The sequence below is a fragment of the Uloborus diversus genome, chromosome 4 (assembly GCF_026930045.1).
Source record: "Uloborus diversus isolate 005 chromosome 4, Udiv.v.3.1, whole genome shotgun sequence".
NCBI lineage: Eukaryota > Metazoa > Arthropoda > Arachnida > Araneae > Uloboridae > Uloborus > Uloborus diversus.
The window spans coordinates 121,535,532-121,654,516 of record NC_072734.1 but is presented as its reverse complement, the minus strand read 5'-3'; the positions used below and the strand labels follow the sequence as shown (position 1 = coordinate 121,654,516).

At 31.6% G+C, this 118,985-nt stretch overlaps 3 protein-coding genes across 3 annotated transcripts in view; 2 read left to right on the top strand and 1 right to left on the bottom strand.

The window, feature by feature from the left end:
- Window positions 1–31,223: 31,223 nt before the first annotated feature.
- Window positions 31,224–66,814, top strand: LOC129220807 (zinc finger protein 513-like). Its single transcript, XM_054855238.1, has 2 exons — window positions 31,224–31,424; window positions 66,656–66,814. Exons 1-2 carry the CDS (start codon window positions 31,224–31,226, stop codon window positions 66,812–66,814), a joined length of 360 nt encoding a protein of 119 aa, XP_054711213.1.
- Window positions 66,815–67,918: 1,104 nt separating this feature from the next.
- Window positions 67,919–90,191, top strand: LOC129220806 (zinc finger protein 513-like). Its single transcript, XM_054855237.1, has 3 exons — window positions 67,919–67,922; window positions 71,145–71,249; window positions 89,729–90,191. The coding sequence occupies exons 1-3, from the start codon at window positions 67,919–67,921 to the stop codon at window positions 89,941–89,943; spliced, it is 324 nt and encodes a 107-aa protein (XP_054711212.1). The 3' UTR covers window positions 89,944–90,191.
- A 9,396-nt stretch (window positions 90,192–99,587) lies between these two features.
- The window catches only part of LOC129219791 (isoleucine--tRNA ligase, cytoplasmic-like), a gene marked incomplete at its 5' end in the record, with an annotated part of 34,522 nt that continues 15,124 nt past the window's right edge, over window positions 99,588–118,985 (bottom strand). Inside the window, 8 exon segments of the mRNA XM_054854093.1 lie at window positions 99,588–100,537; window positions 100,616–100,730; window positions 101,739–101,932; window positions 103,946–104,122; window positions 105,349–105,444; window positions 109,289–109,447; window positions 110,831–110,965; window positions 117,590–117,673. Coding sequence (XP_054710068.1) covers window positions 100,400–100,537; window positions 100,616–100,730; window positions 101,739–101,932; window positions 103,946–104,122; window positions 105,349–105,444; window positions 109,289–109,447; window positions 110,831–110,965; window positions 117,590–117,673 — 1,098 coding nt within the window.

Here is a 118,985-nt window from a genome sequence, read left to right as displayed (position 1 = left end):
GTTTTTTCCCCGTTACGAACTGCATTTCTCATCTAGTGTGCAACTTGACAGGGATGTTGTTTTTTCCCAGTATTTTCACCAATCGCAAATTGTTCTTATAAATACTCCTTCTGCTTTGAAGTGAACTTGAACTGAGCTCGTAAAGATAGGGACCATCCAATTTCATTAAATTGAACTTTTGGCAATGCAGGGGTATTTATTAGTTGAAAATTTGAAGCATTTATATAAGATGTTTGTAAGAGCTTCTCTCTATACATCTTTCGTATAAAATCCATTTGCAAGTTGAGGTCAAATGTATGTCAAGAACAATTGGAACAAATAGATTTGTTTGACCGAAAAAACAAGATGAGTATTGGTATGATAATCTAGACATATTATGCACAATACATCTTCCTGTACCTATATCAAAACGGGCATTTTTTATTCAAGAAAAAGACGCTCTTACTGCCCAAAGCTGTTTATGTTAAAAGATACGCATTTTTGTATTAAATTAAAAATAAATATGTTCAAAAAAACTATCTGGGGGTGAAAACATTAAATAAATAAATATAAAAAAACGCTATGACGTACTAACTTTGAACGATTCTGTTTCCAAAAATAATAGGAGTGACACCGATTTTTTTTGTGCAAATGTTAGACAAACATGTTGGTTATCAACCTAATTTAGTATCAGATCTCTGCTATGAGGGCGACAGTTGTAGTTAGATTTTAAATTTTTGTGTTTTTGTGAAATTTATCGAATAAAAGTTCCAATATCTTCTGGTGCCCTTATAGTGACACCGATTTTGATACATATTTTTGATGTATGTAAGTGTGGCTAGAAAATGATCTAAAAATGTTGGTGTCATCATGAAGGCGCTTTGAGAAAATTGGCCTTGAATATAGAAAAAAATTCATTTTCGGTCATTTTTAAACGGAGTTCGTGGCTGTCGCCCTCGTAGTGACACCGATTTGACAGCTGTAATAGTATCTAAGAAGACCATATAATAGTATAGAATTTAAAAATCCATGTCATTATAGGGGCGCTTAAAGCAACAAGAACTTTAAAATCTGCAAATTTGAAAAACACTCAAAAATGTGCCACGCCCCCTAAATTAAAAAAATTAATTTCCCAAAAACGGTAAGGCTGACAAAGCTCATATTTTGCACAAACATTACATTCATGATAAGGAACAACATTTGCAAAAATAAAGAAAATTAAAAATGTCAACAATCACAACCTGCCTGATCCTTACAGACAATGGCTCTTAAACACCGAAAGAAAGAAGGAACTGTCTTATCGCTTCATGAGTGAACATTTCTTTCAAGAAAATATATTGTATTTTCCCAATTTTCAGTAACAAATGTGAAAAAACTTTGAAACGATGAATGTTACTATGTCTATAAAAATACTGAACTGTGTTGTGTAAAGTTTCATACATGTACAATAGTGTATTAAAAAGCAAATAAATCTACGTAAATTTCTTAGAAGTGTTTATGTAGTTCTTTAATGAAAATGTCCCACGATTGATTAGTCTTTTCTTTGTGTTATGGAATTTTTTTCAGATAAAAAATTTATATTTCTTTACTTTTTATGGTATTTTTAAAAGATGTCTTCACTACTTGTTCATATATACCCCTATAGAGGGGACTATGTGAGCAAGTCTAGGGCACATATGAACGCTATTTAAAATTGTAAAACAAGTATCAAATTTCCAAATAATAATAATAATAATAATTAATATGCAACATTTACGCATATGCCAAACACATTGAAGGGTTTGTTACCTATAAACTATTCGGCTACTATACGAAACAGGAAAGAAAGAAAGGTATCATCCGGCATGGACTAATCACTTGAAATTCATAAATTAAATTTTGATAAGGGACCATGTATAGAGTAAAATGAACGCAAACTTTGAATTTTCAAATAGAAACCCCTATTTTTTACTGTATAGATGAAAATCTGAGACAAAAATCAGCTAGGGTACAAAATTTCATTGCATTCCGACGAGTGGAACAGAAGATATTAGTGAAAAACTATTCATGGACCAACATCAAATTTAAAATGGTGCTTTTAAGGAAAAAGTTTACTCCAATCAATGCAATCGAGTTTATTAACATCCATTTTTTTTTTCAGAAAGACTAACTACCTATTGCCTGTAAAACATTAACTTTAAGTAACTAACTAATAAATTTTGGGTTTTGTTGAAGATATCTATTTTTACTCAACTTGGGAAAATATAATATTACGGTTACAGACAGAAAAATAAAATAAAGCACTTTAGCATTTCGCTTAAAACTTAGTTAAAAGCATAATTACCTTCACGCACAAGTGCAACCAGAATATACCTTCTGGAGGGGGTTCAAAAAGTCCTTACATAATAGTGTATACTATAAACTACTTCATTAAGATCGGCAATAATGTTAAAACTGAGGCCTTGGCATTTGAATGAGGTTTTGAAGCCTAAATCTGCGCCACTGCCTCTACGGTTTGTGACTTCTTGTAACCTTCTCGACATGAAATTTAGAGGACCCTTTATTGTTATATCTGGATCACTTGTTTATCTTTTTATTTTTCAAGAAACAGAAGCAGGTGCCCAAGTTTATCTGCATTAGGGTTTGCTAGGAGCTGAAGTGGCATCTATTATCGAGGCCCGACTAACTAAAAGTGAGACCCAAGGCCTACAATACTTTGGAGGCCCCCTCTGTATTCCATCACTTTAAATCAAAGCACTTTAAGTCAAAGCAAAATGATGTTTAACACTTATTTAAAAGAGGAATTTTTATTATTTTCACAAATACACATATTTTGGATGCTACGCATAAGTTTTTAAAACAATTGGGGCCCCTAAGGGAGATGGGGCCCCAGGCCCAGGTCTAGCTGGCCTGTGCGATAATCATTCCCTACACCGATTGTCCCCCTAAACCAAAATCCGTACAACCAGTTTGAATTGACGTGCCCCACCCCCCCCCCGGGAGATTCCCATTCCCATGCATCATCCCCATCCCCTTGGGGATTGGGGCGAACGATGGTAGACACGGATAATCAGGCCCTGTTTATTATCATGCCAATACATATTATTTTCAAATTAAGTCTGATGCTTAACTGATGGGCCTGTGAACTACATGTATCCCATTGCACTTTCACCAAGACAAATAACTTTTGCGTAGTGCATTACAAGCGGGACATTCTTATAACCGATATTCTAATAAACGACTAGACTGTTTATTTATTGTAATGATAAAGGAAAACACCAGTTTAGGTCAGACAGATTACGAAGTAATTTCCTAGAACCATAGGAACATTCATCTTATTTTCATCAGATAGAAGAAAATTACTAAATATTTTTCTTTTTTGATGAAACGAAAAACATCTCGCTCTGGAAAATAAAAATTTAATGATAATGGTAATAAAAATCAATGTAAAAAAAAAAAACATTCAAAGTTCGTCACCCATCACGTTTTGCCGTCCTAGGCAGCTGTCTACTCTGTCTATTTTGAAATTCGTCTCTGTTTGAGACAGACCAACTATTAAAATAATTTAAAATTCAAAAACTTTGATTCCATATTTGAACAACCTCAAGTTAAACATTTTTAATTCGCTCTGGTTTTAAGGATTTTTCTTATTCCAGGATTGAAAGAATTCATTCTTTAATAAGTGATTTTTCTGCTATATTCGAAACAATTTCATTTTCCCATTCCTCATTTGTATCGACATAGTATCTCATAGAATAGACAACTAGATAAGTAAGAGAAAAAAAAAATCAAAATGAATTTCAATTTATAATTATTATTTAAGTTAGAGCAGCATGCGCATAGAGTTGATTTTAAACGTCTTTTTTTTTTTTAAAGAAAATGTTATAGTGGTACATGATTCCTCCTTTACTTGTTGGTTCCTTTACTACAAAGGAGCCCACCTAGGGGAGGGGGGTCGTGGCGCAGACTGTGCCATTGAAATTTTTAGGGGGGTTGTTTTGAGGGATATTTTTCTCATTTTTTTTGGGGGGGGGTCTCCACGATATTTAGTGGGGTGCGCCCTTGCCCTTACGGGGGGGGGGGCAATGTTGGTTTCTTTACGAAAATGTTGTTCCGCTTTTGTTTTAAGGAAAACATAACAAAACCTCTTGCTTTGTTGTCCACAAAAAAGATTTTCTAAGACTTTTTCCTGCCACACTTGAAAGTGTGAAATACTTAAAGTGGCAAAAATACTTAAAAGTATTTTTGCCACTGATTGGCGAAGAACAATTTCTTCAGAAAAGGCTTATCTGAAAATAAAGATATTTAAATAATTTTAGTCTTCTTATAATAGAGTTCTTTTCAAAGGAAAATATATGAAAATAATTTTTAAAAACAGAGCAAGGTTTTTGAGATTTTATGTTCCATAATTTAATTTGATTTCGTAGATAAAAATTTAATTGTTTTTGGGAATAAACTAAAGCTATATCGTTCGTTTTATGTTCTGTAAGTGAAAAATTGAAATCTAATGAATTAATCAGATATTTTGTCAAGGTCATGGGCAGATCCAGCTATGGATTTGGAAGGGGAACATTTTTACAGTTATGTTTTAGGAGGGGGGGGGGACATGAAATTACTCATTAAATAGTAACCGTAAAACTTGATTTTTAAAACTTACCCTCTGCATGTTTGCCAACTGATAAGGTATGTTCGAGAGTTGTCCCCCAGAAATTTTTTTGAAGCTATAGCCCTAAGAACGCAGTTTCGGAAGGAATGTTTCGAAATTGAAGTCCTAGGAAACGAAGTTTTTAAGCGAGTGCATTCGGGCCCTTGTCCGGAAATTTTTCTTAATTTACGTCTTAAAACGTTACTGTAGACCATATTTGGTAACGTTAGGGTTTCAGAAATTTTTCAAATTTGAAGCTCAAAAAAAAAAAAAAAAAGCAATATTAAACGATTCTCGATGTTTTTAGAATGCGAGGTGTTAGGTAGTTCTCCCTTGGAATTTTCTCGAAATTCAAGCCCATGAAATTAGCTTCGAGACACTCTTTAAAGGTTTCGGCGGGAGAAAGGGGGCTTCCAAAGCTTAGTATTATGAAGACTTTCTTATTTTTAAACCGACTAGGAATCAAAAAATGAGAGGCGATGTAATTAACTGATCAATGAACCGCCACGATTGAAACTTTTTATTTCAAAAGGTTCTTTTCAAAAGAAATTTAGATGTTTTTGCGACATTCTTTTTTTCAACTCATTAAAATAACTTCGTTTTTCCAAGGTCGGTTCTATTATTCTCTTTAATTATAAGAAATGTTTTTAAGAAATATTCTCATTAGCATTCTGGTATGAGGGGCACGGGCCCTGTGCCCCCTCCTTCCACCAGGGGTGAACATCCCCCCTGTGTTCGATGGCCGAAATCCCCCCCCCCCCCAAAAAAAAAATTTCTCATGCCTTTTGCCCTTTTTTATTTTTAGCCCTTTTTTATTTTATTCATTTTCAAAAAAAATTGTTTTTATCATTTATTTTATTTATTTATTTTAAATTAATTTCATTATTATTATTATTTTGTTAGAAAAGTTCCACGCTACACCAATAACACACACACACACACACACACACACACACACTTACACACAAAATAATAAAATAAAATTTAAAAAAAATGAAATAAATAGTTTAAACTAAAGATAAATCAACAAATAAACTTGAATAAATAAATTTAAAAAATTAAAAATCCTCCCCCCCCCCCATTTTGATGGCGCAACTTGCGCCATAATCTCACCCCTATGGGCACCCCTGCTCCTCACCCCCTCTGGTTGCGCCACTGAATTGTTGACGCTTTAAATTTTATGATCAACTCTACACCAAATGAATACAAAAGACAGTTTAAACAGGTTTGTGTTCAAAAAGACTTATTTTGAAAGATTACTGGAAAACAGATGCAAAAAGGCAAGTACAAAAATTCGGGAGACTGGAAATGGCCCTAAAATGGATAAATTGAACTACTACTGGAAAATTGTAATGTGCCATATCAATGAACCTTTTAGTACGATGAAAAATATTTACTCAGTCCCCGAACTTGAATTTTTATGTAAACTTCTCATAGTCTTATAACTTAGCATAATTTATAACCTATGACGGAAGCATTTAATTTTTATATTTTCTATAACTATCTCTACATTCCTGCATGGCCGTTTCTCCGATTTTTCAGAACCGGAGCAGAACCTAAATCCCCCACCCTTACCCACCTTCCTTGAGATTTTATACCTTGGTTCAGAGAAAAAAACAACAGAAATAGTGTAAATTTGCATCCTCCTAGAAGCTACTACCCGGGCAACTAGGGGGGGGGGCGGCCAAAGGTTATCGACTATGTACAAAAGGTAAGCCAAGCGTATTTATTGACTTGCTGCTGCCTAGACCCGGCAGTGCGATTCCTACATTCAAACAAGTAGGCACGAATTCATTTAGCAAGCAATTCCTGTTTTCCTATATCAAAGCATGTATCAGCAACTACTGAAAATAAAGTGTGTCAACAATTAAATGTTCTCGTTTAAGTTTAGTGTCAACTCCAACCCAATTTTATGTGCATTTATTTTATTAATCTAATTATTTTGTTGCATTATAATAGTGGACTAGTTGGTACAGTTAACACTTAGTAAACGCTTCTCCTAGGATGAATTCCCTCCAAGCTGTGTTAACAAACAGAAAAAAAAAAAACTTTAAAGTGCCAAATACAGGTAGTTTTACCTTATCCTGTTTTCTGAACAGTTTTTGGTTTACTTGGGATTTTGTGTTTTGAAGAAGGACATCCCCCAGTTCAACATTTTGAATCCGCTTTTGCAATTCTCTCCTCGCTTTTCTTTGCACCTTTCGTCAAGGTTAAGTTCTATAAAATAGGGAAATTTTGCTGTACTCTGTTGTGAATATTTTTAGATACACATGAGATTTTGGGGGAAGAATATAACATTTCCCCAGTTCCTCTCCATGGATCCGTCTCTGCTGTTGTTTGATCGCTTTTCCTGGAGCTTTTCCTTCAAGTTCAAGTTCTATAAAACAGAAGAATTTTGATGTACTCTGTAGTGAAAATTTTTAGGTACACATCAGATTTTTTGGGGAGAGGGAAGGGAACATTCCTCCCGTTCCCCTCCACGGATTCGCCTCTGCTATTGTTTGATTGTTTTTCCTGAAGTCTTTCTTCAAGTTCAAGTTCTATAAAACAGAATTTTCCTGATCTCTGTTCTAAAACTTTTTTAGGTAGGGTAGACCGACCAGTAAGTGAACACCACCCAGTGAATGAACAGCGCGTCATTTTTTTAAAAAAAATAAGCTTCCAAAATTGTTTTTCTAAATAAATTCACTACAAAAGCGTTCTTCATTGATATTCTAAGCTATCTGACAACTTATTGGTTATTTTGGATATGTATTTTTTTCCTGAAAAAAAAAATTGAAATTTTTACTACGCGAATCGTTCTTTTTCTCTATCAAAATAATAAGGTTGTTTTCGTGCTAGCAATTATTTTGATAAATATTATTTTTATTGATAAATTTTATTTTTTAACTCTACGAAAGAAAAATTAAGTATACATATTTAGGCTAAGGATTTAGATTGTTTTCAGTCAATGCAGAATGCGTAGACTTTCAGGTAAAGGGGTGTTTCAGGCACTGGGTACGAAAAATTGCGAAAACCCAGTGAATGAACACTGGCAAAATTTCTTTTGAGTTAAAAAGAAATTTGAAGTTTCTTTGAGATATTTTCATTTTCGTACTTTTTTGTAATGCAGATCGTTTTATGTGCTTATTTATTTATGTATTTCATTATATATTTTAGTTTCTTTATTTTTGTTTTTGCAAACAATGCACTTTTTTACTGAGTTTTATCGTTTATCTATCCATATATCTATCTGTATATTAACCTACCTACCTACATCTATCTATCTATATCTTTATTTCTCTTGATAGATAGACAGGTAGATAGAGAGAAAGAGAAACAGAAATATATATACAAAGAGAGAGAATAGATAGGTAGAAATGTATGTTTGTATAAAGATAGATAGATAAATAGATAGAGGAAGATATAGAGATAGAATTGGTAGGTAGATAGATGGATCGATAGATTTATTGATAGATAAATAGATAGGTAGTGGTTAATAGATAGATAGGTCGATAGAGAGACTGATATAGAGATAGATAGTAGGTAGATATATAGACAGGTAGATAGACCGATATATATATAGATAAGTGGATAGATAGATAGGTAGACTGATAAAGAGTTAGGTAAGTAAATATATATAGATTGGTTAGGATAATAGATTGGTAGATATTTAGATGTTCAGACAGATAAATAGGTAGGGCATATAGATAGGTAGATAGGCATATAGATAGATGGATAAGTAGATAGATTAGTATATAGATAAGTAGATAGATAAGTAAATAGATTAGTAGATAGATAGATAGGTAGATAGAAAAATGGATAGAAAGATATATAAGATGGATAGAGATATCAAAGGATAGGTATAGATAGATAGATATAAATAGTTATAGAAATAGGTAGGTATAGATAGATAGATATAGATAGTTATATAAATAGATAGAATAGATAGATAAATAGATATAGATAGTTATATAGACAGATAGATCTGAAAGAAACTTAGTTTCTTTTTGAATCAAAATTTATCATGTTCATTCACTAGACCAATTTGTGTTCATTTACTGGTCGGAGGTGTTTATTCACTGGGTCACTGTACCATTTTTTCTTTAAACGCCTAAAAAAGTCGAAAGCGGTACCATTTAAGTTCCCGCGATTTTTTGGAGATATTTACATAGACCAATTAAAATGTTTTAACTATCACGATCTGTATAGTATAGAATTTAAAATTACTAGGATTTTTTAAAAATGAAATTGTGCTTAACTGTTCATTCACTGATCGGTCCCCTACACATGATATTTTTTTTCGGGGGGGGGGGGGGAACATTTCTCCAGTTCTCCTCCGTGGATCTGCTTCCGCTATTGTCTAATCGCTTTTTCTGAAGCCTTTCGTCAAGTTCTTAAAAAAAAAAAAAAAAACTTTACTTTGTTTTCCCAACAGTTTTAGAATACCTTGGGATTTTTTTTTTTTTTTTTTTTTTTTTTTGAGGCGAGAGGAGAAAATTTCCCAGTTCCCCTCCTTGGATCCGCTTTAGTAATTCTCTCTTTGCTTTTCCTTGTGCCTTTCTTCAAGTTCAAGGTCTATAAAACAGAAGAATGTTGTAAAAATTTTTAGGTTCACGTGAGATTTTGGGAGGAGGGGAACATTCTCCCAGTTCCCCTCCACAGATCCGCCATCCGCCATCTGCTATTGTCGGATCGCTTTTCCGGGGGCCTGCTTTCAAGTTCAAGTTCTATTAAAGAGAATTTTCTTGCTCTCTGTTCTAAAACCTTTAAGGTACACATGATATTTGGGGGGGGGGAATTCCTCCAGTTCCCTCCATGGATCCGCTTCTGCTATCTTCTAATCACTTTTGTTGGAGCTTTTCTTCAAGTTCAAGTTCTGTAAAATAGAATTTTCCCGCACTCTGTTGTGAAAATTTTTAGGTATATATGGGATTAGGGGGGGGGGACATTCCCTCAGTTCCCTTCCGTGGATCTGCTTCTGCTGTTGTCTAATTGCTTTTCTCGATGCCTTAGTTCACACGTTCTAAAAAACGGAAAATGTTTCCTGTTCTCCTGTTTTCTGAACAGTTTCAGGCAAACTTGGGATTTTTTTGAGTGGGGAGTGGGACACATTCCCCACAGTTCCCCTCTTTAGATCTGCTTCTGCAATTCTCTCCTCGTTTTCCTGGTGCCTTTCTTGAAGTTCAAGTTTTAAAAAACGGAAGAATGTTGCTGTATTTTGTTCTGAAATTGTTTTAGGTACACTTGGGATTTGGGGAGGGGGGGGGGGGGGACGTTCCTCCCTCCAGTTCCCCTCCCGTGGATCCGCGCCTGATCAAGGTTAAATCGAGGAAAATGAACATTTAGCTTTTGATAATAAACAGATAGGACTAAATAAATGAAAAGGAACTGCAAAACTATTTGATTTTAATGCTGAAGATGAAAAAATCTTCTGTGACTTTTTTTGTCGCACACATGCTAATTTGCTTTTTTATACCGAAGCCCCACTCGGCACTTGTAAAATAGACAGCCTATGTGTTTTTACCTTGCTCCTTGGGTGCATTTACGTTGAAGGCTATCGAACTTTTTCCCCTTCCCAAGAATTTCGATTCCAATCGAAGCTATTACAATACGATTCCCGAGCAATATCCCCTCCCTCGAAAAAACTTTTGAGATTCACCACTGCTCTTAGTTTAATAGAGTGGTCATGTTTCGATTCTTTTACTATAAAGAAGGAATCCATATCTGGATGCAACAAGTTCATCTATATACAGGGTGTATCAGTACAGCGTTTGCAGACTTTCGGGGCAGATAGAGAGTACACCTTGACGATGGGAAATCACATAGCAATAAATGGTCGAAAAGCTTTAGTGACCTGTCGCGATAGTCAAACAATCGCTTGGATCAGAGAGGGGTCTCCAAATTTTCACCCTAAGAACCATATTTGCAAAATTTTCGAGACTCTCGGGCCAATACCCTCCCCTTCTCCAAGATAGAGATAGCTCATCATGCAACCATCCATGACATTAAAACTTTCTTAATTAATCATCATTTAGTTACATTCCTACGAAAAGAAAACATTCATTACCTGCTAGATACATTTTGTATTACTTTATTAATCCCTTATTGACTTAAGAACATTCTCTAGTACTTTTTTCCCTGTAGCTGAGGGTCAGGAGAAATGGGACAGCGTTGTATTCTTGACGAAGTAAAATGGGAAAAATTATTTCCAGCTTATCCAGTAGATATAACAGCTTCAGACCTTTGCTGCTACATTTAAGGGACAAGCTAGATAAGCTTTTTTTTTCCACATTTTTTTTTTTCGAAATAAATGCAACGTCGTTGTCTCATTCCTCTCGGCTTTCCCCTACCTAGCTTTCGGTTTAAGGGACTCTAAGTTTAATTATCCTTAACTTCTAACGAAACAAAAAGCGCAAAATAATAATAATAATAATAATAATTTTTCTAAATGCTAGATTAGAGGGAACATTAACCCTAGCAAAATTCGACGGAATCAAATGCAATCAATTGTATCTACTATTTGCGCAGCCAGAAATACTCCTTGCCCCATCGGGAAATAAATTTCTCTCTACGCAACTGGTAGAAAGAATTCGATTGAATCGAACACAATTGAGTCGAATATGTCCCTAAGATATAATACAGAGACTGAATCTGAATTACTAGATGGTACTGAATATTTTAAGGATCGATATTGAATTTATTCTGATATAAGCAAAAATTAGAAATACACGAAATGTAAGGACCCCACTGATTAATTGAACATGCCTAGAAATTATGACTTAAGTTGATTTATTGAGCAAAAAAGTTTCCTCGCCGCGAGACACTTTTAGCCCGCGTGCCATATACTTTGGGGACCCATAGAAGCCACTCGGTCACTATAGCCCCTCGATACACGGTTTTGCGGCTGCTATCATGTGACTTTAGGTTGTGACTTCAGGAATGTCGGGTCCACTCTTCCTTTTCAAAGATTCCAGCTTTATTTTGCGTCGAATTTCTGTTTGAGTCACATATATTTCTTAAAAATCCCTATATGTCTGGTACTATTTGTGGTATATTTGTATCAACAAATTATTTCTAGCGGAGGTGAGACCTGCGTTTCGTAGTCCTCATCAGAAAATCTAAACTAAAGCGACTTTATAAATATAATATAAGGTGTAAGTAATCTTATTGTTTGAAAACTGGCAACAATGATCCTAATGGCTTCCTGTATCCTGTGAGTTATTGTTGTTTTTGTATTATTAATTTTTATGTGGGGTATTTTAAAATTAAATGTTTTAAAATTGTAACGAATTGATAATTTAGTGGATAACTAGTTTTCTAAGACCAGAGTTTTTCTGCATTTACTGTAGAATCTAAGAATAATAATCACTTAAGACTTTCCGACGAGTGTCTTAAATTTTTTTCGGCTAACGGAACTGTTTCCCAATCAAAACATTTTGAGCAATTTCATCACACCTTTGAAAAACAACAACAACAAAAAAATGTATTTTTTAAGCATATAAAGGAGCAGGATGTAGCAGAAGGACAACTGCACTGCGCTCTGTCAAAAAATGCTAGAATCACCACAAAACCGTCATAGAAAGAGTCGATATATGTTCAGTATGTATCACTATGTGTGCAAATTATAGCGTACAATTATTTTTCTTCCACCTTTTAAAAAATTTCAAAATGACTATAAATAAGTGAAAAATGAAGGATTCATCATATTTCAACCATAACCACCCATAATTTGTTAAGCATACAAATTTTGAACATCAGTTTTCGTCAAGCCTTTTCGAAACGATTTGATTTTGATGAAGCACTTAGTTTTTTGTATTATGTGACAATGAGTTCTGATTCATAGTTCTCTGCGTTCCCTCACACATTTCTTGTTAGCTGAATTACTAAGAAAAGATTTTTTCTTGACAAATGCTCAAACGCATTCATTAGGTATTGATTTCAATATTCGTGAATCAGGTGTAATATTAAGACAATTGGCTGCCGTAGAAATGTAGAAATAAGTGGCACAATTATAATTTCTTCAAAAATGCAATTAACAGGTCCCATTGTAATCCTATCTATTTATCAAGCAGATTTTCAACATCTCCATAATTACTGACATATACATTAGTTCTATCAAGCACCCAACTCTTACCAAATAGTAAAAAACAAAGACAATTAAAGTGTCTTTTTAGTCCTGTTCACAAAAAATTAATACAGTAGACTCCCGATTATCCGCGAGCGGTTTATCGCGGGGTGGATTATCCGCGAATCAATCAACAATCACGAACATGTATTTTCGCAGTAAAATGCAAATACCAGTGGCTGGTTTTTTTTTTTTTTTTGCAAAATTGTAAATTTACACTCAGTTGTTTTTGCTTGATTGATTGATTTAATTTAATTTTATTATTATTGTTGTTGTTTTTGTGCGTTCTTCATCGTACATACACTTGTTTGTTATTGATGTTAAGTTCGGTTGTGCAAAAATACAAAACATTTGTACTGTACTTTATATATATTTTCACTGTTTGCAGAAAGTGTTATGCATCATTACAGTTAAGAATTTCAGATAGGACAATTTTTACCTGATTTGTCCCCCATTTTAGCCTTTTTGCGGTTATCCGCGATTTTTATTATCCGCGGCACTTGTGCCACCCAATTCCGCGGATAATCGGGAGTTTACTGTAACACCAAAATAGCCACACTATTGGTAAGGTTGGTTGGAGTAAGTGGGTCATTTACATGAAATGGAAATATTTAGGGGGAGTCTGGACTTTTGTTGGAACAATCTTAATAATTTTAATACCATTTAATTTTTTATTTTGATTCATAGTCGACAAATAGCACCTTTAGTGTCCTATAGATCCTGTAGTGCTGAGGTCTTTAAACTTTTTAGCCAAAAGACAATTTTTGAAAATTTCTTGGGACTTGCAGGCCTAGTACATTGAGATAGTTTATCAAATATATGAAAATGTAATTCAGAATCACAGGCAAATTTCTGTGTTAGAACTAGTTGAAGCATGTAATAAAAGGTTTATAGTTATATTTAAGCATTATTATTGCATTCCAAGAATTTAAAAACACATTTTAAATATTACATCAAATCCTCAGTTCTCATCTGCGAAATGTTGGATTAGTCAACACAAGAGGAAAAAATAATTTCCTCTTTTTGCATCACTAACATTCATTAATCGGTAAGTAAAAAAAAAAAAAAAATCTACACAACAACAACAACAAAATCACTTCAAAATTGGTACAACGTTACTTGAGAACTTTTTCTGTAGCTACAATTGCCATGACATGAGATGAAATGTTTTTAATTAATCTTCATTTGTTAACATTCATAAAAAAATGCAGTTCATTAGCTGTAAGAAGTACTTTGTATAATCTTATTGTGCATCCCTCATTGACACAGGAATATTCCCCAATATCTTTTACTAGTAAGGACAAAGAACTTTTTCTAATGAGGATTCTATTATCCTTAGTTGAAATGAAGCAAAGCACAAATAATGAAATTAATATTGGATTAAGATACAATTAGTGATGTGGATCGGGTAAATACCCAGCGGGTAGGTAAATATTTTTTGGGTATTTACCCGGGTATTTACCCAAGGCCTAGGTAAATACCCAAAAACTGGGTATTTTGCAAAAAGTGAAGGGGATTTTTTTTTTTTAAATCTAAATATGGAATAGATGATAAAACTGACTAATGCATATGTACTACACAGTTTATAATATTTTTTATTGAAAGACTTTATGAAATTATGAAAGAAACATATCGTGTGAACCAAAGAAATTTCTTTTCAATGTCATATCTGAAGAAGTATGATCAATTCAATGATGAACTTCAGGATTTCAAAATCACATCTTGGTAAGTCATACCCGAAATGAAAAAAAAAAGGAAGCATGAGGGATGTTTGGAAGAATAAACTGAGAAGTTATTAGGACTATGATGTTATATATTTATTTATTTTATTGCTGTTTAAGTGATAACCTGGCAAATATTGAAAGTTTTCACATTAATGAGCAAAAAAAATTAAAAACTATTGTTTTCTGTTGTCTTGCTCATTTGTTTTTGCTCCCCGGTACTTCATGATGAAAATTTATTCATACTATTTTTAATACACGCAATCAGTGATATAGGATGGGAAGGTAAATATATTTTGGGTATTTATCTGAAGGCAGGGTAAATCCCCTAGTAACTGAGCGCTTTGCAAAAAAAAAATTTAGGTGGTATCAAAGGTGATGATTTTCTTTTTAAAACATAAACCGTAAAATGAAAGATTAAAAATATAAAAATTTATATGTTATAATTTTTTTAATTAAAGGCTTAGTGAAATCTTATCAAAAAACTGCCAGAATTTAAAATGAACTATTTTAGGCTCAACTTTGCTTCTTTTTAAAATACTATTTTGGGATTTTATTTTATGAGTCATTCCATCAGTAACACAGGATTTCTGAGACAGTATCAAAATTCCTTCCTGCTGCAAGCGCAGTTATCTTTAATTGTTCTTTCCCATTATCAGTTCTTTAATATTTTGAAACAAACCTCAGTAGTTTCTTTTGTTTAGAATTAATTAAAAAAAAAAATTTAAGCATCTTCAAACACATTTTACTGAAAAAGGATGCAGAATACGCCTGAACACTTGAACTAGGTTTGGAGGAAATTTCTGCAAAAGATCTAAGTAAATAAATGGTAATAATAAATTGAACAACATTTCGTTACATTTTGATGTCATGCAGGGACATATTACTGGGTTATAAAAAACTAGGACCTTAAAAAATTGATGTTTGCTTTTTATTGTAACCAGTTAAGCTTTTTAATTTGGTAGAATGGCTTTTTATATTTGAAATTTGGCTATTAACATTGATTAGGCATATCCAACACATTTAATGTGAATATCATATTAGTAGATTGCTAAGTTGTTTCACACAATAATTCTTTAAATATGTGATCAAAATACAATTTTTTGCAAAAATTTATTGTTTTGTATGTGGTTGGTCATAAATATACATAGTGGAATACGTACAGAAAAGTATTTTAGTTGAATATAAATTTTTGAAATAAATACCCGGGTAAATACCCATTTTGGGTATTTACCCGGATATATACCCTGGGTATTTACCCCTAAAAATAAATACCCGGGTATTTTACATCACTAGCATACAATACAGGAGCAGAATTACATGATATTATTGAATTTTACCAGTGCTGCATTAATGCTAATATACTGTGGTGTCTCGATGGGAGGTCACTGAAGAACGCTATAACCAATCAAAAATTTCACATTTAGGGCAAATCCGGAGAAAGTATTTCAAAATTGGGATTGTTTTGTCTTCTTTTTTTATGATGCATATTGCTCTTGCAATTACAGGCATATTTGCAAGGTGAATTTTATCATTCAGTAGAATTCAGAGCTTCAGTTTGTAATTTAAGAATTTTACCTTTCTAAATATTTAGATTCAGGGTGCTCCTGCTACTATGTGCAATTAGAAACTCACAAAATAGAATACATAAGAAATTTAAATTAAGTGAAATTTTGTTTGTTGTTTCTATAGAGTATCATAATTTTTTAATTTGTTGCTAATGCTATTAATAGCAAATAGATTGTTTACTTTTTTCGCCGCATGCATTCTTTAAAAAAAAAAGGCTACCAAGAGTGCAAAAGTGACTACCATTTATTGTGACTTTCATAGCCAGTGGCTACCATTCAGAATACTTAGTCTGGAGCTGTAATAATCTGACTAAAAAAGATTCTGAACAAAGAAAGTTATTTGGTTTATTTTCAATAGTGAAAATTTTATCAGGGGTCTGTCCAGGATTTTTCACAGGGTCCGTTTTTTGTGAAAAATAAAATAATTTTGTGAAAAATCAATTATTTTTGTGAAAAATCAAATAATGAAAATTTTTTTTTTTCTTGTAAAAGCGAAAGCTTAGACTTTTGAGATGGTGGAAACTGCATCATTGACACTTAAAGTTGAGTGTTTTCTCTCTTTTCTGTTGAGAATATCATTCTTGAGTGTTTTTCTAGTATTTGAAGAGAGGGGGGAGGCATCTCTCCCTGGGAGATGGGCACCCCTCAAGTATCAATATTTATCTACCATTCTACATCATGTTAAATTATACTATAAATGTTTTTTGTATAGTATTTAAAATAACTGTAAGAAAAAAAATTAGGCAGGGGTTCAGCATTTAACTTACTGACACTGTTTAAGAGCACAGAGTTTCGTTCAAACCTTATAAACTCCGTGATTTTCACAAAAATAAAAAAATATTTTATTTGTTTACCTCTTAACTAAGCGTACTAAACATCGAAAATTCGAAAAATCAGATTTCCACAGCGAATGCAAAGAGATTGCAATCCTCAAAGTGAAGGAATCAAAAGTATAAAAACAGCTTGTAAAATAAATATCTTTGATAAAATTACTTTTGAATTGCATTTTAGAGTCCTATGATAAACATATCATTAATATCTGGACACAGTTGAAGCAAAAATAAATAAATAAAATAAAAAATAAGCCATCGATTCAGCCTTTTAATTATTGACTCATAAAAGAAAATGGAATTCCCCTTTAAAACTTGAAATAAGCTTTGTTACAAAAATAAAGAGACTTTTCATTTATTTGCATCCTAATAAAGCAAAGTTAGCTTGAAAAAAAAAGAATGAAATATGATTCTCATATCGGATGTAAAAAGATTGCGTTTTTCAAAATGTAGACATCTATAGAAAAAAATAACGGTAAATAAAAGTTTATTTAAAGTTAATTATCCTTTTTAGTATTGAAAAACCAAACCCATATAACTTTCTCCCAAAATAACAGTTTAACATCGCACCACCAGACACTAAGGGGCGATAAGTTTAAATTTTGTAACCCTATCTGAAGCGATCACATCTGCCCCACCCATACTATCCTTTGCAGTTCTAAATTCATTTCGCTGTATATTATTGATGCTTAAATCATGAGTGGGGAGAAAAGTGCTTACTACGCCTATTCAGAGAATGTTGACGCTTTTCCAAAGAAGTTTACAACAACACCGCTGCATAAAACAAACAAGCAAAATTATAAACCAAACTGACTTTCAGGTGTTAATTTCTTTCAAAGAAATCAGCAACAGGCATTATATTTATTTGGCGGTAGTAATTATTTATGGCTTGCAGGAGCATCGCAAGAGTGCCGATTTTTTTTTTCCTTTTGCAAAATTAGCTGATTTTGTATAAGTTGATTCCTCTAATTTAACTTTAAATATGCTGTATTATTTTAATTTGAGATTTGCTCTTTCAATAAACAATTTGTGAAAGATCCGTTTTTGTTTACCAGAATTTTGTGAAGGGTCCGTTTTGGTTGATCGGATTTTTGTGAAAGGTCCGTTTTGGTTGATCGGATTTTTGTGAAAGATCCGTTTTGGTTGATCGGACTTTTGTGAATTTAACGGACCCAAATTTGCTCTGGCCAGACCCCTGTTTATGTATAGTTCTGTTAAAAAGAAAAAAATACATATATTGCAATCTTTTAATATTTAACATTTTTTAATATTTTCTTTGAAAATATTGCTGATAAGTGCATTTTAATTTGTAAAAAAAAAATCAATTTTTCCATCATTCCAAATTTTTCTAAGAGGAAAAAAAAGAAAGAATTTTTTTTTTCACTTCCGGAAATTTTACATCTTTTGGTCCGATGCAGATATTATTAGAATATTAGCACTAAAGGGTCCCCACCAACATCCATGTGGGGGCCTTGATTTGAATAGCATGTGAAAGTTTTGAATGTAATATTAAAAGATAGCAGTGCTAACAAAAAGTTTGTTTTCAGGTGCAAATTCATTGCTGCTGTACTGTAAAGTTGGATCTCTGCGTGATTTTTCACAAATCCCTTTTAGAAGACTTTTAGGAAACTATCCATGCAAATTAACCTCTTCTTGGATTGCTGCTTGTCCATTTAGCCAAAAATCTCTAAAAATCTTGGAGCCAGGTTTTATTTTTGAAAATATTAATATTGTATCCTAACATCTGCATAACATATTGTGTGTGTATGATTTACTGTCATTTTTTATAATATAATAAATTCCGGGATATTTTTTGAACACTATTTAAAGAAACAAGAATTATATGTTCCTTCAGTAATTATATTATGATATTATGAATATTATAATGATTCAAGAAATCGCTCATAATTGTGGGTATGCAAAAACTTGATTTACATCTGTGGTAAAGCTGGAGTGAGTATAGCAGGAATATGTATTAGAATTGCAAAATATTTCATGCTCAAATTTTTAGTCGTCACTGCTGAAGGTGTTTGTGATCTTGTTGCCTGGTATTTGTTGAGCATTGTATTCAGTACTACGTTAATAACAATAATTTAAAAATAGTGAATTTTTAATTAAGAATTTGGGGGGGGGGGGTGACTTATATGAGGGAGTATATACAGAATATCAAATAATGGTTGCATTGGCAACCCTTTCCTTCTACAAAAGCTGAACAGATTTAGTAGATTTTTCTTGCAGGTCTGCAAATAGTTTTTTTAGTTATACTTCTGATTTTTAAAAATAAAAAACTTCTGAAAATTTACTTACTTGCTTTTCTTATTACTGAAAACTATATTTTCAGGTTGGCGTCTCTGCTAATTGTTTACTTTTACTAAAAGTTGCTTTTAAAATCATTTTGAAAAGCTTTACTTTTTTTTTATATCTATGACTGTTATTATTAAAGCAACCAAGAACTGGAAAAAAAAATGTATTGCTTTAACATAATTGTGAAATGTGAACAGATGATAATATAAAATTATGATTTAAACTTATCTTTTAATATATATATGAATAAATTGAACATGAATATAAAAAAGATTCATACATGTAGAAATAAATATTGCATGGTTATTAATGACTAGATAATGGTTGATCTAGAATATTTCTGTGACTTTTTTAAAAAAATCAGTGACATTTTTGACTTGTTCATTTTCTTGCTATTCTTGATTTGTTATATAATTATTGCTACTGAAATATTTGTAATATTCATACTTTACTTCGTAAGTTCATGAAACAATTGCTGTAAGTCTAACACAAATATTTAATTAAGCGCAGAGTAAAAATCCTTTTCAATTACAACTTTATGAGTTACGTTCAGAGAAAGCCTGGCATGTGTTGAGTTTATAAATATTAAAAAGCCATCTTACAGTTAAAGTGAATCCATAATGTTTTAACTCTGAAACAAGGTAGAAAAAAGAATACTGCATTAGTCATGAAAAAATACTTTATAAACCAAAATAATGAAAATTAATAAGTACAAAATTGTTGTAAATTTTTTAAAGATCTGCTTAATTTTTGACGTCTTTATAGAGATTCTGTTTTTGCTTTCAAATAAATTTTAAGTAAGTGCGTGATTTTACATTTAAACTACAGACTTTTCTCTACTGAAAGATCATAGTTAAAGCAAACATTCGAAATATTTTTTATGAAAAATCATTAGAATCTTTGTGATTGAGCTTTTTTCTGGAAATAAAAAGCTAAAATTTATGAAATAAACAAGCATTTTCAAAGAACTCGGGCAGTCACTCGTAAATGTTCACAATGCACTACAGTGTTATGTCTGCTACAAAATGTACAAATGCAACGGGACCACTGTACACTGTTTTCAAATTAACTGAATCATACTATTGAACTTAAATGCAGGAATGCACTGAGGATGTCCACCTTATTAGAAATACAATAGTTAATTGGAATAACATTAATTTTTTTTTTAGAAATATTTTTGCTCTATCTTGTATATATATTTTTTAGATCACAACTTTTATTTGTTTTCCATTTTCCAGCTATTGTATCATTTAAATTCTTTTCTTGGATTTAAAAAAGGAATGAGATAAATAAATTTTGATTTTTTTATAAAATCAGATGTCAAATTAGTTAGTATCCTTTATTAAAATTTAAGAATGCATTCTTCTTTCACATTTGATGCCCCTTCAAAAACTGAACAATAAGGTCCCAGAGATAATGACTACATACAAGAAATATACACATGACTATGGAATTCTGTTTGTTCTATCTAATATTGGTAATATTTTTTAAGGAAATCAGACTCATGAAATGAATAACTGAAAAATCTGTATGCCAATTTTGATTTTTCTTTAATGTCTGGCCTAGTGGTAGGAAAAACTACTTTCTTTTCGTAGCGAACTACAACTACAACTACTTTATTACAAATGTAGTTAACTACAACTACAACTACTTTTTTCAAAATGTAGCAACTACAAACTACTTTTGAAAAGTAGTCGCTACTTCGCTACTTTTAAAAAAATAAATAAATAAAAAGCATACGCATACACATCGTTTGAAGATTGAACGAAAAAATTAGGAAACTGGTTTAGATTAATAAGTTTTCTTACTTCAACATGGACTAAGAATTATTTATTGTTTCATTCCTTTACTGAGCCATTCCAAACATTTTTTACGATTTTTGCGAATATCCGCTGCAAGAAAGGATTTTAAAATTTGAAGGAATTCAACCTTCAAGTTTTTAATATTTTCCTGACAGTGAATATTTCATTCAAGAAGTGCAACTCGGCTACTTGAAAATGTAAAAAAATGCAGTCATGATTTGATTAAAATTTCATATAGATATACATACACTATATGACCAAAAGAATTGGGACACTTTTAACAATTCACATTTTAACGGATTTCTGTAGAAATAAAAGACCAATTGCTCTGTAATTTATTTCACATGAAAAGTATACTCCAGCTGTCATTTTCCAATAAAAGCGAAGTCTACAACAATAAAAGCGAAGATCAGCAACAAGTTGAGGGAACAAAAAAAGGTTTTTGATCATTTTTCATTGTAAATAGCTGGGAATAAGCTATAAATTTCAGAAATAAGTTTTAAAACTATCAAACATTTATTTTTATATTTTCCTGAAAGTATCTCCCACGGAGATACAAGCATTTTTTTAAAAAATGCAAATTTTTTTGAAGGTTTTTGGCTGAAATCAGGCAGAGTTTTAAGTCAAACGTTACTTAATTTTCAGAATATTTGACAGCATATTAGAGAAATATAAGAATAAAATTTGAGGTTAAAATATTGAAAATTTAATGAAATATGAACGTTTAAAGCAATTAATCAAGTTCGAACATGCGCAGTGAACGTTTAATTCACTGCGCATATGCGCGAAAGATAGCAATTTATAACTTTCATAATTCAAAGCTTAGATGTATCCTACAACTCATAAAAAAATCCACCTCAATATCTTTAAAATTCAAAAAGTTAGCGGCGATCTAATGAGCCGAATTTCTATAATGCTTGGATAGGCGATGAATGGTAAGGGGTCGTTTGCAAACTGGCAACACTTTCCTGTTATCGTTGTCGAGTGATTCATAATCAGAATGGATTATTTGCGAATGATCCCTCACGATTCGTCATCTAGCCAAGAAATATTAAAATTCGGCTCATTAGGATCGCTAATAACTTTTTACATTTTAAAGATATCACGGTGGAATTTTTTTATGAGTTGTAGAATGTATCTGGGTTTCCGATTAAGAAAGTTATAAATTGCTATCTTTCGCGCATGCGAAGTGAAAAATTAATTGGTTATAACCTTTCATATTTTAGAAAATTTTCAACATTTTAAGTTGAAATTGTATTATTATGTTTCTCTAATATGCTGTCAAATATTCTGAAAGTTTAGTAGCGTTTGACGGAAAACTCTGCATGATATGAGCAGAAAACCTTCAAAAAAAGTTTGCATTTTTGAAAGAAATGCTTATGTCTCTGTGGGTTTAAGAGATACCTTCACGAAAATATAAAAATAAGTTTAAAATCTATCTAGAATTTGTTTCTGAAATTTATAGCTTATTACCAGCTATTTACAATGAAAAATGTCCAAAAACTTTTTTTGTTTCCTCAATTTGTTGCTCGTCTCCTAAATTAATAGTAGACTTAATTTTTGTTGGAAAATGGCAGCTGAAGTATACCTTTAATGTGAAAAAATTACAGAGCAATTGTTCTTTTACTTCTCGCGAAATCCGTAAAAATGTAAATTTTTGAGTGTCCCAATACTTTTGGTCAAATAGTGTATATGTACATAAGATTTAGATGGTGAGAAACACCTTTTAAACAAAAGAGAAAAACTTAATTTTCATTATAGGAGTTAATTTTATAGGGATTTATATTTTGTAGGAAATAGTTAATTGATTTTGAGTTTCAAGCTAGGGGGACGGACCTGGACACAATCTTCTTTCTTATACGCAACTGATAAAAAGAACTAATAGCATTTTTCAATTTCACCAAATGAACTCGAAAACTAAAACTATTTAATAACTGACTTTTATTTTGTTGATATATCAACCCTCAATCAGTAAAAAAGAAAAACTAAAGAAATTTTTTAAATATACCAAGCGGTACGAGTATTTATTGTCAAATATTAAAAGATATCGAAATATGAAAAATAACTAAGAATGCTTACTTTACTGTAATGTGAAAGTGTCGACACGCGAAGTGGCTAAATAGGGAGCTTCTCTCGAGTAACGAATTTTGTAGCTAACGCGAATTCCTCACCCCGTAACACGAAAATTTTGGGAAGGGAATCGCAATGCTTAAGTATCACCTTCTTTATTAAGTACTAAATATTAGTTTCGGGAATGGACTTTCCTTTCAGCATCACTGAAAGAAAAAGTACCCCACATTGTACTAGCCGAAACATCGCTTTGTTAATTTACAAATCGCCACTCCGCATATTTTTCATTTTAATATAAAGTTGGTGAAACATTATTTCACATAAGCAGGCTGTTAACCTAAAGTTTTAAAGGGAATAATAGAAAGTTCCTGACAACTAAAGAAATTAAAATATTTTCGATATTCTTGAACAAGTAAAAATTGCGTCGAATGTAATTACTGTATCTACTGTAAAGTACTATTGTAGTGCTGCATTTTATTATTGCTACACACTACACGTACCGTACTGTTTCATTTTATGCTATTCTCTCCCACTGATTTTGTGCACCCTAACCATATTTTTTATCTAATAACAGTTTCTTTTTAAATAGAGTAAAATGTCAGTTCTCTACGTTTAAATTCGGAAAAATGAACTTAAGCAATGGGCTGAAATAGTTTTAAGGGTGTTTACAAATGTCTAAAATAATTGGTACGTTCATTAAAAAAAATCGTATAGATACTCTTTTCCTCAACGCGAAATGTCAATCTACGTCTTGAAACTCATCTGTCACTTAAGTAGAGATTCGATGGTAAATGCGGATGACATTCATACCTTTTTGCTTAGCGGGCAAATTTTGCATTAAACGGAAACATTTCCGTTATCATACATTTTTATTACACTGTAATATTTATTGTTAGCCGGCCAAAAGGCAGTTCAATGTCATCCTCTTCTATAACATTTACAGTAGTTTCCATACTAGGAGGATATTTTGGCACAATAATCTCATTGACATCTAAGATGTTCATCCACGGGAGATTCTCTGCTGACAGAAAACACAAACGTGGTACTACTTGGCAGTTACCGCTTATTCTTTTCTTTCTAAACTATGCTCTACTCAAGGCAAATATTGGGGAAATGTGAACATTTCGATGTCAAGTAAACTAATGTCGTCTAACAGACAGAACATATGGCGTCAAAATATGTCTGATGACAGCTCGTATTTTTCAGTCTTACGAATCTGATTGATGTAAGACTTGCAGCAGTCAGATTGTTTGAAACCTCGTTTTTTTTTTTTTTTTTTTTGAAACTTTATTCAAAAGTAGTTTTCAGAAATCGCTACAAACTACTTTTTTTGTAGCGAACTACTCGCTACTCTACTTTTTTACAAAAGTAGTGCGTTACACTACAAACTACAAAAAAATGTAGCTACTACAGTAGTGTCGCTACTTGTAGCGCGCTACTTCCAACCACTGGTCTGGCCCCAAAGCAGAATACTACTAAATTTGCGACGTACGTCGCAGAACAGATGCCTGAGCTGCAGAACAATTCTGTTCAAATGTGAGAGGAAAACTCAGACAAATATTCTGCAGAAATTCTACAGATTTCTGTGAAATTTCTGCAGAAAATCTGCAGCAGCTGTAGATTTTCCAAATCAAGATAAAATTTTGCACAAATTCTGCAGATTTCTTTAAATTAGAAAAAAATCTAAAATTCTCGGAAATTACGATAATTTGACGAAAAGCTCACAAAAAATGTTGAATTTGCATAGTCATCTGCAGGAACTTTAGATTTACTTCAAACTTAAAGAAATCTGCAGAATACGTGCAAAGTGCTCTCTTGAGTCGGAAGATATTTGAGAAAATCAGCAGTTCCTGCAGATTTTCTGCAGAAATTTTATTTTCTAAATCTGAAAATCTTCTGATTTCTCTAGCGTTTTTGGATCCCCTTTCCCTTATTTTTCAAAATCAACCTTCATCCATTGCAATTTCCTCCATAAACATATGTTTTGGAAACATACCAATATTGAAACATGTCCATTATTGAAAATTGTGTGTCTTGTTTGAGATTTAATCCTTTTGCATCCTCAAAATATTTCAATTATTTAGAAAGTTTTGAAGTGTTTTATTATTTGCTTCCCTAACTCGACTCATTTTATTTACTATTTTAGTAATTTATTTACTCACTAACATTATTTTTATTTCTCCTTCATGCTATGTAAAATTAACCAAAAAAACGTGGTTTGACACCTAGGTTCAGATTTTTATAAAATTTTGTATCTTTGTTCTTTCTATTCATTTTAGAAAGCATATAAAATATTTTTGGAAAATCTCAATTGGTTTAAGTTCCACAGAAATGCATAGCATCAGTAAAGTTTTAAGAACTGAAAGAAAAAAAAAAAACCTGTATGTAACAATTTTGATTTAGGGTTTCTGATTTGTGGAAAAGGTCACATTTGTTGCTTATGTATAGCTTGAAGTACTTGCAGAACATCGTCAAGTATTCTGCTTTGGGGGTGTCTGGGAAAAATTATTATTTTGACTTCATGAATTAAGGGTGTGCAAAATCATCAAATATAGTATTACAAAGATTTGAATTTTAGATTCCATTAAAGCAAGTAATTAAATTTTGTTATTTTGTATCTCTTTGGAGATTCCTTGAAATACATTTAACTCTTCCAGACACAATTTAAACGTATGAATAAAAGCTTTTCAAAACTGAAAATAAATGAACCTTGCTTAAAGGCTTTGATATTACGAACCAAATTGAATAATGTGATTTTGATTGCAGTAATAATAATAAACAAAGTTATAGAGGTAAATTTAGATAACTTCATTAAAGAATTTTCGAATTGTTAATTAAAATGGAAAAAATTATACTGCACATCGAATTATATTATGCTTGTTTTTCAAATAGTTTTCCTATATATATATTTATTTAACCATAAATGTCTTTCTCATTTGTAATGTACAAAAATTTCGACTAGCTTTTGTATTCAAAAATATATGAAGTGATATGGAAATTGTCTGTTTACTATATTATTTTATTCAGAATCTTACTGATAAATTATTTTATATTTATGGTTGATTTCTTAAATGTAAGCAAACATATTTTCCTTTTTTTAGTTTCTTTTCATTTTTCTTTTTCTTTTTGTGTTATGACAAACCTCACATTTTTAAATTCTAAATGCATAATTTCAGAAAAAGAGTACAAACAGTACAAGGGGAGAGAGCTATGGAAATTAACTAATAGGATGGTACCTTTACTTCTTATGCCAGCCTGTATCCAATTTTAATGCAGCTGTTTTGCTGGTCCTTACATTACCAGCAAAACAGCTGCATTTTTTCTGGGTGGTCCATTACATTGCATGGTCCTTACAATTTTTCTGTCAACAATATTTTTGAGTTTTATTCATTGGTTTTGCTTATAATTTTAGTATTCAGTTATTTAATTTTCAAAAATTGTCAGCTTATTTTTAGTTTATATTTCAATGCATTTGTTAATTCTGCATCAATAATTTTCCTTTTTTTTATTTTCATAGTTCGAAAACATCAATAAGTATTTTCCACAAGCTTGGGGTTTATTTCCCAACAATTCATGCTTGCTTATTATGTTTTGAATTTTCAAAACTGTCAGCCTATTTTTAGTTTATATTTTAATGTATTCGTAAATTCTGCATCAATAATTTTCTTTTCTTTTTTTTTCATAGTTCAAGAACATCAAGAAGTATTTTCCACAAGCATGGGATTGATCTCCCAAACAATTCGTACCTGCCCTTATTGTGCTTATTCGACCAGATATTCCGGTCACTTAAAACGTCATATGCTCACCCACACTGGTGAAAGGCCATATGCATGTTCAATGTGCTCGTACAGATGCAACCAAAAAGAAAATCTAAAAAAACATAACATGATACATTTTAAGATGTGATAATATTTGTGATAAAAATTCGTGTGAATTTTACTCTTAAAATGAATTGAATCTGCATTTAATTCATATGTATATACTTTTTCGAAAAACTTTTCTTACACACATTGTCTTGTTTTAAACTGATTATTTGGGTTTTTGTGATTATAAACATTGTGAAAATTATGTGAATTATTGAGTTGTTGTTCAAATTAAATTGTAATTTATGTAATAAATTTTTTTATTGTTCTAGGATATAAGTAGTTTGTTTAAAATTAGTTTTCACTGACTAATATGTTCCAGCTTGTCCGATGTTATATGTATTGACATTTTGCTGTTAAATAATGTTTAGTTTGAATTTTAGTTACATAAAATTACAACTTTAGATTTAATAATTGGAATGCTCAGTTTATGTGTTAATATTTATTAGTTATTACAAATTTATTGAATCATACTCTAGGAAATAGTTGCAAAATTTTTATTAAGTTGAACTGAAATAACATGATTCATTCATATATTTTTTGAGAGATCAAAATATAGTTTCACTTGATTACTGGCAGCAAGAATATTTTATAATATATTTTTCCATGTACAGTGAAACCTGTGTAAGTTGACCACTTGCGGTGCAGTACTTTGGTGGTCAACTTAGACAGGTGGTCAACTTATAAAGGGGTATTTTTTTTTATTATTATTTCTTGCACTATGTATTCCTTTTTTCACTAATTGACAGTTACTCTTTCTATTCAACTCACTTTCATTGTTTTACATTACTTTGAAACAAAAATTTAAAATGTTATTCAAATATTTTTAGAGAATTTTCCCAGAATGACATATAATGTGTCATGCAAATTTAAAATTTCAGTAAATTGATCAAAAAATTTTTTTATTTCTTATTGTTTATGAAAAGTTACTTATTTGATATTAATAGTTCCTAAAAATTTATATCTATTCAAAAATAACAAATTTTTCGCTTTTTTTTTTCATATACATTTATAACCATGATGATCTATTGTTCAACAAAATAATTCCTTATTGAAGTTTGGCACACTTATTAGACACTAGTTTTAAAATTTCCATATATGTCTGCTAATTTTCTCTGGCTTTCTCCCATTTCAATTAATTTTAATATTTCATACTTGTTATCAATCTCAAGTTCAACTAACTTCCTTTTTGAAGCTATTTTATGTAAAACTATAACACAAAGAATAACAAGATGGACTCTCATAGTTCAAAAAGGCACCAGAAATACTGCAATGCAAGTAACTTTACTCTTTAGCACAATTCCAGTGTTGCCACAAAATATTGCAACTGGAAAAAAATACTTTGTACTTTTCTACTGACACATGTTTTCATTGAACAGAGAGTACAAAAGGCAATCTCAAATAGAAGAAAAGAAAAACAAGTTTGGAGAATAAAAGGGTTCTTAGTAGTTTTCCCGTGTGGTTAAACTCACAAGGAGGTTTAGTTATGCTGCTGTTTTATTTAGTTGGTAAAATGCTGGTCTGACATCGAAAATATTCTTAGAAAGCTATAAAATAAATAATAGCATAAAATAAAACAATTTGCTACATTAAGTTTTAAAAATATAAACCAAATGGTCAACTTACAAAGGGTTTTTTACAATACTCCAAACCAAATTTGGTGTACATTAGTGGTCAAGATAGACAGGTGGTCAAGATAGAGAGGTTACTGTATCACATTTCCCCCTAATATTTGCTACTTTGTAGCTAATGCCCTAGCAAAACATTTCAGCCACTACCACTAAAATTTCAAGTCATTGGTCATGACTTTTTAAAATTTTTTTAATAACTGTTAAATGTTCCTCATTGAAATATTCCCTTGAACTTTTCAAACAAGTTAGACTAGTTTTTTGAACTCCATTTAAATGTTTAGATGTTATAATTAGAATACTTATTTTGCATTTTAAAATTTATTTTGGCGAGTTTTTTGTTTCAATTATTATATAGTTGTATTTTTATCTTATTTCTGCTCTTCAGCAGAAGCTAAAAATTTGAAAAGTGCTGCTATCAACTGAAATAAGTTTTTAATTTGTTTATGAATAAAAAAGTAATCTCACTTGATTGCAGGAAGAATCCCCCCCCCCCTTTGGAAACACAAAGTTATTACACATTTGTGCATGAATATGTTGTATTTTTTTCTAAAAAATATAATGCATTAAGTTTTTATCCTTGACTCCCACTTCTCCTTCCTCAGAAAACTTTGAAATGATGGACCTGCAAGCCATTTTAATTTATTGCTATACATACTTTGCATTTTCCTATATAACTTTCTAACTTGCAGTTGATGTCATTCCAGAACATTTTAGCCATTGTGCAATCACCCTACTGTTAGAATCCTACTGTGAATTTTTTTATGACTGCCAAATCTTCCTCAATGGAAATATTCCCTCAACTTGCCATAACCCGTAACCTTTTTTAAACGCCACTTAAGCATTCACTTGTGGCTAGCATGTATTGGTTTTAGGGATTGTTATCAATTGATTTTTTTTTTCTTTTTCCTTTGAATTTTCAAAATATACCTTTCATGAAAATCAAGATTACAAAAACACCCTTCTCAGAATTCACACTTGCAAAAATAAGTCCTCAACAAAAGCTGCAGTTGTAGAAAAGTAATCCTTCATAGAAATAAATATTGGCAATCATTACCATAAAAAGATTTTAACGCATGAAGAACTTGACATATTCAAATTTTATATTGATCTAATATTTGCTATGGTTTGGAGTTTTTACAATCCAATTGTTGCTCGTTTATTTATTTTTTTTTTCAAAAAAGTAAATTTTATGAAATTTAAACTCCTCAAAAAAATAAATTAAAATTCATTCGCAAATTTTTTAGATACCCAGGGTTATAGCTGTTACAATTTCATTACTCAATTAGAAACATTGCATCTAATGCACATGTAGTCAAATCTTATCTATAATTTTTACACTTCGTTTAAATGCATGGAATTAAACTCATCATTTTAAATTTGTACTCTAATTTATTTTCTTTTTTCATGACAGATTGAAAACTAACAGAAAACTTCACCCCTTTTTTTACTTGTTTTTTAGTGCTGCCATGATCTAGCAACAACTGTATTTTTGTTTTCAAATGCCACTTATATTTTTCTTATTGTTATAATATTTATTTTGTGTTATTTGAATTGGCTTTAAAGTAAATTTGGTATTTAATTCTCTGAAGTTTTTTTCCCCGAAAAATTTCTCTTTTTTATGTTAAATTATGAATTCATTTACGTAAATATTTTTAATTATTAGAGCCCAGATTATATTCACTAAGAAATAATTAAAATATGCACTATAATACCTAAAACTTGCACTTTTTTTTAAACTTATGCAAAGGAAAATTGTCACATCTGGATAAATATGTGATTTGCCTTACATTTTTTGCATATATTATTGAGATGGAAAATATTTTTTTTTAAAATTATGTACGTATAAATTGTTATGCTAATTTTTTTATTTTTATTGTAAAAAATCCTATGTTTCTATTTTTTTCTCCCCTCCAGTTAGGTATTGCTTTTGTTGTTTAATGTCATTTCTCAAGGTGGAAATGTTTTCAACTTTTATAGAAGTCCTATGGCAGTATTTGAAATGCTTAATGCTGCCTAGTACCAGTTGGGCTCATTTTCTTACTGAATATAAAGTCGTCAATGTCTTTACATCATGTTTTGTTTTTTTCCTAAAATATTGTCAAGTTTTCTTGGACTTTTTTTCTATTTCACAAACAAAATAAGTTACTGTCTATAATCAAATCTTTTTCATCATTGCAAATCAAGTTCTTTGTGACCATAAGTATGCTTTTCTGCTTTAGGTATGTTTATATGTGATGAATAATTACTTAAAAACAACATAACTTTTTAACCCTAAAATTTCAGTCACTCAAGGTTATTAAAAGTACCCCGAAAAAGTCGTTTGCATCTCTTTTCTTAGAAGTCCTTCCACTTTCCTTTTTTGCAATCAGAGGGGAAAGTATTCATTTCAAGGAACGGAATTTCCATGTGTCACTCAATTTTTTTTTTCTGTAAAAAAAAAAAAAAAACTTTTTAGCTTCATTTAAAATAAAATAATTCTATAAGCAAGGTACAACTGCATTTATTTAAATCATTTGCTGTTTATATGCACCCCCTTACATCAAAAGAAACAAAAACATGCAATTGCATATACAATACACATAGTGCATTTGGTATATAATCTGGGCTCAAGTGATTATTAGGAACATGTTTAAAAAGGATTTTTAATTCATAAAGCTATACCCAGTATCTCTCTTATTGTAAAGTAATTATAACAATTCTGTTTTTGTAGTTGAGAAAGCCATGATGGAAAGTGCTTTGAGGTTTTTAACATCCAAGGACTTGAATGTTGCTAATCTTCATTCCTGTCCACACTGCAGCTATTCCACTCGTCGAGCCAGTAATATGACAAGACACGTGCGTATTCATACTGGTGAACGTCCTTATAATTGTCTCTTCTGTGAGTATAAATGTAAAAGGAAAGATGACTTGAAGAAGCACAATTTAGTGCATTTAAAAGATTAGTTGTTGTGACTTGAAAAGTTTTCAATGACAAAGATAGTTAGAACTCATCCTGACATATTGAGTAAATATACTACTTGATGTGGTACACTACTTGAATAACATTTTGAAATTTAAAATTAGGAATTAAGAATGTACATGTGCATTCTTAAACATAGAAAATATGTATGATATATCTCTGTTAAAATGCTAGAATTGCTTTTTACAAATTGTTTCTATTTCTTTTCTTTAAAAAAAGCTGATATGTTGACAGGGGTGAAAGTTTTCAGTCTTATGACAGAGTTATTTTTTTAACCATTCAAAGCGTAGTGAGACAGATAAAGATAAAAATTGAAAAGTACTACAGTGCCCGCCAACTTATTAAAGTTGTGTTTCTTCTGAGGACATTTGATTTTATTAAGGGATTGATTTTATAAAGTGGCATACTTTCTTTTAAAAATTTTAAAGTTTAAAAATTAAAAAAAAATTACTATGTTTACATTATTTTACCAGTTTCAAAACACAATTGATATTTTAACATAACATGAGGTTATTTTTTTTATTTACACAACGGTCTTAAAATATTGGTGCACTCATATTTGATGGGCAGAATTTGAAAGTCAAGATTCGACACCGCTAAAAATGTTTGTAACATTCTTCATAAATCCTCTTTGCTCTAAAGTATTTCTGACATTTATTGAAAGATAGGGGACAAATTAGGCACTGCGGTATCCTCATTTTCTGAGAGTGATCCCTCCACTTCTTGGTGCAACATACCTTTGAAATTTATTCTGTCTTATCAATTTTTAACTTATGCTCTCCAAAAGTTTGATTTTATAAAATGGCGGTAAAATCATTTTATTAAAGGATGATTTTAGCATATTTTGATATTATAATGATTCTGTTCATCCCCCCATAATATTAGATTTTAAAAAGTGGCTGGTTTTATGATCCAGTGATTTTACAAGTGGGGGTTACTGTAAGTAATCAGTAAATGAACTAAATTTGGTTAGTTAGGACAATTGTATATATTTTTTAACTTTGTATTTTGAAGTCATATTTAGGAGAAACTGCTACTCATTACCAAATTTTAAAAAATAAATTATTTTTAAATTAAGTGAAATTATTTTATTCATTTATTTAGTTAAACTATAAAGTGCTATATTCTGTTCTTTTACTTTATAAAATACTAAAATTGGGACTCAGCTCTTTTCTATTAAAAAAAAAATTCCATCTTGAGTATTTTTGCAGCTTTCACCCCTGTAGGTTGACTTGGATATAACAAGATTAATGAAGTTTAATTGCGCCTATGATGTCAAAATCTCTATTTGTATTTTAGTGAAAGAATATTTTTAAAATTTTAATAAAGTAATTAACTACTTGAAAAGCAAGTAGAATACATTTTTGTCACTTATAATAATTCGTCTATAAGTATTATCTCTTAGTAAATGTTCTTAATTGAAGTTTTAACACAAAGCTTTTATCACATATTTGCATTTTGGTTCAATGTAATGTTTTTTACCAAATAAATTTTTGCTTTTTTGCTTGGAAGTGTGTATATTGTTTTGAAGTACTCGAGGTTTTTTATTTCATCTATGTCTGTAAAATTGAAATTATTTGTCGAATTTTGCATGATTGAAATAACTTTTCCAGTTTATATTTTTTGAATTGATACAAAAGTTTTAAATATATCCATTCTGTTCCTCATGGATTACCCAGGTAAATATATTTCTTACATTTACTTTTTTAATGTTCATTCATGAAGTAAAAAATATTTAACTTCTAAAATCTTGTCTGTTTAATATACTTTTTTTAAAAAAATACGAATTACTCAAGGCAATTAAGTACTACTTTGAACCACACTGTAGTGCTCTCATTCAATGAATTTCAACTTCAAAAATTGAAATTTTCTGCTTTTAAGACAGTGACACTGGGTTTTAAAAATCACTGGGGCTGCTTAAACTCCAAGTCCAATTTAAGGAGTCAGGAAAAGGAAAACATTTGTTATGTATTAATTTGATGAAAGATAGGGATGGCACAGAATGCCGAATATTCTACCAGATAATTAGATAACATTTTAAAACTTAATATTTGTATTTTCATTTTATTCGTATATCAAAACACTAGAAGTTAAAATGCTGCATAATTTATGATGCAAATGTTTATTCTGTACATACATTATTAATCACCTTTTCGATTACTTGTGAAAGGGTACATTTTATCAGCTGTATTTAACATATTTTATAAAATTTTGCACATTTTTATGAAGTATATTAAATACATTTTGTAAAAATATTCTTAAGAATGTATTGTATGTAAAAAAAAAATGAACTTGATTGGCCATATGTCTATGAATACTTAATATTTATAGGTATTTTTTGGATACTGTTTCATATTTAAATGAGTAAGTTAATATAAGGTATCATAAGATTTGTAAAAAAATGAAAAGCAGTAGAATTATTTCAAACCACAGTTCACTCTCATTAAAAACTGACAGGGGAATTCTCATTTAACCAAATGAGATCCCAAATTTTACTGAGTTATAGAATGAACATGCACAAATGCCTAAATCTAATCAGAAAAGAGGTTAGACCCATTAAAAAATAATTATAATTTCAATATTATGGCACTGTCTCCAATTTAAGATCTATTGAAGTCTATTCAAACATTTTTACTGTACTGTTTCAATTCTTTATATTTTCCCATTCAATATGAGAAATTGATCTTTTCAAAAACTTATTCAGAACTAGGTTAAAAAGCATTTAACCTGAAAGGACTTAGTTTAAATTGTTTTAACTTAATTTTTTTTTTTTTTTAATTTCTTCTTGTTAATGTGTGTTTAATTTTTTCCCCCTAAAAACTTGTGCTCAATTTCAAATAATCAAACAAATGTAATGGCAAAAGCTTTCATGTTCTACAAACAATTCTTCAATTATAGTATTTATTTTTGTAAGTTTTGTTTTTTATTTGAATCGTTTATTTCAGAAACCACCTAAGTGCGCTTTTTTTCAACTTTCAGAAAACTAAAAAAAACTGTTTTGCAGCCTTAGTACAGGTCTAGTCTCCTTCAAATAAATTTTTATGAAATCAAAAACTTACTATTGGGATTATCTATTTATTTAAAAAAATATTTAAGTTTTGAGTTATAAATTTTTTAAAAAAATTGCACTTAGGTGGTTTCTGCAATAAATGAGAGTATCAAAAAGGATTTTTTCAAAATTATTATTGAAATTAAGTCAAACCATTAATTTTTATGTGTTTTGCTAGCAAAGGTGAGTAACAGGCACACTTAAGTATAAAAAAAGAGTGTTTACTATGCCTAAATCGAAAAATACAAGTTGACTACAAGCTACAGTATGTCTATATACAAAGGATCTGACCTTATTCACTTATTCTGATTCTGGCAACTCCTTGTCAGTTGTTGGCTATTGGATGATAGTGTCATAGAAGGATTCATATCCAACAGTGTATTTCATCAACTTTTTTTACATTGTCTATCTTTTTTTTTTTGTTGATTGTTACCTAAAACCAAAAATCTTGCTGTGCAAAACCCGATAAATTTTAAAATTTGTTTTTACATCATTCAACGTTGCTTTGCTGAGAACTTCTTTTTCTTTGTACGAGACATATTGCAGTCCTTTGAGCCTAGCATTCGAAATAATGTTCCATTTGTATTTTTTGTGCACAACTCCACACCTAGGCTTAGGATTAGGATCATCATCTGAACTATCCGACATAGCTTAATTGCTACATAACGTAATAATAAACAACAAAGTAACACCTAATTTTCATCAAAAGCTTGCAAAAACTAACCACTCAGTGTTAGGTAACCTTTGAATCAAACAAAACAGCGAGTCACAAAACAGGTGAGGCCAACCGTCATGAGAGCAGAAAGAGCCTAAGCGATGGAGCTTGGGTTCTTTCTGAAAGAAACAGATTATTTTCAAGCCTGCCAAAAAGCATTGCTGATATGGAATATAGGTTATTTCTGCACTAAAAAATGTAATTACCTTTAAATTGTACAGTACCACCAAAAACACATTTTTTGATATTTTGTCCCTTAGGTATTTTCTGAAATAAACGATTCAAGTGCTTTTTATGATTTTCAAGAAATCCTAATAATTTATTTCTCAAGTTTATGGATGTCTAAATGATTTTCTATCATGCATAGATGTTATTTAAACTTTAATCATATATTCTTGTCCAAAATTGTTTGCAATTATGAAAAAAAAAAAAAAAAAATCTGCAATTTTGTTCCATATCATCAAAAAATGTTTTTAATTAGTTTAAAAATTGAATACTGTTTTCTTTTGATATTAGTTCGAAGACACAAAGAAGCTAGTTATGGTGATTGTTTGATCCATATTTGTCCATATTGTGGCTACAAATCTCTTAAGTCTACCGATGTCAAAAGACATTTGCTTGTCCATACTGGTGAACGGCCTTATAGCTGTGGAACATGCAGTTACAGATGCAATCGAAAGGATAATCTTCAAAAGCATGAACTAATACATAAAGTGAAATTCCTGTAATAGTTGTTTTGACATTTTCTTTAGATTTTTTGTGTTTCTCTAAATAGGTTTTATGTTTGGAATTAAGATACACAGTGAGATTTCCGTTTCAACGAACTATTTTCAGTCCCTATATAACTGCCATTACGTTATTGGAATTCCATTACAACGAACAAAATTTGTGGTCCTTTGAAGCTGTCCCCTCTTGTTGTAACGAGATTTCACTGTACCTGCTACAATTGAAATTTAAAACCTTTTTGATTAATGCATATAAAGATTATATTTGGTTGGCAGCATCAGTTTTATTGGATAAAACTCAGTGTTGCTGCCTTAATAACACAGAGTTAGCATAAAAGAATATCCTGGTTTTAAAAATTTATATTTCATAAACTATTAGCTACACTTACCACTATAAATGATATAAAGAAACTGTCCAAGTTTTTAAAAGTAACTACACAACAGTCTTTCCATGTGTATTAACTACTGTATTAGGATTGGCAACTATGTTAAAACCAAGCCCTCTGAGCGCAGTGTCTCTCTCCCCCCCCCTCCCCCACTTCACTGCACCACTTAGGGGAGACCGGGGCAAGATGACTATGCTAACAATTTTCGTGGTTTATTAATTTATTTTTAAGGATAGAAAAATTAATTTTACATGAGCTGTTAGAGTAGTCCTTTGTAGTATTAAATATATTGCCATTTAATTTTTCAAATAAAAATAACGGAGGATATTTTTATTTTTTTATAGCCCTAACAAATCGTCATCTTGCCACAGTACTGGGGCAAGATGGCTTTGACCTAGGGGCAAGATGACAACATTGAAAAAGGTTGAACATATTTTATGTTTTGAATATGTTGCCTAGTTGTACAAATGATAACTGTGTTTTAACATCTTACTAAGTATCAAATTAAGCGTAATGTGTTGTAGCGTAATGTTCAAGTGTTAAGTTCTGCAGCTAAAAATAGGCACAAATAAAAATACCATTTTCGTGATTGGAACATTCCTCATGCCACCACTCTTGGCTTTTACAGCTCTGGATCCATTCTTCTGTTGGAGGGTCTCAAAATTCCACTTTCCAAGCAAGGCATCTTAGAACACTATTCTTTGAATTTGTTGCAACTGCATTGCTTGGCATGAATACGGGCCCGCACTAATAGACTTGTGCCTACAGGAATTTGGTCTGAGTTTTTTTTTTTGCTCCCTTTTTAGCTTCACGAGCTTATTTTCCCTATTTTTTTTAAATAATTCTTTTTTTCCCGCTTTGCTCCTTGTTCTGACATTTCTTTGACGGGTGTGCTTGTAAGAATGTTTGAGCTTCAGTTTTTGTTTTCTCGCATTGTGTTGCTTTAGGCAATACATTGAAATCAAAAACACTAACATGCTTCTTTGGTGTATCGGAATCAGCATTTGCCATAACTTTTGCTTCGTCTGGAGAGTTTATATGTTGGTTTTCTACTCCCAAGGTCTGAGGATTAGCACTATTATTCAGTTTCAGAGCCAACAACATCATAGTCCGCTAAAAAACAAGAAAATTAAGAGACTCGATACCTCATTCTTTAAACCCTTTATCGGCATTTCCAACTATAGCTGCTTTGAAGTAAGCGGTGCTCAAAAGCTCACCAATATTTCTTTTCTGTGATAGTTTGTCCTTGATGAATGACCATAAAATTGTCACATGCTTGGCTGTAGTAGGTTTTTAATGGGCAGAAAAATGACGTATCAGGAGCTAGAGACGATGGGATGTGTGAAATGGCAACCCAACCATGATAATGTTTTTTCACTGCAATATAAGATAGCCTGCAAAGCTTTGTGAGATTTACGATTGTCAATAATCGGCAGAGCTTTGCTTGGTTTAATTCATTCAATTAGTCATTTGGTCAACTAGTTTATAAATAGCCCTTGGTCACCCACTTTCGAACGATACCTACCTTGATTCAATGCGTCTTTTAGCTCCAGAGGAGAAGCGCAAGGTCGCGTGGGCAAACAGACAGCGTTTACAGGAATTTAATAAAGTGGACAACATAGTTAGTTTAATAAATTCCGAAACACGGGCAATAGGCAAGCTCGTCATCTTGCCCCGCGTTGCTGCCCGTCATCTTGCCCCATACTGCCTGTTTGAACTGATTCTTCTCCATTGCCATAACAGAAGGCGATTAATTGACATATATTAATGGTAATAGGTAATATTTAAACTAAGTTACTCATAAATACTCAAGAGACACGATATATCATATATGTATATGCAGCAGAGCTTATTTACACATGCATAAAAGTTATATCGTGGCAACGGTAAACAATCAGAGCTTCAGAACTAACACAAATATGGCAATTTTAGTGTCTCTATACTATTTCTGAACGAACAGCGGATACGAGAGCCAGTAGCATGCAGTTGATGCAGTTACCTAGTTTAAAACGGAAAAATTAAGGCATTCGTCATCTTGCCCGGCTCGTCATCTTGCCCCGGTCTCCCCTACATTCCGCAAAGCTGAATTGACCGTGTAGGCGATGATCAGTTACCTTTATGCATTGGCCAGCCAGATCCTCAAACTTAACCCCATGTGATTTTGTTTTATGAAGTTTCGTCAAAGTTTGTTTATACACCATCATTGCCTGCAACATTGCAAGAACTGAAAGATCGCATATGTGTAGCATTACGAAAAATTGCCCGTGAAACACTCTAAAATCTGTGTTATAGATGTGTATCACGTTACAAAAGGCACACACATCAAACTTTAGTGCGTGAAAAGCTTGGATAATTTATTTTAATGTATCTTTCATAGTGCTAAGTGTAATAGTTTATGAAATATAAAATTTTAAAACTGGGATGTTCTTTTATGCTAACTTTGTATAATTGCAAGTGCTTCTTTTAAAAGTTGAATAAATTGAATTGTTTCCATCTTGTGTTTTATGTATAAGTGGCATAACTTGTTAAATTTTCAGAACCGTGTCCAAATTAGCAGTGATATTTTGCCAAAATTCGTTGTAATCTTTTCAACCATTAATCACATGGCAAATGTGGAAGAACATCATTTAATATGTCTAAGGCAATTACAGCCACCATGAGAATAAAGTACCACAACAATAACAGGGTGGCGACAGATCAGGGAAAAGTCAGGGAACTTTATTAATCAGGGAAATATCAGGGAATTTTGAAAAAATAACAAAAATTCAGGGAAAATTTATTAAATGAAGAGAATTTTTTTTTTTTTTTGCTTTGCAAAATTAAGTACCCTAATTTCCTATGCATCTTCCGCCAATTATCTGTTGAGAAAAAAGTAAAATTAATGAGATGCGATTATACACTGCTGCATATTTGTGCATCTTTTTTTCTCAACGTCTAAGTATTGAATCTTAACTTATTAAAAATTGGATGAACTTCCTATAATTGCTTCTGTGTCTGTAAAGTTGTTTATTTTACTTAGCTCGAATTTACCTTTCACGAGTTCCATGCTATGTAAAATCAACAACCCTACAGGCAAAATGGAAGCCGTCAATAATGCCTTAGCGCCCTTGCCTTTACTCATTGTCTTGAAGTAATTAGCGTACTGCAATCATGATTTCAAGAAAAAATCTTTGTTTTTAAAATTTATACAGATAAAAGCTGTAAAATTATTACTTCTTCGTATTTTTAATTTAATTGCTAAAAATGAATGTTGAATGAAAATCAACTTTGTTTTTTGCCGTCGTATTATTCGCTGTCGCCTCAAATTACACGAAGGGTTTTATATATATATATATATATATTGGAATTAATTGATTGTTTTTTTGCATTTCAGTGCTGTTTGTTACAAAAGTAATCTAAGATTTTTTTTCCCGACAAATAAGGAAATCATTTGAAATTGAGTTACTTTGTGTACATAAGTAAATTTTTCTTGTTATTCTTGCAGCAATAATTATCCTGTTTGAAAATTTAGTTCGAAATTATTTCTATATAAACTTTCTAGTTTTATCATCCTTATATATTATTTCTGTAGCCTGTTTTTGGTTTCTACGCCAGATTTTCCTCAATTCTTAATCGATTTCTTTGATTTACGCCTTATTTTAAAGCTTATGGTGCTGGCTACTGACGAAAAATAGACCCACGGTCTAAAAATTGTTTTTTTCAGCCGAAAAACCTGTTTTAAAGAACCAGAATGAGGTTTTCGGTCAAACTTATAACTTTAATTTGCGCCGTGACCGACAGAGCTGAGTAGCTTGATCGGCAGAGCGTTCTCTTCGTAACCAGGAGATTACGTGTTCGGGCCCACGTCCGGACAATCTGCAACAAAAAATTAGAGAAATATCGCGCATTACATGAACACTGAATTTAATGAATAACTACTATGAGGGAATAGAATAAATGAGAAGGAAATGCTCCTTGCTGATATGAAAACATTCAGTGATTTTGTGCTAAACTACTTCGAAACTGCACGTGTTTTTTTTTTTTTTGAAGCTTTGGCTCTGGAAAGAAAATTAAAGCATAATGTAAGCGAAAATATAAGTAACAGGTTTAAGATTTCAGACTGCAATAGAATTGTTTTTTGTTCAGAAAAAAAATAATAAATCGTATATTGAAATATATATTCTTCTAATGAGTTTTTGGCTCTTTGTACAAATAAATGAAATACTACCTCAATTTGAAGGGTAAAATATATATTTTTTCTTCTTTTTGCTAAAAAACAAATAGCTTATCACATTTTTACTACATTCGAAAAGCTACGCTTAAAAAAGAGCATAGTTCAATTTATTTTGTATTTTAACCGTGCTGTTAAATGATGAACACGTGCTGCCATCTAAGTTATAACGGTTTAAGCAGTCTGCGATAACAAATTGTAAAAATTTTCAAAAATAAAAACATTTTTCATCAATATCTTATCTTATATATTAATCCCCTCTCATTTTAAAACTTATCAGGCTGGCCAATGACGAAAAAAAGACTTACGGTCGAAAATTCAAGTTTTCGAAATCGCCTCTTGCTGTTTCAAAACCTTGATGCTGCCTGTAGTTCTTATGCATTTTTTAAAGCAAAGTTCTAATGCAGTTTTCCATTTTTTACGTCGCTTTCGGCAAAAAAAATAAAAATAAAAAATAGCCTGTGTGTGTGTTCATATTTTAATAAAGCTTAACAGCACTGGACTTAGTTGTTCGGTTTAATTGATAAGTTTTTTTTCGGTAGGGCTTTCGGCTATAAACTATCTGAACTTCGGGCAAGCTTGGGCTGTCCGACATAATATCAAATTTATATTAGTATTACGCATTACATGTGCTCATAACATACACACCTAATAAAATAAATGCAGTGGGAATGCTACTTGGTGTTTCGACTCCTTTATGCAGGCTACAGTTATCATTTGGATAAGTTGATTGTTAGTCGAACTGTGTTCTTTGACTACATCCAGACCACTCAACATAATGTAGGCATAAAAAAGTATTAGATTTACCTAAAGAAATCCTTTTTGTGCAGAAAAACATTTTTATTGTATGCTAAAATGTAGATGTTTCTAATAGCAGTGTTCGACCTTTTGTACAAATGAAAAAATACTACGCCTGATTAAAACTAAGAGTTTCACTCAGTAAACCTTTAATTTTTTATTCGCGCGAATACGATATAAAGCATTAAAAGTATTATCAACTTCATTAGCAAGAAATTATTTTCTACTCCTCTGCTTTCTGCTGAAAAAAAAAAATACATTTTGTCTACGTTCGAAAAATTACACTTAAGAACGGACTCAGTTCAACTGGTTTTGGTTTTGAATTTTAAGTGATCGATTAAAAGAGAAACATGTGAGGGCGTTTAAGCCGTAACGGTTAAAGCAACCTTCTATGTGAAATAGTTCAATATTCAAAGATAAAAACACTTATTTTCAATCAAATTTATTACTTCTCTAGAATGTTTGTTTCAATCGCTACGTGAGATCTTCGTCATTCTTTAAAAAAATTCCATGCTTTGCGAATAATTTTAAATCGTATCATGCTGGTTAATGACAAAACACAGATGCATGATCTTATTATTATTTATTTTTTTTTTGGCAAAAAGCTTTTTTGCTGTTTTTTACTACGCATTCCTTCAATGAATAGCTTTCGAAAAGGAAGGCGCAATTGCTAGGTTTGTTGGGGTGTCGGGCTGTTAGTCAGAATGGCGCCAATTCGAATACGTGCCAATAAATATCTCTTTAATGTTTCTTTTTTCCCCGTCAGATGCTGACATGTGCAGGACTGTATTTGCCACAACCTGTTTTTTCACATGCACAATTATTGCTTTTTCACGAGTCACCACTCAGCCACACTTTTAATGACATTTATGTTTGCATTGAAAATATGTGCGATTAAAAGGGGAGCTATGATTAAATTATCACAACGTTGTATTTAACGAGGTTTTGTTACTGATGTCTTCAAATTACATGCCTTCTCTTGTGCGCTTACTTTTTTCCGTTCTTCTTCATAATGTTCTTTGAAATTTTTTAAGAGCAAAATGCCTGATGAAACGATTCGAAGCACAGTGCGGAGTTCCGCACGGGTCGACTAGTGATTAGATATTTCTTTAAGAATGTCTGTAATAATTTCTTAGAATTCTTATGTTGACTGGTTACTAGAAGTAAAGTATTTGTTTTAAATTTCCAAAAAATTTCCCTGTAAATAATTTACTATACTAAAAAAAGGAGCATATTTTCAAAATATATTCTTAACAGTTTAAAACGTTTTAAACACTGCATTTTATTTAATATGCAGTGGTTTTCACGTAGGGCAAAGCAAGGAAACCATTATTATTGATAACGTAAATCAGGGAAATTTGGTGAACTTAATCAGGGAAAAGTTAGGGAACTTTTTTTGGCAGTTTCTGTCGCCACCCTAAATAATGAACAATTTTATGGTACAACTATTACCCTATCATTTTCTCATAACTTATTTCTGTATCCTTACCATGTATTATGGGAGAATTGAGTAAAATGTAACTTTTTTGAAGGGTCTAAAAATATACTTCAAATTGATGTGGTATACTTAACAATAGTTTGTCTCTTTGAATAAAAAAGTATTTTTATGACTATTATTAGTAAATTCTTCATTTGTGTATTTTTTTATAATTTAAATTATAAGCAAGTTAAAACGTATAAAACAACATTAAGAAAAATATAAACTTAAAAAAAAAAGTGCTTATATTTCAGGGTTTTATAAGGAATGCTTGGGGAAAAAATAGTTTATTTATGTAAATATATTTGACAAAAGTGACTTAACATCCAAAAGCTTATGTCATTTTGCATTGAAAAGGGGCTCCTCAACCCTAAAACTTTCCAAATTTGCTTTCTTAACTGTGTTACATATATACATATATTTACTTTTAGCTCATAAATATTTCTTTCTTTCTCATGAACTAATTATGTATAATTCAACAGCTCCAAAAGAAAAAAACCTATGTTTCTCAAATTTCGGTAAAAACACTTTTTATTGCTAAAGTCATCATGCAGTACCATGATATTTGACATTATCTGCTTACTTACACATAATTATTTAATTTCAGCTATTAGCAGAGGTATAAACAGGTCTTGCTCCATTGCAGTATTTGAAATCAAGTAAATGATTGATTTGAAAAAAAAATAATAATAATTTTTGTCTGGAAAAAGGTTACCATGAAATGCTGCTATCTTACTTTGAATTAACAGTGATCGTTTTTTGTATGGTGTGTATAATAAAAATCTTTAAAATTTCTTTTATATTTGTGCACTTACCAGTGTTTCTCATGCTAAAAGTTAGAGCAGAAAAAACCTCAGAAATATTCTTTCATGCAGTTTCTGCAATAGCATGATGAGTGATTTAATATTTTATAATAACAATGAAGTGAGATAAATTTTTGAAGGAATTGAATATTGTGTAATTTTGTAGTTTGAAATAATGTGGTTTGATGCACTTAAGTGGCTTTTGACTCTAGTTCCAGGGCCCATAGCGATGGCTTGATATATGTATGTGTGTATGCATGTGTTGTGTATAGTAAATTCATTTCAAAATTTAAAACAAAAAAACTGTGATTGAAATTCACTCTTGATCTACACAGAAACATAAAACCTACAGAATTCAAGTTGAACAGGAAAAACTCAATTAAAATGTTGAGCAAACAAGGCATAAATAATGATGAACTTGCTGGTTTTTATTAAGGAGAAACTGCTTATTCATCAGCCACTCGACTATGCCATTACACTATGCCTCAAGAATAACACAATGTACAATTTTTTTCAAACTAAATTTTTTTGAAAATTTTATCTAAACTGCTACCTGTTCATATGATTAATACTCGATGGAATGAAAATTTCCCACTTAATGGTAACTAATGTGACCTGCATTTTTTTAGGGGGGGAGAAGTTGTTTTAAATAAGCTTTTACTAGCTCATTTTCCATTAAATCTAAACTGAATATTATTAAAATTTCAATGCTTGGTTTAGTGATTTTCTGTCACGATTGATCTTATTTTACTCGACCCTTATGCCATGATAGCGAGATAATGACTAATTTTCGGAAGAACTAGAGGTGGATTTGGTTTCTCAATCGATATAATCTTTAAACAATTACATATTTTTTCACAGAAAAGAGAGAGGAAATAAAAATTGTTTATAAAACTTATTTGAAATCAGAGCATCCTTTGGATGTTAATTACTGTCTTGCTTTATTATTCAGATGTGTACTTAACATACGAGGGCTGTTTTTTTATCAACTTCCGATGTGGTATAAAAATAAAACTAGTGAGAGTAATTAAATAAATTTATTATCAAAAGTTAGGTACATTATTAGTTACTTTTCAACATAATCGCCATTTAAATTGAGGCATTTTTCATACCTGGGCACAAGCTTCTTAATACCTTCTTCATAGAAGTTTGCCACCATTGATTTGAGATGGGTTTTCATGGCGTTTTTTGTAGCCTAACTTGTCACCTCACTTGTAACCTTACGATAGTGTATAGGGCTGACCTTGAAATCTCAGGAAACTGATCGGATAGGTCGGTAATCGTAAACCTCCGATTGCTTCTTACAATTTGATCAACGAGGTCTTCGTTTGCGACCGACTTTCGTCCTTGGCCCCCTTCATCATGAATATCCCCTCGTCCATCTTTAAATTTCCTACACCAATCCTGCACTGTCACTCATAAAGCTTTCACCGTATACTTGTTTCATTCTACGATGCATTTCTGTTGCGGATAACCCTTCAGCTTACAAGAAGTGAATGACACTTAGCAACTCGCACTTGGCGGCAGATTCTATCATGGTAGCCATGTTTATGTGTCACTAGATAAACTGGTAATGGTGTCGGACGCCCGAAAACGAGTGAGGTTGTAGTGGGAGAGGTGCGCATTCAACTGCCGCGCATTGCTGGCCGATGCCGCTCGCTCTGCCGTCTAGTGGAAGTTGAAAAAAAAACAGCCCTCGTACTACCATGCTTCTTTGGGCCTAACTCTTGCTTTATTTCCCCCACAGTTCCAAGGTATGAAGATGGGAACTCTTCAAGTGCTAAACAAAAATGTTATATTTACTCATGCATGCTTTGTTCGTACTCCTCAGCGAATTCTTGCCATTTAAAAAGACACTTGCGAATCCACACTGGTGAACGTCCTTTTGCCTGTTCCTTTTGTTCATTCCAGTGTAATTTGAAGGAAAATCTCAAACGGCATGAACGAACTCATTACAAATAGTTTCTTCTGCTCATGGTTTAAATGCAGCATGTCAGTTCAAAGAGAACAAATAATTTTAAAAAAGAGGCCTAAATTTTCCGTTTTCCTTAAAAAACTTTTTTATTTTCGAACTATGCTCATGCTAACTATTTTATGTGAGTCACAACATGAAAATTTAAGGTGGATTAAATCAAAAATTATTTTGTCTGAATCATTTTCAGAGCCAATTGAATCTGCAATTGTTTACGAAAAGGAAAAATGTACTTTAAGGTTTTATCTTCATGTAAATAAGGTTTTATCACTGATTTTTAAAATTTTTTTGACTGCCTTTGCCATGCTATGACTGCCGGCTACCGTTCATGCTTGGGGTTGGCTATATTTTGCTTGAGTATTACATATCTAAACATTCTTATGAAGTACAAAAATTATAAGTATGTTAACAAAACCTGAGTAAAAATAAATTATTCTACAGAGAAAAAATATCCTGATTATACATTCCTATAAATTTTATAATTGTGCAGCAAACAATATGTTGAGATTGCACTTTTTAAGAATATTTTTTATCCTCCCCCTCTCTCTCCATTGTCCAAGTGTCACATTTCACCTTACCTCCTCATCCTTCACATGTCATGCTGTTTTCATAAACATTCTTACAAAAAAAAAAGTTATGTCACACCTGTTATTACCCCCTCTCTTCCCCTTGTCATAAACAATCACAATTTCACGCACTCCTTCCGCCCTCAAAGCGTGACATCATTTGTGGACAGCCCCTAAAGAGTAATGTCCAAGCAATGATGATAAAAAAAATGTTTTGCCCTTCACCTTCTAACAAATATTTAATAAATTGTGCAATCTCACCTCTCAAGAAATTTTTGAAGAACATTTCACTAAAACGAAATTGTTGGACATGCATGTGACTGCAATACAATGCAAAAATATAAGACTTACATATTCTGCCGTGCTAAGCACAGATGTGGTATCTGCACATTTTATCAAAATTGAGTTATTGTCACCAGGTGGTCGTTAGTAATTTAATTTACCTAAATGTCAAGTTTTTTGGGGATTTGTGAACGCGAAATATTAAAAAAAGCTTTAAGAAAAAAGTCGTAACTGCACAGTTTATGGAGTTTGCTAAGGCAATTTCAACGTAAGTAACCAATACTAAGCCTTTAAAGTGGTATCTGTGCAGTTACCACTTTTTTTCTTAGTATTTTTTTATAGATACGGCTTTTATACCTTTGTAAAGCAGCATATTTAATAATGTAGCAGTTTATTGTTACAGAGAAATTAAAATTAGTTTACCGTTGAATAGTTGATACAGGTTGATAATTAAAACTAATACAACTTTGCATAATTGTTAAAGTAAATATTCAGCTTTTTCTATTCAAATGTTTATTAAAAATGAAATGCATGTAAAATATTCATATCTAATTCTTTCATGCAAAAAAAAAAAAAAAAAAATGCATTTCATTCTATGGCCAGTAATATTTTTATTTAAGTATCGTCTGCTGTCAAAATTATCTTCATGCTCGGTAAAAATGAATCTAGAAAATTAAACACATTCTTTGAATATAAAAAACAGAAAATTGTTATGGATTACAGCTTTAACTGTCCGGAGTTTTGAAAATGTTATCTTTCAGAAGGTAGATTCTATTAGATTTGTATTAACAAAATAAAGCGAAACAGCTAAGTCCACAGAAAGCAGAGGTTTTCAGTATTTTTTAATGATACTTTGAGCATGTTTTACTAAGCTATTTTTGTCGTATCTGTGCAGATACCTCTAAAAATGCCTAGTAATTGTCACTTACGGTGAAAATAGCTTAGTATATGAAAAGGTTTTGAAAAGAAAATTTGTTGTAACTACATTTATTAATTTTAAATTAAGATTTATACAAAAATACTCTCTTACGGTTTTTAGATAAGTTATTTACGAAAAGACTACTGCAAGTTGAGCATTTAATTAAGTCATAAATCAAAGAAATGAGTTGTAAAACTTTAATCGTCGATTTCTCATTTTGAGCTCTATTGCTGATACCACATCTGTGCTTAGCACGGCAGTATTCTAGCAGCATCCCTCGTGATTTAATCGCCAAGCAACCAAGGTATGGCCAGACGCATCGTTTAGAGGGCTCTGGAGAGGGTAAATGCCTCAATGGACTAAGGGAAAATATATTTGCTTATAAGTGGGCGTGGCTTTGGTTGTTTTTCAGTATAATTTGCATTGAATATACTTCCTTTAATTCTCTCCCCCCATGGAAAGATTCAAGCCAGGATATGTCTCTAAGTTGCTAATGTATTTCCACAATAGAGTCAGTAGACAAGTAACAACAAAGGCAAGTTAATACATTTTATCTAGAAACTAGAAAAGCAGGACTCCTTCCAATAGTGTGTTTTTTTCACATGTGCGTCCCATGTTCAATTTCTACTTTTTGCACTGTTATGCACTTTTTGCACATTATTTGTTCCTCATTATATTGGGGATGCTGTAATTGAAAGGGACCAAAATCCGATAAATAAAGCAAGAAATCACATAAAATTAAAAACTATTATTTTTAAACTAATAGCCCCAATCCTCCTATTTTAATATAATAGCTCCAAATCTTAGATCTTTCTCTAAAAAAACAGATTTTTTTAGGAATGAATCATTCAATAACTTTTATATAGCTATACATTAAGAAGAAATGTTTATTGTGTGTGTAGTAGTGCATTACTGACGCACTGAGCTATAAAAAATAACACGGATGCAATACAAAAGCAGAAATGTAAAATGAGTGGAATATCATCAAAAATAATATAAAACTAGGCTGAATCAGAGCAAATTAATTTTTCTCCCCTCTTAATAGACTTGCCTGCAATGCCTCACATGCTTAACACCTAAAAGTTTTTAGTTATAAGCATGGAAAAGTCAGAGAGTGTGTTATTGTTCGAATAGGTATCTGGAGAGTAATCAGTAAATCTTTAATAGATTTGTTTTTATTGTTGATAGTAGCAAACAGCCTTTCACAAGTGTAAACTTCGAAGAAAAATACTCCTTCTATTGTTTTGCGTATGATGAGTTTCATGTTAAATCTGAAATAATAGTAAAATCATTTTATTCTTATTTTATGTAACAGAATGTGAGCTTTAACAATTGTTTAGCACAGGGGCTAGCTGCTGACTGTTGGTTTAAAACAAATATTTTTAGATAACTTGAAGCAAAAAAGTTAAAATGTTATGAATGTCATGTTATTGGTATAGAAAAATAACATGTAATTGTAAAAAGTACACAGGCTGAAATTGCTGTTAATTGTTATAAGCAATCAACTGGGAGATTTGTAAATTGGAATTTCAAAGAAATATAAGTTATACTTTTGATGTGATCATGAAATGTAACCTTTTGCTGGTTGTATTTGTATTTTGTTACTGATGGTATTTGCAGTGAAATCATGAATATATTTTGTTTAAACTGATATTAAATTTATTTTGTAATTTAACGGACTGGTTCCTGCTGCTTTTAATTTAAGTGCTTTTAGTTTGTGCCATTTTTATTTTTTTGGTTATTCATTAGTTTTTTTTTTTGTAAGTATTGTTACTTCAAGTTTTTAATGATATCGTCTTGACTAACTCCTTTATGTTATGGGAGAGCTTTTACTCATAAATAAAAGATAAATGATTTTTTAAGTAAAATTTTGTATTCTACAGTTTTTATTGCATTTTTTAAAAAGATAACCTAGTCTTAAGTCATGTTTCTTTTTATTCTTCAAGAAACTTTGCAAAATTGTATTTAAAGAGTATTGAGCGATACTTTTTTGTCATTAATGTTTTTTAAATGCTTTCAAATTTCTTTAGAATTCCATTAGTTCTTTAGCCTGTCTGTAATTTATTTTGAAGAAAATATTAAAATGTCAAGTGCATTTTAACTCAATTAGTTTTGATGTCTTGAAATAAATTTAGTATGCTCTCTTTTTTACTGTGTGTTGTACTTTCTGATTGTATGTTTTGCTGGTTTTCTTCTTATTTTCAAAAATAAATATATTTTTTAAATTTTGACTTGAAATTGCGTATTATTAGATTTTAATACAAAATTTTAGTAGTATGGATATGTGAGGGGTTTTTTCTTTTTGTATTGTAGTAAAAAAAACTTTATTTTTCCAGCAATATGATTTTTATTAAAAGTTTTCATTTTTCAGATTGTTTGTTATTTTTAGTAATTCTCTGAATAACCTCTTAATCAAAAAATGTTTCTACGGTTCAAAATCTCCTATCCGAACGTCCAAATTTCCAAATTGTTCAAAACTGAAGGTTTTGCTCGCTGTGATTTGCTTCAAACTTGGATATTAGAATTACTGGCTAACCACCATTTTCTTATTGCAGACAAAGGTTTGATGTTTTGACATTAACTGTAGTGTCTAAGATCTTTGTAAGAGTTATATGTCAAATCGCACAAAATACCATGGAGGACATAGAAAGTTTTGTTAATCAAGGGAAAATAACTTAAATGAAACAAACAATTATTGCAGTTATTTTTAAAGTGACTTAAAGTATACAGGGTGTTCCGTTTTAACCTACAAGACCTTTATTTTTGCAACCGTTAGACCTAGTTGTATACTTCCAGTTGCAAAAATGTTCAAAACCAGATGCAGGTTTAAGATATTGAAAGTTTGAAGTAAAAATAAAACTGAGTCAAAAAATACAAAATTTAACTTTTTATACTGGCCCCAGGTCCCCTAACTTATATTTAGGGACATAATTTCCATTAAAAAATAACTCCAACCGAAAAAGATTGAAATTAGTACGACCAATATTCACCGAGATATTAAACGCAGCGTTTTGGGACTTACACCACTTTTCTTTCACTCGCCATCAATAACTCCTTTTGGGGGAAAATATAGTGGTTAAAAAGTGTTTAAAATTACATGTGTGCATAGTGTGATTTTTCAAATTATTCGAGATTTTGTCGTGTGTTTTTGCGTATCAAGGCAGAACATTTGCATTTATTTTTGAATAGCAATGAAAAATATAAATACCTTGTTTTTCTTACTTTGACGACCTGTCATTCTTCTGAAAGAGGGATAAGTTCCAATCTCATCTTCTGTATGGTCCCTTAAAACTTTAAACTGGAATATCTCCTTGAGTTTTGCTCACACAATGTCAAGTTTTTTGTTTTAGTAATAGCTTTCAATGGAGATTATTCCTCTAAATATTAGTTGGGGGACCTAGGACCCGTATAAAAAGGTTAAATTTCGTATTTTTTAACTGAATTTTATTTTTGCTTCAAACTTTCTATATCTTAACTCTGGATCTGATTTTGAATATTTTTGCAATTGGAAGTATACATCTAGGACTAACGGTTGCGAAAAAAAAGGTCTTGCTGGTTAAAACAGAACACCCTGTTGTTGGGAATATGTATACCATCACGCTGTGTGCAACAGTACAACATTTTCATTTGTTTTTCATTTCTAAGGTAGTTTTTTTTTGAAACTAATTGAGAAAATATGCTGAGACAAAAATAAAGCTAATATTTAAGTAAATTTTGCTTCTTGTTAAATAATGAAGTTTAATCCTGCTTTACTGTAGTCACTCTATTCACCTAAAAATACATGTTTTTTTTTTTTTTAACTTCAAATGTTTTTGCTTTCTTTTCCAAGTTCAAATTTTAAAAATTTGACTGTATATATATGTAAAATGTTGCATACTTTCTACATTTGGTATGTACAATTTTTCAACCCTATGTATTTGCTGAGCTTTCATTTTATTAAGTCCTTTTCCATTATGCCATCACCTAAGAATTCAAACATATTCCTCAAGAAAGTTTATTTTATAACTTTAATATTATAACAGTCAAATTAATAATGATTTATTATGCAAAACTTGCAGATTACTGCTATTTATTTATTTATTTATTATAACATTAGTACTCTAAAATGTTTTTTTATAGCATAGCATTAGTAAAATGTTGATACAATTCCATTAAATTTAATTTTAAATGCAGATATTTGAAATTAATCTTGCACCGCAAAACTATGCATGCTCAAGTTATTTAAGTGCAAGCTATCAAATTTATCATACAAAGTTTTTGAATTATATTTCTGTGGACCAAGCATATAATACTATTTAAGCTGACTTGTATTTGCATATTTCCCAAAATTTATTGATCACTTTTATTGCAGGTAAGGACAATGAAAAAAATCCTAATTATAAGTCTCTGCAATCTGTGATGCTCCACTCTTGTCCCTTATGCAATTACTCGACTCCACGCTCAGGCCACTTGAATAGGCATATGCTCACACACAGTGGGGAAAGACCTTATGCTTGCTCCAGTTGCCCATACAGATGCAATCTGAGAGAGAATCTCAAGAAGCACAACCTGATTCACCACAATGTACCCAAGAAGTGCCAAAGGTGTGGCGAAGTGTTTGTGGGAAAAGATGCCCTGCAGATTCACTTCAACTTGACACATGCGCTGGATAATTATTAAATGTGAACTAAGTAGGTGCAGTTTTCCATTGCTTAGGATGATTTGTATCAAGGATTTTCACTCTCAATTGTTTTTAAAATTCATTGATTAGTTGAACCGTTTATTTCAAAAACCAGTCAAGCGACAAACCCTAAAATTTCGAAAAAACATTTCCCCTTTGTATTATTTTTTTTAAATAAGGATTACAATATTTTAAACTAAAAGGGATACATATTTAGGTACATTTCTTTCAATAAACAATGTTGTAATCATCAATGAATAATTTAATATGGTGATATAGATGTTTTCCTAAAATTAGCAATTTTGTCGCTTGACTGGATTTTGAAATAAACAATTCAATTAAGAAGTGTCAACTATTTAATTATTCTTTTTATTTCACCTTTTGCCTGTAGTTGAATCTGCTTGCTGTATATTTCAAGGGATTAGCATATTTTCATGTTAATGCCAAGTGATCATGTGATTTAATTTTTAATATTCAGAGGAAGAAAGAGGTCAGTTGATTTTTTTTTCTTTTGCATTTTTATTCTGATTCGCTTTACTTAATGGCTGTCTGTTGAAGACTTGTGATTAAAAGGGTCATCTTCTACTCATTTGCTGTAACATCAACCAGTTGTTTCTTAACTCTAGCAATGTATAAAACTTAACTCTCTTTAAGTATGAACTGCTATAAATGGAGAGTTGACTGTAAGAACAGTTTCATATTTAAAAAATGCTAAAAACAATTGTATGCTGTTTTAAATGCCACATATTCTCATTAGTAATTGATGAACAGTTTTTCGTGTATCTCTCTCTCTTTTTTTTACTCTTTATTTTTTGTGTTTTGAATTCTTGTATATTTTTTATTTTTGCATTTTCTTTTAATAAGGAAGCGGCGAAATAGACAGCCTATTCCGTTATTAACTGTTAAATTATGAAGTAGTAAAAGGTTGAATCTTCAATTGAGAATAAGTATTTATTGCCTTTCAGTAATTATTTTTACTGCATTTATTATATTATGAATTGTAAATGGTGCAATGGCAAATCATAGCACTTGTACATTTTAGCATCATAGAGCTTTGCTCTTTCATTTTTTGAGATTTTATCCATCAAAAAACTCAAACAATGTAATTTGTATTAAGGACTTGTATTTTAATGTTGTTTTTTTAATGGTGAATGTACTTGCTTGAGAAAATTTGGAAAATTTGAGTATTTCTTTCTTTTATTTTAAAGGGATGTTAATTTACTTTGCAATTTGTTTAAAAAAAATGTATGAAATTTATATGAAACTGCAAAAAGACTCTGCAGATTGCTCTGTGCAGATTGATTTAATTAAATTTAAAAACATTGTTTATAAAATAATAAACTTACTCACTAATGTTGCTCTCTGAAAATAGAATTTTTTCTTTTGCATACATACTGAAACACAGTAAAGTCTCGAAAATCCAGGGTAATTCGGGCTCATGCCATCTTGGATTATTACTGAAAACTCAATCTCTTTTCTCAAAAACTCTTATCTCAAAAATTCTAGCACCTTTTACTTCCTTGCACAATGAAAAGGAAGTATTCCTGTCACAAAAAAAATTATCACTCTAATTTCACCATAAATTTGCATTTTAACTACCACAGAAAAGAATTTTAATTTGTCTTTTCATGAATTCAGAACAGATTTATGTGAGTATTTTTGTCGGCAAACTTAACAGTTAGTCATAAAAAGCCATAACTTCCTTTGTACATAGCACTTATTCCTCTTTCAGCCTCAAGGTGCATAATCTCTTTTTGGATTAAAATCGGATGTTCCAAAAGAGCTGTTAATTCACTCTATGGGGCAAAACAAGGTTAATTTTAAATAATTTTTTATATCAAATTATTATTTTCAAAATGTCAGTTATTTTGATGTTCAGATTTCTCTGCTAAATTTTTTTTTAGCCGTTAAAAAAATAACTTATATTACTTCTTTAATATTAATGAAGCACCTTAAATTAAAGGGAACCTCGGACGCTTAAGATTCGAATTTTCGAGACTCTACTGTACCTGTTATCATATATATATATATATATATACAATATTACTTACTTCTGAAGCTAAAGTTTAAAATTGTTAACTAAACATTTTTAATTTGCCACCTTCAGACTGTTAATTTAATACATGCTAGTGTTACTTGTCCCTGCCACAGCTTAACGGTTCCCGATTTATAAGGGGGGGGCTATGTCCCCCCCCCACCCACTAGTTTTGGGAGGACTTTATATAGCCACAACGCACCTTCTAAAATCTTAAAACAAAACAAAAAAAAATCATGAATTTTATTTCTTTTCTGAAAAGTTCAGAAGTGAAAATGAAAAGAATTGCAAATGTCCTTTTCTGATGGGAGAGGAGAAAAAAAAACACCATACATTAAATACAAATAGTAAAGCTGTCACTGGGATGCTGAAAATGTGTCTAAAATAACTATTTTAGACTGAAAACTGTTAGGGCACATATGTAAATGAAAATATAGGCTAAAAGAGCTATGCATTTAGCTGCAAAACTTAAAATAATCAATGATTATTTTATCAAATTAGAAGCTAAAACAAAGGAGGGACACCTCTCCTCTTCATTTGCGTTAACAGAACAATCTACTTGTGATTTTATAGACGAAAGATTTTGAGGAATATTCTGGTTTCATATGTTCAAAAGAAATTGGTTGACTTGAAGTGAATCCTATTGCAAAAAAAGTACAGAGATAAATGATTTTTGTACTGCAAAATACAGTTAAATGTGACAGTTTACACCATGCTTAATTGTTAGGATTGTCGGGACGTTAATTATTTCTTTCTGGTTCATATATTTTTCCTCCTACACGAAATAATCCTTCATTTTATATTATTACTAGCTGCATTACCTGTCGTTGCACTGTCTACCTCAAAAATAATTGTCAAGTAATGCAATCAGGGGAAAAAAAGGGGGTAAAACTTCCCATTAACCCCTTGAGGACCAGCGCTCAGAAAACGAAGCGCAGCTACGGGACTGAACGTTCTGAAATGGAACGCTGCCATCGGCCCGAGCATTTACAGCAGTTAAGCCTAACTGAACAAAAATATTCATATAAAATCAGCATCTCAAAATAATGGCTTGAAATTTTAATTTTGCTTAAACAATGTACTACTGATTACTTATTATTAATATAAAGACTATTACATTATTAGAAGGAAGTGAAATAAGTAGAATACTAAAACTTTAACCATGTGCACAAAATTAAATGATATGTGCACAAAAACAAAGTTAGAGTTTGACATCGTGAGTGTGAACTCAAAGAAAAAGAAATATAGCAAAAAAATATGTTCCTTATGTAATTTTGATTAAAACAACTTAGGTCAACGAATTTAAACTAGTTATATTTCCCACGCGACAAGTCTCAAAACTGCTTCATAATCCACTCGAAAACATTCCCATTCACTCACTTTGCTAACCATATTTATTGCAGTTTTCCATTCTCCAAATGAAAAGGAATAAATACAGAAGAACAATATTAAAAAGGATTCAAAAATAATCATTAACTTTAGGCCTCTTGAAATCATTCCTGTACTCTCATTGAACCGGGAATCCCAAAAGTCTGGAACACATACGCAAAAATATTTTAACCTTCCTTCCCTCCCTCATAATTTATTCAGCTAGATGTATATCTCTTTCAATTACTCGTAAAAAAAAGAGAAGCAAAGATATAAACAAGAGCAATTGAGACCTCATAAATCATACGCACAGAGCAGTGATTCACTGTTGTTTACATAAAAAAAAATCTATCCCATTGAGAGGCCCAAATAAGAAACTAAAGCGTGTACATGAAGGTAAAATACCATGTGACTCGAATATGATCAAAGTTATAGCCATTTAGCGCCATCTATTATCGTTTAAATATTCGATTCAATCGTTCCATTTCGAGAAAGCATATACGTGACGCTGGGACGTCAGCGTCGATCAGAGCGCGTAGCGGAGAAGTGACGCTGGGCTGATAGGAGAGGAATCGTTGCGTAGCGTCCACGTGACGCTGGGTGCGAAGAGGGTAATGTGTAAAAAAGAGCTATTTTATTACTCTAAGTTAAAATTTAGACCTGGATTTTTTTTAAATCCCAAAACTTTAGTTATCTTTATATACAGTAGACGACCGTTATAACGCACACCATGGGACCAGAGCTTTTGCGTTACACAGGTTTTTTCGTTATAAAGGTCAGTTCACAAATTTTGAAACTAACATTCAGAATATATATATTAGCACTTCAGAATGAGTTTTATCTGCAATGAATATAAAAACACCAATATTACAATTAGTTATTCACAAAAAAATATGTTTCACAATCAAAAGAAAGTGCATTATCCTGCACTTCTGCTAGCTTCATGGCTCGCATAACAGCTACATTTTCAAAAGCCATCTGGTATTTTCTGTTTACTATGAGTACAAATTTTTAATTTAAAAGCTTTGAATTAAGGTAGAAAGATGAAAAACTTGCAAAATTTAATTTGCCTAACCATTTTTATGTTTGCAAAGCAAAACAGAGGGATTTTTTAAGCTTCCAAAACCTATTGTTTACTTCTGAAAAGTTGTGCGGTTTATAGAGAATTGCGTTATATAGGTCGGCATTATAATGGTCTTCTACTGTATTAACCAGCATCAGGTGCAATCTTTCCACATTGACAGCAGCACATATTAATGAAATAAGTTCTGAAAACTGTAGAAAAATATTGAAATACTTTAGACTAAAAGTAATATTTAATGCAACATGGTTCAGAACCCTGACCTCAATGATTTAAGTTATATATTCATAGAACTTTGGATCAGAATTCAACTGAGAAACTTATTCATTCCAAAACTAAATTTTCTGGTCCGTGGACGGGCCCATCCATGACCTTCCCGTTATTAGCAGGGCGCTCTTACCAACCCCGATGATGGACGTAAATGTCCAGATGCTGTGCACTAAAGTAATGCGTAATAAAATTATGAAATTAATGGGAAATTGATGACTCTTTATTTTTCTGTGAAAATATTTTTTTTAAAGTATACTGTGATTTGCTATGTTAAAATAAAGGCTTTGTTTCCTGATTTTAACAAATACAGAACTGTAGGTCAGAATTCTGCAATGAGTTTAGACGAAAATTCATGTTAATTTTGATCAGAATTCTGCTGAAGAAAATTAAGTCATTAAAACGAGTTTTTTTTTCCTATGTGGATTGGGGATCAAAACTCATGATCTTCGCATTATTAGCACAACACTAACCAACTGAACCAATGGCACAGCTAATAAGGTAAGTACCTAATAAGGTATTTTACCTAATGTATTTTACCTAGTATGATGGTCAAACTAACATTGATTTTTATTTTACAGGCTGTGTATTGATTAATTTATAAAGGCAGATATATATGCTAACAATATACTAAATTCTTGAAGTTACTACAATTATGTAAAGGTAGAGCTCACTGATTTTCCAAGACGTAAATGTACTTTTTAAATGCAAAAGATATCGAAGAAAATCACATTACAATACAATTTTAAAACTTTGGAACATTTTTTAATTGAACTTGTTTAAAATGATGGAACAATATGTTGAATTATTATTAAACAATTGCTTGCAAGTTTCAATTGCATAATAGAAATAAATTGTAGGTTGCATTTAGTTGTTTGAAATAATTACGAAATATTCTTCAAGGACATAAAATTATTGTTTTGAGATGCTATTACTTTTGCATCATCTTCATAACAATTGAATATTCATGCTATGGCTGTTATTTATAGGTAATTGATCAATGATTTTTTTTATGTTTAATACTTTAGGTGAGCAATTGGCTGAAGATATGTATAGAAAAGAATCTCGGAGGGAAATTTTCCATTCATGTAAACTGTGCAACTATTCCACTCCATTACTGTGCAACCTTAAAAGACACATGCTGACTCATAGTGGAGAACGTCCTTACCCGTGCCCTATCTGCCTTAAAAGATTCAGTCAAAAAGTATCCTTGAAAAGACATATGATATCATTGCACTGTGCTGTATGAAGAAATGGTGTTGGTCATTTTTCATGTTTAAAATTCCTAAAATGTTCTTACAAGGAATAGTAAATTTTATGGTGAACTATGAATTTAAACATGTTATATACATGAACAGTTATAAACATGTTCATTGTCAACCCACGCAATATTTGGTGAACCAAAACAGCTCATCTCAATCAGTAGCATTTATCAAATGTGTCCGTAGGTATTGGCATTGAGACAGTATCTTGGCAACTAATGTGTTAATGAGATTCTTCTTCTGTTAACCCTAACTCAAGAAAAGAAAGAGAAGGTAGTAGTACATTGGACGAGTAAAACAAATAATGAATTGTTATTTATGTAATAAAGCTATATATTTCTATTTTTATTAATTTATTTAGTACATAATTCCTCATGATTCTGTTAAAAGTTGCATTTACAGTGGTGCCAACTTTTTATCTGTTCCAAAGTGCAACAAGTTGTTTTTTTTTTGACCTATTTAATGATGAATGAAGCTGTGCCAATTCTTGTCTGAAATTGAAATTTTCAGAGATAATTGAGATACTGATCTTTTTTGAAAGAAAATTAAAATTACTTTGGGCTGTTGCTTGTTAGTATCAACATTCTGTCTGACACTCCACCAACTAAAGCTTGTTGGTAATCTTAGGAAACAAAAAGTCTTGTGTCTATCTTAAAGATGGTGAGATATACATAGCCCTGATATCTCTGTCAAAGGAGTGTCCGGCCAGTCTCACTAATACAATAAGCCATACGTTTGCGTTAACATACTGGAATAACTAACTCTAACAAAGTTGCCATGTGGGAATATTTATTCCACTCATGTTCTTCCACCTTTCCTGATTTCTTATATTAATTTTTGGCTTTAGATTTTTTTTTTCTTTGAATGATTTAAAATCAGAGTGCTATTAAACTGCTGTAGTTGTGGGGGAAGGGGGATCTCAACCTTTTGTAGGGGAGATGTAAAGATGTAAACAGATTTTAATTAGGCCTTAAAAAGTCAACGATGATGACTTAGCCAGTTTTAATTTAAAAAGCAGACATTTATTTCAATATAAAAAAAATTTCCATTTAAACCTATTCACAAAAAAAATATTACCATCATTAATATTTTATTCCTTTATATTTTGGGGACCGGCATTCCTTGCTCTTCCACCTCCAACCAAACTACAATACTGCTCCGAAGATAATGTCCAAGAGTATGTAAATGTTTTTCTCTTTATTTTGATTTTAGGTAATGGAAGGTTTCAGAAATTTGTTTTCATGTTTTACAATTTGCATTATTTATTTGTTTGGGACTCTGTAATTAAGTGCTAAAATAATCATGAGTTGCAAAAAAAGGTTAGCAACTTGAGATACAGAATTTCTGGTAATTATGAAGCTGTGGGAAAAAACAGCTTTTTCTTTTTTTTTTTTGGAATAAAGGAAAAATATGACTTTTTAATAATTTAATGTAGTTTATTGGTTGGGTTTTTAAAAAATTAAGTACTTAAAATTATATATGCAATCCATATTATTCTTTCTTTTTAACAGAAATATACACCTAAGTCATAGGTAGTGTTTATTTCAAGAAAAATTTAACAGTTCATTCATTTTCTAACATATTGCCTTTACCCGCTCATGGACCATAAAAGCCACATAGCACTTCAAATGTTTCCAATCGTGTTATATACAACCCTCATTTTTAGATTAGTTTTTAAGTTGGAGAAGTTAATTCTATATATCGAAAAATATTTCAAATGCATGTTGAAACTTTACTTTAGCTTTGGCACTTCAATTATTAATTTTTTTTAAAAAAATTTTAGTTTCAGGAGAAGTTGAAAATTACATTCCAATCCCTTCATCATCTATGAAAATGTTATGCTGTTCTTTCTGCAACTTCATCAGTCTCTTTCCATCAAAGCTCAAGAGGCATCTCTTGACACACAGTGGCGAACAACCCTTTGAGTGTTCTGTATGCCGAAAAAGATTCAGTCAAAAATCATCTCTGCAAAGACACATGTTGGTGCATGCCAAAGAAAAGTACTTACTCCTGTAAACAAAACCAACACTTGAAAGATATGCATTTTTAACGTATGCTAATTATTGTGCAGTTAATCTTCCCAGTTTGGTGAAAGGTATTTTGAATTAAAGATGAGTTTGGGCTTATTTTTGAAAGCCTGAGCCTGTCCGAGCACGAAAATTTGTAACTGAGCCCGCCCGAGCCCGGGTGATATTGTCTGGACCAAAATCCGAGCCCGCCTGAGCATGAAGGAAACTTTCTTGTATCAAAAACCGAGGCTTCTACAGTCTGACATGATCTCTCTGTTAATGAAAAATGTTAAGTCAAATGTTCTTCATTAGCAGAAGTTGAAATTTTCTCAAAATGCTCCACTTCAAATGCATTACTCTATGATATACTGCAATAGTAATAGCAAAAGAACACTATAAATAAGCGTTATTTTTTTTGGGGGGGGGGGGGGTTGAATTTTCACAATGATTGAACTGAAATTTAAATGTTCCTTTCATTTTGTCACAGTAGGAAAATGTTTATTTTCTGTGAATTTGTTTGGAGATTGACGATTGAATATCTTTGTTGAGTCCGAGCCCGAAACCTATTTTCGGTTCAAGAGCCTGGGGTCGAGCCCGGGCTGAGCCCATCTCATCTCTATTTTGAATGGTAATTTGTACTGCAGGGATCTTTAAGCCCTGTTTTTAGGCTCTCAATATGATTTTTTTTGCGAAATAGATGATTGTTAACAGCAGTGGGGAACCTAGCATGGATGATACTGTGGGCGGTAATTTGTAGTGTCACCCCCGCCCCCCTCTTTAATGTTTTTCAGAAAACATGAAATTCATACAATCTCTAAGTATTTTAGAAAAAGAAAGGCTAGGAGGAAGTCTGCAGGAAATTTTTCAACATTATAGCTCTTGAAACGCAGTTTTAGACAAACATTGGTGATGTTGTCGGGAAGATATGTTTGGTGGCCCAGTCTGGGAAAGTTTTCTAATTCATAACCTTAGAAGGTATTCTAGAGTATCTTTGGTCTCAGGAATGTTGGGCCTTGAAGAAATTCGAAATCATTTAAAATAATCGGGGAAATGTTCTGAATTTAAGTATATTTCTCAAAAAATTGCAATACACTTTGGGTGTCACCCCCCCCCCCCAGGCAGGTGACACTCAGGGCGAACAACCTCCTCCACCCTCTCGTAGTGGCCACTGATTAATAAGTATATTTGCATTTAAGCCCCTTAATATTGGTAGTAAATCCAAGATATTGGTCAGAGAGAGATATAGGTCATAAATATTTATATTGGCAAAATGTTATGTCTAAAAATTGTACAGGGGTGACAACGCAGGTGCTTACTCTGTCTGTTATTACAATAACCTAAGATACATCATTAAGTGGTGGGGTGGTGTGGTGTGGACAAAAGTCCTATTATAAAGGCACACTTAGGATCAAAATTTGTATCAAAACAAAAAACAACTGAAGTTACATTTCAAGTAATGAAGGGGGGGGGGGCTGCTTACTATGAATTTACAAAATTCATAGTAAAATGTTTTTGATTTCTTCAACACTATTACGTAAGAGTGGAGTGATTATAAAAGCAGCAAATTTTTGAGTCTCTAAAGACAGGAAGCAATGTTTACTTATAAGAAAAGATAAAAAATTACATAGTGATTACTAAAAAAAAAACTGATTTAACTGTGGGGAAGGGGCCCTCTTAGCACCTTCTTATGCTTTAAATGTATGATGTCTTTTTAGATCACTTACTTTCACACTAGACTAATATTTTGCCTGTATTTTTGACTTTCTGTTAATTTATCCACCAAATTTTTCAAGGAATGGGTGGGAACCAGTGAATTCTGCAAGCCATTTCACAAATTGATCTCATCTTCAGGAAAGTACTTCTTTAAAAATTCACCACAAGTGCTGTGGCAAAACCTTTTGGACTTAGTGTTTTCAACTTTAGGATAAGCGTGGCATATGTATATTTTTTTTTTTACATTCATGAAATATGTGCAACATTTCTAGGTTTTGAGTGAAACCCAATATACTAATCTTGTTTTGTTCCATTGTTCTAAATTGTAAGATGAAACACAAATAACTCATGTGTCACAAAATAGTGATTATAGTTTACGATGTTACTGTATAATGATGAACTCATTTGCCAATAAAGACATTATTTTTCTTTCTTCTATGAAAATTCTTTAGCATATTCTACAGTTACATAGACATTTGACACAAAAATTTGATGAATAAACTAAATAAAAGCGATCAATAACTTAAATAAAGGAAATGACTAGCAACTGGCTCTGGGTTCAGCTAGGCTTGTCAAAGTCAATTTATTAATTCCCTACAAAGAAGAACCCCTCTAAAAGCTACTCACTCCATTGCAAGTAACAAGTGCTTTTGCTATATTCCTAATGCCTATAACTGTATTGAAAGTGTTTTTTTCTAATTTCAGCATTAACTTGTAGACATTGGATTGAATGACAGCTTAATGGTTTTGATTTAGAAAAAAAAAAGGTTGACAGGAATTATTCATAAAATGGCATGTTCAAATATATAAAGCTTTATAATGAAAAGAGCTAGACATTTTGCCATAATGCAACAAAAATATAGTAGGAAATTAAAACAAAATTTGGTGAGCATTGTGTTCACTAGATTGTTATTGTAAATTATATTTAACATTTTTTAACTCTTAATTTTTTTTGTTCAACTCGTTTTGAAAACAATATGCAATCATTGTTTGCAACAGAAACAATTTTAAAATTTTTATCTTTTCAAATCAATTTAAAACAATTCATAAATTTAATTCAAAATGACATTTTTATGTTATAGTATATTCTCAATTATTTGCAGAATTAAATGGCATGGGTACCGCGGATAATCCAAGAAGCGCATATAATGTGGAGTAAATAAGATAAAAATTGTCCTTGCTTAAAAACAATTGTATTGGACTTTAAATGTGATACAAACTGAAAATATTTGCGGTATATACATTCAAAATTAATTACATTTTATGTACCAAAGCACATAAAAACAATAGAGGAAAAGTACTTCTGACGATCCTCAGGTAACCTAATATATTCTCTAAATCACACTTACCTCATCTATACAAATGTAAAACAAAAGCTTTTCTCTTTTGTTTTACAAAATTTAAAACAAAAGCTACAAACTTGAAAATTTATGAATTTTGGGGAAATCGGTCATAATTTTGTTTATTACTGGGGTGAAAACACATTTTCTAAATTCTTGACTGCACATTTTAAGCACCATTTTTTAACTGACTGAGTCTCATCTTGCCTCTTTAAATCCTTTGTTGTCCACTAACATGTAATAAAGCTTCTTTAATGAATTATTGGAACCTTCTTCACCTTCAATTTACTCTTCTCTTTTCCCTATTGCTTAACTTGCGATTGCTTAGTTTGTCAGTAAATAATGTACAGTATTTTTTTTCTAGGCACGCGTTTGAATAATCCAGTTGCGAATAATCAGGAGTTAACTGTACTTAATAAAATAGTGTACAATATTGAACAGGGTTTCATTTGAAATTTGCGAGGCATGAAATTAAAAGAAGTCTTCTACATTGTGATTAAAAGTTTTTTTAACAGAAAAAACACATCACGAAAAAAAAAAACCATGAACAAACACATTTCATTATTTTTCCAGCTAATGACTTGTAAGTATATTGCAGTAGTAGGGGTGCCCACCTAGGGGTATTATTAGCTTCTTTAGTGGACATTAGCAGTTTTTGATGCTATTGCATACTAAAGAAATTATTCATAGAAAATGTACAAAGCTCAGTCAAATTGGTAGGCATGTAATGCAAAATAACAGAAAAAAGATTTATGGTTGATTTGAAACTTATTTGACAATACTTTTTCGTTTTTAATTACTTGCAGGGAAGTTTGAAATCTTTTACATTCTTATTTTGCTATGCAAAGCAAAGCACATTTTGTCCCATTTTAAGAATTTTTCTGGAGACAATTCTAGCTTTGTCTAAAATTTTAATCTATTTTGTGAATATGGTGCGACTATGGCATATGGAAGACGTTTGACAAAATGTCCTTAGAAAATGAAGTTTTCTTTTTGGAAAAGAAGAAAATTTATTCTTCGTATTCAGAAGACAATACTAATTCTCCAGTGAAATGCAATACTCTGCTCTCTTGGTTAACATCTGAAAGTAAGGACCTATGGCAGAAGTGGGGAATCTTTCATTGATGGAAGGCTACATTTAAATTTGACAGTAGTAAAAGATAAACCTTATTTCTGCAACTTGTATAGTTTTGTCAATTTATTTCTTATTAATAATAAATAATAATTTAGTATTTCAGATGCGAAGTTACAATTAAAAAATTCTGATATTAAGACAATGGTTGCAAACTTGTTACAGCAATAAATCTTATTGCAATAATATTATTTTAATTCCATAGTCCCAACAATTGTTAAAAAAGTTGACCGGCAGTAGAAAGTGTTGAAATTGCCGTGTTTTATGCTGGTATCCAGACTTTAAGCCAACAACTTGTATAGTTTGACCCTGATTTATGTCTTACTTTGCTCATAATTCAGATTATTTTATGTGAAATTTTAAAATTGATTTTCATCTTGTCAAAATTTCTGCAGTTAAATATCATGCAGTAAAAGAACAAACTTTTAGGAGGCTGCAAAAGAAATTTGTGGAACTGCATGTGACCTCAAGGCCCCCCATTCTCCACCTCTAGTCTATGGACAAAGAATGAAGAACATTTTTATGATATTTTTCCTAATTATGCAACAAATGCTTACTAAAAATAATTTCATCCATTATGCTTGTTATCAGAGATCAAGAATGACATCATTTTTATCTACCTTGTTTATTTCTTTATCTTCCCTCATCATGCTTATCTATGGAGTTTTTTATTGATTTTTATCATTTATGTTTATTTATTTTTCTAAAGCAATTGAAATGATATTCCTTTTATTAAAATCATTTTATGAAAGAAATGAGTAATAAATACATTTTACATCAAAGATCTCGTGACGGAAAAATCATTTACAAGTACAGTGCTGTGTTCACTTCAATAATGCTCATTTGTCATGACAATAGGTATTGTTATTTATGCAGATGTTTATCTACTATCAAAAGATGCTTAAAATGTACTTTTTTAACATCCAATGTAGTAAACTGTAAGTTTTAGAAGTAATTATTACGAGATTCCTTGTGCTTGAATCAAATCCCGATTCAGAGGGTGGAAGGTCATGGGTGTCATGACTTCCCTTAAGTGACCAAGTACAAGGTCTGTTAGAAAAGTATCCAACCTTTGGCAGAAGAAAAAAACTGGCAAACCTGAAGTCAGGCCCAGATCTGCATACGCACAGACCCAATGGGGGGGGGGGGGGAGGAACGTCCTTAAGGGGCCTAACGGTCCAAGAAATTAAAAAAAACTAGTTTTAAGATATAAACATTGCAAATATACACTGCTGGCCTCTGAAGAGGAGCCCTACCGATTTTGTTGCAGTATAGATCTGGGCCTGCCTGAAGTGTTAGAAGCCTAATCATCCTCATAGTAGTCACTTTTGAATTTCCCACTGTTCTCCCAGTAGTGCTGCTATCATTGGAGGCATTCCAAGAAGGCTTGTTTCAGAATGAAGTCTGCCTTACATGTCTGAAATATCGTACCTTCTATCGCCTTTTGAGTTTGGGGAACAGATCGAAGTCAGTTAATATCAAGAGAGTAATGAGCCTGTTAATCCTGGAAAGTCCAGTTTTTGCAAAAAATGTTGGAATCAAGTGAGAGAAATGTGTGGAAAAAATTGTTACCGAAAGCTGTCTGTGAATCTTACGAATGATTTCTACTTAGCTGTTGCCCATTGCTGGTAAAATTTGATGCAGTAGTGCTGCTCCAGTCCTTGCATCATTTTTCTCAGAATTTAAAAATCTGATGAGAGCATTACAAACTTTTTAAATCAAACTCTGTTTGCCAACGATCGACGCTGTTGGCAAACTGGAAAAAATTCGCATTTGCCCATAAAGGCTGAAGGTCAGCTCATGCAAGGATGATTGATTCACTTCCATCAAATTCTCATAAAAAAAATAAAGCTTGGATACTTTTCTAGCAACCCTAGTATATAGCCTAGAACTGCATTTTGGATACTCATATTTTTTAAAATTTTCTCTGAAGCTCCTATTTGTGCCTGACTGTTACACTTTGAACCCCTTTTCCGATAATGGCCCCTCCTAAATTAGAAGTTGAATCTGCCCTTGACTTGAACATTCAATATCTATGATTTCCCGTATGTCATATTTTTTGATAAAAATAATGGTAATTTGTTTGCAAAATTAGTTGGAAAATTTTTTAATGTTTTCAGCCTGCAAAGCCTTTTTTGCATGTAGATTTTTAAGGTACAATTGTATTTCTGACAAGCAAGATTTTTTACTTTACCACAACTTTTTGAAATTGATTTAATGCATTCTCAAACTCTTTTTGTATGTTCATTAATTCTTGTTTCTTCCAGGTGAATTAATAGAAGGTTGTTCAAGAATGGAAGGTACTTTGCATTGTTGTTCCCTTTGTACTTACACTTCAACAAATTCAGGAAATATGAAGAGGCACTTGCTGACCCATAGTGGTGAACGACCTTTTATATGTGATGTGTGTTCATTCCGCTTTACTCAGAAATCATCATTGAAACGTCACATGTTGACTCACACTAATGAACGTCCATTTAAATGTTCTTACTGCAATTTCAGCTCAAAACGGAATGCTGACCTTAAGAGCCACTTAATGACTCATTTCAACAAACATAAATTTCAATCGACTGTGCATCATGAATGAGTATTTTATTTAAAATGAAGCTTGAAATCTGTTGTTTCCATTATTTCATACATTTTTTGAATACTTAGACCATTTATGTGATTATGATGTGTACATTCTTTTTGTTAAACTTTTATAGAGCTTTTTTAAAAACAAGTTATGATGTTTTTAAAACATACTTGTTTCTTATTTTATATTGCGCAAATCTCAGTAAACATATTTTGCTGGCAATGTTTGATACTCTGCATTTATTTCAGTTTTTTTTTTAATGCTTAGTTGGCCAATTAAAAAATAAACTTATTTTCACCTTAAGTAAATCCTAATGTGTGATTCAATGGCTGTACAAACAGCTTGAGAGCTATCTTTATTCATCTTTGGTAGCGTTAAGGAAACGATGGAGTCAAGAGCTATTCCTCAACTTTTTGATATTGAGGCTTTCAGAACGTAATGTTAGTGGATCTTCATTGGTGTTAGGGGAAGGGCTCAGGATGAGGGGCTCTCCCCAGAATGTTTTTGGAATTGAAGTTCTATAAATGTAATTAAAGGCCCTCATTACCAAAATTTTCGAACAAGTTTTCAATTCTGCCGATTTTTTTTTTTAATTAAAGCTTGAAAAATTAAAAAATTTGAGGATCTTCGATAACATTTGAGAGAAGGGGTTGAGGAACTCTCCACTGGGGAAAATTTCTGGAATTATAAGTCGTAAAAATACAGTTGTAGGTGATTTTTTGAATTTTTGTGATATTTAGGAGGGGGGGGGGGGAGTTTGGTGACATTTTCCCGGAAATTTTTCAAATTTACAAACCTTTCTTTTGGGGGTGGGGGTGAATCCCCCCCCCCGCATGAATTCGCCATTGTCTATGACCATCTTTAACTCTGCAGATGATAGCCTAAAACTAAGTTCGTAAAAATTCAATAAGGAAATAATTCTCTCTGTTCCCCTTCTTGCGTCCTTCCTCTGATGTTACCAAAGGCAGCCTAAAGCTGTTTTTAGGACTTGTAACTTCCGGTATCTATCTTTCCATCAAAGCAAAAAATTGCACAAAAGAATTTCTCAGTAATCAACAAATCTCAATTTATATAAGTCCAACCATTTTTTAATTTAAAATAGGAAGTTGAAGTAAGATGGGTAAGGGCGGTAACCTTCTAGTCTTGCCTTGCCTCGGGAAAAATCACAAATACTGCACATAGGATTGTGGGGGGGGGGGGAGAGACAATTATTAATCACACACACACTACCTTATTTTGCCTTTGCTTGACACTATCTGACATGAATTGTGGCTATGCCCTTGCTTAGTATTTGTTATTTAGATTTTTTGGGCTTTTTCTTGAAAAAAACTTAAAAGGAAATTTATCATTAAAATAAAAAAAAATCGTTTCTGTTTGGAAGCTTCCCCCGCGCCAGACAAAATCTGTTCGTGGGCCGGATGTGGCCCGCAAACCATAGGTTAGAGAAGGGCCGGCTATAGTAGTTCTGCTGCTCTAGGCGATATTGACAAGTGCTGCATCTCCACCAGTGAGTAATAATAATAATATGAAATAAAATAAAAAATAATAAAGTGAGTTTCTAGTTTCGTTCCAAACTGTGTTTTACTTATTCAAGCACTGCTACTCACTTTTTTTTCTTTTTTAACATTAAAGTATTGCATCTTATGGCACTGAAACAGATATTAATATTTTCAAAAGACTTATAAATCATGCAATTTTCCGCCTCTAAAACTAAATTTGAATTTCTGTCAATTTCCAAATCTGAACTATGTTTTGCATATGCAAAAGCACTGGTCAAAAAATTATTTCTTTTTTAGCATTGATGCAGTGAATCTTATGGCGCTAAAACAGAGAACCGGAAAAAAAAAAATTTCAATATCAAAATATCCTGCCCATGAGAAAAATACTGTGGGTAGACCACGGCTTACCAGCCTGGAAATGTAGCTATTTTAGTGAAAATATTTCTGAAAGCCTCTATCTAACTTTCAAACTTTGAACTGAATTTTAGCAGCTAATATCAAGTGCTATCTGTTTGACTCTTAACTTCATACCATTAAGTACATCTAAAATAAAAAGTTCTCCATCTCAAACTAATCATATGGGTGATTCTCATCAAATAGGCCAAATTAATGTAATCAAGCTAAATATCATTAGTTTATTAATATTTTAAAAATAAACTTAACATGCATGCATTATATAATGTTTAGAAGATATTTTAGTAGCTTATGTACTTTAGATATTTATAAGTTAATTAAGACTGTGTAATTCAAACTAATCATTTGTCACTCCCTCATACTATCCCCACACAAGATTTCAACTTACAAAATTAATTTTTGCAATATTGAAGTATGAATGTGTTATTTATTTTTTAACCAGTTGCATCACCCGGTTTTGCACCGTCTACCTCGAAAATAGAAGTCATGTCAAGTGACGTGTGTTCAACACTCAGACTTGAACTTAAAAAAAAGAAAAAAAAAAATTAACCCTACAAGTTGCAAAAAAATAACCAAAAGGAAACATTTTAAATGTCCCAAGCCTCAAAACAAAAGCAAGAGTTTTATTTGTTCACAGCCGAGAAAAAAAAATGGCAACAGATTCTTCTTATCAATAATTTTATTCACTCTAACTAAAGCTTGTGGCAGTCGATAAATTTCCGATATAATATTGATGTTTTTTTTCCTTGAAAATGCTTGTAACTTTTCTCCTGGTGATTGCAGCCTTGTTGGTTTTGAAATCCAAAGGAAGTAAATAGGCTCCAGGAGTATTTTTCGTGGGCTTTCGAATGAGACTGAAATCAAGACAATTGGATAATTATTTAAGGTAGAAAGAGCCATTTTCGGATCCTAAAATTAAAATCTGAATGGTTCGATAATTTTTTGGCATTCAAAAACCGCCTACGTTAAGTTTACAAAGTCTTGGTAAATTATATATTACTTAGATTGATCGTCAAAAACATATAAATTTTGATTTATTAAATGCTATTAAATACTTTTGAAATATTTTAGCAACATTTCAAATTTAGAATCATTATGAATGTTTATTAGTGCTATTTGGTTTGGAGTTGCTTTGTAGTTTAACTAATTTTTAATATTTAGAATCAATAGACTATCAAAATATAAATTAAAAGAGCACTTTTATTGTTTAGGGTATGTATATTAAAACATTTTCATTAACCTTCATGCAATCTTTCAAGTTATTTTAAATACAAACTAATATTTACCATGATTTTTATTGAAAAATTTATGTGTTGAACTTTATTCATAGTTGGATCAATGTATAATTTTGTTATTAAGATTCTTTTCTTTAAAGTTATGGTGATATAAATTGAGAAATACCTGTGCTCTTTGTGTCATATCATAATGAAGCATTTTAAGAGGTCATTTTACAGTTACAGTAGAACTCCAATATTCCAAATTCCAACCATCCAAATCACTTTGAGAATTCAGGAAAAAAACGTGAAATGTTCTGTAATTTGTGAAATAATGAATAATGTCTATGCGCTGCATTGTTCTTCTCTCTGTGAAGCTAGTGTAGGTGCAGTGTACAATTTTTATTTGTATGGTGAGTCACTGTCTCATAGTTGAGTTCCATCATTTGGCTGCTGTCTGTCGCTAGATGGCCGCCCCTTTCATTTACTTTAAAACTCCTTTTCTTTGAAAAGATGTTTTTTCTCCCATTTCAACATACAAGCAGTCATAAATAAAAAATAGCCCAATGGGGTCGTTTCCAAAATTTTAAAAGTATTTTTTTCTGAAAGAGCATGCTTAAAAACGTAGGACCTGACCTTTTTTTAAATAATATGTTTAAGTTTAATATTTAAAAAAAATTACTTGAATTGGTGTGCTTTCAATGTTTATGGTTCTGTCCGATGACAACACAAATGATGAAATGCCATTCTGTGTTGCTATTCACAGAGCAAAATTTTTAATTCGCATCTTTACTCATGTGTACTGGCAACAATAGGGTTGGTAACAAGCGTAGAATGCAATATTTATTTCGCTTCTTGATTATCATAACGTGGAATCGTGGTAGAAAGACGCGGAAAAGTGAATTATTTGTGACATCAATCAAGATCACGCCTTGTTTCAAAAATCGGACATTTTAAAAAATTAATTAAAAAATAACTGTTGGGAAAATGAAAATATTTTTGTGGGTCCATGTTTTTTTTTTGCTTGTTCTATCAATTACAGTGACAAAAAGTACGACTTTTGACTGAAGGAAACAACCCCATTTTTGGAAAAATCCAATTATCCATAGTTTTGGTTATCCGAATGGGGCCCGGTCTTAATTGATTCAGACAATTGGAGTTCTACTGTGTGGTCTATTGATTTGTATCTGTACAATTATTTTTATCTCTTTTCAGATGAAATCGACATGAGTCTTGTGAGTCCATTGCATTTCTGTCCTGTTTGCCCTTACACTTCTCCTTACTCTGCACATCTCAAGCGGCACATGCTGACGCATAGCGGTGAGAGGCCCTTCGTGTGTCCCACGTGTTCGTGCCGCTTCTCTCAAAATTCCACACTGAAGAGACACATGTTGACGCACAGCGGGGAACGTCCGTATAAATGCTTGTACTGTGATTTCAGTGCAAGGCAAAACGGGAATTTGAAAAACCATTTATTGAAACATCTAAAGGATTTCCAATGAAGAATGTAGTTAGTTAATAAAGTACTGTATTTTACTGGGTGTGATCCGCAGATCCTAAAATGAGCCTGAAGGAAAAAAGTTTTTTATCTAATCTGCGGATAATACGATATAAAAAAATGAAGCTTTAACTTAACATGCAAATTTAGCAACTAAATTAAAAATGTGATGAATTAATAATTTTTAAAGTGCAATCAAAATTAATCTAAAAAATAATAATTTCTTCTTGAAATCGTGATTATGGTACGCTAATTACTTAAAAATGGGAATGCATAGAAATTTTGCGGCCCCCACCATATTCTTTACTCCTATATCCCTACATATATTTCAACCCTCATTTTAAAAATCTCTGGCTTCTTCAGGCACGAGCTGGGCCAACAGGTGTCCCTTCTCCACCAATCCCCTGCTTAAAGACAAAGAGTCGAGACAAAGGAGCAAATGGTTCAATCTTGTGCAAATGTAGGCTCTTCCTTAACTGTTTGGTTGATTATTTTACATAGCCTGAATCTCATAAGAGGAACATACAAGCTATGTAAATAAACAACCTACAAGCAGTAAGTGAAATGGTCTCAATTGGTGCATCCTGCTGTAAATATTGAGGTTCAATGTCTTGGTGCTGAGGGGAAAAAAAAGCAGAGATAATCCGCAGCAGCATATAATGCACACCACATTAATTTTACTTTTTAACAGATAATCTGCGGATTATATGCAGGAAAACATGGTAAAAAACTCATGCTTCTAAAACCTTATTATATTATGCTGACATGAACCAAGCATGTGTTGTATATTTGCTTTTTGTGCAATATGAATCATGTTTATACTGAACAACATTTTTGTTCAAGTAACTGAGTTATGATCATATTTGGATGAAGTTAGGGGAGTGAAAATGACCAATTTCATGACCATATGAAGCTTCTGGGAGGACTACTAGTGCATTATAATAAGTATGTGCAATTTTTTCTGTACATTTTCTTTGCAAATTCATATATGCATTTACATTTATATACTAGCATTGATTGAATGAAACACCAACATTCTATCAAATGCCTAAAGTTTACCAGCAATACAAGAAATTATTAATAACCAGAGCAGTCATTTTTTCCTTCTTTCTATGCATTTTGAACTTATGATGCGATTTCATTATTTTTTTAAAATAACATTTGTATTTTTAAGGAATGCTCATCTTTTGAATAGTAAATATATCAGTGGCCTACCTAGCATAGATGACACCCGGGGTGGTAATTTTGTAGTGTATCCCTCCCCCCCCCCCTGTTACATTTGCAAAAAAAAAGGTTTTAATGTTCTATAAAAATATAAAATTCATACAATTTTCAGGAAACAACTACACTTTAAGTGGGTTAACGTACAAAAGGGGAATAGAAACTATGTACTCTTTTTGCACAACGTGACCTAGATGCATATGTGGAGGGCCATTGCGAGGTATAATAAGTAAGAGGGTGTATGAAATTGATGGCCCCTTAATTGATGTGGGAGAGGGAAAGGGTCCCCCCCTGGGGAAATTTTTCAAATTTGTAGTTTTAAAAATGCGTTTTAGCTTTTACATTTTTCAAAAACTTGCAATTCCTTTTTGGTGCCATCCCCCTGACTGGTGACACCCGGGGCGGCCCCCTGTAGTGACGCCACTGAATATATATATATATATTTCTCAAGATAATTTTTCTAAATTATCGTGTCTTTTCCCCCATATTTTACATAAAAAGAGTCACTCTATAGTATGTCTAGGTCATTCTCAGAAAAATCGGGAATTTGTGTTTCTGGTTTTTTTACTTTAAAAAATAAAAGTTTAGAAAATTATTCAAGTGAATAAAACACTTTAATACCACTAATGTTATATATTGAAATTGCTAAACGAGAAAAAAAATATTTTATTTATTGTTTAAATTTTGGCCACAGAATGTGATTTATCGCATCCGTGGACTGTAAACAATTATCATTTTTTGTTTCCATATTTTATATTTCATGCACCAAACAAGAAATTTATTTCGATCAAGTACACATTTAGTACACACTTCTCAAAAATTTAAAGTTAAACTTAATTTTCATATTTATTTAATTGCAACTTTAATGCTTGTAACCAGAGAAATAATCACATCTGTGGACAGAGAAGAAAGTGCCAATAAATTCTTCCAGGTTGCGTCACCAAGCTGTATTAGTTGAATGATCAACTCTCAAGAAGCCATTTTGTTTAGTAGGACAGAAACAGAAGCTTACTTTGAGATTTCTGTGACTTTATTTAAAGTTTTTGTCCTTGACGTATAAAAAGTAAAGATCAACTCATCACATCTGTGGCTCATATAGATTTAAAATAACCAAGTGAGATAATACAATAATTCAATAAATTGATAGTAATAAATGTAAAATATTTGTTTTCCAACTTTCAAGTCAAAACTTCAGAAGAACATGTTCTTAAATGTAGAAAATGGTTGTTTTTATCACATCCGTGGACATCACATCTGTGGACAGTTAGTCCATGGATGTGGCACTAACAGTGTAATTTAGAAAACTTAAAACATTTGCTCGTTTGATCTGAACCACTATAATAGCATTTTTACTTTGGGATAGATCGAACTTAGGAGAAATTTAATTTTTTTAAAAATCAGCATCAAAATCCCTGTTTTTTCTGAGAATGACACGTCTAAGCATTATATGTGGAATGTCTACACATTACATAAAGGAAATATATATTAAATGTTTCATGCTCTGCCCAAATGTTTCATGCTCTGCATTTATAAACTTCTCATTCATTGATAGCAATATAATTGTATTAGAAAATTAAATGCTGTTTGCTTAAAAGTTATAATCAATAATAAACCTTTAATTTGTCTGAATTTAAAACTGCAAATATTTTTCAGTTCATTAAGCGGTTCCAAGAAAATTTTGTACTTGAATATTTGCTGATAAATATAAATTATTGAAGAGTGTACATTACAAAAAACTATGAAAATTAAAAGAATTATAAATGGAAGGAAAAATAATAAAATGGCAAACAATAATTATGAATTCAATCCCCCCCCTCCTCAAAAGAAATCCTACCCACTAAAGTCACTAGAACAACTCCAGAAATTTTTGAAAAAGACTCCTTTCACTCTTTAATTCAAAAAAAGAACAAAACTTTGTGTAAGAGTTAGTACACAGTAATGATCAGCTAACTTGAGCGGCTTTCAGAAAAAATAGTAATATGTCAGATTTTTTCTTGCATATGGCTTCATTAAAAGTCACTTTTAGTCATTAAAAGTCACAATTAGTACTTATGCGGGATGGATTAGGAATCCTCAGTAGAAATGATGCCTCCTACTTTTTTGAGCCATGGATAGAGTCATTATTTTGCCCCCTCCCCTAGTTTCAAGCAAAGGATTTTTTTCAATCGTTTGTAAAATGATCTATACCTTATTTTCAAATGATAAAAAAATATAATTCGTTTTTACCGATGACCTTATTAAGAATATGCAAAAATTGTGTACAGTAGACCCTTGTTTTATGCGGGGGTTACGTTCCACGGAAATACCGCATAAATCAAAACTTCGTAAATTGAGACCTAATACTAGTGTTAAAATAGGGGTTTGGTTCGGTAGATAATAAAATACTTCATTCTACTGATGACTAGTTGTATAATAAGTTTAATGTGTACTTATATCGACTTTTATGCTCAACATGCATAAAGAAAACATAAATTAATTTAATGTCCTGTTTTCTGTGCTAAAGAGGAGCTGGCGATGATAGTCTTTTGGTAGTCATTAAGAATTTTTGTCTGTAATTCTTTGCAGAGCATTAACGCATCCATGATCACTTGCGTCATTTCCATGATAGAATCTTCCTTCACTAAGAAATCAAAATGATAATTTCTATTGTCTAGGAATTGCTCAAAATTTTCAATGTGAACGTTTTTGGTTGTTCATCAACTGATGTCGGTATCCTCGTTGGTTTTGGCCTCCTTTGTCACTCCTAAAAGCTCTTCTTCCAGTGAGTTCTGAACGAACTGTGTGAGTTTAATAACTTTACTTCTGGAAAGAGCTCTAGAACCAATCACAAAAATGTCTCCAGTGGCCCAACCTTGATTATTAGCACGCCAAAATTCAGTTGATTACGGGTAATCTGCAATCTTTAGGAGTTGGCATTTTGAAAGAGGGGAAAATTTTATCTGCTTGCATTACCGCATCCGCGTAAAACTGAAACTTATCCGCGTAAAATAAAATAAAGGTGTCAAATCTTAAACCGCGTATAATCAAAACCGCGTAAAATGAGGGTCTACTGTACTTGTATTCAGCCACCAATTAGTCATTTCAACCTACCTATAGTTTATTTGTTTTTACACTGCACCGACGCTGTCAGAAGCCGGTGAACCTGATCCTAAAGTGGTAATGAAAACAATATCTATCAAAAGTGGATGTGAGCAAGTGGCAATGCGTTGTCTTTTCTCCTTTCTCTGTCAATCAATGTCGACAATTTGTCGAATCAAAAACCATTTTTATTTTGCATTATCTTAATTTGCAAAAGAGTGTAAAACTTATAAAAGGTTTTGGTTTGCCTATTTTTTTTCTTGATAATTTTTTAGTCCAATTATGCTTTATAAGGCCTCAAAACACAGAATTTCATATCTATTTTTCAAAATTTTCAACGGTTGAGAACCCCCCCCCCCCCCCCGGACCCCCTTAAACTAAGGATATTCTAAATCAAGGACAAAGCAGTCCTTGAATCATTCTTCTGATGAACTCCCTATAAGATCAATCCTAAATGTGTATATGAGGGATTGTATTGAGAAAAACATGTTTTACTGTCAGGGTTCGTACGGGTCATGGAAATCCTGGAAAGTCATGGAAAAAAATAACAGAATTTCAGACCTGGAAAAGTCATGGAAAATTGAAATTTTCATTGGAAGTCATGGAAATTTATTTCAAGTCATGGAAAAATTTCCTGGACAAAGAGAAAGGAACAGTAGCTAAAGGAGCATTAGAAATGAGTGATTTAACAGTATAGCACATAAAAGCTATTAAAAGTGGAAAATTGAAAGATCCAAAAATCAAATCTGAATTTTGAAATCTCATTGCATCCACTTCTGTCGCAGCTGCTTGCCATTTTTTGCAATGTGATTTTACTGCCTGGACATCACTTAATTTGAATTTTCTGTTATTTTCAACACTTCTTATGTTTCATATTCTGTAGTAGCAAAATTTCAGTGTCTTAGTTTTGCCACGCCCACTCAAAAAAAAAAGCAATTCAATTGCATGTGAGTTCAGTTCCATCACTCGTAAGGATTACGACAAATTAAGATAAACTCTGATAAATTTAATAATAAATTTATCAGAGTTTATCTTAATTTGTTGAATGTTTTAGAAAATAAAGACCTTAAGTCAGGCGATAGAATACAGAAAACGAGGAATTCTAATGCTCTGAAACAATAGTGCCCAACGTACAGCACGCAAAACTAATCCATGCGACCCACTGCTACGTTCAATGTCAAGAATCAAACATGTTCTGGAATTTCTGAATCTATTAATTTATATGCATTTAAACATATGCAAGTTTGTGAACAAAACAAGTATACTTTTGAATCAAAAGAATTACTGAATGGTTTTTTCAAGAAAGATCTGGTTTAGAAACATAAAGAACTAAACTATGTGGCTTTACTTCCAAGAACCAAAATACTGTCAATTTACGTGGATGATTAAAGGCACTATTAACACTAAAAAGTCAGTTTTGAAGCAAATTTATTGAAACTTAGTGATGACTCATTCAACCTTTGTCCCATTCAATGTCATTCTGCCTGTTTTTTTAAAAAAAATCAAGACATTTAAGCATCATCATATTCGCTTCACTGCATTTTTACTTTACTTAAATTTATGTGATGAAGACAAATAAGAATAGTTTAATTTTTTAAGTGTGCACTTACATTTTTTCCATTACGAGTAAGTGCTATACTGAGGCTGTGGCATTCATATAGACGTTTTGCTAATTCTCATTTCCATATATTACCAAGTTTGAGATTACATAGTGCTATTCTCCGTATAACTAGGTCATGAAAATTTTCATTGAAGTCATGAAAAAGTCTTGGAAAAGTCATGGAATTTTTTCATTCAAATAGAGTATGAACCCTGTACTGTGCATTACGTATTATTAGGATTCAATTACATTGATATACATTTTTGTATTTATAACTAACAAGGGGGCATTCCAGGCAGGAGTTACCACTGAAACTGGGTCATTGAAATCTGCAAGAGGTTGTTTCTAGGGATTGTTTCCCACTTTTTTGAGGGAGGGGTTTCGTTCGTGGGGCGGGGAGACAATGTGGGAAACCTAGGGCCGCCACTGCTGTCATCGATGCATTTGCTGCAAAAAGGAGATGAGAGGAAGGCGCCTTATTACTCTTCATAAATGGCTGGCTAAATCTGTGTTGTCCGAATGTGTGCGCATTACTCTCTGTAGCTCTGTTCTGTTTTTAATCTGAATAGCATACATTGCATTGAAAGTTACTATGATTTTTTAAAATTTATTATTTGAAAAAGGTATTTTTTGCATTATTTTAATTTGATGGCAGAATATGAATAAAATAAGTTTTTCTTTAAAAAAAAGTTTGCCCTCCTCTACTTCACATGGCCAAGTTATGCCTATGGTTATTCAGTCATAGTTTCATATTGAAGTCTCACATTTATTTAGTAGGTGTCATTACTAATTGAGTGCAATATAATCTCTACATGTAGGGGTTATGATAAAGATGGGTGCTTAAGGCCATCTTTTATATTGTAAACTAGCTTATTACCCGGCGTTGCCCGGGTGCTTTTCAATGCAACATATCTTTTGGATAATCAAATGAATGAATTCCATCTAAATGAACGTAAAAAAAATACATTCACACCGCTTTCTAGGTTCAAATCTTCAAAATACTTTAAATAACACAGAAAATTAAGCATTTGCCGAAAAAGTAACATCAACTTAAAGCAAAAGAGTATAAGGAATATTGTTTGGGCTCTGTAGTGTCCACTGGTACATTGTCTGAGGTTAAATCATACGGGCGGTACATAAATTGTCTTAATGCAAAGACAAATGATTGTCTTTCGCACATCTTGTGGGAAAATCTTTTACATGATGCTTCGAAAGAAAAGCGTTGTGCTGCCTTTGTAGGTTTTGTTTTCCCCAATGCATCAAAAAATACAACAGTTCTTTTCACATACATTTTATTCGGAAATAAATCATTAAATGTTTCCTTAGAAAGAGTCGTGAGCTTGAAAAAAAAAAGTCAATCCCTATTATCAGGCACAAATATATACAAAATAGTCTTCTTGGACACAGTTACAATATTTTCAGATTAATTTAAAATCATCCTCAATGTCCAAAAGCTAAACAGATAACCCACCGTACAGAAAATTAAGAATTCAGTCTGCGTTGTTAAAAGAGGATAACACTCCGTTTTACGGATTTTTTGCCGATGTTTTTCGAATGAAGCGACCAAGTGATAGGTTATTTTGTATGTTTTCAGGCAAGCACATTTCGCAGAAAAAGTTTGCTTGCTATAAAAAACTTTACAAAATGTGTGTGCTCGCTCTGTCCACTCAGTCCATGGTGATTTAGTGCCATGCATTAGAGTAAAATTGGATTAGTGTAACTTGCCTAAAAAGACGCACGTCAGCTACATTTTATTTTCTTATATTGACATCAAATTTCTATTTTCATAGGTAAAAATGATAGTTAGACAGTAATGTTATGTCTTGTAACGATTTGAAATTTGTCAAGATTTAAGTTCTTGTTCAAATTTTTAAAACCTAATACTTGCCGTAAATGTTATACATGATATCTCACACTGATGCAGGTAGAGAGAGCACGTGTTTAAGTTTTGTTGCTTTAGACAGAGTATTCCTCAGAGAACACCAAAATTTTAATTTATTGAGAGACAGTGGTCGTGAGAGGTGGGAATGGGTCCATTGACTACATAACAGTTATTATTTTAAGTATTTAAAACAATAAAAATAGAAGTAAGTGGACGTGAACTTATTGAACGAACTATTTAAAAAACCGTTAATTAAACTGCGTTATAGAGAAAGAAGTAGGCGTACGCTTTTTGGTCAATATCCGTGTTAGATTTTTAAAAAAATATTATTTGCAGTTCATGAAATTAAAAAGAAACGTCTTGTTTGTACTTACAACTGCCTAATAGACAAATCTTTTGTTTATATTTTACAGAATCTTGATGCATATTTTGTTCCCCTTATCCACAGCTTAAAAATAAACGAAATGTATTTTCCGTTTTGAAACATAGTCTAAAAATTTAAAACTTAAATGATTCAAATTTTTCTGATCCATAAATTTAACTCAAAATTTTCTCCTAAATATTGTTCTTAGTCCCCCTCCAGCAGCAAGAAAAATTACATTTGTGAGTGAAACTAACCGAATGCATCTACAGCATTTAATCGACTGCTCTTATGACTTGTTGTTCGTGACAGAAAACAAAAGTCTCACTGAAGATTACAATCTCTTGAAGTTTAAAAAGGGTCCATTGTGGTTACACGTGAGATACAAAATGTTTCACCTTATCACTATACTGTTAAAGAGAAGTCAAGCTATTACAGTGATAATTTTCCATTCATATCTCACAGTACTTCTTAAAGACGGCTGAAATGCTTAGAGGTAGCTACAAACTTCCAATATTTTTCAATTGTTTACAATAGCAGTTATCGAACTGAGCTTTGTAGTTGCGAATGTAGCTTTGTTCAGTTTATTTCACGATGAAAAAAAAACTTCATATTGTGGAGCAATATTTCATCATGCCTTTTTCAATAGTAATCTTTGTCAAAAGTTGCATCATACCAGCTAACAGATTTTAAATTATTGCTAGTCGGCGAAGGTGCTTCATCAGGTGTATTATTACTCGAGCATTAAGGTAATATAAAATTTCAAATGAAGAAATTTGTTTACATAAAAAACGTAGCAATTTTTTTGCAGTTTAATACAGTTTAAATTTAAATTAATAATTATTTGCATTTTTTCCAAACTTAAAACTCCAACCCTCCCAAACTGTATGAATTCCGCCGAATTATATTTCTGCGTGGTTTTGCGGATAAAAAAGGTGCACAACCTTTAGTTTTTGCACATATTGGCAATTCCAGTATGGTAGTTTATGTGCATGTAAGAAACCTTATGACCATCCTCCCTCCCCCTAGAAAAACAAATTCCAGATACGCTACTACGCACAAATATGATTATTTCGCAATTTATTTGAGAAATTAGTATTTTTTACCCCTGTTCTTTGTTAGCCTGCAGCGATTAAACTTAGTTAAACCAAATTATGTAAAGATCTGACGTAAATCATGGAATAGTATAAAGAACATATGCGTATTGATTTTAAGGACCATTCCAACATTAAATTGTTGAAGCTTGTACATAGATAATGAATGAATTATTGATACCGAACTAATTTTGGTATTTTCTGGGCTGTTAATGTGGAAAATACTGATCTATAATTTCGCTCTACCATTACTGCTATGGAAATACCAAAGCAAGTAGAACCGTCGAAGACCGCAATGCATTCCTGCTTTGCAGGATGCTATTACAAAAACAATTAACAGCAGCATTTCTTTTCCGTTCGGCTTTCTTGCCAAACATGCTTTGCGCTTGTCGCTGATCGGCTTTACGGCCACTGTTAAGTATACCTTTTGTGTTGATTGCATTCAAAGTATCTCCTGGTGGTTATATGTTGCTGAACATTTTCATTTGCTTTGAACCAAGGTTCACAAACTTAACGATTACAGTTAATCTTTGAAGAGACTTCATTTAGGGCACTTTTTACAGACTTTTCATTCGGACCAAACTCATAAAAATATGAAAATTCGTTACATCGAAAACAGCCTTTTTATGATTAAAAATATAAACTTTAACCTCTTTGGATCTTTTTTAAATTCCAAAAACCAGCCTATATGAAGTCCTCAGCAATAATTTACCTCTGCGCCGAATTTGGAAGAAATCCGACTAAAATGGATTTGTATAAGGACACACACACACAAACATACATCCCTTTTTATATATATAGATGCATGTAAGGAAAGCCTTGACCACATCCCTCCCCTTTGAAAGATAAATTCCGCTTGCTACTATGCATTACTATGATTATTTTGCAATTTATTTGCTTTATTGGTAACCCTGTTCTTTGACCGCCTGGAGCGACTTCTATTAAACCGAATTAAGTTATCGGTTATAGTTGAACCGAATTACTTAAAGATTCGACGTAAATCAAAGAATAGTATAAAGAAAATTTATATATTGCAAATTGGTTTCATAAAGATTATAGAACATTAAATTAAATTTCTGTTGTAAGGATGAAATTGATGTGGTTTTAATAAAAGTAGTCTAATGCTAAAACATTCGAAGATTGTACGTCAATATTGAAAATATTACTACCTTACTCATGTTCGTATTTTCTCTGCTATTAACGGAGAAAACACTATTCAAAAATTACACGCAACACTTACTGTCGTGGATTTCATACTTAATCAATATTTAAAAATTATAATTTAACGGTAGCATTCAAATCAAGTGGCACCAATGGACCCCTGGGGCTTCGTAGGTCGCAGTTTAAGAAACGATGTACAGCATCATTTCTTATATCTACGGCTTTCTCGCCAAACATGCTTTCACTAAATAGCATTGACGGCAATCGTTCAGGATGCATTTTGTGTTGATTGTATTTAAAATAGCTCCTGGTGGTTAGATGTTGATAACCGTTTACATTTGCTTTGAACCAAGGTTCACAAATTTAACAATTAAAGTTAATCTTTGAAAAAACTTCATCCAGGGCAGTTTTTTACTGGCTTTTCATTTAGACTAAATTTATAACTATACAAAAATTCGTTCGTGCAGAAAAGAGTAATTTTATGACTCAAAATATGAAATTAGACCTCTTTGGGTCGCTTTAAAATTCCAAAACCCCGCCTATATGAATTCCTGAGCAACAATTTACCTTTGTGCCAAATTTGGAAGAAATCCAATGAAAACTGTGGATTTGTATAAGAAATATACACACATACCCACAAACATACATCCATTTTTATATATATAGATTGGTTTAGAGCTAAGTTACTTCATTGTATAAAGACTCAACTGAGCTTTGTTTATTTCAGAATAATAAGCTGTGTACCGAGAGAGTCTAATGCTATTTTCAAGGTCACGGTACTAAAAGAGGATTCTAATGACATTAATCCAAACCATAGACTAATAATAAGAATAGACCGAGCTATGGCAACCCTTTTGCTGCTCATAAACCAAACCATGTGACTGGTGGATATCCTAGCAACAGCGGGCGTTGATCATAGCAGATGATCAACGCTTGCAAGATATAAAATAAATAGACTTGATGGAACATGGAAGAATGATCTTTTATGGAGTCAGATTTGTAAACTTGTTATTCCAAGTTGTAAATATTTTGTTAATATAGTGAGTTTTTCGTTTAGATAGTACTCTGCATTTTCTTTAGTCAATTTCAATAAATCTCTAAGCAATTAAAGATGCAAGCACCCAAAAAGAATCGTCAAACGGTAAGATTTTTACCCACAATTTCAATTTCAGATACCAATTAGTACATTTTTGCGTTAACGCAAAACGTTTACGCCATTACGTTCACGCTAATGCTGACGTAGCAGTTCCAAATGAAATAAAAGTTACTAAAAACTGTGATCAAAAACTAAATATTAATGTCAAAATAATGCATAACTAAAAGAAAAACAGTTCAATCTCTGCATCTGGAAAAAAATTATAACGAAAACACATTACGTATTAAAATACGTGTAGTGCCAAACTATAGATAATGTTGCCATCTAGCAACCATGCTACCAAAGTTTTCGCCAAGCCTTCCACTAGTCACATGATGTATCCATGAACCAATTTTTTCATCAGCAAGTCTGGGAAAGCTTGGTCTACTCTTATTATTAGTCTATGATCCAAACTGCGTCTATTCATAAGTTTTTTAAAAATATTTAAATGTGTAAAATTGTTTAAACTGCATTTAATGTTATGAAATTTTTTGATAAAAATGCTATGAAGGTATAAAAATCTATTTGTTCTTCAGAAATTATACTTAAATGATATGCAGATTTTTTCCTCTTGGCAGAGGTCATTGTGAAGTCGAGTACAATTTTCTGAAGACTGAAATTTTTGGAAACTATGAGAAAGCTCGCCCCCCCCCCCCCGTAAAAACTATTTATGCTTACAAACATCATTGAGATCATTCAAAAAGCTTTTAAAAAGTTTTTTAAAAAATAATTTTTCAGTTTTTTTAAAAATCTGGCAAACCATTTTTTGAGTTTTAATCTGTGTTGCAGATTTCGCATCAAATGAGAGCCCAAGTGCCTCCATCTGGTGGAAACTGGGCGTCAAAAACACTACTGTGTCATGCATCAGCGCCTTAATGGTGACACACGAAAGACTGATGCATTGTTGGGGAGCGCACTAGGTCTGGTTATGGCCCAGATGCCTCTTGAGGTGGGTCTCTTATACAACCGCATTGGAAAGGAAAAAAAAAAAAATCTGTGTTGCAGACAATTGAAAAAACATCTGCTACCAGGAGTATGTTTTTAGAAAAAATGCTATGTGTAGCATGCATAACTAAATATGGACTGAGCAAAGACAGGTGTTTTCAAATGGATCATATTGCCCATTTCATTTGTAAATATGTTTGCCATACAATCATGACACTCATACCATACGTGTAAAATACTTCATTGATTCATTTGTATTTCATTTCAAATTAGTAGCTGTTTGATTAAAGTAAATTAGTAGCTTTTTTTCTCCAGCAAAAATCGTAGTCAAATACTGAAGACTCTTGTAAATTGATAAGTACAGTAAAACTCCTAATAACTAAGCATTTTCAAAATTACAGAAAAAAAACCTTAAGATAGATTTAAAAAAAAGAAAAGAAGATTAGACTATGAAGCTAGTGCAGGCGCAGTACTAACATTATTGGGATGATGAATTACCTTTTGAAACTGCAGTTCTATTATTGGCTTCTAACATATAACACTTGTAAGTAGACTTAAATGTTAAAGCGTTGACTTTCCATTTGAATAATTAAAACCTCTCTTTCTTCCATTTTCAACACATGTTTAATTAATTTAAACAAATTAATTAAAATCCAACTATCCAAATTTTCAATTATACAAAACAAGCCTGGTCTCGATTCGGGTAATTGGAGTTTTACTTTATATGACATGCTTAAAAAATTGTCCTACTACAGAATTTATGAAATAACCATCATTTGTAGTGGACTTTCTGCTTGTAGCAAATAAATATGATTGTGTTAGTATCTGTATTGTTGGCGGCAGAAAATTAATGTGATAGGTAACCCCCCCCCCCCCCAGTCTATAAATGCATAGTTATAGTAAGATCTGAAGTAATTTGATTTTGTGAAGCAAAATAGTACATTTGTTTGTATTGTAAAAAGTATTTTATGTAAAGCAAATATTTTTGTTTTTGAGCAATAAAACTTTTTATTGATGTTTCGATTATGCTCTTTATTTTAAAATATTGATTGATTGTTTCAAATCTTTGTGTTAAGACATAAAATTTCGTATTCTATACTCGCAAATACAGTGAAATCCCGTTACAACGAACTTCAAGGCACCGCAAATTCTGTTCGTTGTTGTGGAATTGAAATAATGTAATGTCAGTTAAATTGGGACTGAAAATGTATTTTGTTGAAACGAAATTTCGTTGTATTGGTATTCGTTGTAACGGAATTTCACTGTATTTCAAATTCTTTTTTTTTTCAATGAAACATATTGTTGCTAAAAAGAGAATTCATTTCATGGAGATAAGAACTTCCTTGAAACTGAGATTCATCATATATAAATATCCTCTTTAATGGCTTAAAAATGCTTGTTTGTTTATACTTTAATTCCAGTTTAATCATTACTACACCATGAAATATATTACTAATTACTTAACTCTTTAATCTCAAATAAATTATGCAAATTTGAGCCTGAAAATCAAGAAGAATTATTATTTTTCATGCAAAGTGGTAGATCATGTATTATTAATCATTTTGTGCATTCATGCAGGCACGCCATTTCAAAGTTTTCTGGGGATGGCAAAAGATATTTACTATATGTTATTTTTTGGGAAAAAAAACATTGAAACACATGCAAAATACACAATTATGTTTTGTTTTTAAACAAATGACGTGCCCCTGTTCATGGCAAAAAAAAAATTAAAAAAAAATGGTGCTAAGTTCATGGCAAATGGTTTTTCTATTTAGTTCTTTCGCATTTCGACTTGTTTCAAATCGCCATCTGGTGTGCAAACTTCTTTCATGTGGGACGAAAGAAACTTGTTCTTTTTCTTCTCATAGGTCACCCTCAAACTTCATTGAACTCTGGACTTCGAAGAAAGTTTGTATAGACTCTTAAGCAGCTTGAAGCTATAAAAGCTCTGACAACCTCCTTTCATAGCCGCTTTCTCTTTAACTTTTTGTTGGTGTTTCTTAAGGTAGTTTCCTTTTACTGAGAGTTGGTACAGATGGATGTTTATTCCACTCTATCAGTCAGGTAAAAATGTAAGCTTGGTATTTCTAATTTATTAGAAATTTTAAACCAAGTGTAGCAATTTCCAAATCTTGGACAACACAAAAGGATTAATCTAAATGACTATAGTTGGTGCCAACCTAACCTGGCAGCAAGATTGTCCCCCCCCTTTTGCAAAACAAAAAATGAAAAATACCCCGAAAAATTTCAATGGCAGTCTGTGTCATGACCCCCCCCCCCCTGCTGGCAGCATTGTATTGCTACACAGATCCTAAGCACAGTATTACGACACTGCCAGATTACATTTGCTGCGACTATAGTTCGTGTTCAGTTTTCCACCTTTGTCCTCCGGACTAATTCCGAGTTAATTTCTTCCAAACTTTCACAGATGTCTTATTTTTTTTTGTTGAATATATGCCATCAACTGTTATTAAAATGTGTTTTGTACCAAACATTTGAATTTCAGTGTTTCTTCCAAACTTTCACAGATGTCTTTTTTTTTTGTTGAATATATGCCATCAACTGTTATTAAAATGTGTTTTGTACCAAACATTTGAATTTCAGTGTTTGGCAGTTAAAATCAGGTGCAGATCTTATACACCCCTTTTCCCCCTCTCTTATTTAAAAACTATATTTTTGTTATTTTTATTTTCTCTTATTATGAATGTAGACCCTTATAGTAAAACATACTCAGCAGAAAATATAAACAGTCAAAACGAAAAATAAACATATAGTGATTTTTTTTATAGACATTTTACTGATCTGACTAAGCTATTTAAATAAGACTGGGCATTGTGTAACATGAAATCAATACAAAGTTGGCTGTAATTATTATTTTTTTACTTCTGACAGGGGAAGCCTTTTTTCTTTTTTTGGACACAATTTTAAAATCTTTATTATAACTATTTACAAAATAATTTTTACTGCAAATTTATTTTTTCACACCATTTCAAATAATACATCCACTTTCAAGCATTAATAAGTTCACTCATGCTAAATTTCCATCAACAGTTTAGTGTAACTTCACACTTTCTGCCAGTGTTTGCTTTTATGTTTTAGGAACAAATTTAGGCAAGTTTTGAGTGAAGGAAATGTGCTGTCACTACAGTCACTTTTGTTGACCAGAAAAAAAAAAAAAAAAAAAGAAATATTTAAAAAGTGTAGAAAGTGACCAGTCAACAAATTTTACATCGATTTCCAGAAACCATTTAAAGTTTGGATTGACATTCTGAACAGATTTGTGTTGATGGCATATGAACAATTTGTGATTGTTGAAGATATTGCCGTCTAAAGTCTTCTGAATACGAACTATTGTTCATAAATGTTTTCTCCATGCAAAAAAAAGAACAGCCAATGGAAATTTTTTTTTTTCAAGATCTATAGATAAATATGTGGTAAATCAAACCAGTAGGATTTTGCAGTCATCTTTTAAACAAGAACAGCACTTTGTCAAAATATAATCTCATACTTGCCAACATTAAAGATTAAAAATAAGGATATATGTTTCAGGAGGGGGAGTTAGTGCTATTACTTAACAGTAACTTCAATGGAGTTAATTAAGTATTAGCTGTTTTGCTTATTTTTCTTCTGTTAGCCACTTTTACACAGTTATGTGATTCAGAAATAAAAAATAGGCATTAGTCGGTGCACAGTCATAAGACATTTTCTTTTTTTCTGACCAAAGTTTTAATATTTAAATCAGGCACTTTTAATATGAATTAAAATTGTTACATTACTAATAATTTTATGGTTATAAAATAAAAAAGGAACATTATATTACTTGGTTACATTAATGATCTATTAATACATCATAAAATACAGTACATAATTTTTTGGTTATTTTTAATTATAAATGAACACTATTACTATGATTAATATAATTTTTATTCTGAAAATACCGTAGTTGAAGAAATAAAAATCGAAAATATCATACTTTCAAAATAAATATCGGATATATATCGACTGATATATATTGTGAACCCTGGAGTATTCATCTTTTAAATTTTATGGAACAGAGAAAAATCAATAAAAATGCATTGAACACTCATTTTTTTGAAATGTTTTTTGTGATTACTGCAAATTATTTTATCGCTTTTGAATTTAATCTTCATTTTTATTTCAGAAACAAGGTTTTTAAGGCAGAAATATGCAGCCACTACTTCACTAGGAAACATATTGCATTTATGTGGTGTGTGTTCATATTCCACTCCTAATTCTGGACATCTCAAAAGGCACATGTTGACTCACAGTGGAGAACTTCCTTTTACCTGTTCTATTTGTTCAGTCAACTTCCCTCAGAAGGAATCTTTGAAAAGACACATGCTAACACACACACAGGGGTGATTGTGTTCCGGTATTTTACCGAACTTCCGGTATTTTCGGAAGTATTTCCGGTATTTTTATGTCCGAAAATACCGAAATTATGTTTTTTTTCGTTATACTTTTATCTCCCTACCTCCGCAATTTTTTTTAATTATTATATAATACTCATCAAATATACCTGCAAGAGCCTTAAGATGGACACCTATCCCTTAAAATGGACAAATGTGAAGATAATTTGTATAACACCAGCTCAAAAGTAACTTTGTAATCCATTAAAAATTTAATTAAATGTACACACAAGATTTTCACTCAGAACTATTTAAAACTATGGCAAAGGTGCACTTAAGTAATAGGGGCCAAAGATTACACCCCCCCCCCCCTCCGTTCTCGCTTTGAAACTTTCAGGTATTTTTTGATGAACTCACAATCATCCCTGCACACAGCAACGAAAGGCCATTCAAGTGCTCTATGTGTAGTTTCAGTAGCAATCAAAAAAGCAACTTGAAGCGACATTTCATTACTCATTATAAGAAACTGGACTGAAGTATAAATGAAGTACAGAATCAATCTTGGAAAGAAATCAAAGTGCCTTAGATTGTTTTATAAAGTTCTTTGTGGAGCTTCAAAGGAAAATCATTTCTTTCTTGGTTGACCTACAGTGAACTTAATTTTATCTAAAAAGAGAGAAAATAGTAAATTCAAGATTGAAAGAAAAATTTTTTTACTGATACGTTGCTACTTTGTTTGAGCCACTATGTAGTCTATATATGATGTCTATAAATGATTTACAAATATTTTAAATGGTTCAATTATTTTCAAAAATACAAAGCCATAACCTTTTTTATTCAAAAAAAAAAAAAAAAAAAATGCTCATTTAAGTATGTAGAAGTTAACAAAATTAAAAGTAATGTTAGTTTTGAAAGAGTTTAAAAATATGAACTGGAATTTGATGTTGTTAATGTGAATTCTATTCTCAGATTTAGTAGACAGCTGAAAATCGGCAACTACAAATGAAAAGACGTTGCTTTTGCAACAATGATAGTTATTACTAATTTTTTTTTATACTGATTCATTTGAAATACAATAACGAAAAGATTGATGTATATTTATATTTTTTTTCATATATTTTTCTTTCCATCCTTTCAGTTTACATGCATGCACTTTGAGGATGTATCTGAGTAATATCAATGGATCTTAAAATCAACTAAAGCTCTTTAAAAAAAACTGCAACATTCCTCCAACTCTTCTCTACACAGAATTTTAAAACTAGCTTTTATAGTCAATCAAAGATGAAATACTAGTTCTTTAAATTAAAAAAAAAAAAAAAATCAGATGATTTTTTGAATATAATATTCCTGTAAGATTTCTTCCCATCAAATTATCATATATTTGTTCCATAATTCGATCTGATTTCTGAGAATGTGTACTTTTAATGACTCTCATACCATCCTTATACTTGCAGATGGAGCATATTTGAATGACAGATCAAGATCGAAACTAAATGTTCACTCATGTTCTTACTGTTCGTATTCTTCCCCACTGCTTGGAAATTTGAAGAGGCACATGCTGACTCACAGTGGATTAAAGCCTTTCCAGTGCTCCCTCTGTTGTCTCAGCTTTGCACAGAAGTGTCACATGAAAAGACATATGATGACACATTGGAATGAACAGCTCTAAATGACTTTTTTTTTTGAAGTGCATACTCTCAAAGTAAAATAATTTTTTTCACTGTTGGAATTTTTCTTTACGTAATGTTGTATTTTATCTTGGTTATTGATGTTTGAAAACATCCAGCTTAAGTTTATATTGATAAAAAATGTACAAGACTGTTTATTTTTCAAAAGTACTTATTTCCTATGTAGAAGGACACAGGTGTATGTCATTTCAAGTTACTTTAAAACAACATGTTAGTGCATAATAAAAATAGTACCTACAGATGTTTGAACACAAATTCATTGTTTTAAGCTGTATATTTTATTACAGGGTGGGTTCAAGCTGTGTGTCAAAAATGTAATGGCAGGTAGAGAGGACCTAAGTAAGCATATTTCATTTGGAATATATGGTCATAAAAAAAAAGGTTACATGCTCACAAAGGAAAACACTGAGGGATGTGAAATAGGTCACAAATTTATTACACAACATTTTAGTTTTTAAGATTTGTTTAAATTTGTGATTCTAATAAACAGGTTGCAACGTCAACACAACAATCTACGAAAGGTTGTCAGAATAGTCTCAATATTTTTGTTTTACAAAACCTTCATTAGCTTGAAGCTTAATTAGGATGAATTATAATACAACTATTAATTCAAAAGAGGTTGAGAACATTAAAAACGGATCTAGTATACCTATAAACAGAGACAAATTTAGCTCAACGCTGCGAGTAGGTGGATTAGAAATCTGTTGCACCCCCCTCCCCCACCACATAAAAAAAGAAGCAAAATATCTTTAAAAAAAACACAAAAAATATTGCTTTACATGTTGCTACTTATGTTGCAAAATTTTAACTTTCAACCTTATGAAGAAATGATAACGTTTCTGCATTCAGAGCACTCAAATGGGTGGTTACTGAGACCTGAAAAAGTTTTCTTATGCATATTTGGAGATATAATAGCACCGTTAAGATTATTTTTTCTTTTAAATTTTTAAAATTGTTCTTTCCCATTAGATATTATGTATGCATATTATGCACACATGCTCATATTTTACCGAAATTCCGCAATTCCAAAATTTTTTCGAATACCGAAATTCCGCAATTCCAAAATTTTTTCGAATACCGAAATTTCGCAAATTGAGAATTTTCTCCCTCCCAAAAATTTTATTCAGGGCCTCCTGTTTATATTATATAAGTTTGTATGTCATTTATGGCTCAAGTACTGTTCTAGGATAGGTTATTAAATGATTCTCATAAGACTAATTTTAATAATATTCTTAATTTATATATACCACTAAATAGATCATGAATTACTTTCTCAAGGCCCTATCCACTATAATATTAAAATCTGTTCGCGTCCGTCTGTCTGAAGATCGATCTTCTCGAGAACCACTGCAAATCGGGAGTCAAAACGAGATACCGATCAATTCGAAATTTTCCAAAGAAAACAATAGGACCAATCTCATAATTGTACGACTTTAATTAGCGGAGATATTAATTAAAACGTTAATTAACATAACGCTATTCAGGAATTTTTATTTCTTTCCTGTTGCCATTTTGCATATGGTGAGCAAATAAAATTCTAATAATTGTGTCAAAAGAGATTTTTTTGGCTGCTGTCCAAATCTTAAAACAACGTTTCCATCTAGAATTTCATTTTTAATTAGTTTAAAATTGGTTGCTCTATTCGGACATTTATCGTCTGTCCTTTCTTATTTTTTCACATTCAACGTTCTTAACTCTTTTCAGCATATGAAAAATGTTTCTTTAGTAATGTTTATTGATTGAAGTGTAAGTTTATCATTCACCGGCCTCATATTTGGGTACATTTAGGATGTGCGACTAATTATGTTTATTTTGTTGGACTTTTTCCCGTCACATGGGTGAGTTTTTGAATTGTAATAAATCTCTTTTTCCTTCCTGTTTCGATTTTTGCAATACAGTTTGTATCGTTAAAAGAACACGTTAAAGTAAGATTGTTTGGATTTCTTTAAGAGAAACAGAGTTGAACAAAAAAGATTGTTTTTAAGGATTTTAACTAAAGCTTAATTGGAATCTGATGGCTTGATATTAAATTAATGCTTATTGGTATTTAATAAGTCTTGGTGCTTTAGTTTCACGTAATCAAAAAAAAAGTGTGTGTCATTTTATGTAAAAAGCTGATTGTAATTGTACATAAATATTTCAGATATATTCTATCAGATTTAATTCAGTTTAAAGTGAGCACATATTATAGTTGAGAATGCATATATTTTCATCTTTTGTGCTAATTTAAAATACTCATAACTTGTATTATTGATAAATATGATTAACGTTAAAGAGGTTTTTGCCAAAAAATGCTCTACTGGTGTTTTGCAAACCTTGCATTACGCGTAATTATTTACTCCTTAGCGCTTTAGAAACTGATGTCAGAATAATACAAAAACATCAATTGAACAGCTCTTTCATTTTTTAAGTAGCCCGTGCAATGCCGGGCACGCAGGCTAGTAGTTTCATAAAACTTGTTCTCTTACATTCTTCGAAGTTTCAAATCATTTCCTTATAATGACAATGCAGAAGAATAATTGTAAAATGATATAGGCATGAGTTACACCTATAAGAGAAAATATGGAAGGAAATGAGGAAATAAACTACCCAACATTTGTCTCAAATGCTAAGTATGGTTCTCTTAGGACAGCATCTTTGCTTTCAGACTAAATTAACTTTTAAGAGTTGTTTCATTATTCGTTATCTTTTGTTTAAAAAGACATTTTGGTTTTCAAAAAAACTATTACATTCTGAATAAATTCTGTCACTTTTTGCATATAGTGCTATTTTGATAAAAATCGTTTTTTTGAAATCAAATATCTAGCTTGGTTATTTAATATCTACTAGTGTTCACCCAGTGGTCGAAATTCGACCATATTCATAAGTGAATATTTATGAATTTAACTAATTGTAACATTTTTATTTCTACTCTTACTCATGTTTACTGCATAGCTGGAAGCATATAATTTTCATATGTACACAAAATAACAAACAGTAATAATTTATTTCAATTTTGCTTTTTGTCTGTTAATCTCAAAATAAATGAATGAAAGGGGATAGTTTCGGTAATGGGGTCGTTTCCGAAATTTTAAAAGTTTTTTTTTTTTCTAAAAGAGTATGCTTAAAAACAAAGGTTTTAACCATTTTTTAAATAATTTGAAAACATTTAATATTTTTAACTATTATTTTAATCGATGCGCAGATTGAAATTCATTTTTTACGCTTCTGCACATGGCATCAAAAGCAATGAAATGCCATTCACTGATGTCATTAGCGCATAACGCAAATTATCATAACTGGAAACATGGTTGATAGCAAAACGTAAAAATTTTGCTCGGCTATGGAGTAGCGCGCCAAAGTACGTCACTTGTAACGTCATAAAGTCCACGCTTTATTTCCAAAATTAAACATTAAAAAAAATAAATAAATAATAACTAACTGTCTGGAAAATAAAAGTTTTTTCTGGCTCCACGTTATTTCTTTTGCTTTTTCTACCAATTTCATTGACTAAAAGTAGTACTTTTAACTGAAGAAAACAACCCCATAAAGAAATTGGTATGGTCGTCAAATTCCTGGCTTGAATAATTTTATTTTGGATACCATGTTGTTTTGTGCTTACCCTAGACATTTACCCCTTAGACATTTCCCTACTCTTCGTTTACGTATGCAAAGGAAAAACATTTTTCGCGCTGGCATTGGAAACAAAAAATTTCACGCCAATGGATAAAAATCGCCAATCATCCAATTTTAGAATGGAATGAAGCAGCAAAATTCAGTTTATACTTCTGCTTGAACGATATTACTTATAAAACTTCTACTATTATTGAGTAATTTGCTTTGACACCGTCATTAGAAATATAAATTTCCAAGTATGAAATGAACGAACTCTACTCGTGTCAACATATAACTGTCCATTCAAAAACACTGGACGTCGCAAAAAAAAGTACAATTTTTTTTTAAAAAAAAGGTCATCTTTGAGATTTGATTATGGTTAAGGGCGGTGCATAACTGATGTCACACCTTTCAACACTTTCGACCCTCTCCCCCTTTTGTCAAATTTTGCAATTTACCATACTCCCTCTTCCCTTAGTCACATGTCACGCTGTTTTCCATAAACGTTCCTATTAAAAAAAAGCTTGTTGTCGCATTCTCCCCATTGTATGTGCCTCTTGTTATGTCTTTCTTCTCCCTAGTCACAAACTATTACTATTTTGTGAACCCCACCTTAAAATGTGACTTCATTCGGGCGTCTGCCAATTTAACAATTATCGAAATCCTCCCGAATGAAATGATCCTGCAAAACTCAGATTATACGTTAAACTTCTGCATGAACAATGCTTCTTTTAATAAGTTTAATATTATTGAGTAAGTTGCCTTGACCTCTGCCTTTAGAATTATTCAGTTCCAAACAGTCAAATAAACAAATCCTACTTGCTACATTAAAAATTGTCCATTAAAAAAAAATAGAAGTTGCAATAAAAGTGATATTTTTTAAAAAATCTTGTTTGTGATTTGTTTACAGTTTAGGGGAAAACTGACAAATGCACTATTCAAAATTTTTGATCTCTCTACCCTTTGTCGCAGTGTTTCACACTTCATCATAAACCCTCTTCCCTTTGCCACATGTCATACTGTTTTTCATACACGTACTTATAAAAAAAAAAAGCTTGATTTCTCATTCTCCCCATTGTATGTTCCTCTTGTCATTTATTTCCTCCACCTTGTTACGAACGGTTAAAATTTAATGAACTCCAACTTAAAGAGGGACTTGATTCGTAGTCAGTTCATTGCAAATACAGTGAAACCTCCCTTAACGGACACTCCCGAATAATGGACACCTCTAATTAACGGACATTTTTGCAAGTCCCAGTCCCTCAATATAGGCCATTCCATGTAATTCACTCTGAATAACGGACACTCCGAATAACGGACAGTTATTTCAAAAAAAATTTCCCTTGCGATCGTAGCTCTTCCGGTTTTTTTTCTTTTCACAGAATATCTTAGTAACTGCTTGCATTACAAAGCTTTTCATCCTCCACAACTGATATCCCCCCCCCCCCGTCATTTCCTTATTACTGTTTCTTGGATTTAAAAGGGTGGTAATGGGCAGAGGCAGCGATTGGGGCTTAAAAAAATGGGGGCAGAAAAAAAAAGAACTAAAAGGGATGGTACTTTTTGCGGGCAGCAAAAAATGAAAAAGAAAATAAAAGTCATAATTTTGTAACGGCTAGTTTTGAGAGTATTGAAGCAAATAAGTGAAAACTGATGTCAGTCTAACAACTAACGTACGTTTTTCTTAAGATTTTAATGAATTTTGTACACAATAACTATTCAAAAGTTACGATAAAAAAGAGGAAATTGGGCGCTTTTTCTAACTGGGGCTCTCAGGAGATTCAATTGAGCAGACCGGCGCCGGTAGTAGTTGGCTTTATGGCGCCATGGTTTCGTTGGGTTGTTTAATTTTTAGATATGAAAAAGATTTGCCCATATTCAAGGTCATATTGCCAACTGTCAATCATACATCATGCAATAGTGATACTCGAGATAAAATAAATAAATTAACCATAAAAAGTGTGTGTGTGTGTGTGTGTGTGTGGGGGGGGGGGGGGGTTGCTCCGCCGAATCGCCGCCGTTGGTAATGCAAAAAAGAGATGTCAAACTGTTTACTTTAATTGATTAAATGCTTTTTAAGACAAATGTGTGCTGTCAGTATACCTTTATTAAGAAAAAACAGATTAATTACACTTGACGTAAAATGTAGTAAACCTTTCGCAATTGTTTCGATTGTGTTCTAAAAAGGGAACAACAACCCATTTTGAAAAAGGTAAATTAAGTAGTTCCTCCTAATAGCGGACACCTCCCAATAACGGACAAAACTTCTAGTCCCTTGACTGTCCGCTATTGGGAGGTTTCACTGTAGATATTTCTATACTCATTATTTAAAAATGAAAAAGAAAAATATTTCTCGCCCTGGCATTGGTGCCAAAATGGATAAAGTTCGCCAATTTTACAATGGAGTCCTTTCCAAAATTTTAAAAGTATTTTTTTTTTCAGAAAGAGCATGATTAAAAACACAGGATCTAACCATTTTTAAAATAATTTGTTTAAGTTTAATATTTTAAAAAAATTACTTAAATCGGTGTGCTTTCATTATTTGCGCTTCTGCCGGTGACATCACAAATGATGAAATGCCATTCAGTGTTGCCATTCACAGAGCAAAATATTTAATTTGCATCTTTACTCATGTGTATTGGCAACGATATGGTTGATAGCAAGTGTAGAGCACAATTTTAATTCGCTTCTTGATTATCATAACGTGGAAATGCGACAGAAAGATGCGCCAAAGAGCATCATTTGTGACGTCATCAAGACCACGCCTTGTTTGAAAAATCGGACATTTTAAAAAATTAATTAAAAAATAACTGTTGGGAAAACGAAAGTATTTTCTGGGTCCTTGTTTTTTTTTTTTTTTTTTCTGCTTATTCTATCAATTTCAGTGACAAAAAGTTCTACTTTTGACTGAAGGAAACAACCTCATTTTTGGAAAAATCCATAGTTTTGGTTATCCGAATGGGGCCCCGGTCTTAATTGATTCAGACAATTGGAGTTCTACTGTGTGATCTATTGATTTGTATCTGTACAATTATTTTTATTTCTTTTCAGATGAAATCAACATGAGTCTTGCGAAAGCAATGGACGTCGTAATAATACGCCAATGTTAACCAAAAAGCCTCAATAATAAAAACAAATGCAAGTATTTCATTTCTTTATGCTCAAGCGAGAATTTGCAACACCACAATATTATCCAACAATTTCTTCATGCTGACTATGTCGCATGAAAAAGCAAATAAAAATGAATTTTCACTAACTTTTAATTGCTTCTAGCACATTTTCTAGCCATTTTAGCGGATTGGCATTTTCGAACGGTACACCGTGTAAAACGTGTTTTATAGTATTTTGCACGAGCTTTCCAACCATACCAAGCTCGAAGCGCTAAAATGCATTTTTCATGTAGAAATAGCTGTTTAAAAAACCAATTAAAACTTAATGTTTCACGCTTCCAACAATGAAAAAGAGATAAAATTAAAATTTTTGAGTTTCGCTAAATAAAAAACGCTTATAACTTTTTTTCTAGTGGATTTAGGTTATTGGACCTTGGGCGCCCTGACAATTTCTTCGTTAAGAGTATTTTTTAAAGACCTTTCCAACCATATCAAATTAGAAAAAATTGGACCATCCTTTCGCGTAGAAAGAGCAATTTAGGACGAAAATGCGTTTTTTATTAATATCTCCGTTAATTAGCATTCTATTTCAAAAAAATTTATTGATGACACTAAAACTCAGCAATAGCTACCGAACAAAAAAAGAATGAAGGAAGTCGGTTCACAAACAGAGGAGAAATCGGTACCAAAAGAAAACGGCTTGCCTATTAATATATAAAGATACAGCTGAACCTTTGCTGAATTCTAATGTCTTGTGCTTTAACCATTTTATCAGTGGTCATCTTTTTAATTTCTTCTATATCCAATATATAGAAGAAAGTATTGGATTCGTGCAAATTTTCGAATTTTGAAGGATTTGAATGTTTTGAGGTGTGCCAAGTCCATTTCGACCATTTTTGGAAAATGTCTGTCTGTGTGTGTGTCACATATGTGTGTGAAGTTTTTTGTGGCTCCTCTACAGCAAAAACTACTGCATGAAATCAAACGAAATTTGGTACACATATGTGTGAACTTGTGCCCATTGGTTTTTGGCGCGAATTCCTCCAGGAGGGTGTGGAGCAATGAGACGTTTTTTGAGTTATGCGTGCCTGCTATTCCTCAAGAAGTAACTGGCGGAATCAAATAAAATTTAGTCCATATGTTGCCCCTAACAGGTACAGGTGCTGATTCAATTTTGGTGTCAATAGCTCAAACGGTGGTTGAGCTATAGAACGTTTTTTGTCGTCAATTGTGACTGCTGTATCTCAAGAAATAATGAACGGAATCAGACAAAAATTTATCAACAAGTAGCCCTTAGAGGGTGTAAGAAATGATTCTGTTTTGGCGTCAACAGCCGAAAGGGGGGGGGGGGGGGTGGCGCAATCGAATGATCTTTTTTTCCATTGTGAGTACCATACCTCAAGAAGTAGTGCTACGTTCTGGATAAATGTGAATCCATAAGCAAAAAAACATGCATTGGTTCAATTTTGGCGCCAATCGCTCCATGAGGGGAGGGGGGGGGCTGATTTTTTTTGTGTGAATAAATATAGTTTTATAACTGCAACAATAAGAAAGATAAATCATAATGGACTGTCTGTGTATTTCGGGTGATTTTAAATGTTGGAAAATGACCAGAAAATCGCAATGATTTAAACTTTTTAACCAGTTGCCATCTTGTGTTTGTTTACAAATAAATGTTTGTAATTATTTTAAGCAAGGCTTTTAAAATAATTTTCAATTTTCATTTCTTGCTTTGCTTTTGAGATGAATCAGGAATTGTGATGGTCGTCAAGTTATGGCGTAATTTTCTTTTTGTTGGGAATATTGCTACCTCATCAGGCATGGGGTGGGATCAGAATTATAAAAAAGATATAGAAGAAAGTTTTGTGATGGCCACAACATACTAGTTTTATAATAGCATTTATATCCTGTTAATATTTTTCATCTATGAATCAAGGATTTAAATAATTTCCTCTGTTATTACGTTCACTTGCTTTAATATCTTACCACTCATCACTGTTCAATGGCATTTCATTTGTAAATTGTAAATGAAATACATTCTAAAGAGTCCAAATTACGCTTTTGAAAACTGCCCATTTTAAAACTTTTTGAAGACTTTTGTTTTTGGGTTTTTAATTTAGCATTTTTCCTGTATTTAAAATCACTGGGCCTTTTTCGTTCGCCACTTGTTTTCCTTTGCATTCAAGACCTAATATTAACAGAAAACAAGTTTTTTACTATGAATAATGTAAAGTAGAAAATAAACGTCAATCACTCAAGAAGCCACAATTAAATAAACTTTCGTATGACACTAAAAACCTTTGTTAAAGTTCAATCTTGTTGCGACTTCTGGCCACACTACAATGACACCTGTTTTCGACTCCCGCTTTTCGTTTTCACACTTATTGTTTAACACTAATCTCATGCTTAAAAAATATTTAATTTTCATAAGTTGAATAAAATTCAGTATTATTAAATTATAAAAAAAGGATGTCATTATGGAAAATGAAAGAATGCTAATATTTCACTTTCAAGAATAATTTTAAAAACTGTCCCCCTAGTAATTTTAAAAACTGTATGGATAAAGCAAAATTTGCTGCCCTAGGTAGCTGCCTACTCTGCCTATTGGGAAATGTTTATAGTATAGTACACAGTGTCCACAAATTAATAACTGCATAAGGATTTTCTACCAAAAAGTATAGAAAATAAACAATAGGGAAAAATTTATTACTGAATTTTCTTTAGCAAATCACATAACATTTTTTGTTTTGCAGCATCTTTTGTAAATTCAAATGTTTTTAGTGCACTTCAATGTAACATCATTTATTTTTTGAATAGTCAGTCTTTACAAACGGAACTTTTTGCAGAGTGCGTTTCTCTGCATGTATTAGATTTTGAAAGTCATGCTGCAAATGTTCGTTATATGGATGAATTACCAGTCAGTACAAATACAGTTATTGCTATTCTACAATTGCTTGACAATAATGGGGATAAATCAAAGAGACTAAAAATTTTTTAGAACAAGTTATTAATAGGACTCATGTCAATGTTACAAACAATATTGCTCTATTAAGTTCAGAAAGTATATATTCCTTATCACTTATTTTAATTTTTTTTTATATAGAAAATGATCATACAGTGATTACTTTATGGCCACCCTGTATAATATTTGCTTACAAAATATTCAAAGGCATATCTGGTTATGAAAAACGCTAGATTCATATTTAAATTTGTGGGTTGATATTTAAAAATTAAAACAATTATTTTGACTCCAAAAAACATAGGTTTCTATTACTAGCCATACTTCCTGTTATTATTTCTGAAGCATTCATTTCGAATGTTATAGTCCTATTTAAGTTTAAGGAGAAAACAACTTTCTTGTTTATTATAGAAGAAATACACCAAATGCAAACAAATAACCTGTTATGTTGGAAATTTATGCAAGACAAATATCTTTAAGGCCTAATTTTACAACTCTAAAGATTTGAGAGTTAGTAACTACCTGACCGTGGAAAATTTTCCATAAATCATGAGAGCCAGCTCTAAAATTTGAAATTGCGACCACTTAACACCATCTATAGAACATCATTTATCAAAATTAGTCTTAGCATTGTTAAATTCATATTTCCCCACTAATGTCTGATGTAGAGAAAATACTCTCCATCATATCAAAATCACTTGAATAACAAGGTGCACTTTTTTGCAGAAATGAAGCATGTAAATATAGGCACATTAATTTATTTTCATTCATAATTCAGCTTAAATATGCATATAATGTCTTGGTATGCAAATTTAGCATATCTTCTTCTTTTAAGCCACTAACGGAATGAGTCCTATCTGAATTTAAATACAATTTGGGTCGTTTGCCGTGAAGACCGAATACAACTTGCACCTAAAAAAGAAAGAATAACATTCAGTCTATTTAATATGCACCTTTCCTTTTTCTAAATTCTAAAATACTCCTACTTACTTGTCGAGATAGTGCCTCACTTGATAAACAAAACTGTCCTTTTGGGTTTTCTAATAAAACGGTACAACAATTGCTTTCACCACCAGGATTATCACATAACTGAACATTTATATACCTGAGAAAAAGAATACTTTTTGAAAGAACTACATAAACAAAACAACTTGCATTTAACGTTTGGGTAAGTGATTTTAGGTATGACTTCAAAGAGGGTGGCTCACAATGAGGTCAGCACAACAACTCTAATTCTACCCTACTAACCTCAAACTGGATAAAGGTTTATTTGAATAAATCCTTGCATTTGTGGAACAGATTTAAATGGCTGGTGTTTAATTTTCTTAGTTTCAGCCATGAAACATACTTGTTATCAAACACAGGCAATGCAAGCATGTAGCTCATGCACAGGCAAAGTAAGGCATGACACAATGCAGTTGTCAAATGTTCAAAAGAAGATACCCATTGCTGAAGCAAAAATTTTTTTCCATTGTGTATTTTATCTCAGGGAAAAGAATGCACATTTTAAGTTGCTGAAGTTAAGGCAGATAGACAAATGGTACTATTAACACCTAATTAAAAACTAGCGGTAAAACATAGCTTTGCCCGTAGTAGAAACTTAAAACGTCATTTGGTTCGCCTGTATATTTACAAATAATGGATCATGAATTTCTCGCCAATTTGCTCACCCATGTTAAGGTTCCACGTTATGATAACTTGGTAATTTACTCGTCCACGTTATGATAATTTGCTCAGTAAAATGTTCTTAAAAAATGGAAATAGAAAAAGAATAAAATTGAATTTTCAAAAGAAATCGCTTTGAGGTGCTCACTGCTATGCTACGAACTGATTTTGTGCCTAATTTCATGAAAATCGGCCGAGGCGCTGTGCACCTAACAGATATCCAGATACACAGACTTTCAGCTTTATTATTAGTAAAGATTACGTGATTCCCTAATGATTATAAAGAACTTTAACAATCATTTACTATCTTTCATTTTGTTTAAAGTCATTCTATGGTACTTTTGTATCACCATTTATCAGAAATAATTGATCTGTTTCAAACATGATTTTTTCCTCCACTGCATTAATATCTTCAAATTATTCAGAGAAGAAAAAAAAGTCAACTTACCTACAAATTGGTTCTGATAAATTTGTTTCACTATTTACTAGAGATCTTTTTAAACTTTTGTTTTCACTTTTTACACTAGAATTTCTTTTATCATTCTTTGCTTTAGAGTTCTTATTTAATAAACTAGAGTCTGTAGATTTTTCAGTTAACGGCCCATTTTCTAATATCACCATCTCCAAATCTGCACCTTTTACCTGACAAAATGAAATGCACAAATTAATGATAAGAAAAAGAAAAATGCTGATAATTAAAACAGTTTAGCATTATGTATGTGTGTTAGGGGAATAATTCTTAGAAAATTGTTTACACAAAAATATAAAACCTTAAGGGATGCTACAGCCAGTGCACACTGACATATTGATATAATTTTACCAATATATATATTTTTCAAATAATATAAAGTAGATTTCACCCTTTCCACAACTTTACATCGTTCTTTATATAAATTTTATTTTTTAATTCTAAAAAACATAATTAAGAATATTGAAGCAATATGATAGATTGTACAAATGGTAATTATTAACTATCATATTTATTAATTTAAAAAAAATCTTACTTTTTTGAAGAAAAAATATCAATATTTAAATATTATTTCCTTTCTCTCAAGGAATTTTTTTATGAAATATATCTTTAATTTCTGGCATTAAAATAAAAAATATATAAAAAGATTGTTAAATCATTCACACGGACTTCTAAATAAACTTGGGAACTGTGAGAATACTTCCGCTTAGGAGTAAAAATGGTTTCATCACCCCCCTTTGTGAACAGACAAGGGGACAGGGAATAGTTTTACACCAAATTTCATCAATTGAACCCTTTACTTCTGCGCTGACATGCAGTTGCAAAATTACAGATTTCAAAATTCTTAATAAGATAATGTTCGAAAAAACAGAAAAATTTCCCTACATTGTCTTTCTTGTAGCTATAAATTTGTCCAAACACACACACACACACACACACACACACAAAAACCTTATTTACCAGATATGAAGATGGAATGGCAGTTAAAAATACTCACTACTCTTATCTTTTACCTTTGTTATATTATTTTCAATTCTCATAAATCAGTTTTAAATTTATCTGTGTTACTTGATTTATATTTTTATGACTTTAAAATAGAATTTCTGGTTATTGATTACAGAAAGGGCATAGGTTCAAATTCTTATTTTAATTTTAATTAATTTCAGTAGAGAAATGAAACATACATTAAGGTGAAATAATGATCCTACTTATGGCTAGATCAGCCATAAAAATATTTTGGAATTTAATTAATTTATGAAATTAATTAAATTTCCTTTTTATTGAATCCTGAAAAGTTTCATTAGTTACCCATTCTAAAATAATTGATTTACTTATATTGCTCAATATTGCTGGGCGATATATTTTTACGTTACCATCTTTTAAAAACCAATGAAATAAATTATTGAATTCAAAAAAGGTTGAAGTGCATATACCATTTTTTGAAAGAATGCAGAAGGTATAGCACTGTATACTCCCCATCACTGCTCTGGTTGTGAAGAGTTGTTGTATACACAAACATACACACATTCAGTATCAAATATACACAGTGAACATAAAGTCTTACCCTGATTATAAAATTTATTACAGAATAACTGTTTGACATAATAATTTAACTTTAATGCTGTTACATATGTTAGTGTTACTAGTTTTTTTTTTTTTTTTTTGAAGACCACTTATGTTAGTAAACTTCAAGGTGTGCTCTCTTGGTAGCTCAGAGAATATCGAAGCGGTATGTTTTGTAACAGGTGTTCTGTCACAGCACCCACAGCAGCTTGTATCCTAGCCTTCAGTTCGTTGACATCAGCAACTGGTGTGGTGAAGACTCTGTCCTTGATATAGCACCATAAAAAAAGTCAAGGGGAGTAATGTCTGGTAGAGTGAGTTGGTTAGGGTGTTGTATCATCTCTTCCAATCCACTGATGCAGAAATGTTTCAACACACAAAACTAGTAACACTAACCAATGTAACAGCACCAGATTTAAATTATTATGTCAAACAATTATTCTATAATAACTTTTCATAAGCAGGGCAAGACTTTATGCTCACCCTGTATATTTGATGATGTGTGAGAAATATATGAGAACACACCTCAACATAAAATCAAACACTCAAAAATGATCAAATGATCTGAAAGAAAATAAATTAGAATTATTCAGCATACATCGGCGAAGTATGAGAAAGTTTACCTCAACTGTTTCCTGGATAATGGTCCTGGATTCTGAATTATGAGGAAGAAATCCGAAAGGTACTTTGAGGGAGCCTTCTATAAAAGCTTGAAACTTTCGCATCACAGAAATCAAATTACAATCCGAAGGCTTAGCTGATACAAAAACTGAAATTGGATCAGATGGTACAAGGTGTGCCTGTAAATAAATAAATATGGTATATTTATTCCAGAACACACTTTCTATCATATTATTGTAACCGTATTTACAATGAAATGAAGATCAAAGAGAAAATATTAATTGCATAAAAATCCACTCAACAGCAATTTTTAAATCTTCCTCTTGCAATGGAATGAATTTATAAATAATTATGGTCCCGCTCCCTCCATTTTCTCTCCCACTTCCTACATATTTAATCTTTAAATGTCACATATTAATATTAAGCAATGTTTTAAATTTATTCTAAAATACTATGAGAACAAATTAAAGCTCTGTTGTTGCCAACAAAACACACACTGAACGTGCTATTCAATCAGTTGTAAACTTACAAATAGCAGCAATAATTCTGGTGGAAAATAAATTATATTTCTTCAGCATTTGCATTATGAACGCTCTGCTCAGTTTTGTATGCTCGAAAATGCCTACTTCAAGTTATTCTATGACAAACAAAATTTACTACTCAAACAATAATCCTCATGTAAATAATAGCCAATGATAGAGTAACCCGCATGCTTAAACAATGAAACTCGTGCCACGGCATGATAATTTGATAATATGTTTTAGTAATGTTTAACATGCAGGGAAAGGCTTTATTGTGACAAGGCAGCTTAACAGTTTCATTGGTAAGATTGTCATTTCAAGGAATGAAGAAACAAAAAAATGGACAACAATGAATGCTACCTACTGGAGTTGAAGGTTAATCAGTTGGAGTTAGTGTTACAATTTCAACTATCAATATATCGCCAAACAGGCAATGGCTTCATTCAAATGTAAAAGCAATTTTCACTCGTCATGCCTTGACGGAAGACATTCTAGTAATATTAATATTTATCCATGGTTTAGGAATTTGACAGTAAACTTTTTGATGTTTATTTTAACTATACGTTAAACTATGATTTTTAAGCATTTTTTTCACAATTAAAATTTAATATGTTTTTAAAAGTTCTCAATTAAGTCAGCATTTAAGGGTTAATTTTTAATTTTAAAAGAAGAGTGATAAGAAAGCCCGTCAGTTAGGGGGGCAATTGTCTCTCCCCCTGGCTTCAAAGAATTAATGTTTTTACATGAATAAGCATGGATTTTGTTATTATCTGATCAAATTCCCTTTGAGTATGGACACTTCGCCCCCCTCCTTCCCTCAGAAAAATTTGAAATATTGGACCTGGTTTAATGAAAAATTGTGCACAGGCAAAAATGTTCATTACCTTTTTCCTCAATTTTTGAATACGATTAATAACTTCTCTAGCTATTCCTTCATCCAACATATCTTGATCTGGTGAAATGTCAAGAAGAATCAATACCTGAAACAAGCAGAACAGTTTATGAAACTTCAATGCCATTACTTTCTGCTAAGAGGATTAAGAGCAAAACAGAAAAAGATGCTGAACCCGCCTTTCATTTTTACAAGAAAAAAAATGACATTCAATTACAGAAAGAAAAAGTATGTAATGGAGAAAGACTAAGACTAAACTCAAAAATAAGCCATTTTTAAATATAACATTGCTACTGGCTAAAATTGCTCGCTCACAAGCACAAAATGAATCCATACTATTAAAATCTGTTCGCATCCATCTGTCTGTCTGTCTATCTGAAGATCGCTTCGAAATTTTCCAAAGAAAAAATAGGACCAATCTCGTAATTGTATGACTCTTTAATTAGGAGATATTAATTAAAACATTAATTAACCTTACGTTATTCAGGAATTTTTATTTCTTTCCTGTTGCCATTTTGCATATGGGTGAGCAAATAAAATTCTAATAATTGTTTTAAAAGAGATTTTTTTGGCTGTGGTCCAAATCTTAAACCAACGTTTTCATCTAGAATTTTATTTTAAATTAGTTTAAATTCTCTTGCATTCTGATATATAAGTCTTAAAACTACTCTTTAAAGCAATTTTTTCGTTTAGAAATTAATTGTAAAAATTAGCTTCGTTTCTCTTTTATTCTAAGCAATGATTTCTATTTCTTTCTGTTGCCATTTTTTACATTTGCATTAATAAATATCATTTTAACAATATTTTCAGTGGAAAATGACGTAATCAAAACAACCAACCGTGTAATTGGTTGCTCTATTCGGACATAACCTTATTTATCGTCTGCCCTTTTTAATTTTCTACAGCCTATGTTTTTAACTCTTTTCAGCATATGAAAGTCATTTTTCTTCAGTTATGTTTATTTATTGTAGTGTAAGTTTATCATTACCAGTCTCATATTTTGGTAAATTTAGGATGTGCGACTAATTGTGTTTATTTTCTTGGACTGTTTCAAATGGGTGAGTTTTCGAATTATAGTAACTCTCTTTTTCCTCCCTGTTTTTACTTTTGAAATACACTTTGAACAGTGAAAAGAACACGTTAAATGAAGATTGTTTGGATTTCTTTAAATGGAATCAGAGTTGAACAAAAGCTTTTAATGATTTTAACTAAAGCTTAGGTGGAATCTGATGACTTGGTATTAAATTAATGCATATTGGCATTTTTTAAGTCTTAATGCATTAGTTTCACATCATCAACTAAGAAATATGTGTAATTTTATGTAAAAAGCTGATTGTTAGTGTATATAAATATTTCAGATATAGTCTAGCAGATGTAACTCAGTTTCAGCATTAGCACAGATTGTAGTTGATAATGCATATATTTTCATCTTTTGTGCTAATTGAAAATACTCATAACTTGTATGTTTCATAACTATTATTAGCATTAGTGAGATTTTTGACAAAAATATGTTTTACTGGTGTTTTGTAAACCCTGCATTACGTCCATTTATTTATTCCTTAACGCGTTACAAACTGATGTCAGAGTGCTACAAAAACATTAACAGGACATCTCTTTCATTTTTGGGGGAACCGTGCAAGGCCGGGCACACAGCTAGTAATAAATAAATTTTGAAATATTGTATTCATTAGATCTTTAGGGTTATTAAGTCGACACAAGAATTATTTTTTAAAAAATGGGGGGGGGGGGGATGTGATAGATGAAGGGGAAATTTTATGTTAGGAAAAATACAGTCAGACCTCCATATATCGAAGTTGCAAATTGCCGGGAAAAAATTCGATATATAGAAATTTCGATATGTAGAAACGATCTTAGTTTATCGTAAAAACTCCCTAAACCATTAAAATTAAAGCTAATTTTGGCCAACTGTAATACCCTTTCACGTTTTTGAGTGTGTTTACTATAAATTTCAGTGCTTTTATTACGGTTTTCTGATTTCTCATAATAGAAGAAACTCTGCTTGCGAAAATACTAAATTTACCAGAAAGGACATTGTTGCGCCTTCATACATCTTCCTTCTTCGGCTATTTAACTTGATCCGCAACATTAGAGAATTTTCGTTTGGACAATGTAATCGAGAAAAAAGTAAAAAATCAATCTACTTAACTTGAATGATTTTCACTGAAGCTAAAAAGACTAGGAATGATAATCAACTGACAATATGGATAACTTGAAACTGATTTTACTGTATTACTGGTTGCAACTAAGATTTGAAATAAACTTAAGGGAATTTAAGAACTGCAGAACGGAACAACACCTATCTACTCGCCCTTCAACCCTAGATTTCTTGTGAGGTTTCGTAGCAACCTTTAGTGAACCTAATTTTCTACCCTAACTTTCATTTTTCATGAAACAAACAGTCTAGAGTGAAAAACAAAATCAATGTATGTCTCGAAATTTTTTTCGATACATAGAGATTTTTTCGACATATAGAAACAACCTTTCTATGTAATGGACATGGAAATTTGCTGGGACTTATGATATATAGAAAATTTCGATATGTGGAAGTTTGATATATGGAGGTTCGACTGTAGTATGTGTATACGAATTTTTCACAAGCATACTCAATTATTTTAGGCATTTGTAAACACCCTACAAACTATTTTAACTCATTTCTTAACTTTATAATACCATTTGTGTGTGTGTGTGACATAAAGAACTGAATTACTGTATTTCTAAAAAAAAAGTTATTCAACATTAAAAATACTGTTAAGATGCACAAAATCACTGAGAGATTGATAGCCATAAAATGAAACAGCATAGTACGCATAATATGTAGTAATAATAAAATGCAGCACTATAATAGTACTGAACAGAAGATAGTTATTGTATTCAATGCACTTTTTTGTTGTTCAAGCATATCAAAAATCCTTACCTTTTCTTTATATGAAACCCCATACAGCAGTTCTACAGTACACACACACACAATTACTTTCTAAAATACTATATTCACTTTTGATTTCTAAATATATGGCTCTTAGTTCTTATTACAATGCAAAATTTATGGCACACAGAGAATTGTTTTTTTTTTTTAAACCTTTGCTTTACTTTATAAAAACAATACAAATTGAACATTTTACTCAGCTTCCAGCACAAGATCAATTTAAAACCATGCATGAAAAATGTTGAATATTTTTATTGGTCTGGACTTTTTCTATATCACATTATACTTTTGTGAGCAAAACGTTTAGTCAGACTTATACCACAAAACATTAATTCAATAACTTTAAAGATAAGCATTAGAATATAACTTCTTCACAATTTGAAGTCAGTTTATCGAAAATAAAAACAACATGTTATTGTACTATAATCATAACAAAAAAGAGGAAAAAAAGTAAAATAAAATAAAAATTAATTTGAATTTTGACATCTTGAATTCAAATTATGTTTTTCACAATCGCGAGTGTGTGCGTGTGTGTGGGGGGGGGGGTATGTGTGTAGGAACGTGTGTGTTTGTGTCTGCGTGCAGGTATGAGTGTGTGGGTAGTTGTGTGTATGAGTGTTAGTGCGTGGGAGGGGAATGTGTATGTGTCTGGGGGGAATGTGTATGTATGCGTAGGCGTTTGTGTTTGTATGCAGGCATGAGTATGTGAGTAGTTGTGTGTAGGTGTCTGTATGTGTGCGTATGTGTTTGAGTGTGTGTGTACGCATGCGCGTGTGTGTAGGATATGAAGGTAACCTGGAGACGGTTTTCGCTATAGGAGCAGCATCGTGCTGAGCTGGTCGACGGTGATGTGCGGAGGGTGCTGGTGGGAAAATAAAATGATAGGACATCAAAACAGTCAAATGAAAGCAATAAGCAATCGTGATTGCTCAAAAAAAAAAAAAAAAAGTAACATTAAATTTACTGCACATGCAAATAATCAACTTACTTCCCCTGATGACTCTGCTTGATACTTTTGTGACAATTCATTGGCTTTTTCTCCACTAAAACTGTACATCAAACGAATGTCTCCCTCAACCAACTCATGACCACATACAATCAAGCTGTCTTTGTTTGTAAATTCCACAAGTTGAGAATCACTTAATTCCTATTAAAGCAAAAATTAAAATATTAAATAAAATACGTTTATTTCTAAACATATTTTCAAGTACAGAATTTTTTTTCTGCCACTTTTACATCTGTCACTTAAATAACTCAGTATGTCAAAACAAAGAAGCAAGTAAAAGTTTTCTTTTCTAATAATATAACACAAAGTGTTGGTATAGAGTTGAAAGATAGTTTTAACATGAAATGATGTTAAACTTATGCAGAGTGTCAAGTTCTTGTAATTAATCATCTTGCCTTGTTTGGGTTGATTTAGCTCCCTTAACATTGATTTGTTAACGTTTTCCACAGGTTTTAATTATGATGATCCAAAACTTGGGTAGTCCTCAAAACCTTTAATATGTAATGATTTTGTAGTTTTCCTTTTTTAAAATCAACAAGGGGACAAAGAAGCTTTTTATCTCTCCTGGGTTGAATCAATCTGACATGAATAGAAATGTAAGTGAAATCAATTTGTATTTTTAATTGACTTTATTCAGAGATGACATTAAAAACGAAATGCAGACAAGATATTTTCACCATGTGGTATTGAGTTCTAAACTAAAGTAATAGCTTCTTTCATGGGAGTGACAATATGCAATCAAAAAATTAATTGCCGGGTATGCCATTAAGGAAGGTTAATGCATTTCGGGAGCAATAAATAAATATAATAGTGTAAAAATTATTCAACACTTATATTTACATTCATTAAAAACTAATATTTTTCGTTCGACCATCTTGCATGATGAGCAATTCCGATTGTTGGATTTCTTTTGAAAAGTAAAGCTGAACTATCTTCCCCAGAGTAACACCTTTCCGCAGAGTTTTTAGTGAACAATAATAAATTACAATAATTCTTATTAATCTGGTTTACTTTTAAGAAATATAGTTGAACTTGGAGAAATTTCTTAGCACAAAATATTCATTTGGTCCCAAGGATTAACAATAACTTAATAATTTATTAGATAAGATGAAATTCTTTTAACATAAAAAAATGCAACAGTACCTTGAATTTCCCGTCAACAAGGTTCGACTGTACTACATTTAATTGTATCACATTCACCTCAACTTATTCAATTTTTATCAACTTGCTAAGCCCAAACAATTGTTGGTATACGTATTTATCGACATCTCTTGTACAAATGAATAATTTTGAACAACTTACAGAATTAAGAGAAACAAACAAATAAATAAATAAATAAATAAAAACTCTGAAAATAGGTGGAAGTTAATTTTTTTAAAAATCCTAATCAAACTCTTTGAAGCTCTGAGGGGAGAACCACTTAAAAGGCAAGAAAAAACACTAAGAAACCCCTAAAATATTAGCCCATAAGGCTAAATAATTGATAATTTTTCATGCAACTATAAAATACTTGCATATACATACTCGCACTGCTTGTGCCACAGCTTTAGATGCTGATCGTAGTTTTAGACCCAGAGTTTTGACATCCGGTTCAGCTCTCAGTTTTACTCCATATTTAAGTTTATCTGTCGTAACTGTAAGGCACTTGATATTTAATTCCTGAAGAAAAAATAATTTTTTAAAAAAAGTATTAATGAATAAAAGCAAACTAAGTTTGTACACAATGAGAAGAGAAATGCTTAATAAACATCTACAACTGAAAGTAATAAAACAGTAATTGATCAATGGAATGTTTCAACAATAATATTTGTAAAAAGAACTAGTCAGTATGTTTTGATCAAAAATATGGCTGCGCTAGTTCAATACTCAGATATGAAAAAACTATTGTTTTGAGAAAAACACATTTAAACATTTTTCTTCCTTTGCTATAATATAAAAAAAAGTGTATTAAGGAAATTCGAGAGTGAACAAACTGGAATTCAGCATACCTAAGGACACAATCGACTGAAAATTTAAATTTTTCGTTAGTAGTTAGTGTCCCTTTTGTAGAAGTAGGCCCTTTTTGTAGAACTAAGCACTTTTAACTTATTATAAATATTTTTTCACAAACAAAATGAGATAAATGAACTAAAAGATTTTCTTCAGCAAAATGTCCTTGGCAAAACTTGCCATAAAATCTTTTATGTATTAATATTCAAGCCGTTTTCTTTCGGTACCGACTTCTCTTTTGTTTGTGAACCGATTTCTCTTTTGTTTGTGAACCGATTTCCTTCATTCTTTTTTTGTTCAGTAGCTCTTGCCGAGTTTTAGTGTCGTCAACAAAATTTTTTTAATTGAAAGTTAATTAACAGAGATATTAATTAAAAACCCATTTTTGTCCTAAAGGGTTCTTTCTACGAGAACGGATGGTCCAATTTTTTTGAATTTGACATGGTTGGAAAGGTGGTTAAAAAACACTCCTTCCGAAAAAATTGTCAAGGCGCCCAAGGTCCAATGACCTAAATTTACTAGAAAAAAGTTATAAGCATTTTATAGTTAGCGAAACTCAAAAATTTTAATTTTATCCCTTTTTATTGTTGAAATTCATTGTTGGAAGCATGAAAAATTAAGTTTTAATTCACTTTTTAAACAGCTTTTTCTACACGAAAAATGCATTTTAATGCTTCAAGCTTGGTATGGTTGGAAAGCTAGCGAAAAATGCTTTGAAACACGTTCTACCCGGTTTACCGAGCAAAAACGCCAACTCGCTAGAAGCAATTAAAAGTTGGTTACAATTCATTTTTATTTGCTTTTTTACGCGACATAGTTAGCGTGAAGAAATTGCTGGATAATAATGTGGTATTGCCATTTCTCGCTTGAGCATAAAGAAATGAAATATATTGCATTTGTTTTTACTATTGAGGCTTTTTGGGTAACTACAGGCATTTAAAATATTTTCATTTCAATTATGTTCTCTCGATTTTAATATTTAAATAAATAATTTCCGGAGTGAGGGAGGACTTTCAGTTTCAATAAAATCACCTTCTGGAAACACACACACACAGCTGCCAATAATACCTGCAGTTGCTATCACTACACACAGATCTCAAGGTGAAACTTTTGATAAAATTAGCGTATTATTACGACTTCCAGTGCTTTTGCATAGACAATTATATCTTGCTGCAAGTAGAATTCGTTCATTTGACTGCTAGAAATTTTATATTTCTAACGGCAACGGTCATGCCTACTTTTACAAAAAATATTGTTTGTACAGAAGTTTTACATATTAAAGGAGTTTTGCGGTATCATTTCATTCGGAAAGACTTCCAAAATTGTGAAATTGGCAAACTTTTTCCAGTGTCGGCACCAATGCGAGAAATATATTTATTTTGCATTAAAAAAAAAGAGGAGAGAAATGTTTATTGGCAAGGAGCTGACTACGAATGAATCCCCCCCCCCATGACAAGAGGGAAGAAATAAATGACAAGAGTGACATCAAGCCTTTTTTTGATAACATCGTTTATGAAAACAGTGTGAAATGTGGTAATGGGAAGAGGGGCTATGGTGAAGTGTGAAACTTTGTGACAAAGAGGAGAGGGGTAAAATATTTTGAAAAGTGCATTAGTCAGTTTTCCCTTAAACCGTAAACAAACCACAAACACGATTTTTTTAAAATAAAATTGCATTATTATTACAACGTCCAGTGTTTTTTAATGGACAATTTTTAATGTAACAAGTAGGATTCGTTCACTTTACAGTTTGAAATTTTATATTTCTAATGGCAGAGGTCATGGCAACTTACTCAATAATATTAAACTTTTAAAAAGAAATATTGTTCATTCAGAAGTTTTATGTATAATCTGATTTTGCAGCATCATTTCATTCGGGAAGATTGCGATAATTTGGAAATTGGCGCTCTTCATCTATTGGCGTCAATTTTTGGCACTAACTGCAGTGCGAGAAATGTTTTTTCTTTGCACACGATAACAAAGAGTAGGGAAATGTATATTTGCTTACGTTTACCACAAAATATAAGCAGTTCACGAATGAAGTCCCGCTTTAAGGTGGAGCTCACGAAATAGTAACAGTTTGTGACAAGGGAGAGGAAAGAAATGACAAGAGGAACATACAGTGGGGAGAATGTGACAACAAGCCTTTTTTTAATAGGAACATTATGAAGAACAGCGTGACATGTAAAAAAAGGAAGATGGGGTATGGTAAAGTGCAAAACTTTATGACAAAGGGGGGAGAGTGTCAAAAATGTTGAAAAGTCCGACATCAAAAATGCACCGCCCTTAACCATAAACAAATCACAAAGATGACCTTTTTTTAAAAATGAACTATTATTGCGACGTCCAGTGTTTTTGAATGGACAGTTGCCACGAGTAGAGTTTATTCATTTGTTACTTGGAAATTGATATTTCTAATTACAAAGAAGCAACTTATTCAATAATAGTAGACGTTTTATAACTAATGTTGTTCAAACAGAAGTTTTACGTCTAAACTGAGTTTTGATGCTTCATTTCATACGGAAAGATTTCGAAAATTGGATAGTTGGTGATTTTTACCCATTGGCGTCAAAGTTGTTGTTTCCAATGCCAGGGCAAAAATGTTTTTCCTTTGCATACGTAAACAAAGAGTAGAAAAATATCTATTTGAATAGGGTTAGCACAAGGCAACATGATATCTAAAATAAAATTGTTCAAGCCAAGAATTTGACGACCACACAAATTTCTCAATGGGGTTGTTTCCTACAGTCAGAAATACTACTTTTAGTCAGTGAAATTGATAGAATAAGCAAAAAAAAAAAAAAAAAAAACGTGGAGCAAGAAAAAGGCGCTGTCTTTATGATGTTACAAGTGATGTACTTTGGTGTGCTGCTCCATTGCCGCTCTAAATGTTTATGCTTTGCTGTCACCCGTGTTTTCAGGTTATGATAATTTGCGATGTGCGCTAATGGAATCAGTGAATGGCATTTCATCGCTTTTGATGCAATGTGCAGAAGCATAAAAAATGAATTTCAATCTGCGCGTCAATTAAAATATTTGTTAAAAAATATTAATTTGTTTTCAAACTATTTAAAAAACAGCTAAAACCCATGTTTTTAAGCATGCACTTTCAAAAAAAAAAAAAAAAAACTTATAAAACTTCAGAAATGACCATTACCGAAATATCTCTTTTCATCCACTTATTTTGAGATTAACAGACAAAAGATAAAATTGGAATGAATTACTTATTGTTTGGTATTATATATACATATAAAAATTGTACGTTTCCCCTGATATGCAGTAAACATGAGTAAGAGCAGAAATAAAAATGTTGGAAATAGTTAAATTCATTCAAGTTTTCTCAAATATTCATTTATGAATATGGTCGAGTTTTGACCACTGTGCGAACACTCGTAATAAATTATTACAGAATGAAATAATCCAACATAATATGCCTTATATCTCAAAAAGGAATTTACATAATTCGTGCAGAAAAATACTTTTAGCAAGGAAGAATGAAAAATATTTTTAGTAGTGTTACTTTTTTTTTGTGTAATATAAGACACTTAAAACACAGTGTAGTAAATGAAAACTTTTTACCATATTATTTTGCAAAAAAAAAAGGATTAAAAGAAATGTTTTTGTTATTTGTTATGCACTTGTTACTGACTACAAGGGGTTAGCGAACTTCTTCAAGCTATAGGAAAGGGTTCGCAACAGAAAAAAGGTTGGGAATCGCTGTTCTAAAGGCTACTATTGTAATGAGGAAAAATAAAAATAAAATACATGGTGCTAATTTTGAAATAAACTTGGCACTGTTTTAAATTTTTAGTGCTTGAGGCATTTGTTTTGAATTTCTATGCTCAGAATAATTCCTATTCGGATTGATAAGTTAAATAGGTTTAGCTATAGCAATCTTTGTACATCTAGTTTAAGTTTACAATGTTTCTGATAATTTTCTCAATGCCACACAATGCAATGTATATTGAGCAAAAATACAAATATATTTTTTGGAAATAGTGTTTTTATTTGATTTCATTGATATGCCTGTCCTATAATGCGTAGTAACGAAATAACATGCCATATCCATGGATTATGTTATGAAAAACATTGTTTGTGACAAATGATCACAATCTGGATTATAGACTGAATATAATAAGCATAAAGAAAATTCATTGCACATAAAAAAAAATTGCTGGGGAAAAAGTGGCGGCTGGGAGTTTTTTTTCAATCACCAGTTTTGGTGCACTCGCCAAGTGTTGAGTCAATATTTTCTGGTCCAGTATAAAACTAAATAAACTAGTATGTTGTGGCCATCACGAAACTTTCTTCTATATTTTTCCTTTTTCTGATCCCTCCCCATGCTTGATGAGGAAGCAATATTCCTAACAAAAACAAAATTACACATGCAAAAACTTGACGACCATCCCAATGTCTGAATTATTGTAAAAACAAAACAAAGAGCGAAAATTGAAAGTTACTTTAAAAGCCTTACTTGAATTAATTACAAATATTTTATTTATTAACAAACATAAGATGGCAACAGTTAAAAATTTTAAATCATTGAGATAATATTTCTGATCATTTCCATACAATTAAAATCACGAGAAATACGCAGACGACAATCTATTATGATTTATCTTTCTTATTGTTGCATTTATAAAACTATTTTTATTCGCAAAAAAAAAAAAAAAAAAAAATCAACACCTCTTGGAGCGATTGGAGTCAAAATTGAACCAAAGCCTGTTTACGTATGGATTCACATATATTCCAAATTTCAACCAGAACGTAGCATTACTTCTTAAGATAGGGCACTCACAATGGAAAAAAAGAACGGGCGATTGCGCTACCCCCTTTTTAGCTGTTAACACCAAAATAAAATCAGCTCTTATACCCACTAAGGGCTACTTGTCAAAAAATTTTTGTTTGATTCCGTTTGTTATTTCTTGAGATACAGCAGTCACAATTGACGACAAAAAACGTTCTATAACTCAACCCCCGTTTGAGTTATTGACACCAAAATTGAATCAGCACCTGTTCCTGTTAATGGCAACATATGGACCAAATTTTGTTTGATTCCGCCAGTTACTTCCTGAGGAACAGCAAGCACGCGTAACTCAAAAAACGTCCCATTGCTCCACCCCCCTTGGAGGGATTCGCGCCAAAAACCAATGGGCACAAGTTCACATAGCGGCGCATATGTGTACCGAATTTCGTTCGATTTCATGCGGTAGTTTTTGCTGTAGAGTGGCCACAAAAAACTGGTCACACACAGACGTGACACACACACACACATACACACACACAGACAGACAGACATTTTCCAAAAATAGTCGAAATGGACTCAGCACACCTCAAAACGTTCGAATTCGTCAAAATTCGAAATTCGAAAATTTGCACGAATCCAATACTTTCTTCTATATATTAGATATAGAAGAAAGTAATAATGAGGTTAGTACTAATTTATAAATATATATATAGTAGAACTCCAATTATTTGATTCAATTGGGACTTTCGGATAGTTGATTTTTTTTTTTTTTGAAAAAAAAAGAGTCTATTTTAATTACTTACCGAATGCATTTTGAAAACAGGAGAAAAAGCTTTTTTGAAGAAAACGAGCTATTAATTAATTACATGAAAAGGCAATACTTTTGCATAAAAAGCATATTTACAAGTGCTGTTAGTACAGACTTCATGTACTGTACTCTAAATGAAAGTCATTGCTTGCTGAATATCTAAATCAAAGTAAACTGTTTGACTAGCTTTGCAGAGAGAATGCCTAGCCTGATTGCAGTATGTCTTTCAGCAGTCTGTGACTCACATTAAAAAACCCAAAAATAGTCTGCAAGATGAACAGACATTAGATTAATCATAAAATCTGACCCAGCACCAAGAAATCTATAAGAAACTGAAGCTAAAACCAACAAGAACTTACTACCAGTATATCCCAAAAAAAATTTGACAAATCTTCGCTCAATTATATGTAAGATTATTAAAAAAAGAAAAAAACTAAGTTTACTTTTGTCCCAACTAAGAAATATTCTGCAGATTTTCTTCAGATCTGCAATGAACGTCACACTTTCACGCTGTTTCTGCTACCAGGGCGTGTAAATAGAATCATTGCTTTGTAAATTGCAATAAGTTTCTGTCTTATTATTTTTTTGCTAAAATTTTGAAAGCAATTCTGATAATTAGCAATTCGATTAGTTAGAGTTTGAATATTTGAAGTTCTACCGTATATATGAAATTGAACTGCACAAAACGCTTGATGAACTTACTTTGCACACAATTTCATTATAAATGGAAAGTAGATTACCTCTAGGATAAATTTCTGCAGTGAAGTAACATCTTCAAGATAAACAGTATCTTCATGAATAACAACAAGCTCTGGCAAAGGATACTAAAAGTGAAAATGAATAAAATAAACATTCTATTACAATACAGTACAGCTTTAAATATCACTGAGATAACTGAAATTAAATTCATATTTATTTTTTTAATTCTTAACTCTTTTTTTTTAATTCTCTCATAACTGGGGGGGGGGGGCATTTTTTTCTATTAAACCAATTCACCTTTTCTGAATTTGCACCTCAACAAAAACTATGACATAGCTAAAGGAGGAAAATGACTGTTATACTATTGAACAAAGCAGCAGAACTAAGATATTTGAATTGCACCAAAGAAAATTAGGCTTCAAACTTTTGAGAAATTGTTTATGTATGCAAATGGTACTTCAAAATTAAAATTAACAAGAATATGTATTAGCTTAAATATGAATTTGAAATAATTTTAATACAGAGAAAATTATTTACTTGTATCCCCTGCTCCTTTGGTCCATACTTAATTATCTAAAACTTCTTCAAAGACGAATTAGGTTGATTAGTATTAGAATTTGCTCATAATTAGGCACCTCTTTTGAAGAGTACATTGAAAAGTAATATTGAAGTTTGAAAATGGATTTACTGTTATTTTTTACAGTTAACTAAAGCCTTCAAAAAATAATGCTGTTGGGGAATAATACATGCTTTAATATACTATCAGAGCATAACAGTTAATCCCATATTTAATTTATAGTTACTTGAATAAAATGAAAAAAAATAGGGTTATGCACGGGACATTTTTTTGAGAATCGCTCTAATATATAATTAATGCAAATGGTAAATAAAATACTCACATTTTGTATGAAATATAAAATAAAAATGTTAATAACACAAAATAAGAATACAAAACTGCATATACATGTTTAGGGTAAACCAGAACCCCTTTTCCAGTTCAGAAGCAGACCCGACATTTAGGGGTTTAGGGGGTCATTCCTCCAGGCTTTGAAAAATGTTTTTACAAAAAAGTGAATGTGGTTTATGTTGTTTTCAGATAAAATGGACACTGAATATGCACTCTTTTACCCCTCCCCCCCCAAACACAGAATAATCCGAAATGACAGGTCTGATAAAAAGACGCAAACTTATGAATGAATAGATACCTATCTTATAAAAGAAAAAGCATATTCCGTTGGATGTCGTTTCATGTATAGGTTCAAGTATTTTTTCAAGTTTCTTTAAAACCAGATCACATAGCTGTATAGCTATTTTGTGCTTTTTAATTGTGTGTGTCTCATCTTTTTAATACACAAATGGCAGTTATTCTTTAATTCTTAAATTTTGTTGAGATTAGTTCTATTCCTTTCTTTCTCATCAAAAACATTTATTTATAAT

What these genes read in the sequence shown, in the direction of transcription:
- LOC129220807 (XM_054855238.1), top strand. Translation starts at nt 31,224, where the DNA reads ATGGAAAGTGCTTTGAGGTTTTTAACATCCAAGGACTTGAATGTTGCT. An exon ending in ACTTGAAGAAGCACAATTTA is followed by an intron (nt 31,425 to 66,655) that starts GTGCATTTAAAA and finishes CGCTTTACTCAG; the next exon opens with AAATCATCATTGAAACGTCA.
- LOC129220806 (XM_054855237.1), top strand. An exon ending in GCACATGCTGACGCATAGCG is followed by an intron (nt 71,250 to 89,728) that starts GTGAGAGGCCCT and finishes TTATACTTGCAG; the next exon opens with ATGGAGCATATTTGAATGAC.